At 42.6% G+C, this 144179-nt stretch overlaps 2 protein-coding genes across 3 annotated transcripts; both read right to left on the minus strand.

Moving 5' to 3' along the window:
- Positions 1 to 1593: 1593 nt before the first annotated feature.
- On the minus strand, positions 1594 to 100694 carry AATF (apoptosis antagonizing transcription factor; the record flags this gene model as incomplete). 2 transcript variants are annotated; one of them, XM_084236181.1, is made up of 12 exons in its annotated part: positions 1594 to 1826; positions 23385 to 23456; positions 33240 to 33320; positions 36583 to 36650; positions 59705 to 59788; positions 61106 to 61270; positions 61775 to 61976; positions 63115 to 63229; positions 95670 to 95807; positions 96239 to 96670; positions 99395 to 99586; positions 100604 to 100694. In XM_084236181.1, 12 exons carry the CDS (start codon positions 100692 to 100694, stop codon positions 1763 to 1765), a joined length of 1704 nt encoding a protein of 567 aa, XP_084092307.1. In that variant the 3' UTR covers positions 1594 to 1762. The 2 variants fall into 2 exon arrangements, with proteins under 2 accessions (XP_084092307.1, XP_084092308.1); XM_084236182.1 differs by lacking the exon at positions 23385 to 23456.
- Positions 100695 to 106296: 5602 nt separating this feature from the next.
- LHX1 (LIM homeobox 1) lies at positions 106297 to 111529 on the minus strand (the record flags this gene model as incomplete). The annotated part of the gene is made up of 5 exons (XM_084236862.1): positions 106297 to 106927; positions 107291 to 107456; positions 108827 to 109104; positions 109200 to 109426; positions 111360 to 111529. 5 exons carry the CDS (start codon positions 111527 to 111529, stop codon positions 106548 to 106550), a joined length of 1221 nt encoding a protein of 406 aa, XP_084092988.1. The 3' UTR covers positions 106297 to 106547.
- Between the last annotated feature and the right edge of the window lie 32650 nt (positions 111530 to 144179).

Raw genomic sequence — 144179 nt, forward strand, 5'->3', positions numbered from 1 at the left:
CTTGATAACAGTTCTCAACTCATTTAAAAATCAGCATTAGCTACCAAAATGTAAAGTATTAGTTTTATTAAAATGCAAATCAATCAACTAATCTGTCTTTCTAGTAACAGTTGAATTGCAGTATCCGTGTCAATTAAAATAGTTTCCAATTTATTCTTGGCTGGAAGGAGGGTGGTCTTCTGAATTTTAAAATGCAAGACTCCCTTTACTGAAAATTATGTCTGTTCTCTCTCATCTCTCCTGTTTTTTAATTCATTTTAATTAAACATGTTAAGACTCCAAATATTTTGAAGTGCCTGTTTAAATCTTTTTTTCATCAGATAAAGAGTGACAGTGACAAAGGTTGTATCTCTTTGGGAAATGTGGCTCAGCCTCAGCCTCAGCCTCCCAGAAGTTCAACAGTAAGAGGTCACCTACTTGCTGCTCTAACCTGCATTATCTGGCATCCTCAGGATAGGGCAATGGGACAAATGTTCTACATTTTAAAAAGTGGTCATTTAGAAGGACGTGAATGTGGGGGAACGCTCCTATCTTCTGTTGATTGATCTTTTAGGTAACTGGAGACACGCTGAAAATCAAGTATTTCTCTGACAGTCGAGTCCAAGAGGTAACTGCCGAGACCAGGAAAAGAAATCACCACGTACTAAGGTCCAATTAACATGAGATGGAAAAACCCCACTCTCCCCATCTGCCCCATCCCGAGCTCAGCAGACACACTAATACTAAACAGCGGCGCAGATTACATGCGGAGCCCAGCCTTCGGCGCCCTGCAGCAGTCCCCAGACACCAAGCCAATGACACGTGGGATTCCTGGGCACAAAAATCTGTCACTCGGTTTGGACATTTTCAAACAGTATCAAAACCTGACTTTAAAAACGATGACTAGTTATTCGCTACCGCTGCACTCAATTGCCTGGATTCAACATTCCTCAGTCCACGGCTCTAAAGAAAGATCTGGGCGAAGGACCTAGGAGAGGGTCAGTCTTGCGCGCTGGTCGGCGCACATTACTTATGCAAGATAATCTCCATTGCATATTGACCACAGCAGGCCAATAAATCCCCCTTATGGGGATTTAATTTCCAGCTTTTGACCTTTGGATGAAAAACAAGTGAATCACTTCCTCCTGCTAGATTTACACCAGAGCTAATCTCAATGAAGTGATTTAAGAATGGTGAGAATGAAAGGACTCGGGGAGGATCTTTATGGGTGTAGAGAAGAAATAAAAAGCAAGCCGGAGTTTTGTATTAGGTGAAAAATAGGCAAACGCCTCCAAGTTACAAAGTCTCCTGGGCACAGAGTGTAGGTTTTTCGGGGTTCCTTGTTCCTCGCAGCCACCATCAATCACTAAACATCATCCACCCAGAAAGCAGCAACCACCCCATGGAATTTTATGTTCTAAGGGGAGACCATTTGGCTAGAGAAGAAAATGAAAATCCTCCCAGCAAACCTGTCTCCCTTCTAGAGCTCAGTCAGCATCACCCCATGCTGCCTAAAAACTCGGTGGTGGCGACGGTGGCAGTAACCACACTATCTGTGATGGCTGAAGGACGCACTGAAACAGTGGACACATGGACACTTGACTCCAGGCCTCCTGGGGTTTATTTGGCACAGTGCTGAGCAGTGCATCTTCCTGGGCTTCCCGATTAGCTCCATCCCTAGGCCGGAGGTGCCTCCATTTGGGGCTGGAGGAGGGAGCTGGCCAAGGCGCAGCAGAGGCTGGGACATCCTGCCTCGGGCCCGCAGCAGGAAAGGTGGATGCTGTCAATCCCTGTGGGCTTCATCGGGAGGGTTGAGTTGTCCAAAAAGAGAGCGATACAACTCTGTCCTAGAAGAGAAACAAAACAAATTGGTTAACACCCTGGTTAACTTTTCAAGGTTGATAGAGAACGAAGAAGCTGGGAAACACCTCAACCTGTTTCTTCCACCGCGAGCATAGTTGTGTAATTATAAATGTACCCCACAGCTCTAATGCACAAATACAAAGGAAGAAACCTGGAAGCAGCCAATCAAATAGTAAAATATGTAAATCGTCCAGTGGGGCTGGATACCCTGTCTCTGGGGAATGAGTTTTCTGTAAGTTTGCCCTTTACAGACAGGCTCTTCAAGTAAGAAAACAAGATTGAATATTTTAATAGGATGTATGAGACCGCCATGCGATGAAGAGGATTCAATCAGACATGGGATGTAGGGGGATATAATTTAGTTTTCATACATTTCCTTGGACTTGGCAGTACTTGAAAAACAATGAAAATGACCCAGCAACAAGATTCCAATTACTATCACATGCGCAGCAGTTCCGTGGAATCAAGGTTCTCCCCACCCCCACCCCCACCCCCTTTTCTCTAGTTTCAACCTAATAAATAATTCGATTGGTTAATTTATTTCTAAAGAAGGGTTTGGACATTTATAAAATCTTAACATGCCAAGGTCCCTGAAAATAAAGTAAACGACCACTTTTAACCTCTGTTTCTGCTATTAAATGTAACAGACACACAACCACTGGACAGAGTCATCCTGTCAAGACCCAAAAAATCCATAAGTGGGACAGGGCGAGGGAAGGATCTTTCCTATCACCATGACAGGCTCCAGAACACCCACCCCGTGGACACAGGGCACATCTCCCTGCAGACACATGGGGAGCCATGAAGCACCAGGGAGGTGGGTGCCCACGTGTGGGCTCGGGTCAGGGGCCAGTGGTGAGTAAGTCACCCCCTGACAGGAAAGCTGCGCCTGCTCCATTTTATATTTTCAAGCTCTAACCATAAACACAGCCTACCACCCTTGTTAAGAAAACAGTACCCTGTTGAAAGTACACTCACCAAATAATAGAAGAGAAATAAAAATAAAAGTGCCCGTTACTTGATAGTCATCAACAAATTTAACTTTAAAAACCACAACAAGCCAAAAACCTCACAAATACCCGCCCTTCAGACAGCTATTTTGTGTTGAGCAAGACCACAACCCAAAAATTTACTAGTGTTTTTTAAGTCACTCTGTTAGCGGTTGTGTCCAGGAACCGAGGTGCTATAATTATATAAAGTCCAGCATTTGGTGTAGCATGTCAAAACTTTGAAAAAGGGAAAATTGTAAAGAAGAGACTGCAGAAGCCAATACTGTAAACTACCCTTATGCCAGGAGCACCTGGAGGCAGGGGGAAGCCCAGGCCGGAAACAAGCGCATCTGTGCCCAGTACTACTGTGGCATTGTATGGCGGTAACACACCAGGACCCTCACCCTCGGCTCCTGACCAGCCCTGAGGTTCCAGACAAAGGATGCAGGTTCACCCAGAGCTCCCTGTCTCTTTTGTCCCTCTGCTGCATGCATCTGCCTGCCTGGCCCCAGCCCAGCACAAAGGTGGAACGCAGCTTCAGCCCAAATGCAAATGAGTGGAAGGCAGCCTCACTTCCAGAGGCAGTAGCTTCCAAATCACCAGCTCCATCATGTCAAGGGCAGCCAACGCCCTGCCCAGGCTTCACTTCATCACGCCATGGCCTGCCTGTTTGCAAATAAGTACAAGTCTCTTTAGCCATTTCAATAAAAAAAAATTAAATGGCATTAGGGGAGAGTCGCCATGACAAAAAGGACAGTGTGACTTTAAGGCTGCACGTCTGATGAGAGGGCGATGCAGAGGCACAATGCTATTTAGCCCTTCACAATCATATCCTTTCCAAGCTCGCCTTGCTTGCTTGCACCAGACCCCATCATTACCGCTGAGCAAACGCTTCCACTCCGCGCTGCAATCTCAGCGCAGCGCCTGGGCCAAGGCGGCAGTTACTGTCCGCAGCAGGGTTCACATGTCAGGAGCAGAGAGTGAAATGCTGAAACCCATGTTTTGATAGAACATCATTTCACACTCAGGTGGGCAAAGCTGACAAACATATGCAGCTGTTCATGGCAAAGCAACTTGGGAAGATGAGTGGTCTGGGTTCTTAAAATATTTTACAGAAAGAGAATATGAGTAAGGGATTATTCCAATCTAAAAATCCCGAAGTAATTTCAACTCTCTGGCTTCCGCACCCATTGCCACCAATCAGAGGCGGTTTTCTACCTTCAAAGCATCTCAAACACCCCTGCTCGTGGAGGCCTCCACTATTTCTGATCTCACCATCTTCTACCAAGAACCTGGCGACAACCTCCTGACAGACTTGCTGCTCCTTGGCCTCCCCCTCCCTTTCCATTTCCCTCAGCTCCAAGTCTGGAGACAGGCCTCCCCCTCACCCCCAAGATGCTCAATTCCAGCTGCTTGATTCACACTGGCTTCCTATTCCCCACAGTGGCTCTGAGTTCACTGCCCACTCACTGCCCACAGTACAGAGCCGGGCAAACACAGCGGGTTGGAGGGTGGAGGTGGCCTCTTGAGCCTCTCTGTATATCCCAGGGAGAATTTTACAAGACCATGCACCCCCCTCAAACATTCGTAAGACAACATATAAAAAAATTTCAAGACAAATTTAAATAGTCACAGAGGACATAATTACCAGAATACTGTGAATACTAACTTTAAAAATAAAACTCTTACATCCCTTTGTAATACACCCAGTGGAATCTGTAAGCCATATTGGTTTGATACCCATCATCATGCATGGAAATACACACACACAAACTCTTGACCTTGGAGATTCTACAGCACTTCTTTTCTTTTTAAACTTTTATTTCTTTTTGACTTTTCCCTACTGATTTTTGTCCTAATACATTTGTTTTATGCTTGAAATTCTTTTATCGATCACCCTATCATATTTCTTTGGCCACAAAAGTATGTAAATTGAAGCACTTTGAAATTTTAAAAGCTGAAATAAAAAATATTTTAATTTCATGAAACCACAAGGCTCTAAGTAATTTAACAAATTACTTCTGGATTGTGTTATCATTATAATTAGGATACAAATGATATATATAGTAACAACATAATAAATGTCTTTAATTTTTATAAAAGTTTAATATACATAAATATGTAAAATGTTAATGGAAATACATCTCAAGGATAAAGATCAGGGGCCTTCCCTTCCATTCGTGTGTCCACAGATAAATACTCACTGCTAGAATGAAAGCAGATTCAGCATTGATCCTATGCCTACTTTTCTTTTTTTTTTTTTAAATTTTAGACACTGCACTTCTGAGAAACCTTGCCACATAACAAACAGATGGGAAGGGGAGTTCTGTTGTAGCAACGGTATTCAATTCTGAATATGGTATTTAATTCTGGATTAATGCCCCCCTCCCAAACCCCATCATGTAGGGTCTACCACCCAGAATTAATTTTAATGATCTATCAGCGGGCAACTCAATAACGTTCTCCTGTAATTTTGATTAAAATGAAGACCTGGAAACCATCCGACTTGCAGGAGTCTGTTTCCCAGTCCATAGTCAGTGCCCTTCTCAATCCCTGCACCAATATTCTGAACTGTCCTTTTGTTTGGTGCCTGCTCAGGGCAATGCCCCACGTCCGCTAAAGGACAGGCTCGAGGTGGGCTGTGTCAGGTGGGAGAAGGGCAGCTGTGAAAGGCGGGGTGACGGAGAACCGGTACCTCCAGCACAGCCCATTCTCAGGGAGGTCAATTTTAGAAAACACCTGGAATCAATTTCCAAATGTTTCTATGCTCCCTTTTCCCAAACCCAGACAGGTACCAATGCCCAGGGAAAAGGAAACACATCTGAAAAGCAACAGCATGTGTTCCCTGCCCTATCCCAAAGAAAATAAAACTGGGAACCAAAAAGCCACCATGGGCTAGAGGACCAGACTGCCTTCCACTGCATGGAATATTTTCCCCTGCAGCAGCCTTGCTAACTGGGATTGAGCCAGCAAAGAAGCTAAACTATCAATCCTTCAAGTTAACCTTGTCTCCATCTGATTCTCCAGGGTAAGTGCAGAGTTTAATACCGGAGGTCCCCTTAAGGCTATGCGTAATGAACTTGGGTTTGTTTTGGTAAATACATAATTCCTGATCCCAATCACATTAAGAATCAAGATTTGAGTCACTGGGCTGAAATGCCTTTCCCCTTCCTCCACCTCCCTCCCCCCTTTTTGGCCTCCATGGCCAGTGGGAACGTCCACTGTAGAAAACCTATCAATGTTGGTATCACGCAGGAGAATAACCCACAGAGTAATTAACAGGACCTGGACCTAAGGTAGAAGGTCGATAGCAGGGGCTCTTCTTTGAATTAAAATTTAACTTACCCTTTATTGCAACCTACAAAAGCAAGTAATGAGCACTAACATTTTTATTTCTTTTAAACTGTCATTTAGGCTGTAGAGGGGATAATTACCTATCTCGAGTGTAGTAAGGTTTTATAACCCTTAGTGAGGCATTTTCTAATTTAATATTTTTACTATATTATCATAAAACCTGTTTCTGGAAAAAAAATGATCATGGATTAGCAGCCATTTTCCATAAAGACAGAGTATGTGAGAGAGAGAGAGAGAGAGAGAGAGAGAGAGAGAGAGAGAGAGAGTGTGTGTGTGTGTATTCGGATTCAGCTTATTTATTATGTGATTCTTCTGAAGAGACTTAAAGTACGCACAGTCTCGCTGGCTATGAAAGGCAATGACTTCGATGGCGGCTCAGGATTTAAACAGCCCTAAATGAAACAGAGGTGCGTGTGTAATAACACAGCCCACGCGGGCGCACCAGTGTGTTCCCTCCCATTCCACGTGCGTTCCTCTCAACTGCGACACAGACCAGTACCTTTCACACTATTATTTGGGCAAAGAGGGCAAAGAAGCACACCAAACCTGCAGCAGCTCCGTGTGAGGCTTTCAACCTGCTAGGCCAGTAGCTTGAAGCTTCTGGAGACCGCAGGGATGGACCACTGGTCTCTAGAATTCTGCACTCCTCCAGCTCTGGCCTGGAAACCCCAGGTTCCAAGAGCCCCCCCCCCCCCGCCCCCCGAATAACTACCAGCTCCTGTAGCCACAGGAAGGCAACCAGGCAGCAGTGATGCCACAGCTCCCTAAAGAAACCTGTGTCGCCTCCCAAAGGACATGACATTCTCCAGGCAAGTACCACGCACCGGGATTTCCGAGCCAGTCTTTACAATGTGCCAGCGGAGACAATATTGCTGCTTTCCTGATTAAAATTATACACACAATTTGCCCTTGACTATTTTGAAGGTGTTCACTTAGTGGGGGTGGGGTGTCCCTGAAGATACCACACACATCCCGCCCTCGCTCTGTCCTAACCCCCTCCACTCCCTGCACACTCAGGACCCTTGTGCTACACAGGAAGAGGTGGAGCCTTCATCTCCACTGAACCCCATCTCTTACATGCAGAGTTGAGAATCCGAGGATGATGAAAACCACTGCGGGACTGTGGGACCAGGCTAAGGGCCCCTATTTCAATGCTGCCCATGTCCGGCAGAGTCTATCAAGATATCTGAATCCTCGTGAATAGAGGCTAGTGTAAGCAGAACAGTGAGCAGAAATTCACAAAAGAGCAGGGTGGTCGCTGATAACAGATGTGCCACTAAAAAGTAGTGGTGATGTTACTGATGCCTGCCTGTTTTTCAGATTTGTTTTGAAAACAATGATGGGTGCTGTGGAAGCTTACATGCATGCTTTAGATATGTACAGTCCCTGGTCTTAAATTATAACACAAAAGAAAGATAAATTCGTAAAAAATATCCAAATGCATACTCGAACCCTGCTGGACTTACTGAAGGATGACAACTGGATGACATGGCAGAAGCTGCGTAGGGAAGGTAAATGTTCCCAGTGAATCTGTCCAGGACAACCCATTCAGAGACGAATGATCACTTTTCCTCATGCTGGACCCCTGGGCCCTGGGTGCTTCATCTATCTGATGTCTTACTTTTCTAGGTGAAAAGAACAGTTTACTCCATTCCTGCAGTGTCAAAGTGGGGAGTTGTCTTGCCATCCAGACTCAACTACTCTGAGCCGTCCAATTTGCCAAAAGCCAGGCCAGGCAAGGCCCACTTTCCCAGAGCCAATACCACGTGACTGGTGCAGGCGAGTCAGTCCACAGAGGGCAGAGAGCAACTCTGTGGCCTCTGATGTTCTGAACACACACTTCCCACTGCCTTCGCAGAGCTTCCGCTTTCTATTCTGCTGTCTACAGAAATGCCCCGGGCATTCTAAATTGTAAAAAAGATTTCTTGCCAGTTACCACTTGGCACATGCTAACCACACCAAACAAAGAAATTCTCCTAACACTAACCATCGGAATGCTTTGTGGTCTGCTCCCTAAAACACTAGACAAAACTGCACCTTCTTTTAATCTTTTATTTCTTCTACCCCGAATCTGCTTTACTCTGTATCAAAGACTTTACAGGAGTGAGAAAGGTGTTTGAGAAATGTTTCTATGAACGATAAAGGGAAACATTGATCTTTAAGCCTCCATGGGAACCATGTGGCAGAGGGTGAACTTCGTGTGTTATAGGGAGGGACTCAGAGGCTGATGGCACACAGTGGAACTTTGTACCTCAAGATTGGATTGTGAGGAAGGCAAGTCATGTGAAGAGACAGACACAACGCTTGCAGAGGTAACTCAGGAAAGCAGAATGATATGCAAAAATTACAAGGGTAGGAAATGCAGGATTCCTAATGCAGTTGAAAGGTGAGCACTTTGGTCTCCCTCACCATTCTCTCAACATCCCCCTGCCACAGGCTTCTTTCCAGAAATCTCATCACAATTCCATGTCAAGAAACAAAGAGACTGATCTTCTCTTATCTAAGACATTTATCATCAGGCTCAAAATTACTAATTAAGGTAATGCCTCGGAGAATGCCCTCACCTATAACTACCAAAATCTTGGGTTGAAGGCTCAGCTCCAGTCTGGCACTGGCTGATCTTCAGCAGCTCGGAGGCTGCCTGAATCTGCCACAAGGTGGCAGTACACGACACATTTCCAAGTGGACCAGGCAAACAGCGCAGCTCTGAGCACACTGAAACCCATAAATTACCTCGTGTGTCTGCTCTCATCACCATCCTCCCCAGTGCTTGAAGGAGACTCTAGAAGGTCTGTTCCAATTCCCTCCTTTGGTCAGGTCAGAACCAGGTCCTTCAAACCCCTGCAAATGCTTTTAGCCCTGCAGCTCTAAATTACACATGGTGACGTGGCCTCTAGCCTGTCTCCCAAAGATCAGACAGACTCAAGATTTATAAATGTTCAAAGAAGCAGGTTCAGGCCCCAAACAAAGGAAGTGAAGGGCTGGGGGAAAGGAAGAAGAGGGATGGAGAGGTGAGAAGGGAACTTGGGGTAAATTTGCAAAGGTTTTCTCCTCACCTTGTGTTCTTTCCTTACCGCCAAGGCAGGTACAAATACAGTCCACTTGAACAAAAGAAGAAACACATTTGAAACTTCCATCATTCCTACCAAGTCTTTCAAATTCTTTTAAAGAAAAATAATTTACTTTGGTGGGCTTAGGGGAAAAAAAAGAAAGAAAGGGGGGTGGGCAGGAACACTCTTTAGACAAAAGGGATGTCGCATTAATATTCCACATTCCTGGGATGATTTCCACTTTCACAGTTTGACTGTTTTATAACAGATCTGATGCGAGAGGAGACAAATGGCCTCACAAAGGAAAGACGACAAATCATCTCACTGCTTTTAGCAGGGTTTTCTCTTTATTTTTATTTTTATTCTGGAGCTGGGCCGCATTGCTCTCTGCCTTGCTGGAGATGTTTAATATTAACGTCAAGCCACCACGAGCCTGGCAATAGAGTTGGCCGGTGTTGTGTTTACGGTTTTGTGACTGCTGGCTTCAGGAAGATGAAGCTCCTTGTTCAAACAGCAGCCCCTCTAACAGCTCCTGTTAAAAGCCAGGGGATGCTTCACTGCTTAGACGTGAATCACTTCCTCCAACCGCGCTGAAGGTGAGACTGACAGTCGAGTTACATTTGTATCCTGATCAAGACTGCTGCCCAAGCACCCTGGGCCTGGGGCGCGGCATGTGCTACATCTCTCAGCTCCAATTTCACCTCCACTTTTTTAAAGAGTCAGAACACACAGAAATTAGTAGAGGTGTTTGCTCTCAACCCACAGAGTTTCAGTAAGATATTCTATTACTTCTGGTAATAAGTTGGAACCCTTCTTTTTACTTAAAAGCCTAGCACCAACCCAACATACAAGCAGCAATGACTGAGCAAAGGGGCAGAGGCAGAGGGGCTCAGCTGGAACCCCGGAGCAAACACTTCTAACTCCTGACCTGCCAGCGGCCTGACACCCCTCCCTGGGTGCTGCCCTCCTCCCCCTTCTTTGTCTTTCTTATCTCCTGGCTGGGAGGGAGGACAGCCCAGCTTCTAGAATCTTTTCTCTGCTGGCCCGCCTCTCTTCTCTCTGAATACACTCTGTGGCAATCTCACTCCTGCTCGCAATTCTAACAATCACCTCTGTCTGAAGGATGCCACAGCCTGAGCTCCCACATCCTCACCAGACGCTGCCAACCCATCATATAAAACTGAACCCTACAAGGCTGAGGCTCCTCTGTCACCTGAACTACCTCTTCTGTTAATAAAGGCAGCAAAGTCTTTGTTATTCACACCACACACTTAACTGTTCAATGGCAGGAAGCTATAAACAAAGTTACAGGTCTTGATATCACATTTTCTGACTGAAAATAAAATCCACGCTGAGATGGGACTCTTATTTGGACAGTTTACTTATACTAATTGATAAAATGCAAACTGGTAGCCTTCATCTGACAATCATTTTTGGTTTTCAGCAGTATCCTTCAAAGCACTTCCTCTACACCTCTGAAAATTTGGGAAAAGGAGGGTTTACCGTAGACACCTGCCCAGGTCAACTTTCACAGGGAGCGTTGCCCAGGACCCCTCAGCTCCTAGCTGTCAGCAAGGGGGCCGCTTCCCTCACCGCACCCCCCCCCCCCCAATTCAGTCCACCAACTAGTCACTGAAGCCAGCTATTTGCTGACCTCAGCCAGTTACATGGCCAGCTTGGAAAAGCTGACTCCTCAGTGCAACACCAGCCGAGCTGTCTGTGTTTGTGCCCCTGAAAACCGGCAGGTCTGTGCTGCTGCAGAGCCAAGCCTCCCCTGCAGGACCTTAGGCGGCAGGACTGCCGAGGAGGCAGTGCTCCAAGTGCGAGCAGGAGAAAATGTGTATTGATTTCTTCTTTCTTATAAAGGAGCACAAAGCATTGAAGAACAATTGCTCGTCTTTGCAGCATTTCACATTCTAGACGAGACAAAAGCCCAACCCCCACCAGTCTGGGAGAGGCAGAAAGGGGAATCACAGAGCAGCACATCTTGGTCTCCAGGGGGTCAGGAGCCACCACGCAGCCCAGATCCTGGGATTCCTAACACTGGGGGCCACTAACACCTCTCTTGCCTCAGATCAGGTAATTTCCTTCTCTGGGCTGATGCTTCCTCATCTATATTGGAGAAGAAAGAGCCTTCAGTCTTATTTACCTTTTAAGTGGAGGTGCCTAGAGGGTACAAGAGTTAATGTTTATAAAGTGTTCAGCTCCCCAGAGGGAGACAATGGATAAAACACAAGGTGTGGTTATGGCTCATTCAAGACCTCATTTCCAGGGTAGTTAGTAATAGCTTCCCTTACAAATACAGCCGCTTCCCCCCTCCTTGATCCCAAAGCACACTGGGCAATGCCCTTCACCTGAATATTCTTTTTGGGTTTGACACATACTATCAACACGAAAAATAACAAAAGGCAACCAGGGATTATAATGCTTTGTTAGTACAAGTACAGAATCCTTCCCAAAGCCATTTTCTTCTTACACCAGACAGATCCTGAAAGTAGTCCAAAAACTGACCTAGTATCTAATTGGTCATCACAGAGCCCTGTCTGTGTCCCCCAGGTTTCCACTGTACTAATAAATCACAGCAGGACCAGCGGAATCCAAACCCACTGTAGATACCACAGCCAAGATAAGCAGGAGAAAGCCTATGTATAACATAAAGTTTATGGTGTGCACTTCTGGAAGTGATAGAACTACAAGAGAAGTCTTCAAAGATCTTTTCCCAGTATTTATCTTAAATAAAAATGACCTCACTAAGGGTTGGACTCTCCGCTTCTGAAGCTTTTGCAACATGACCACGAGCTAAGAACAAAATATGGAGCTGAACCTCAAGGAGTACAATATCCCAGGGTGGAGACATACACAAGAGTAACTAGGAAATGACCTAGTGGTGAATGCTAAGTACTGGGGGCATATATCAAGCACTCTGGGAACAAAGGCAGCGTATTAAAGGAAATAGACAGTTTGGGAAGATTTCAATTAAAGAGGCAAGAAACCTCTGTTCATCCATTTTATAGGATGTAACTATAGTTACAGCAAACTGTAAACAGACTTAAAAGGTGAAAACATTTATACACATTTCAGATAGAGAACTATGGCTATAGGTTTTTTTTTTTTCAGGTTTGCAAAGAAATGGGTATGTCTGTGTTTTAGGGAAAAGAGACAATTACATGATACATACAGGTGTAAAACATAAATTTTGCTTATTTAGATAATTATCTGTACCAGTTACATTTATAATGGTCCTGAGAAATAACACCAACAAAAAAATTAAACATTTCATTCTCAAGAACCAAATGAGCAAGAACTATTTTCACTTTATAAAGATCCAGGAAACCAAGGCTCACAGAGACATCTCAGGATCACTTTGCGTGATTCAGAATCCTGAATCACTTCTCTAGCTTAGAGAAGCCAGACATCAACTGGGGAAAGACCTTAACTAAATTGTTTTTGCAAGTAATACTTATGCTACAAAAATGTTACATAATAAGACACTGGGATACAAATAGATATAACTTGAATCAAAATATATTATTCTAAATGTATGAGCATAAAACCCTGATGATACCAAATATATTAAGTCTCCATGGTTGTCTATAGTTTCATAGAAACTGTGACTTTCAGCAAAATGACACAGAATAAAGCTAATTTTACCACAGGCTAATTGATAAAACAAGGGTTTATATCACTATATCCTACAGCATATTTCTGGTCATAAAAACATGGCAAACTAAGTATTAAACAATCATTTGTTTTCATTCATTCACTTTCCTACCCTCTTATTCCCATTCAGGATAGAATCTCTACGCAGTTCAGGGCACAAATTAAGACCAAACCCTGGACAGGACATCCTTCTATGGCAGGGCCACCACAGACCCCCACATTCATTCAAGACTGGGACAAAAGAGATACACCAGTGAGCCTGGTGTGCACATCTTTGGGAGGTGGGAGAAATGGTGGGGGGTAGGGTGGGGGAATGCTGGGAATCCATTTTTCTCCCCCTTATCAACTTCATAGCAAAATGATGTTGTTTGAGAACATGCTGTATAGCAAAATCAGCTCCTTGAATAATGTCATTGTGTGGGCCATGCTTTCTTATCAACATTGTAACAAAAATGATGTCAAACAAAATGACATTGCTCAAGGATCTGTTACACGAGGCCACGGGGAACATATGCACACTACTTGGACTCACACATTAAGCATTATTTTTTTTTTCTTTTTAAATTTATTTATTTATTTATTTATTTATTTATTTATTTATTTATTTATTTATTTATTTATACAAGCACTGGGTACAGTCAGAAGTGCGGGAGGGTGAGAGAATTCACCAGAGCCAGAGCAGGGAGCAGAGAAGGCAGAGGGACCGAAGTACACTGCTGAGGGGAGCAGCGGGCGGCAGGAGAGGTCTGCGCGCCATGTGGGACCCTCCTCCGGTGGCCGGGGAGCAGCCGGGGATCGAACCGGCGCCGCAGAGGCCTCGGGCAGCTTCGCAACCCAGTGCTCAACCGCTGCGCCACCGGGGAGGCCCCATTAAGCATTCTTAACAAGGAAAAAAAAAATCTATGGGGGCAAGAACTGTAAAAGTCCTCCTGGAAAGACTGGTGTCTGCCAAGGACCAAGAATGTCTCACCAGGTAATGGGCTTGGATGAGATGCTCCAGGTTAGGTGAGCAGAGTGAAGGAACACAGGTGAGAGGGAGAAAGAAAGTATGACCAGTGGTTGCCGAAGGCTGCTTCAAACAGCAGGGGGGTAGGCATACTGGAACAGGGGATGAGGAGAGGAAGGTAGCAAGGTGACAACTCACTGCAGGTCTCCAGGGGCAAGCTTGAGAGAATGGGTTTACTCCCAAAGGCAATGTGGAAGACATACCCGAAGTGATACATGGGAAGGTTCTGATTCACAGAACTGATCACGTCAGAATGGGAGGCTGTCAACGCAAATGGCTACATGAAAAGAAAAATGAAAGCTCTGGACTCAAAATGGGCCAGCAGAAATGGAAAAGAGAGACCACTGGACAATACATTAAAATAAAGCTCCAAATCGATTAAAAGAAAAAAAACCAGACAAAATTAACATAAAATATAGATGACTAAGAGGGATGGTCTAGGCAACAAAAAGTGTCCAAAAGAATAGGTGTTCTATATTTGTTTACAAAAGTAAAACTTAAATGTGTACAATAAAAGTTATTAACATCAAACCCCAAGGAAAAGGGAGCAATCTACCAAAAACATGAAATACAGCATGTAGGTATAAAATGTAGAATTCATACAAACTGCAGGAAAAACTAAAACTCAAAGAAAAAAATGACCAAAGGAAAAATCAGAAATGCAAATTATTAATATAGACCCTTCAAGATTACTATTACCTGAGAAAATAAACATTAAATGGGTAATGCAGTCTAGTGCCTAGCACACAGTAGGTCTTCAATAAAGTGTGATTTGTTCTGAACTTATAATAAGTGGTAACTTTTACCATATCAAGCAGAAAATATTTTTGAAAGATAACTCTACATATTAACAAAGGTGAAATGACAAGTCTAACGGGGATGAAAAAGCACATAATCTATCAAGAATTAAAAGTTTTAGGGCCTCCCCGGTGGCGCAGCGGTTGAGCGCTGGATTTAGAAGCTGCCCGCGGCCTCTGCAGCGCCGGTTCGATCCCCGGTTGCTCCCTGGCCACCAGAGGAGGGTCCCACATGGCCCACAGACCTCTCCTGCCGCCCATTGCTCCCCTCAGCAGTGTACTTCGGTCCTTCTGCCTGCTCTGCTCCCCGCTCTGGCTCTGGTGAATTCTCTCACCCTCCCGCGCTTCTGACTGTACCCAGTGCTTGTATAAATAAAATAAATAAATCTTAAAAAAAAAAAAAACTATGAAAAAAAAAAAAGAATCAAAAGTTTTATGTCTTTGACTTAGGAATTACCCTCCAAAAACCTATTCTAAAGACAGGAGCAGGACCTCCCTGGTAGCACAAGGGGTTAAGACGCAACCTATGATGCTATCCGCAGCCTTGAGGCAAGAGTTCGATCCCCGGCCAGGGAGCTGACCCACATGGCACAGCAGACCTCTCCTGACTCGCCTACTGCTCCCCTCAGCAGTGTATTTCAGTCAGTCTGTCTGTTCTGCTCCCCACTCTGTCTCTGGTGAATCCTCTCACCTCCCCATACTTCTGGCCTACTCCCCAGTTCTTCTGTGCATAAATAAATAAAATAAATCTTTAAAAAAATAAAGACAGGAGCAAAACAGAGAATGCAGATTTCTATACAAATGTGTTCATTATAGCATTACTTAAAGAGAAATAAAAACAGAAAGAATCTAAGCGTCCAAAATAAATATTTCAAAATTGAATTTTATGTTATTTAAGTGTCTTTTAAAATACTTAATGGCATTAAAATGCTTAAAATATGTTGCTTGGAAAGAGGGATTCAAACATATATGTATACATATTTATAAAATATAGACACACAAAAATTCTGTAAGAGAACACATTAAAGTAATAATAATAAAGTAGTAACAATAATATTGAACTCTCAGTAACAGGATGAATTTTCCTTTGTTCTTTTTTCCCAAATGTTCCGCCAGAAGCAAGGACTGATTTTTGTTATAGGGGAAAGACATTGTTTCTAAAGAAAATGGTGACAGCAGCCTGAGTATTGCAGAAGTAGAACTGCTGGAGCAAACTGACTAAACATACTGGACCAGGTTTTAAAGTTAATAGGGAAGCCTATAGTTTTAATGATCAGAAGAACGGTATAAACCATAAAATCAGGCCTGCAAATTCAATGATTCATTCTAAAATGTCAATCACTCAATAGGTAAAACGTTGCCATATAGAAAGCATCTCTATTAGAAAAGTACAAATAATTTTGGTTCAACTGAGTATTTTTCTCCCCAAACAAGTCCTTCATTGAGAGAAAAGACCTGTGTATGTGTATGGGGTCGAGAGGGAAGCAGCTTCCCTCTGACACATCATTTCCACGTATTTCTAAATCCTGTTGATTTCTTAGAAACAGCGGCAGGGGCTAGGAGGCACAGCCTTAGACACATACACCAGCTTCACAACTTAGGTGATGCTTAACCCAGGCAAGTTAATTGCCCTATGCCTCAGTACTCTGATCATAAAATGCAGGCGGTGGCATCCACTTCAGCAGTATCTTATAAAGACTGAATGAAAATCTACATGAAAGGCTAAGAGCAGTGCCTGGAATACAGTAAATGCACAATAAGTGGAATATAATGTTATTATTCTAGGTTACTTCATTGTCAATCAGAAATAGGGTGGCAGAGTTAGGGTGGAAAAATGAGAGCAAAGGTATAAGAGCACTTAGAAATGAAATGACTAAATATCTTAGCAATCTAATGGTGACTCAGTAACCACTATGGAAGGTGTATTAAACATATGTCTGAATAAATAGTCTAAATTAAAGTGAGAAACATTTAGCTATTTAGTGCATGCCCAGTTACAAGTTACTTAGTGGTGAGTAATATGATAGTACACTTTTAAAAATAATATTAAATACAAGAACTCAAAAACAGTAAGTCCTTAAGAGAAGCATTTTTACTGACCTTAAAGAATGTGAAAGATCCCTTTGGGGGAGGAAAAAAGGATTCACATTCCTTTAAAGAAATTATGGGAATCTGGGCCTCCCCAGTGGCGCAGCGGTTGAGCGCTGGGTTGCGAAGCTGCCCGCAGCCTCTGCGGCGCCCGTTCGATCCCCGGCTGCTTCCCGGCCACCGGAGGAGGGTCCCACATGGTGTGCAGACCTCTCCTGCTGCTCGCTGCTCCCTTCAGCAGTGTACTTCGGTCCTTCTGCCTGCTCTGCTCCCCGCTCTGGCTCTGGTGAATTCTCTCGCCCTCCCGCGCTTCTGACTGTACCCAGTGCTTGTATAAATAAATAAAATAAATAAATAAAGATAAATCTTTAAAAAAAAAAAGAATATGCTTTTAAAAAAAGAAATTATGGGAATCTTATTGCAGAAATGAGTAGTATGGTCAAGAAGTCCTATTTTGCAGTAAGATTTATCTGTTCAGCATCTACAATCTCTTTCTAGAAAGTGTACTTTTATCTCTCTACATCCTGCATGGAGCCAAAGCTTCAATTTGAGAATCAAATTCTCTAGAATTGTATAAAACTGAGCAGCAGCAAACTGGAGAAAACAGAAGAAGCAAGAGCAGTGCTTTCTTTTCAACCCAATTTATAAACTGGCCCAAGTCTCACGTTTGAACTTGAGAATGTTTCTTTTGTCCTTTCTGACATTACTGGAGGAGGAGACCCCACGCCTCCTATCTCTGTGCTGGCCGCCATCTTTAATGATGATATATGGGGGTCCTTTCCCCTTGGCACTGCTGGGGGGTCAAATATGCGACACCTCCCGCCTGAGTATCAACAAGCGAATTATAAACTGTGTCAATCCGAGTTAATGCAAAGCTGTAATCCTCTTTAACAAGAGATCAAATCACTGCCATGAGTTATGTTCATTCTGCAATCTGATAAGGAAGAGAGGGAACCTCTAATAAAAGAGTAATGGGAGCCTTTAATGATGCTGGTAAAAGGCAGCACCAAGTGAAAATATTGCTTTCGTTCCCGCTGATTAGATCTGTGTTGCATATTTGCCTGGACTTGTTTCACCTGTCAGAATAACCTGTGTCTTTTTAGGAGATAAGAAGCTTCAGAGAAAACATCTGTATCTTAACCATTCTTGCTTGCAAGTTTTTAGCCAACGAAAAATGTGCGATGGAGAGCATTTCTGGGATGATTAGCTGACGCTCAAGTGATGGGCAAGTGACACCAGAATATTTCATCATGATTCCATGCATATTTCTTTTAAATAAAGGGGTAAACTAGGCAAAGGTGGGGGAGGGATGTCAAAAATGGTCTAAGTAACCTCTGGGTTACCAATTACAGGGAAAGAATATCATTGGTAGGGGAGCAGAATGCACCCATATTTAGGGTGCAGACCCATGCACAAAAATGGCAAGCTGAAGATAAATTGCCTGTACAAATTCTATTATACCAAGGCACCTCAAGAACAACGTGGCAGTGATGTTGACAAAGCACTGTACAGGGCTGGATTACATTTGTACATTTCTTTTCTAAAACTCCAGATGTAAAACAATAATGTATTTGGTGCTTAGTAGTTATCATTTAAGGATCCTCTCCTTGTTCTTTTTAATGCCAGCAGCTTTATAAAAGGAGTGGAGAAAGTGGTTTGTTATTGGGGGGAAAGGATGGGGGCTCATATGGAAATTCGAGCTGTTCCTATTGAGAATTTCTAAGTTCTTTGCAAAGGAATGGAGTATATATAAAATGCAAATGTGGCTGTCATTTTGCAGTAAGAAGAAGAGCTTCTTAGGGAAATACAATAACCTTAACTTCTCATGGACAGTACCAGAACTGGGACCTGCCCTGGAGCATCAGAGCAGGCAAGGCAAACGCCAACTTCCTTTGGTATTCTTATACAAAGTCACTGTTGCCACTCAGACACCCGTGCTGACAGGAAGACCCACGCCAGCAGAGTAAGCAGTTCATGTAGGTTCCCCTTCCCCAAATCTGAAGCAGAGGCCAGTTTTGAGGGACATAGCTCCACCTCGCTCAGAGGTGCTACTTCGGGTTTGCGTCTCCTACTCGGCACGCTAGCATTTTCCTATCTGACCTACATCAACACAGTAAGTGTAATTATGGAGTGTGGCCTGTGGGTGCTTTGATGGTGGGAGCACTGGAAGGGGGACCCTATACTTCCAAAACACAAACAACAATGTAAACCAACATTACCTCAATTAAAAAAAAAAAGATTTTTAAAAAGCTGCATGGTTCTCAATAAAAAAGAGAGAAAAACAATTTCTTTTGCGGTCTGCCACAGAGGATCTTTCAAAAACACAGGCAAAAAAATGATTATTTCTACAATCACAAAATTCTTCATTTTGTTAGAAGAATAAGAGATCACCTGAATTTTTACTTTATACTCCTTCTGATCTAATAGCACCCCAGGGGTTTCACACCATGTAAAGTAAGCACTGTTTCTAAAATGTCCTTGATATGCTCAGAATAACTTCAATCGTCAGAGAAGTGAACAGCAATCCTGTAAATCATGTAACATACTGATCTGTTCATGGTGATGACAATGTGCTTAAGAGGATTCTTTACCAATGATACATGCAGCCTTTTTTCCTCATCAGTCCACTATAACTACCTCTCTATAGCATCACGAGGCACTTTGCTCTCGAAGCAAAGATGACTCTGAGGGCACCAGAAGCTCTGGGAGCTGAGCTGCCCATGCCAAGAGCATCAGGGTTTAGTCAAGGCAGTGAGCATTTTTAGGCTCATGGAAATCTTCTCTCTCATGCAAACAAGTGACAGGAGGGTACGGTAGGGTTTCTTTTGTTTTCTCTCAATACTGGGAATGTTCGTTAGGGTTACAACAGAACCACCTGCCCACCTCATAATGAAGTAAAGATCTACGGGACTAGCACATATCAAGTATCAGGGGTTACACGAGACTTTCAAAAAGGAGACCAGAGAGCACATAAAGGCATTTAAACCAAGACCCAAAGTTTATCTAGAAAGAAATGTTCCCAAAGGGAATCTCTCTCCAGTCCTGGGTAAACCACAGGTGATGCTGCTTATGGGAATCAGAAGTCAAAAGGGCCAGAAATTTTGTTATGTGCATTTTGCCACTATTAAGGGCAGGGTGAGGGGTGAAGGTTGGGGGCTGGGGCTGAAAAAGAAGCTACTTAGGTATTAAAACACTAGTTTTATCCAAATGATCCACAAGGTAGAAGCCATAAAGAAGAGATCTTTCATCTACATACTGCAATAGAGAAAGAATCTGGACCTCCCACTTCCTCTTTCATTATATAATTTGCAAAACGAATACACCTTTTTTTTCAAGTTGATAAAAAGTAATATAAGCTTACTGTAAAACACAGAAGTACACAGAACAGAAAGTAAAATATGTCTTTTATTTCACCCCAATCTGCAATAAGTATTATGAAGTATTGGTGTTTACTGTTTCAGGGTTTCTATTGACCACTAATATGAATGCATTCTCAAGGCAAAAGCAAAATGGGACTATGAAGTTAGAAGTCTCCCTTTACCCCCCTCCTTATTCCATTACTTTCCCCTTTGGAAAACATTTAAAATATTATGATGTACAGTTTTTTCAGATGTTTTTTGACAACTATATAGGACTATAACATATACTTGTATACATATGCACTTGTTTAATTGTTTTTTAGAAAATATAAATATTATACATACTGTTTCTCTTACCAGTTAACAAAATAACATGGAGGTCTTTCTATGACAATTTTTTTTTGTGCATAGAAAAACTGGGGTGTAGGCCAGAGGTGGGGGTATGGGGGTGTGAAAGGATTCACCAGAGACAGAGTGGGGAGCAGAACAAACGCATTTACTGAAATACACTGCTGAAGGGAGCTGCAGGCAAGACACGAGAGGTCTGCAGTGCCAGATATGGATTAGCTCCCTGGCTGTGGATTGAACTCAGGCCATAGCTGTGATAGCACTAAGATTAACCTCTACGCCACCAGGGAGGCCCCTGTGACAGTATAAAAGAATAAAGATGTATAAAGAATAAAGACAGTATAAAAGAATGATGTATATATATATATATATATACACATCTTTATTCTTTTTTATTTCCACTTTTTAAATTTTTTAAATTTTATTTTATATATTTTTTACATTTTTCATTTTTATACAATGTATGCTTATTACAGTATATATATATTTTTAAGATTTATTTATTTATGCATACAGGAGCTAGGGTACAGGCCAGAGATGTGGGGGGTGAGAGGACCCACCAGAGACAGAGTGGGGAACAGAACAGGCAGACTGACTGAAATACACCCCTGAGGGGAGCAGCAGGCAAATCAGAGAGGTCTGCCTTGCCATGTAGGTTTCTCCCTGGCCAGCTGGGGATCGAACTCATGCTGCAGAGGCTGTGGATTGCTTCACAGTGCAGTGCTTAACCCCTTCCCTTGCACCACCAGGGAGGCCCATACAGTGTATTTTTTAAAGGAACACTTTTTCCTTACTCAAAAAGGTGGGGCTAATATAGTATTTTGTATCCTACTATTTCTACTAACATTAGAAATAATATATAATTAATATATACATTAAAATATACATTAATATACACAGCGCCACTTCATCCTTTAGTATTTGCTTATAATTTCACAGAATGATTTCTCCTGTGATTTAACTAGTTCCTTATTAAAGATAATGTTACAATAAAGATCCTTGATGCAAATATATTTGCCAACTTGCTATTTCCAGAGGTTAACTCCTACAAGACTTTTTTAAGTCAACAGGCACTTACATAGTAAAGATTTTGAAACACGTTATCAAACAGCTCTTCACAACGATTTTGCCAATTATATCCCTGACTTAATGAAATAAACAATGTTTATGCCTTTTGACCATTTGAGATTTTTCTTTTATGATTTCTAAGTGTGCTTGTTGACATGCTTTGCCCATTATTTTCACTAGGAGATTTTTACAGAAAAATGTCAGACACAGAACTTTTAATTTCCAGTTTGGAAATTACTTATAACTTTGTTTTCAAATTTTTTTCCAACATAAGTTTTACATAGTCAGACTTATTAATATTTTCCCTTATAGTTGCTGGCTTTGGTGTCATACTTACAAATTACTTCAAAATTGTATTTAAAAAACAAAGCAGAAACAACCTTATTCATAAATACACACCAAGAATGATATCTGTGACTCAACAAACACCAAAACTATTACTTGAGGAAAGCAATATGTGTTGATAATCGATATTCTAACAATTAGAAAAATTTTTATCATTCCTTAATGATCTTCTATAGAAGATAATTTACAGTGCTAAATTATTTCCATTCATGGAATCACCCACACACAAACAAAACAGACCATGCTACAAGAGCCTCCTTCTAACTTCAAATGAATTAACAATACCTGTCGGCCCTGGCCATTTTGCTACCAGAGACAGAAAGAGTAGTAATTCCCAGTTACCGTACCCAGAGTTAATTCAACTTCGTCAGGCTGTGGCACATGAACAGTAATGTGGGCATCCACTTGGACAACCCTAGGAAACACATGGGAATGGCGTATGCTCTAGCTCACTTCTTTGCCACAGCCTTTTATTAAATTCCTAGTTAAGTGGCTAAACCACCGGGAGAGCAATACCAATACTGACCAATCAGTTCACAAGGAATAGCCTTTCCCCACTAAATACTGAATGCCAAAGGACTGTTACCCAACAAACATTCCCAAACTCTCCTGCTTGCAACTTTAAATCAAAACAAATGACAGATTATAATTCACTGAACAAAACAGGAAAGCATGAATCCTTACCAATACACATTCATAAATGAATAGCAAATAAAGACAAAGGGAAAGTTCTTCTTTTCTTTAAAAATGGTTATGTCTGGGGGCCTCCCTGGTGGCGCAAGGGGTTAATAAGCACCAGCACTATTAAGCAATCCCCAGCTATTGTAGCACGGGAGCTACCCGGCTACAATCCCTGGCAAGGGAGCTACCCACACAGCGCAGCAGACCTCTCCTGTCTTGCCTGCTGCTCCCCTCAGCAGTGCACTTCAGTAGATCCATCTGTTCGGCTCCCCACTCTGTCACTGGTGAATCCTCTCACCCCCTGCACCTCTGGCCTGTACCCCAGTTATTATATGCATAAATAAATCTTAAAAAAACTCAACATATTTTTTAAAAAAGGTTATCTCTGAACTGTAATGAGTATACACTTTTTTTCTGTATACATTTCTATCTTTTGCCATTTGAAGAAGAGTACATGCACAGAACCCCTGAACACATATGGCAAGTGCATGTGCTACCTGGATCTGCCTGTCCTAGAGACAAGCTCAAATGTCCTAGACAGGTGGCTAAAGATCAAAACAAAACAAACAGCAAAAACAAACAAAGTATCATCAGATCCAGCACTGAGATTTATGGAAATTTTGTTTTGGTTTTACAATAATTATGGGAGTGAAGGGATGTGACAAGGAGCCTTTCGATGATGTCAATGACAAATGGTTAACTGATAAGAAGAAACGGAGAGGGCGATAGGCTGTAGAACAGGTCAATACCAGGCTGTCATGGAGCCATTTGAGACTTATAATTAATCTATTACTCACCTGGCGTCATCATTCATTGTAGTATGGTCAATAGGTGCCATGAAGCTCAGTAGCTTGCTAAGGACATGAAACCTAAATAAAGCAGGAAACAAACAGTCAGCAACATTAACAACTATCAACCTAGAAAAGGAAACATACTCTATGAGTTAACAAACTCCAGAACTGATCACAGGAAGTCTGACTTCAGAGTGACAATTCACAGACCCCACTTAGAACTCTATTTCCCCTTCTTTCCTTAGTGCTATAGGAAGGAGAAAAGCCTGATAACAGCATACTATATATGACAGTAGAGCCATTTACATTCACAGCACCCCACAACAAAAAGTATATATAGATACACTTGTACCCCTGAGCAATATATTAACCCTTAAACATTATTCGAGACAAGAGACTATGAGGATCTGACTACCCATTTTCTTTTTTTTTTTTAAGATTTATTCATTTATGCATACAAGAACTGGGGTGTAGGTCAGAGATGCGCGAAGTGAGAGGATTCACCAGCGACAGAGTGGGGAGTAGAATAGGCAATTGACTGAAATACACTACTGAGGGGAGCAGCAGGTGAGACAGAAGAGGTCTGTGTCGCCATGTGAGTTGCTCCCTGGCTGGCTGGGGATCGAACTTGTGCTGCAGAGGCTGGGGATTGCTTCATAGTGCAATGCTTAACCCCTTGCACCACCAGGGAGGCCCCCAAATTTCACTTTTTGTATGGGTGCATTGGTGAAGGAAATTCTAGGGGACTACGGGCCTCCCCTGGTGGCGCAGCGGTTGAGCGCTGGGTTGCGAAGCTGCCCACGGCCTCTGCGGCGCCGGTTCGATCCCCGGCTGCTCCCCGGCCACTGGAGGAGGGTCCCACATGGCGCGCAGACCTCTCCTGCCGCCCGCTGCTCCCCTCAGCAGTGTACTTCGGTCCTTCTGCCTGTTCTGCTGCCCGCTCTGGCTCTGGTGGATTCTCTCACCCTCCTGCGCTTCTGACTGTACCCAGTGCTTGTATAAATAAATAAATAAATATTTAGAAATAAAAATAAAATGTCTTTAAAAAAAAAAAAAAAAGAAATTCTAGGGGACTACACCTGGGGAGAGGGAGAAGGAAATATTGTTTAAAAATGAACAATGATGTAAAAAATAATTTAAAAAAATGAATTTTACAAGAATAACAGTGATACAATTTTCCCATTACAAGAGTAATAGAAAATTTGGAAAACAAGACAAGGAAGCACATAAAAATACACCATCCTCCACCTAACAGGCCACTGTTGATAGCACTATTTAGTCCCAGATCCTGTTTGTATTTACACAATTTTGTAGGCCTTTTTTTCCCACTTAATACTGTCCCATAAACAATATCTGAATATCTGTATACAATTCCAGCAGAAGTACTATATTTTCTTATTTTTAAACATTTATATAGCTTCCAATTCTTCACTTTTTATAAGATGCAAAAATAAAACCCTCCACGGACCACACTTGTTTTTAATGCCTGTTATCTCCTAATTATAAATATATATATATATAATTCTTATAAAAAGAACTCCAATACAGAAATTATGGTAAACTGACAAGTTCCCTATAGTCATATCCCCAGAAATAAGCAGTGTTAATTGAAACCGTTAGGTTTGCTTGTAGTATTTTATATAGTAAAACAAAACCGGGCCTCCCTGGTGGCTCAAGGGGTTAAGATGCAACACCATGAAGCTATCTGCAGCCACTAGAGCACAAGTTCAATCCTTGGCAAGGGAGCTACCCATATGGTACAGCAGACTTCTCCTGACTCACCCGCTGCTGCCCTCAGCAGTGTATTTCAGTCAGTCTGCCTGTTCTGTTCCCCACTGTCTCTGGTGAATCCTCTCACCCTCCCCACATCTCTGGCCTGTACCCCAGTTCTTGTGTGCATAAATAAATAAATCTTTTAAAAAAAAAAAGACACTTGGCCCATGCAAAAAATCTTTGAAAACAGTTTAAAAAATAAATAAATGAATAAAACAAAGCCAATACATTTTTCACATATTAATGAGACTGTAATATACTTAATATTCTGCATTAGACCTTTTCCCACCAAACTATATACATTTTTCTTTTTTTCATTGCTGTAGAATATCCCATTGTGTTAATATAACTTCCTATTGATGGATATTTATGTAGTTGCTTTTTTAAAAAAATCATATGAAATAATGCTAAGGTAAAGATTCTTAGACATACACAAATGATTGTGCCTTGTTCACATGTTTCTGTGGGATAGGTTTTCACGTGAAACTGCTAGTAAATTGAAATATATGTATATTAAAATTGAAAAACTGAGTCTAATGGTCTCCTACTAAAGGTTATGTCAATGTGTGAGAGTATAAATATTTACATAACCTTTTTATTTAAGTACACAGTTGTCCTCCCCCTTATCAGAAATTTTGCTTTCCACTATTTCAGTTAGGTGCAATCAACTGTGGTCAGAAAATACAATGTACAGGGCCTCCCTGGTGGCACAGCGGTTGAAAGCTGGGTTGTGAAGCTGCCCGAAGCCTCTGCAGCGCCGGGTTCGATCCCTGGCTGCTCCCCGGCCACCCGAGGAGGGTCCCAAATGGCGCGCAGACCTCTCCTGCCGCCCGCTGCTCCCCTCAGCAGTGTACTTCAGTCCTTCTGCCTGCTCTGCTCCCCGCTCTGGCTCTGGTGAATTCTCTCACCCTCCCGTGCTTCTGACTGTGCCCAGTGCTTATATAAATAAATCAATCTTTAATAAAAAAATAAATAAAAAACATATGGTGTAAATTAAAAAAAATACAATGTACAATAACATACTTTGAAAGAGAAACTACATTCACATAACTATTATTAGAGTATACTGCTGTAACTTGTTCTGTTTTCTAATCAGTTATTGCTATTATTCTCTTACTGTGTCTAATTTATAAATTAAACTTCATCCCAGGAATGTACATATAGGAAAAAACCATAATATATATATAGGAAAATATAGTAGATGTAGGATTTGGTACCATCTGAGGTTTCAGACCTCCTTTTGGAGAGCAGTATTCCTAGTGGATATGGGTAGCTACAGGAAAGCATAAATACTAGTAATATATGCATTTTAAAAAAGTCTTCAGGCTTCACAAAACTTTGGTATTTTCATCTAACAATGAATGCTAATCTTGGCTCGGACCAACAGGTTTAATTCACTTTCTGGACAGACTATCAACTACATACTCCATAGCTGTGTTGTACAATACAGCGACCATCCACATGTAGCTACTGAGCACTTAAAAATGCAACTAGTCTGAACTGAGAAGTGCCATAATTTAAAGAAACACATCAAATTTTGAAGACTTAAGTAAAAAAAAAAAGTGCATAAGACATATCAATAATATATTTTTTAAAAGATGTATTTATTTCTGCATACAAGAACTGGGGCATAGGCCAGAAGTGTAGGAGATGAGAGGATTCACCAGAGACAGAGTGGGGAGCAGAAGAAGCAGAGCGACTGAAATACACTGCTGAGGAGAGCAGCAGGCAAGACAGGAGAGGTCTGCTGAGCATGTGTAGGCTAGCAACCTGGCCGGGATTGAACTCAGGCGCAGCAGTGATAGCACTGAGACTTAACCGTACATCACCAGGGAGGTCCTCAATAATAATTTTTAAAATAAGTGGTTGAATTAGTATTCTTGGTGTGTTGGATTAAATGACATATATTATGTTTACCTGTTTCATTTTTGCCTTTTTTAATGTGGCTACTAAAACTTTTAAAATTATATATGCAACACTGATATTTTTACTGGATAGCACTACTCTATGGAATACCTTTACACTTTAGTACAATCTATTCAATAACTATTAACTGCATGATGAAAGACAAAGAGAAGTAATCAGATTAAAGATTTTTGCAATACATTTCATCTAATCTCAGTGCTGCTGAGGATGATGCATGCTTTAGAATTATAAAACTTTTACCAACCATATCAAGAAAAGATAAATTTAATTTTGTTGCAGTAGAATAGACAAACACAGTAAGACATCTCATTACAAAAGGCCTGAGAATAATCCGTTTACATATCTACGTTCTGATTAGGAAAATCCACTTATATATAATGCTGGGTAAAATACTGACGACCAACAATTATAATTAGCTCCAAAACCCAAAATATTTCTCTTTTTGTGCCTGTATAGGTCAACTGATTCTGCCCAGAGAAAACACCTCACAGCAGGGGTTAAAAGAATGGGCTGTGGACTCAGCTCAATTAGCTCGAATCCCAGTTTGCTACTTATTAGCTCCAAAACGCTACATGAATTACTTATCTTCTCTAAGCACTGTACATGAATTGGTTTATTTAATCTGCATCACAACGCTGAGATGTGATTTTTACTTCTATTCCTTATACATGCAAAAATTGAAACAGAGGTGTCAAGTGACTTGCCCAAGGTCTCAAGACCAGTAGTAGGTGGAAGAGGCAAATTTCAAACCTAGCCAGCTCAGCACCTGAGTTTTTTTTTTTTTTAAAATGGGTTCCTGACTGTTTTTTATTTATTTATTTAATTTTTACCTTTTATTTTTTTTTAAGATTTATTTATTTATTTATACATGCACTGGGTACAGTCAGAAGCGCGGGAGGGTGAGAGAATTCACCAGAGCCAGAGTGGGGAGCAGAGCAGGCAGAAGGACCGAAGTACACTGCTGAGGGGAGCAGCGGGCGGCAGGAGAGGTCTGCACGCCATGCGGGACCCTCCTCCGGTGGCCGGGGAGCAGCTGGGGATAGAACCGGAGCTGCAGAGGCTGCAGGCAGCTTCGCAACCCAGCGCTCAAACGCTGCGCCACGGGGGAGGCCCTCAGCACCTGAGTTTTTTTCCTCTCTCTGCATGTGAACTGCTTAGCAGTGCCCGACAGGGTTTTATAACTGTTAATTATCGCTTCTCTCATTAATAGAGTACTCTGTGGTTCTGACCATATCCATCATAGTTAGGGTCACAAAGAGAGTCAGATGAACAAGGATGACAAAACTGAGAATTCAATACATGTGACCATATTTATTACCCCCCCACTTTTTATTTTGCAGTAATTTTAGACTTATATAAAAAGTCAAAAAAAAAAAAAAGACTTGTGCTACTTCACTGAGCTTCCCCTAATATTAACTTACATAGACACAGTGTAATTATCAAATCAGGAAATTAACATTGGTATAATGCTATTAACTAAATGATTAACAAAACTTACTCAAATTTCACCATTTTTACCACCTCGTATCTTTCCTCTTTGCCAGGACCCAGTCTAGGAGCCAGACTGTATCTAGTAGTGATGCCCCGGTAGTCTCCTGCCATCTGTGACATTTCCTCAGTCCTCCTTGTTTATTCATTACTCTGACAATTTTGATTAGTACCACTCAGCTGCTTGTATGGTGTTTTATGACAACAGTGATAATAGGTATTGGGGCAAGAATACCACAGAAATGCTGTATTCTCCAGGAGAGGGGGCATGTAGATATTTATTAATACTGGTATTGTTAATCTTAAACACTTGGCTAAGGAAGCATGTGCTTCCAAGCATATGCTTGGTTTCTCCTCCATAAAATCATTATTTTCTATTTTGTAATTGACAAACATCTTGGAAGAAATGTTTGAGACCATGCAAATACACCATTTCTTCTCAAAGTTTTGCCTTGGTTTGAGCATCCACTGGTGGATCCTGCCTGCAACAATTATTAGTGTGGTATTTGTCTAGTGGTGATTTTATATTTCGCCCATTCTTACTATAATTAATAAATGGAATTGCATCTGACCTCTGTGATGACACATCGAATGTATTCCAAAGGGATTTTATAAGACAAATCAAAGACATTAATGTTTATGCAGAAATTCTAAAGGACTTTCAAGTATGGAAAGTACCTTAGTTTGTGGTTTCTGGACTTCTAGAGTAATCAGCAGCAGTAACTGGTGGAGAAATGTGATGACAAATGTGTTCCCTCCCCCGCCTGATTTCTCTGCGCCATGCAGCACTCCTGGCCACATATTAAACATGTTTTGTCTTCACTGCCTGGTTCTGTTCTTCACCTCCTGGTTCTGTTCCCCCCAGCTAAATGACTGCTCTTCCTCAGCACTCCTTATGAACTCCTCTGCCGTCTCATATAGGTTGACATTCCTCATGGCTCTGTTCTTGTCACCCTGGTTACCCTATATATTTCTTGAGAAATAGGAATGAAACTGTTTCCAAACTATCAGCTAATAAACACCTACATCCTTTTCTTGACATAAAAACCTATTTCTAAATTTGGATTTCTGAAGGTAGTATCAAATTAAGCATATTAATAAACTGAATTTACTATCCATCAAAAACAAAAAGTTAATGTCCTTCTTGCAGCCACTCTTTGTATACACATCAACAAATGGGACACCATCTTCCTAGCTGCCCCTAAAATTCAGGGAAGTTGCTCTAAGCTCCTCGCATTCCTTTACCTGCTCACATCTTCTGTAGTGTACTCCTCTGCTCTAATCTCCCAGTGACTCAATATAATCCACAGAATAAAGTCCAACATTGTTAGTGGTCATTATCCGGCACTGACCTTCATCTCCTTCATTCCCCAATATTCACTTTAAGTTTCTGTCAAAACATATAATTGAGTTACCAGGATAACCATATACACTCTGAAGTCTGTTTTTAACATTATTCTTTTCTGCCTTTGGCTGGCTAGTTATTCCTACCCTGCTCAGTGTGAAGTGGGGGTATCCCCTGGCACAGACAGTCTTACCAAGCAGCCCACATTCCCCCAAGCGTGAATCAGGTAACCCTATGGCAGGATGAGCTCCACAGCACTGTCCACACAATGTCACTGTCTGCTGGGTATCTGCTGTTCTCTCAAGACAACATGCTCCCTCAGGGCAGACTGGGTCTCACGCAGTACCTCACACGGTTCTGAGAACTCCAGAAGAAGCCTTCTTATATTTTAACAAACCACTTATATTTTAATGTTAAGCCCTGCTTAAACCAAAACTATGTCTCCTGTTTGTCTTCAGATGCCTCTTTCAGATGAGATTTCAAATGCCCTTGGTTTTATGGGGATATAGGGACTCTACTCCAAAATGCTACAAAAGGGCCGATGGTGCAAGGGTTAAGACGCAACCTATGAAGCTATCTGCAGCCACTGTAGCACGAGCTCAATTCCTGGCCAGCCAGGGAGCAACCCACATGGCACAGCAGACCTCTCCTGACTCGCCTGTTGCTCCCCTCAGCAGTGTACTTCGGTCAATCTGCCTGTTCTGTTCCCCACTCTGTCTCTGGTGAATCCTCTCACCCCCTCCCCGGCCCCCCACACCTCTGGCTTGTACCCCAGCTCTTGTATGCATAAATAAATAAATCTTTTTTAAAAAAAAAGCTACAAAAACAGAAGTACATTATTTGTAGAGACAAACAGCTCTAACAGTTTGATGAGATTAGTTTAACAAATTAATACAAGAAAAACAGTTGCTTTTTTTTAACAAAAAGCTGTTTTTTAAAATAGCAAAGCACAGCAAAAATAATTCTTAGACTGTGAAAAATATATTGGTTACCAGAGGGGATGAGAGGTTGGGGGAGGGAGGACGAGCGAGGGGAGGGGAAGCGACAAGGGCGCTGGCACTGGCACTTTGGTGGAGGGTCAATGAAGCACGTGCACATGTAAGGTATGAAGTTGTACTCCCACAATTACACAGTTATGTAAATGATTGGCAAATCAATAAAATTTGAGGGAAAAACAAAACAAAGTCCTGCTTTTTCCCAATCTGATAACTCTGATAAATTTATTCTGACTAGAAAAACTAAAGACCCATGTTCTCCAAGTTATTCACCACACTAAAAAAGGATTTATTTCTCTAACACTCATCCAGATTTCTTATGTTATGTTTAAAATTATAACCATTTCTCATTATCTGATGAGGTTAATTTTACTATCAAATCATCCAAAAACATTTTCTGGCTAGTGTCTACAAGGACAAAGCAGCACAATTCTTGTCCTCAAGGGGCAAATAAATATAGCTACTTGCCCCAATACTTCTTAACAGTAAAAATTCTTAACTGTAAGGTAGAAAAGGCATTTTCCCCTCTCTCAATTCTCTTGAAGGGTATATATTTGCAGCAGCAATGCCAACAGACAAATGCAGAAGAAACTAACACTTGTAAACATTTCCTATATACCAGACATTAACACATTATTTCAATGCTCAAACCAAATCTATAAAGTAGGGATTATTATCTCTCATTTAATAAATGAGAACGTGAGATTCAGAGACTAGAGAACAGACAAAATAATAAAGTCAGAGTCAGGTTTTGTACCCAGGTGTCCTGATTTGACATCCTGGGCACCACCCTCTAGAGAACATTTGCAGCCTCATAAAGCTATAATTATCAAAGCACAGTATTGGAGAAAAATCTGATTTCAAAATTCAAGAATAAAGTACTCATTCAGTCCAGTCAATTATGAAGTACTATTAGTAACATTCTTTTTTACACCCTTGTAGGGTGGGGTAGAGATGAGACAAGTACAAAGAGCATGTTCATGAGTAAGCAAATGAATGGACCCTAGAGAAGACTGACCCTGTCTTAAAATACGAATGTGGGCAATAAGGACAGCAGTAACAGCAATAAATGTATGTATACAATGCTCACATGTATACTGGCACACAGAGTGGCACACAGGTTTACTTATTCGCCACAACTACCCTACAAATCTGATACTATTATCATCTCTATCTTACAGGTGTAGAAACTAACACCGAGTTGAAGGGTCCTGCCCAAAGTAACTATTACTCAATGTCAAAACTGGGATTCAAATTCAGGCCACTGACTCATCAAGTCCATGTTCTTTGCCATTAAAATAAAAATGAACCCGGAAAAGAATGAATATTTGGAAAGATTTTATTGCATGAAAAAAGTTAAATAAATTATATCAATGTAACCTCAGATTTAAGAAAGAGACTCTAAATCAAAAGATGATAAAAAGCCATTTTGACCACTGCAAAATTAAAGAAGAAGCAACATGTCCTGATGAGTTTTGTTAAATAAATACTATGACAGATTAATTAAAGTAGTTGTAAAAATCTGCTTCTCTGAAGAACTTTAAAAATGAGAAAGATCCACATTTGTCTAAAGGCAATTTTGATGACAGGAAGGTTCTAATAAAGAGGTGGGATTAGCTGTCTGCCTAAAACTCCCTAACACAATGAATTTAAGGTTTTATTCAATACACCTGAATTACAAGCAGAATCTTTGACAGTGAGGTTTTGTCCGATGCTATGTAACACTTAAACACACACACATTAACATACACACAGACTCTAAATCTAAAAACCTAGAAGGTTAATTCCTACTCCTGCTCCTTCTTTTGCATACTTATAAAACTACTTAAGAGTTGAGGGTTTTTCCTTCAGTCAGAAATTTCTGTTTTCTCATAAAAAGTGTATTTCTCATCTCATTTAAGCAGATTAATGTTCCATGAAACTTTTCATTTGTATCTTTTAGCATACCATGTATATATGTATTGCATCCTGAAAATGGACCAGTATAACTCTATTCTAAATAAGATAGCAAAATGAAATTTTTGTATTGTTCTACAGAAATCACTTTTTAAAATTAAGACATTTCAACTATCTTACCTTGTTTTGTCACTATTTGTCTTTCAGAGAACAGGTATGGTCTAACCCAAGCAGTCACAACAGTAAAACAAAAAATAACTAAAACAGTATTTCCACGTTAGAGTAAGAAAAACTGAATTTCAAGAAAGTCTCAAATATTGTTTTAGTTATTATTCTGTTCCTTAAGAACAGAATCATCTGAATAGAAGAATGGCATTATAACCAAAATAAAAGAGAAAAAACATATCAGACTAAAACTATTCCAAAAAAGTAACTCACCGAAGTTTCCTTCCTTTGCTGGCTTTTCTATCTACTTTCTTGTGGATTTTGCTTCGTAACTTCTGGATTGCAAGCCACTGCCTGGAAAATTCACAAGAAATGTTATACATCATCACTAACAGAAACAGTTATACATATTGACAAATTGGAATTTTTCTCACTTACAACCCTGCACAAAGAAACCATCAACCCACATCTAGTTCCTCAAAATAGTGAAGAAGCAAAGTGACTAATCAATTGAAGAAGATTTGTGCAGTGGTGAAAAAATAACTGGCAGCAAGGGAAATTCTACAGCAAATTTGGTTAACAATGCTCCTTAGTATTTGGCGTTGCTGTGACAAGCACTAAATCTAGTAGTCTGTAGGAAAACCCATCAAATTGAGTGCTGCTCCGGATTGCTTTTAATGTCTTAGGGGGGCAGCATGTTGTATAACTACTGCTGCAACTGCTGTTTGAAAACATGAATTATTTAAATTCAGTTTTCTCTTGGTTAATACCCAAGTCCTTTTTCTTGTTTTTTCCATTTTTTTTGTTGATTTTTTAAACTATTTACTATTGATGCCACTTTTTGTGGTCATTCATTTAATCTGTAATGCTTCAGACGTGTCGCTAAAAAGGTAAAATCTTAATAATTAATTACTTATCACACCTAAGAAAATTTGCAATAATCCTTCACTATCAGATATTAAGTCTTCAAATTTTCCAGTGTCTCAATATTTTCAAAAAAATTTAAGATTTAAAAAAATTTTATTTGTGCATATAAGAGCTGGGGTATAGACTGGAGGTGTGTAGGGAGGCGGGGGGAGGAGGTGAGAGGATTCTCCAGAGATAGAGTGGGAGCAGAACAGGCAGACTGACTGAAATATACTGCTGAGGGGAGCAACAGGAAGAGGTCTGCTGTGTCATGTGGGTTAGTTCCCTGGCTAGGGATCGAATTCCTGTTGCAGTGGCTGCTGATAGCTTCACAGTGCTGAGACTTAACCCCTTGCACCACCAGAGAGGCCCCTCAAAAATTTTTTATTGGAGGGCCTCCTTGGTGGTGCAGGGGGTTAAGCACCACACTATGAAGCAATCCACAGCACGAGTTCAATCCCCCTGGTCAGAAAGCAACCCACATGGCGAGGCGTGCCTCTTCTGTCTTGCCCGCTGCTCCCCTCAGCAGTGGATTTCGGTCAGTCTGCCTGTTCTGCTCCCCACTCTGTCTCTGGTGAGACCTCTCACCCCCCACATCTCTGGCCTGTACCCCAGCTCTTGTATGCATGGATAAATAAACCTTTAAAAAAATTTTTTTGATTGGAGTCACATTGGTTTATAACATTACATGTTTCAGGTGTACAGCATTATAAACTGACATCTGTATATTCTTCATCATGATCACCACTAAAAGTCTAGTTTCCATCCATACATAGCCTTGACACCCTTTACCCATTTCACCCCCGTAGACCCCACAACCCCTGTGGCAACCACCAATTTATTCTCAGATAGTCTCAATGTGACAACTGGTTTGTTTGAATCAGGATCCAAACAAGACTCACATATTCTGCAGTCATTTTAAATTGAAAGGTATTAATTTTTCAAATAAAGGATACCAGGACAAGAAAAACTTCATAAATTGCTCATATGAAAAATGTAAAAAAAGGAGAAACAGCAGCAGCTAGTCATCTTACCTGACTTACACAATGAAAATTCAACATCAGGGGGAAAAAAAAATCTAGGGAAATCCAATTACTGTAATCTTAATATAATCTTAATTACCATAATCTATTTTATTGTAAAGTCAGATAAATGTACAATATAATCACCACTTAAATGCAATTTGCTCTATCACATTAAATTTATAGAGAACAGCTCTCCATAGCATTCCAGGGATACACAAAATATCAACAATATCCTATCCTAAAATTCAAATGCTTTACTCAAATAAAATTATTTCATCAACACAAATTTTTCATTGCTTTCTCAAAATGCCGCTCTGCCCAGAATCCCACTCTGGCACTTGCAGCTTTTGTTTCCTTTCAGGCTTTTGCAAATTATGGCTCATGGCTATTTAAATGTACACTATTCATTAGGTAGCACTCTAAATGCCCTTTTTATTTTCCAACCACAGGATGAAGCATACACACAAGAGCCTTCCTTCACTACTTTACATTCTACCCTGACATCTGGGTAATGCTGCCACGTTCCATTTCTAATTGTGCTGAAGCTTTTACTGAAGGGGTGGAGGTCTAAATTAGGGCAGACTCTAACAAAGCAGATTCGACTACAAGCAAGGAACCTGTTGTGCACATTCTGACAGCTGAGAGCACACATGTGGGTGGCTGTTTTTTATCCAATGGTCAGAATTGATACAGATACAATCACAACCCGAACCAGAGAGCAAAGAGCCTAAAAGGACTTTTGAGAAACAAACCCTAACATACACACACACACACACTCACACACACACATATATACACACTTACATGCTTTGTAATTTTAATAGATGCTTATAATTACATTTAAAGCAATGTAGGGTAAAAATCAACAAACAACTATGAACCAGAGACATTCTATGGAGGGTGGAGGGTGGGGAGGGGAGGGATTGGGGTCAAAATAAGGGGGTTGCAATTGTATGGGGAATATACAAATAAAATTTATTAAAAAAAAAAAAAGAACAGAAACTTCTGTGTAGAAACTGGAACCCCAAAGGTAAGGGACTTGGCTAAGGCCCAGGCTTTGAAAATATAACTTGAAGAGAGTGAGTCCAAATCTTGTACATCCTAGTGTGTCTGTACCCTGTTTCCATAGCTGAAAGGTAAATATCTAGATATTGGAGACCTATCTTCTAGGTGGATGAGCAATTAGATGTGTCAAGTCCCAGAGTCCTCATCTATAGATGTGCTGTGGTTTTCAAACTATGCTCTGTGGTACCCTAGGGTTTCCTGGGGAGGGCAAGAGGCTAGCTCTCCATTTACCAACCTCTCCCATTAGAGCAGCTCTGTTTTTGATTACTGTTTTTAAGGGATAACAATTAAGATTTGCTTTGGAAAAAATGGACTTGCTATCTAAGTTATTGTCTGGCTTTCAAAAATTCTATGTCCAGTTTTTGTTCCCTAAGGCTGGTTCAATGAATACAAAATACAATGAATACTTAATAAATTTTATTGGCCAAGAAAAAAAAAAAAGCAATGTAGGGTAAACAACTCGGATTTCCATAACTTTGTCTTTCTAACTCTTGTTATCCTGCTTAACTTTTATATTGATAGGGCCAATCACTGCCTTGGAGGCAGAATTAAGGGAACTCAAAGAGAGAAAATGTTATATATAGGCTGCTTGCAGGAACAAAAAGTAGCGTCTACATTACCTTCCCATGGCCACCTGGTCATTGGGATCCAAGGAACTTGTCTTCCGTTCTATGAGTTCTCGAAGGAGCTGTGGGAGGGAAAGAAAAGCAAATGATTTATTATCATCTCCCAGCACCACCTGACTTCAAAAAGGGCACAGTAGGAATTTTGAATGGCACAGTGACAGCTCTAAAACTACAATCAATAAGGGACAACAGAGTGGCAAGAGTGTGACTGAATTCCCATTAACCCTTTCATATTTATATATCTGTAAAATGGTGGCTACAGCAATAGCTGAGAACAGAAGTCCATTTGGAAGACTTATTGTACTGCAGTTCATTTCAAATGGATCAATGAGTGTGCAACATTCCCTTCATTGTTTTTATGATTAGTTTTGTCCACCTCATCGATATCAATGGAGAATCTTTAAAAGGTCAGGTGGGAAAGTCTCTGTGGCAAAAAGGAAAATGCATCAGCTTCTTACCAATAGGAAAATGGTACATGGTTAACTTCTGACCTATAACCTCCAGTAGTGAGAAAAGTCTTCCTCAGGCAAAAGCCTTTATTATATATAATTAAAAGTGTGAACTTCATCCTCTTGCTTTCCATAGCTGGTATTCTACCATATATACTATAAATGACACCCACACATTCACATCCAAGATTTTGAGTGGGAACCTAAAGAAAGTCCTATGTGCATACTGCAGAGACATGACTGAGAAGCAGTTTCATGCCACACAATTAACTCCATGAGAACTCTAAATTACTCTTCTACTCTTCTCTTAATCCCAGGTAGTTCACTACATGCAACTGAAGTCTCTATCTGTATCTTTCACATAGACTTAAGGATCTGCACTGGATCTTAAAGTCCAAGGTAAAAAGAGGCAATGAATGTAAGTGTTAAACATTAAAGGAGAATTTTATATTACAACGATAAAACTAGATATTTCTCCTCTCCAACTGCTATATGCAGGGAAATCACAGCAAAGGTTAAAATTCCAAATATCTTTTGAGAGAAATCTAAGGGAAGACACTAAAAATAAACTAGTTCTTGCTAATCATCCATCAATAATACAGGTTTGACTTCAAAACTTGTTTCTTCCCCCAAAAATAATTATTTTGTAGGTAAGGCATGTAGCAATATAGATATTTCACCAAGTTAAATAGCCAAAGTCTGTGGGAGGATAGAGAAGGAGTAATAAATTCCATGAAAGTGGTTCACTCTCTAATTTTTATTTGTTTATGTAAGTAGGCATGGGAAGAAGTAAAAACAAATGAATAAAAATATTCATTTCCATAGAAGATGAATCTTTATTGGAAAAAGGAAAGGAAGAATATCAATTAAAATTTAAAAACCTCCTGTGATAATTTTTTCATTTGCTTATTTTGGACATTATTACTATAACAATTATGTTTAAAAATGTGGGGGACCAGAGGCCACTGGTTTATTATCACTAGAAAACAGCAAGCTATTTCTCTACCCTGTTTATCTGATTGATTCCCAACATCTTTCTGGCAGCCAATCTATCAGTTTATCTCTCCTACTTCATCACAGTCACTTCTGGCAGCTAAATACAAGATCCAAATCCAGTGTTACACAGACATACGACACAGTAAACCTATGTAACACTGCTATTCTGTAAACAGCTGCCCTAAAGGCTAAGCAAAAATGGGATTCTGGTTCCTACTCAATATTCTGTCAAAAGCAAGGTTGAGAGGAGAGAAGGGGGAAAGTTTAATGATAATTTTTTTTCCCACGAAGAGGAAGAAAATGAAAGAGAAAGAAAAAAATAAGAGAAATGAAAATAACAGACTGCCTGCCTTTCACTGCCCTTAGCTTAGTCCAGCGACATAAGAAACTACAACCGTCCCTGGTTTTCCTAATCATCTCTGATCCCTTGAGACTGGGAGCAAGTGCTATGGTGCCACACAACTACAGTTTATCTATCACGTGGGCAGAGATATCAATTCAAAACCCAAGTTGGTACAGGATTTACACTCAAGCATCCTGTGTCTTTTACAAATTCTGGGTCACATTTTCACTACCCAAGTACCCTGGATAGCTATTCTTAGTCATTCATGATCAGGAAGATGGCTTTACTGGTCTATTTGGCTAAGTCTAGTTTATTCACTCCAATGTTTCAGAAAATCCTGCTGCATACAAAGTAGGAATAAGAAAGCAGCAAGAAAACACAAGTAAACAAATATTCCCATGACTATTGCTATTTCCCACAGCTATCATTAAGGCTTAAATTTGATAAAGAAAACTGCTTTCCAAAAAGTTGCTGAAAAGTAAAGCATTGGGGAGCCTCCCTGGTGGCACAGGGAATAAAGTCTCAGTGCTGTCAAGCTATCGCCAGCCAGCCACTGTGGCATGAGTTCAACCCCCAGCCAGGGAGCTGGCACCACAGACCTCTCCTGTCTCACCCATTGCTCCCCTCAGCAGTGTATTTCAGTAAATTTGCCTGTTCTGCTCCCCACTCTGTTTCTGGTGAATACTGTCACCCCACCCCTGTACTTCTGGCCTTCACTCCAATTCTTGTATGCATGAATAAATAAAAAGAAATCTTAAAAAAAAATGAAGCTTTGGGGATATCGGTGAAGATTTTATTTTGCAGCTCAGTTATATTTTTAGCTTAATTTTATGAAAAACTTTTCCATTAAAACTCAGGTTTCTGTTATGGTTATTGGAGCTTCTATTTAGATGATGACAGTATTTGTAATTTTCTATGTAACTTGGAAAATGTAGAGATGTATGAAATATTTTTGTTCTAGTCTGATATAATTCCCCCAGAGAGTAAATTAAAAAAGATTTCATTTTCTCTAGATCTCAGAGAAAATCATAGAAATAGCTACATTTCCAGGTAAGTCAACAAACACCTACTTAACAAGGGACCCGAAGAAAAGCACTATTCAGCTTCTAATCGGCATTTACAATACTTTACCCAGAAAAATGTATCCCAAGATCAGTTAAAAATGGCAGATCAGACACATTAGTTCATCTCTTCTCCCTTCTCAACTCCTCTGATAGACAGTTGAAGAATAAATGTATTAACCCACAAGAAAGAGGAGAAAGGGAATGCTAATAAGTTCACATTTTCATAAATTTTTCAAAGACAGTCAGGAGGAGGAGTAAAAGGAAGTTACACCCAAGTTCCCAGAGGGAATAAAGGTGAGGGTGGAGCTAATTAGGTTCACAGAATTCCCATGAGGATGAGATCTGGGAGAGGCAGTTACTGTGAAGTCTACTGGTAGAGAAGGGAGAGGCAAAACCACTGGGTCTTCTCCATTATTTCACACAGCCAAGTGACTAACCCCCACCATCACCTCGACTCAGGGATAAAGGTAGTGTGGAACCAAGCTTAGCCAAGGTTTCGCCATTTTGTATATCCTCCACTTTGATATGTTAGTCCTTGTACAGCTGCACTCCAGAGATAGTTTCAACAGTCACAACTCTCACTCCACTTGGTGACAAAAAAGCAGAACACCCCAGCCACCAATGAGGGCAGTCCTATCCATAAATGGGACAGCATCTCTAACTGTCCAATCAGTTTGAAACTGTAACGGCGTGCGCCAAAATGCCTTTGTAGTAGCCAATGAGTAATTGCCAGCTTGTTTCAAAATTCGCGCCTGCTTATGACCCTATTTAAGATCCCTGCTTCCTCTGTTCGGGGCTCTCGCTATCTGCTACTGTGTTGTAGGTGCCGTGAGCCCGGACTCCAGTCTGTAATAAACTCCCTTTTGTGTTTGCATCTGCTGTCTTTAGATTCTTGGAGGCTATGCTCACCAAGTCTGCTGATCTTGGGCACAACAGTAGTTTTATTCTCTGGAAAAAATCAAGTGACAGAAGCTCCAGACTGAGGGATAAGAGGTAGAGAAGGCTGGGATGAAGTACAAGGGAAAGGCTCTACGATATTTCTGGGCCCTTCTGCCTCCTTCCTCTACCCCATACACAAAATGATAGCACCCAGATATAAAATGTCCTAAGTAAGAGAGCAGAGGAGTCTTTTCTAGAAAAACTAAATGGTTAATTTTCCCATTCCCCAGAAAAATGTGATTTCCAAGATCTGACATTTGAGAATACTCTAACCAAAGGTTAGTTCACAGCATAATTATCTTTAACATAGCAAAAAAAAAGAAAACTCTGCCCAGGTTTCAGAGATGCCTTTTAAGGTCTTACTCTTAAAAATGAAGAGACAATAGAGGATCACCTAGCAGATCTTAAGTCTCAAAAATTGACCAAAACAAAGAGAAAAAAGGGGTACAGAGAAAAAAGGGGTACCCAGGGAAAACAATTCAGAGAAGAAACCTTGAAAAGAAAGAAAAAAAAACTACAGTGGACACCCTTAGACAAGAGACACTTCCACAGACTAAGATGCTAAGAGAAAAGAATAAAACAAGAAATTAGCATAAATATTTTTAAATTTCAATAAAACTGTAAATGTACAAAAACTTTCTCAGATATAAAAATAATAAGGCAAAAAGATAACATCCTCTTCCTACTTATATATGAAATGAAAAAAAAATAGAAAACAATCTAGAATGTCAAACATGTGACAAAGTCTGGGAGAAAATTACAAGAAACAATAACAAAAATTTCCCCAAATTGAAAGACAGCAATGAACCTACAAAGACCTAGTATAATGAATGAAAAACGGCTGTTTTCCAAGACACATCAACATGAAATGTAAAGAGAAGATCCTAAATAGTAAGAGGAGAAAAATAGGTCACATATAAAGAGGATCACCACATGTCCTAGTTTACCCCAGAGTCCTAGTTTATACCCCTCGTCCTAGTATTTTTTCAGGCTAGCACCTCAAGTGCTCCAGTTTTGACAATAAATTATCTAGTCATCCTACACATTAAGGAATGAATATCTAAATGGTATTAGCTATCTCAACAGCAATAAGCAGATACCAGATGACAGCAGAGCAATGTGTTCAAAATTTTGAGAAAAATGACTTCTGACCTTAAATTCCAGAACTAAGTATGAGAGTTAATGACATTTTCACACACGCAGGGGCTCAAAAATTTACTTTACCCACTCTCTTTCATAAGAAGATAGGCTTCAGTAAAAGGAAAGCATATATTGATAGCAAGAAGGAGAAAGACAAGAGATGTCAGAAAATAGGTCGAACTTATGAACAAAGCAAAGATTTAAGTCCTAGGACTTCAGAAGGCTCAGGTCCACTGGGCAGCCCTTCCAGAAAGGAACAGCATAGATGGGGCTCCAAGAGTGGGGGAGGGGGAGGAAGGGAGATGGCAAGCCTTTTTATATATTCAAAGCAGCTGGAGTTCATGGGAAAAAAGGAAAACATACCTAGAAATTAAGCAAATCTCTTAAAACAGGTATTATTAAACAAACTTGTAAGAACACATAATCACAGTACATTACGAACAACATTTTGTCATAATACTGTATGCACTAGCTTGTTTTCACAAAACTGTGACTAAAATATACCAGGGAATGGAGGACTGAATTGGAGTGGGGGTGGCAGGGGTGAAGGGTTATAGGAGAGCTAGGGCCCCACTGCCATGGAAAGTCAAGAGATGATTTTCAAGGGGTTAAGCACAGCACTGTGAAGTTATCCACAGCCTCTGAAGCCAGGGAGCAACCCACATGGCGCAGCAGACGTCTCCCATCTCGCCCGCTGCCCCCCTCAGCAGTATATTTCAGTCAGTCTGCCTGCTCTGTTTCCCCAAGCTGTTTCTGGTGAATCCTCCCACCACCCCCCACCCTAGCACCTCTGGCCTGTACACCAGTTCTTGTATGCATCAATAAATAAATCTTTTTAAAAAAAGATGATTTCATAAATGACCAAAATTCATAAACAGTAGTATAACACATTAACTAAAAAGATGCAAATAACCAGAAGTAAGCCCAAAGTATGAAAATTTTTTACCCTCTAAGATTTCTCAGCATCATCACATTTTGACATTTTCTAGGTAATAGAGAACCCAAGAAAAATTTATCAATAATTATTTAGCAATGTTCAGAGGAACAAGTGGTGCTATTTCCGAAAATCTTCCCTGCTGCAAACTCCCACTGAGAAATTTTATAGTTTCTACAGGGAAAAAAAGGGCTGGAGGGTCAAGGGTATATTGGTTAAAGCCCTTGGGAATTTTTTTCTGTTCCCTAAAATAAAACACAGCAATACACTAGAGAAAATACCAATAACATTTATTTTGATTTGCTGCAGACAATGTCAAGTAATTGTTAACGGTCTTATTGAGATAAAATTCACTTAGCACACAATTCACCTACTCGAAATGTAATTCAATTTATTTTTGTAAATTAAGAGTTGTACAATCATGACCGTATTTTCATCCCTCTTAAAAGAAACCCCATACCTAAGCTATAGGTCTCATCCTAGTATTGCCATGCCACATATTCCCAGAGCCTTAAGCAACCACTAATCATTCTGACTTTATAGGTAAGTCCATTACGAATATTTTTTTATAAACAGCACCATACAACACATGGTCTCTATGACTGCCTTCTTTACTTAAAATGTTTACAAGGTCCATCCACGTTGCAGCATATGTCAGTACTTCACTTTTAAAGCCAAAAAATATTGTTGCATGGATGTACCATTTTTGTTTATCCACTCATCAGTTGAGGGACATCTGGATTGTTTTCACTTTGTGGCTATTACAAATAGCACTGCTGTTTTTTTTTTTTTTTAACAATTTAATTATTTATGCATACAAGAACTGGGGTACAGGCCAGAGGTGTGGGGGGTGAGAGGATTCACCAGAGACAGAGTGGGGAAAAAAAGCAGGCAGACTGACTGAAATATACTGCTGAGGAGAGGTCTGCTGAGCCATGTGGGTAGCTCCCTGGCCGGGGATCGAACTTGTGCTGCAGTGGCTGTGGATAGCTTCATAGGTTGCATCTTAACCCCTTGCACTATCAAGGAGGCCTCGTTACATGTTTTGTTTGGACATTTGCTTGAATTTTTCTCACCTAGAATGGAATTGCTAGTTATATGGCAACTGTGTCTAACATTTTGAGGAACTAATAGACTACTTTCCAAAGCAGTTCTACCACTTTACACTCCCATCCCACCAGCAGTGTTGGAGGGTATTTTTTTTTCCTCCCCATCCTGTTCACATTAGGATTGCATGACTGATCATGGCCATCCCAGTGAATGTGGAGTATTGATATGGTTTTGACTTTCATTTCCCTGATGGCTAATGCAGTCGAGTATCTTCTGATGTTAACGGGTCATTTGTATCTTCTTTGAAGAAATGTCTATCCAGGTGCTTTGTCCTTTCTTTTAATTAAATTGTCCTTATTTTTGAGTCATAAGAGTTCTTTGTATATTGGAGATGCTAGTTTCTTATCTAACCCACACTGTGAGTTGTCTTTTCACTTTTTTAGTGTTTTTTTTTTTTTTTAAGATTTATTTATTTATACAAGCACAGGGCTACAGGCCAGAGGCGCAGGAGGGTGAGAGAATCCACCAGAGACAGAGCAGGGAACAGAACAGGCAGAAGGACCGAAATACTGCTGAGGGGAGTAGCAGGCAAGACAGGAGAGGTCTGCCACACCAGGTGGGAATCTCCCTGGCCGTCCAGGAATGGAACCGGCGCTGCAGAGGCTGCGGACAGCTTCACAGCGCTGCGCTCAACCCACTGAGCCACCGGGAAGGCCCTCTTTTCACTTTCTTGATGGTACCTTTGCAGCAAAAAAGTTCTAAAATGTTATGTAGTCCAATTTATTCTTTTGTGCTGTATTTAGAAACCATTGCTTAGTCCAAGGTCATGAAGATTTACTCCTATGTTTCAGCTAAGAATATTTATAGATTTTTAGCTCGTATATTCAGTTCTATTTTGAGTTAGCTTTTGTGTATAGTGTGAGGTAGGGGTTCAAATTCATTATTTTGGATGTGGATATTCAATTGTACAGTTTGTTGAAAAAACTATTCTTTTCCTCACTACATTGCTTTGGCACTCTCATCAAAAAGTCAAACAAGTTTTAAAGCAATTGGTCTTATAGCACAGTCCCTGGCTTTCTGAATTTGTGATAGTTATTGATTCCCACTTCTCAAACATCCATGGTTCATAGGCACAGATGCCTGAGGTGGAAAAAAGCTTAAGGCAACTCTATTTAACTTACTTAGTGTGAGTTAGGATTTTTCAACTCCTTTGCCAATATGTATAGAGCACGTGAAAGAAGTCCAGTAAATGCCTCTTAACATGTGTTTCAGTCCCTCTCTCACTGATATACAAAAGCAGACTCACGGGCTTTGAGGTTTACTCTTCCTTCAGCTTCCTCTAGCTCCCACAGGAATTCTTAGTGAAAACATATCTATTTCTGTTCTGCCTCCTGCTTTACTGCCTTTTTTGCTCTCATCTCTCCAATCTTTCAAATTATCCCCAAAAGGTGTCACTTGCAATTTTTATATGCTATTTTTGAAGCATACACAAAAAATAAATCCATATATACTATAATTTCAAATAGTTGCAAAGGTATTACTGTACATGCCTATAGTATAAAATTGCTGTAAAATGACCTATTCTTGGTAGGTAACTATTTTTCTGTTTCTTTTCCAATGTCCACTCATTCCTCAACCAACTCTATACCACCTAATATTTCTACCTCCATTATTCTACTGAAACAACTCTTGCTAAGGTCTCAAGATCTCCAGGGCTAATGGACATCTGTCACGACTCATCCTATTAGACTTTTTGAAACAGCAAGTGATTCTAGCCATTCTCATCTTCCTAAAACTCGCTTTTCTTGACATCTTTGAGGCAATTCTCTGGTTTTATTTCATATTCAGCCAGCTCCTCAACCCAGACCTTACATGCTGATATTCTGTAAGACAGTTCCAAGTTTTCTTTTCTTCTCACTCCACATGCTTTCCCCAAGTTTCATCCTATTCTCAAAGCTTCAATGACTTAAGAGTCTTGCATACATGAGAAGGACTTTTTCAAAATAGGCAATAATAAATTAGAGTAAAGTAATTTTCGCTTTTATCATTTACATGTTACTTGAACAACTAACTGCTATTTCCTTTCCATGACCTGCAACTATCTCTACCATTCTTTGATCACACAATTCCCTCTACCAAGGAACGCCCTCCTCCAATCTCAACCTATCTAAAATCCCTTTTTTCCCTCCTTTTTTTTAAAAAAAAAAAAGATTTATTTATTTATTCATGCATACAAGAACTGGGGTACAGGGCAGAGGTGTGGTGAGTGAGAGGATTCACCAGAGATTGAGTGGAGAACAGAACAAGCAGACTGACTGAAATATACTGCTGAGGGGAGAAGCCGATGAGTCAGGAAAGGTCTGCTGTGCCATGTGGGTCATCTCCCTGGCTGGGGAATCGAATTCATGCTGCAGTGGCTTCAGATAGCTTCATAGTGCTGAATCTTAACCCCCTGGGCCACCAGGAAGACCCCTAAAATCCTATTATCCTTCTCTGAAGTCCAAGATTAAACATCCGCTCCTTCTCTCTGCAGTTTTCTCTAATTCCCCAAAACGATTAAGAATCTCTGTCTTCTGATTTCGATAATGCAACTTCACCAAGCACTGTGGCTGTTTATGCTTATGTCATCTCCTTTACTTGGTTAGTTCTTAGGGGCAGGATATACTCTGAATCAAATCTCACCTCCCACAGAATTCTGCACACTGCCTTGCACACAGTGATTTTTCAATAATATTTCTAAAATGAAAGAGTTAAGCAGGAAGCACTCTTCTAGTGCTTGTGTTCAAGGATGAAAAGCATTTAACTTCTACTACAGCAAGTGTGATATACACAAGAATAATAACATGGGAAAGAAAGGAGAGACGTCAGGCTGTGGGAACAAAATCCCATATCTTACTATTGAAGTTACAAATAACCCACCTTTGATTACTAAAATAAGAAAATGGGGCCTCCCCGGTGGCGCAGCGGTTGAGCGCGGGGTTGCGAAGCTGCCCGCGGCCTCTGCGGCGCCGGTTCGATCCCCGGCTGCTCCCTGGCCACGGGAGGAGGGTCCCGCATGGCGCGCAGACCTCTCCTGCCGCCCGCTGCTCCCCTCAGCAGTGTACTTCGGTCCTTCTGCCTGCTCTGCTCCCCGCTCTGGCTCTGGTGAATTCTCTAGCCCTCCCGCGCTTCTGACTGTGCCCAGTGCGTGTATAAACAAAAACAAACAAACAAACAAATAAATAAAAACATGCCTCTATTAAAAAAAAAAAAAAAAGAAAATGTACAGGTAGAGGATACCACTGGAAAAGTCAGCCTAATTCTGCCTCACTGCCTTTGGACTTTATGGATTTGATTAGTTTTTCCACTTTCTGATTCAGCATTGGATCAGGCCTCCATTCCGGAGCCGGAGCTAAGGCTTGTGATTTGGAGAATATGATAAATTCAATTGCTGAATAAAGCAACACTGTTTCCTCTGCACAAGTTCTGAAATATTTCAAAGGCCATAATATTTCACTAGGCATGGCCATTTGGGCTAAAATTTATTAGTCAAAATAGAAAACTTTTTCATCAGACCCCATATATTCCAATAGGCATGATATATAGTGCCTTCCAATGTCTAATTATTAACTAGAAGTGTAAGTAAATCACTATCAGTATTAGGTCTGATGTGTAAAGACAGAGTAAGAACTAAGCGATTAAATGCTGAGACTCTTTTTGTCATTTAATTTTTCCTTTTTTTTCCCCATAAATGAAAAGAATTTTACAAGTACTGAGTGACTACATTGACCAATCTCTCTAATCCATACCCACAGTAACAAGGTATGGAGAATGCTATTGTTTAGAATTTCTAATAGTCCCGTCATCAGACAGATATCGTGGTGTGAATCCCCTGCAACTCCCCATCTATAATAAAGGTGGGAGAGGGTTATATATCTTTTGACACTAGCTCAATTACAGACTGTTTCTGGGCATCCTTTGGCAGTGTTTCTTTTAATGGCACCATACAATATATCATTGGTATTGAAAGAATAAAGAGGAAGTCATTTGGGACAAGAGATTTTACTCAAAAGGATGCACAAGAAAGGAATCAAAAAGATAGTACTAACTTACATTCTGCAATTATGTCCTATAAGAATTCAAAGCCCTGCTGAAAGAACCCACTGCCTGTCTGCCTAGCACTCTCCCCTAGCATTCAGGGTCCAATAACTTTTAAGCCCCACTAGAATCAATAACCCATTGATCTTGCCACATTTTCAGCATCCCTCCTCCTCTCCTTACATGCTCACTTCTCCCCTTACTCACAGACCCTTGGGATAATCACCCCTGGTATACAACCACAATTCCTTCGCATGCTGTCCCTTTGTCATATGGACCCATAATCCCTTGGGAACGGAAGTGTCATGGGATTCTGAATTTTTATGATTTTAAGATGGTAGTAAAGTGTATATACCAGAAAGGCCCCAGCAGATTCGGGGGCACCATCCCAAAGACATGTTATTTCTTCAATAAAATATGTGATTTTCCCACTAAGTGGCATAAAGAAAACTTAAAAATCATTTCATGATTGTTCAGATCATGTGTTGCCACCACAATAGTTTGCCAAACTTACTAAAACAAATCAATCAAAAACTGTGAGTTTTCAGAACTTTCCTGATTTCAGAATTGCAGATGAGATTATATACCTGTATTTCCTTCACAAAACCCACAAACTATGTTAAATCTCAGTACATGTGTCTATGTAGCTAAATTAGCTATAGAAAAAGACAAGACTGTGATTTGATCTTACTTCAAAATCATTACCACTAAGCTTATTTGGGATTTTAGTGCCACCTGAGAATTCTACTACCATTTCCTCATCCATTCATTCTTACATTCTGTCTTAGGTGACTTTGCCATACCTTTTCTTCTTTCAGATCTCCAATTTCTGCTATATCTTCTCTCCTGGCTTCTTAATTGATAAAATAAAAGCACTTAGACAAAAACTTGCACATGGGGCTTCCCCGGTGGCACAGCGGTTGAGCGCTGGGTTGCGAAGCTGCCCGCAGCCTCTGCAGCACCAGTTTGATCCCCGGCTGCTCCCCGGCCACCGGAGGAGGGGCCCATGTGGCGCGCAGACCTCTCCTGCCGCCCGCTGTTCCCCTCAGCAGTATACTTCGGTCCTTCTGCCTGCTCTGCTCCCTGCTCTGGCTCTGGTGAATTCTCTCACCCTCTCGCACTTCTAACTGTACCCAGTGCTTGTATAAATAAATAAAATAAATCTTTAAAAAAAAAAAAAAAACTTGCACATGCTCCCACCCTATGTCTACTGACAACTGTGTCCATCCAACTCTGATGGATCAACTATTCATCACTCCATATCCTCTCTACTTGCATAAACCACCCCTCCTAACCAGTGCATACTCACCAGCAATTCTCACCTCTTTCCTGAAATATCCATTTTCCACTCTCTACTGGATCATTTCCATCAGCATACAAAGTACATCTATCTTAAAGCAAAACAACTCTCCCAATCCTTCAAGCTACAGCTTCATTTCTCTACTCTCACCTCCTTGAGAGTTGTCTATATACACCATCTCTAAATTTTTCCCTTTCATTCTCTCTTTAACCCAGTGGCTCACTCTACCAAAGAAATTTTTGTCAACAACAACATGATTTCCATGTTGCTAAAGCCAAGGGTCAATCTCAGTCCTTACTACTATCTGCAACTGCAACATGAATTCAATCCCCAGCCAGGGAGGTGACCCACATGGCACAGCAGATCTCTCCTGACTCGCCTGCTGCTACCCTCAGCAGTTTATTTCAGTCAATCCGCCTGTTCTGTTCCCCATTCTGTCTCTGATGAATCCGCTCACTACCCCCCGCCCCGACACACACACACCTCTGGCCTGTACCCCAGTTCTTGTATGCATAAATAAATAAATCTTTTTTTTTTAAAAGATTTATTTATTTATTTATTTTTACAAGCACTGGGTACGGTCAGAAACGCGGGAGGGTGACAAAATTCACCAGAGCCAGAACGGGGAACAGAACAGGCAGACCGACGGAATATTCACTGCTGAGGGGAGCAGCAGGCGCAGCAGGAGAGGTCTGTGCGCCATGGTGGGACCCTCACCAACAGCTGGGGATCAAACTGGTGCTGCAGAGGCTGCGGGCAGTTTTGCAGCCCAGCGCTCAACCTCTGCGCCACCAGGGGAGGCCCAAATAAATAAATCTTAAAAAAAAAAAAAAATTATTCAGATATAATCCACATATTATGCAATTCATTAATTTTAATTGAGTCAATACTTTTATATATTCATAGTTGTACAACCATCACCATAACCAATTTTAGAATATTTTCATCACTCCAAAAAGAAACCCTTTACCCCTTAGTTGTCACTCCCATTTCACCCCCCGCACCTCCAGTCTAAGACACTACTAGTCCAGTCCACTTTTTGCTCTACAGATGAGTCTAAATCTGAACATTTCATCTAAAAGGACTAAATCTGTGGTATTTTGCAACTCCAACGTGACATGTTTTTGAGGTCCATTAATGTTGTAGAAAACACCAGTACTTCATTCCTTTTTGTGGTTGAGTAATATTCTATTGTATGAACACACCACATTTTGTTCATCCATTTATCAGTTGAGGGACATTTGGGATGTTACTTTTGTGGCTATTAATAATGCTGTGGGGCCTCCCCAGTGGCGCAGTGGTTGGGCACTGGGTTGTGAGGCTGCCTGCGGCCTCCACAGCGCCAATTCGAGCCCCGGCAACCGGTGAGGGTCCCACATGGCGCGCAGGCCTCTCCTGCTGCCCGCTGCTCCCCTCAGCAGTGTACTTCGGTCCTTCTGCCTGCTCTGCTCTCCGCTCTGACTCTGGTGAGTTCTCTCACCCTCCAGCGCTTCTGACTATGCCCAGTGCTTACATAAATAAATAAATCTTTAAAAAAAAAAAAAAAGAATAATGCTGTGAATGTTTACATAGGAGGTGTGTGTGTGTGCTCACACACATGTGCACACATGTGTACAATTGTTTTCATTTCTCTTGGATATACCCCAAATGGTGAAACTGCTGCTAGGTCATATGGTAACTCGATATTAATGTTTTGAGGAACTGTCAATTGTTTTCCACAGAGGCTGGAACAATATATATTCCCATCAGAGCGTATGAGAGTTTCAAACTCTCCATATCCTCACCAACACTTATTATCTTTTTGATTAGATACAGCCTAGTGGTATGAAGTTCTATTCATTGTAGCTTTGATTTGTATTTCCCTAAAAACTAATGGTGCTGAACATCTTTTCCTACGCTTACTAGTCATTTACACATCTCCTTTGGAGAAATGTTTACTCAATTCCTATACTATTTTAATTGTGGTGTTCATCTATTATTACTGTGTTGTACATTTTAAAAAATATATTCTAGATACCAGTCCCCTTTCAGGTATATTATTTGCAAATATTTTCTCTCATTTTGTTGGTATTTCACACTTCCTTTATTGTACCTTTTGCAGCACAAAATTTATTTCAACAAAATCCAATTTAATCTATCTTTTTTGTTGTTGTTGCTTATGTTTTTATTGTTGTATCTAATAAAAGCATTTCCTAACCAAAAATCATGAAAATTTACTGTTTTGTTTCTTCTAAAAGCTTTATGATTTTAGCTTTTATATGTAAGCATATGATGACTTATTTTGAGTTAATTTTTGTGTAGGCATAAGGGGAAGACTTCAATTTCATTTTTTTTAACATGTGGACATCCACATGTAAAAAATCCATAGGTTAAAAAAAAAAATCTATAGGTGTCCCAGAACTATTCATTGAAGAGACTGTTCTCTCCCCCACTGAACTGCCTTGGCATCACTGCTGAAAAATCAACTGACCATACATGTAAAGATTTATTTCTGGACTCTTGATTGTATTTCATTGCACTATATGTCTAACCTTATTTCAGTTCCACAATATCTTGATTATTGTACGTTGTAGTAAATTTGATTGTTATGGCAATCCAGGATCCCTTACATGTCCATATGAAAATTAGGATCAGCTTGTCAATTTCTGTAAAAAAGGCAGCTGGGATTTTGGTAGGGATTGTGGTGAATCTGTAGATCAACTTGGGAAGTATTATCTTAATATTAAAACTTCTAATCCATGAACATGGGATGGCTTTCCGATTATTTAGGTACTTTTAGATTTCTTTTAGCAATGTTTAGTTTGCAGTGTACAAGTCTTTTACATCTGTGATTAAGTTTGTTTCCAGGTATTTTACTCTTATGGATGCTATTGTAAGTAGAATTGTCTTCTTAATTTCCTTTTCAGATTGATCGCTGCTGTTATACAGAAACACAATTGAATGCTGAAACACAATTGAATGCTGTAGTACAATTGAATGTATTACAACTTTGCCAAATTCACTAACTCCAGTAGTTTTTAGTTACTTCTTTAGGCTCTCTCTTCCTTTAGACTCTTTATTCCCCCTTACACCTCAGTGGTTGCTCCTCCCAGTGCTGGGTACTGGTCCCTCCTCATTTCCCAACCTGTAATGCTTAAGGACTCAAGCTTTGAATCTATTTTTCTCTCTAGCTTCAATCCTTAGGTGATCTCATTTAGTTTCAGTTGTTAAATACAATCTATATGCAGATGGCTCTCAAATTCATAACTTTAGTCCAGATCTTCCCACAAACTCTAAAATTATATGTTTAACTATCTTTTCAACAATTCCATATGAATGTTTCAGAGGTATCCTAAATTTAATATAACTAATTAGGAATCAAAATAATTAAAGCCAACACAGGCCCATGAGGGGAAAAATTGATATAGCCAAAACTGTGTTCCAGATTTTTCCTGCAAACTCGTTTCTCTCACAGTTTTTCCCCATCTAGTAAATAGAAACTTTGCCCTTCCAATTTGTCAAGTCAAAAACCTTAAAGTCATCCTGGGCTCCTCTTCACAGCCCACATACAATCCATCAGCAAATCCTGTCAGCTCAACTTTCAACATAAATTCAGAATCCAACCACCTCTCAGCACTCCCTCCAAAATAACCCTATAGTTTATTCTCAACACAGCCATTTCAATGATTCTTTTAAAATATTAGCCCAATCATGTTTCTCCTCGGCTGGAAATCCTCTAGTGCTATCCAATCTCAGTCTCAGTAAAAGTCCAGGCTTACGATGGCTTGCAAGGGTCCTACAGTACCTGGTACCCATTACCTCTCTGATCTTCTCTCCTATCACACTCTTTTTCTTGCCTACTCCATCCCAGGGACACTGATCTCCTTGGTTTTCCTAGAACATGCTAATTTCTCTTGTGCCTCAGAGTCTTTGCATTTGATATTCCCTTTGCCCCCAACACTCTTTCCCTAGAAACCTGTACTGCCTTCAAGTCTCTGCTTAAATACACCTTATCCTCTGAACATCCTCTATTAAAATACTAACCCATTTCATCCCTGCCCTAGTATTCCCTTCACCAATCATTCTCTGCTGCACTGTTGTATTTCTGTTTCTAAGCTAGAATGAATTTTCACAAAGGGACTGAACTGTTTTTTTCCAGGTCCTAATAAAGCTCCAACAGAACTTTTTGTGATGATGGAAAAGGTCTATATTTACACTGTCCAATACAGTGGTCACTAACAGTTGTGACTTTCAGTTGAAAAAGAACTAGTATAACTGAGGAACTGCATTTTAAAATTTATTCTAACTAATTAAAATTTAAAAATAGCTGTGTGGTTAGTTGCTACTGGTATGGACAGCACAGCCTAGAACAATAGTTACTCAGTATATACAGAGAAGTACTCAAATATTTATTGAATGAACGAAAGGAAGAAAAAACCTGGAAACTTCTCCCTAACTTGATATATAAATTTCAAAAATATACAAAATAGGCTATAGCAAAATGAATCAGCAAATATCCATCACCAACCTGAAGGTTCTTCTAACCTGAAATTAAGTTTCCAGGGATCCTGGGCTCCCAGTCTGGCTTCTACAATAACTATTTCTTGGAGATAGAGTTATAAATAAAATATTAACAAGCTTTCATATCTAATATCATCTCTTAGGGTCTTTTACAGGTTACAGAAAATAGCTTGAGGGAGAAATCAGTAGCTAATGAATGCTTGAGGCATATTTGTGATAAGACAAATCTAGATAACTACATGTATATTTGTATATCAAGGACCTATGTTTGTCATTTACTTCCTCTAGGCTCCAGTTTGTAAAAAACATTTTGGACTTTATGGTCCCCAATGATGCTCTCTAAGCGGAAAGCAATTATTTTCTATTTTGGACCCACAATACACATACATTTTAAAAGATGTTTATTAGCTTCCTTTTTCTATGCTCAATCATTTTCCTTACAATTTACTTTGAGGAGCTATACAATGAATATGATTTAATACCAAGACACCATGTCTATACAGGTAGATTCTCCATTTCTTAAGGAGTGTCAGATTCTTTACCTGGAGCTACTAAAATACTACTGGAATCCTGTGTTTAATTTTTAGTCAGCTGACATTGCGCTTCTTAGTACAGAAAAGGCAGAAATTTTGGCTGCTCATATTTGCCTTGTAAATTCTCAAGGTACCATTTGTGTTTGAAAAGTTTCTTCAATAGCTCTAAGCCAATTTTATCTCTGTCCTAGACAGTTTCACAAAATGTACTTCATTTGAGGCTTTGTTCTGAGGTTTTACCTTTGTTTAAAGGACTAAAAGTACTAACACCATGCTTTCATGTTTTATAAAGCAAGGAAATGCGGGTCAGTCATGTGTACCTTGCCTTGACACTGGTGTTTGATGAAATTTCTGGACCTTGCATCTAAAATGTGGCTTTTGACCTCCTGTTCTTGCAACTGCCACAATAGTGAATCTATACCAGCAATCAAACGCCAATATTGATAGGTATTTGGATCTAAGCATGGACAAACAATAGCAGAACAGAAGCTAAAATAAGTCACAAAGTACCTACAGATGGTACACAAAATAATTTTCTAATTATTAAAAGTGAGAGTTAATTGGACATTGGTATTTGGTTTGAGGTGTTTTTAAAAAAAAAAAAAATCTTTACTATGCCTCAAAAAGCCTGATTAATTCAGGCCTCCCTGGTGGTGCAATGGGTTAACACACAACCTATGAAGCTATCCGCAGCCACTGCAGCATGAGTTTGATCTCTGGCCAGGGAGCTACCCACATGGTGCAGCAGACCTCTTCTGACTTGCCCACTACTCCCCTCAGCAGTGTATTTCAGTCAGTCTGCCTGTTCTGTTCCCCACTCTGTCTCTGGTGAATCCTCTCACCCCCTATACCTCTAGCCTGTACCCCAGTTCTTGTATGCATAAATAAATAAATCTTAAAAAAAGAAAAACCTGATTAATTCTCGGCTATATCTTTAACTACAATTTCATTTTTCAAACTTATGTAATGTTTCTTAAAAGTCTGATAAGCTTATTAAACATTAGGTACATCTCATATAGCAAAATTTAAAGGTAAAACTAAAAGCCCCGAACAAAAGGTATCTGTTTTCTAACAACTGATTAAAAGGAGTAGGTTGAATTCAAACTTTCAAACATGTCATTAACCATAAATTGAACCACGGAAAAATACATGTCAACAGTAAGAACAGTGTAATGTTATTATAGTAGGAATAGGCTTGAGACATCTCTTATTCACACTAAGATCTAAATGCATACAATTAAAGCCACCACATCAACTGTCCACATTAATCACTCACCAATTTAATTAAGGTAAACCATCTTGTCAGAAAGCTTGCCTCTTCTCCATTTCTTAACATTATTGACTTTTAATAGTTCAGTGAATTAGTAATTACTTGTTTATGGCATTATCAAGTGTCTTGGATACAAAAGGCCAGCATGTGGCAAGGTCAGTTATAGACATGTCCTGATGGCAAATAAAGGAGAAATTTAACCCATCGAAGTAGTCATCAAAAGAGCAAAACCTATTATGCCTTTCTCCAGACACTCCTGGTTAAATTCAAAGTGACAGGACAAACCAGATCAAAACTAAACAGAGCTAGAAGCAACATACAAAACCCTAATGAATCTTTAGAAATCCAGGTATTGATCTGTCAATACCTAAGCTCAATTAGTTCTTTCAGGACAAAATATCTCATGAGGTGACAAGAAACTAGTCTTGGGGTCTAAGATATGAAAGAATAAAACCAGTCAGTTTATATAGCTTATTGCTAAATGCAGCCATATCTCAATATAGGGGTCTTATAAGGATTAAATAAAGATCTACATCAAGTACCTATCTACTTATTCCAGCACTTGGCACATAACTGGTGTTCAGTAAATGTTAGTCCTTCATTCAATTTTTCAAGAACTTGAGCTTATCAAGTCAAAGATCAACTGATGGTTAAAAAAAGCAAATCAAATCAGAAGAAAAACTTAAAATGGTAACACAGAAAACACATCTTGAAAGAAACTAAAGTTTAAAAATTGCAAATGGGATCATGAAACTGAAAAACAGATACTGAAAACACTTCTGAAGAGCTTATCCTTCATCATCAGTTGTAATCTTCATGTCTTATGAAATTATCTTTAGAGATGAGCTTTGACAAGAAATAGGCCAAATGCAAACTAATTCCATTTGAGAGTAAAACTGCAATGCTTTCAGCAGGTGAAGTCCCTGGTAATCTTCACCACTGAGCATACTTCAAGTTTCCAGCAATTCTGATTTCCAAACAAACCAGTAATACAACTATGAAGCTAATGTCTTCATCAGAACTGTTAAGTAACAGTTCAATTGTTAAGTAACTGTTCACCTTCTAAGGAAAAAAAATTTACTTTCTTACATACATATTCCAGTTCTAGGAACATGAACCTTATTTACAAACTAAAACTGTAATGCTATAGTGAAGTCTTTATGTGGCACAAGAGTTTTTAAGAGGGCCTCCCTAGTGGCACAAGGGGTTAAGTATCAGCACTATGAAGCTATCAGCAGCCACTGCAGTATGAGTTTGATCCCAGGCCAAGGAGCTACCCACATGGCAGAGCAGACCTCTCCTGTCTCGCTCACTGCTCCCCTCAGCAGTGTATTTCAGTCAATCTGCCTGTTCTGCTCCCCACTCTGTCTCTGGTGAATCCTCTAACCTCCCTTCTCCTCTTCTTCCACACCTCTGGCCTACACCCCAGCTCTTGTATGCAAAAATAAATAAAATAAATCTTTTAAAAAAGTCTTTAAGAAATGAAGTATAGGAAGAATGAGACTTGGTCTAAAAAGTCTTGAAATCAAGTACTAGATGTTGCTATTTACTATATGACTTTCAGGAAGTTACTTTCTCAGGAATTCAGTTTCTTATAATTCTTATAATTCAGTTCCTTTCAATTTAAAAAGTTATATATTTATAATATCTGATACTCTTTAGTGCCTCTTTCACACACATATACACAAACCTTTATTGAATAATACAAACATTTTTAAAGTTGTAGTAGCTTAAGGCTCATTATGAAACAAAGAGAATGAGAGTGTAAATGTGTATGGGGTGGGCATTGGGTGTTCTGACCCTGAACATCACTCTAAGTAGTCAGAGCATTTACACAGCCTCATGACACCTGAATTAACCAAGTAAGCCTTTAAACCCTCACAATGAAACATTAAAATTCAATGTGGCTATAATCTCTTCCTTACAAAACATGGACCCAAAGAGTCTGGCTTCAAGTATGGTTTAAAAAAAAAAAAAAAAGACAAAATGTATTATATTCACAACCCAGCTCTTCCACATGACCACATTAAGAAAAACACACTCACACACACACACAAATGAAAACTCACAGTCCCATTGTAATATATTGTACCACTTCTGAATACAACACTTAGCTCAGGCTTACTATTCTGACAAATAAAGGAAAGCACTTTATGAAGCCAATTTAATTGGGAGGTGACAGAAAACATACAACCATTTTCTTTAGCCTTATCACTGAATTGGCTTCAGCTCCAATCTCTGGCAAATCCCACTCAACAGAAGAAATTAACCAGGTCAGCAGAACAGGTGCTACGTTGTGTCTGTCAAGGGCCTGGCATCACCACAATTACTTGCACACAATGAAGCAGTAATCTTTACAGATCATCTCTCCCAAGAAGCATATTGGGGAGGGGAGGAAAACTGAAGGGAGGCGGGGTAAAGTGGGAAGAAAAGGAGGAATAGGAGGCAAAGAGAAAAGGCAAGAAAAGAAAATGAATGTGCAGCTGCCTTGCAGCTCAGCAGATGTCGGGATGTGATGTACGAGGCTAGGATAAGCTGTCGTAGCCTGCTGCCAAAGAGTGGTAAGTGATTAAAGCCTGCACAGTTCTAAGCACCATATTTAGAATCTGCGGGGTTTCAAGACTTGCACCCATTCCTTGCTGTGCTGCCAGATGTTGGCAACTGGTCCAGTTCCTACTGACTGTGCACTGATGGCAGCAGTTGGTACAGCAGCAAAGCAATCTGGAATGCTTCCGGAGATGCTGTACATTAACAAGTGTCACCCATCATTCACCTTTACAGAAGCCTGAAACAACTCCAATTTGCTGCCACTTCCCTCTTGGGAAACAGCCAAGATAAAGTTGCGCCTGGCAGCCCCATTTGTTTCACTCAGGTGTTTCAGCTGCCTTGCTGACCTCTATTAGTTTAAGTTTTAATTTAGATTAACCCCAGCACCCCAATTAACCAGCAAGGGGAAAAGCTAAGATGTGACTAGTCATAACTCTGAAATCAGAATTTATCGAAGTTAAAATTATTAATTGGGAGGAAGGGCCAATCGAGTAATGCGATTTCTTTTTAAACAGACCTTCAGGCAAAAAAAAAAAAAAAAAAAGAAAGGAAAGAAAAAAAAGAATCTTCCAGACTGAGGACTGTCAGTGGAAGCAACTCCTCCAGCAATTTCAGTTTATTTTATTGAGCCTACTTAATGTATGATGCACTTTCCATCAAACAATGTACACTTCAATTAATGAGGAATGGAACATTTTTGATTGTCTCCCATGATCTCATACAGTTACACAGCATTAATATCCCATATCAGGTACATCCTTAAGACACCCCAGAACAAAATAGAGTTCCATACTCTCCTGACAAATGGATATAATAAGAGAAGGAAAGGAAAAAAGAATCAGGACCTCTGACTAGGAAAACCGGAGGCCATACCAATCCTCTTTCTTATACCTTCTCATCATTAATTTAGAATTCATTTATGGCAATAATTTTATTGAACATTATAGAGTGACTAGAAAGACTAACAGAAAGTATTTTTTCTCTTTTTAAAGTAAAACCAAGGTCATCCCCAACAGACAAACACTTGTTCCACCGGCTTCACAGCTTGATTTTCCTCAGTTTCCTCCTTCATATCTCCTATATATAGTATAGCCATCACAACTCAACTTTCAAAAAGCAGTTGCAAATTCCCTGGCAAAAGTTAACACGCTAAAAATTCAGCAGAGAAAAAAAATTATCTTGATAAGCAATGGTTTAAGAAAAACTGGGGTACCACTGATGAACAATAGCTTCGATTTTCCACAGTGAGAAACGGTAGTGCCTAAAGCACATTTCACTAAGAAGTATGATTTATCAGGAGGGCCAGGATAACAGGAAATTATTTTAATTCTTTAGAATAGCCCAAATGTTCAGTCTACCTCAACAGTCACTAGCATCATTAAAAAAGAGCATCATGCCAGCACATAAAATGCCAGAGACAGAAATGAAGGACATTTGTGAAGAGACTGAGAACTGCACGATATTCCAACATCTACCAATTGTTTCTGTCTTCAAAGCACTACACTATTATTATAATCAACAGTAGAAGACAATGTCAACACATACTTAACTGATCTGAATAGGCACAGAAAACAATGGAGAGACTTAGTAAGTAATAGAATCAAAAAAGTGCAATTCAAGAACCCCAGGGTCCCAGCCCTTTAGCTCAATATGCTGATGTAATAGAGACAGGGTAAGAAGCCAAATAACTAACAAATGAGCCTCCACTGACATTATTAAAAAATGGTAGAAAAAGAATAAACCACTCACAGCACAGAAGTTGAAATTATTTTACAGATAATTTACACTTTGTGACAACTAAAGAAGTACTTACAGCAGTTTTCATTTCAATAGGAAAAACATAAGACCGAAGAACAACAGCACTATACAGTAGGTCAATTCTGAACACAACAATTCTAACTCCCTGACTCTACCCTCCCTCTAAATCAGGGAAGCCTGATTTGTAACAAAAGAAGAGTGTAAAAAAAATCTTACCTGGTGGTAAAAGTCATCATCATCAAAGATTTCTTCATCCAAGTCCTTCAGGTGAGCATTGGCAGGGGCTACAGGAAGGACTTCCTACAGCAATGAGAAAAAAGGCAGCATGAATTCCAGGGAGGTTATCAAAAAACCGTAGCTACTATAAGTGATGTGTATAATTGTGAAAGCACTGTTTGCTTTAAGACATAAAGAACTCTTAAAATCAAAGAACAAAAACAGTCCAATTAAAATATGGGCAAAAATATTAATAGGCACTTGACAGAAAAAGCATTACAGTCAGTAATCATATGAAAATGTTTAATTTCATTCTAATTAAATACATGCAAATTAAAATGAGAAAATATCATTTTCACCTCTAAAGCCAGCAACATTCAATATTGGAAAACATAGGTGGTGTGATTGGAAAGTAATATATTCTTTTCTGGAGGCAATTTGACAACACCTCTATCAGGATTTCAAAAGTGTATTCTCTTCAACATTTCCACTCCAAGAAACCTATCCATGTCTCACAAATATAGAAATCTAAATGCTCAGGAATGTTTCCTACAGCATTGTTTCTAAAACTGAAGACATCATAAACACCCACTGTTTGAATAAATTATAGTACCCATTCATGCAAGGGAATACTCTGTAGTCACTAGGAAAACTGAGGTGGATCTCTGTAACGATATGGAAGAGTACATAGGACATATTAGATTTAAAAAGTGGTTAAGATTTTATATATTTACAGCATTCTTGTATTTACACATGTATATCATTAGTGGAAAAAAAAGGACAACCATATTTTATATATGTATTTGTGTTACAAGCACATATATGTTTAGAGGTTCTCATGTAAATAGGAAAAAAACCTGAAAGCTTGCTACAGCTGTGAACATTGATAAAATCTGAGTAGTGAATTTTCTGATTAGAGAGAATTTTACTTTCCATATTAAATTCTTATGAACTTAAAAAAAGTATTAAATATATATTTCTTCTATAAATAAATTTCCTTTAAACAAAATGATTTGCTTATTCCAATTCTGGATCCTTTTCTGGAGAATCTAAATGTCTAACATAAAGCTAAAGCAGACATTCACTTCAATACTACTATATCTAAAGAAGCAGTCTTAAAACTGAATTTTAAAAATGAGATTAAGAATGCTTCTATTACCATACTCATATTAAACTCGAAATTAAAAGAAAACTACATATACAGGTTATTAATGGAACTCCACTAAAAAAACTTTCTTCTCCCACAGTTTCCCAACGACCTAGCAAAGTAGTGCCTTTTTCATTTATTCCTTTCTTTCACTAACTTCTTATGCCAAGAGGAATACCTACAATCAAGTTTTTCAGTTAATTAGCCTGATATAAACTGCTCCCCATAATCACCCTGCATTACAGAGTTCTTACCGGCTGTCCTGGCAAACTCTCTGGCACAGGTTGTGCTGCCGGTTCAGGTTTGCCAAGAACTCGGTAGAGAGAGCGCTTGGTCTGTGTCCTTCGAAGTAATCTTTCTTTGTCCATCAGAATATGATCGATCTGAGTCAAGATAGAACGTTCAAAGGCACCAAAACCCTGCAACAACATTAACCAATGTCAGATAATGCAGAAGTCTGTGCTGAAGGCAGCTGCACTGGTTTCTCTATCTCCTTGTGTCAGCAGAGAAATAGACAATCCTTTTCCAAGAGTGACTTTCTGTTAAAGGACAAGTTTGTGAATGGATGTACTTGTTCTCAGGGGAAAAAAAAAACAAGCCTTAAGCTGCTCATTTTACTTTCCTTTACCCAGAGACTGACTTGTCTTCCTTTAATAACATTTTAGAGAAACCATTTCTTTAAAGTATTTTGAATTTCTAACATTTGATCACTTATCAAGCCCCAACTGCTAGAACAAAATATTCTTTCTAATAAAGTTAAAATTCCAAGCCTGATTGGTATAAACCCCAATAGTAGGAGTTAAGTTTTTCTATAGATATGACTGATTACCATTTTCTCATGACATCATCCCTATAAAAGCTGTAGTTCCAATTTCTTAAGCTGCTTCAGGTTGCAGGACAACCTATCGTGCATGCACACTTGCCTTCCCCAGTTTTCCGGAAGCCAGCTTAGTTTTATCGTGCCACTTCTGAAGTGTGCGGTTCCTGTAGCCTGTGAAGTCTGCAAAGCGTTTTGCCATGAAGCCGGGGTAGTTCTCCATCTCCAGCTTCCTTTTGGTTGGGGCCCTTTTATGTTTCTTCTTTTCTTCTACTAGCTCTTCATCCCCACTGGAAATCTCCTCCTCACTAGAAAAGCAGTAAGAACATTACGTCTAAGGGAAATAAACTGTTGAAATAAAAAACCAGACTTACATGAAGTCAAGAGGATCAGGCCTACCCTATTATGTCAGCATTTTAAATAACAGCAGAGATGTGAGGATGAGATTTTTGTTTGTCTGTTTGAAAAGAATGTTCATGAGGTCAATCAAATACTTAAGAAAGCTTTCAAATAAATATAAAAATCACTAGTTTCAAATATTCTTTAAAAGATAAGCAAGTTATAAAAATAAACGAGGCTGTAAAAACATTATTAAAAATGCCTAAGAACCAGGCCCATACTGTTACAAGAGGGTCTTTAAAAATAAAACACATAATCATACTTTTATGACTTAATCTCCAAATCAATACAGGAAATGTGTTTCCCTGTTACCAATTGTTCAGGAAAGCTGAATAATATTAGTCAAACCAAATGAAGAGAAGCTGACTATGAAAAAAACTCAAAGGAACAGGCAACAGAATCAGCACTGAAGTGCACATATGCACACGCTACGAGAAAGGGCTACAACCTCCACTACAGAGCAAGTTGCACTCACTGGATTACTGCCCCAGCAAATGCTCCTTTTCATCCTTCCAACTAATTCAGAAGAATGGAGCAAAGGATAAGCTCAAGGAAAAACAGCGAGCAGAAACCATGTGCTGCCGGCTCAAAGCGGGGAAACCTTCATCAAACATCATGATTTCAGAAAAGAAAAAGGCCTATTCTGGTGTTTTCCAAAAATTTCTCATCCTTCAAAATCACTGTCTCTCACTGAAAAGGAGACGGTGTGGCCAGCAATTGCAGGGTATGGGCACAAAGTGCTTCATAAACATCAATTAAGCATTAATATTAAACCGTGCATCTCCTAATTTCACTAGCTCTAAAAAGAAGAAAGCATGTCTTTAGCCTAAGCCCACGAAGAGAATCAGGCACAATTAAGTATAAAAATCCAAAACCTAATTCCCAATTTATGTGTCATTCTGGCCACCAGTAAAATATAAGAGACCCTTTCTATTTCACTGACATTAACTCTGATATCAGACTTGGCCTTCCTTTTTCATAAATGATGGGAAACTAATAAATTAGATTTTAAAAAAAAGCAACTCCATAGTTCCATTCACTTCTTACCTTTCCACTTTAGGCTTTGTCCCATCTACAAGATATCTAGTGTCTGGATACTGGAAAAGCAACTCTTCCTGCAGATCTACCAATGATCTCAACAATGCTTTAAGTGCCTTGTGACCTAGGAATAAAGCACAGAGCAGGAACAATTATCTACAATTTTCCAAAGCAGATAATATAACTCCTAAGCAGTTCTGACTGGGAGGGCACAAGTCACACAGGGACTAAGAACTCTCCGAAACACAGAAATCCTGAAAAGAAAATAACAATGCCTACTTCACAGGGTGGTTGTGCAAAACAAGCAAGATAACATGCAATGTCCTTTAAAATGTGAGTTCTTAAATTTATTAAGTTTAACAAAACTCCTTCCCTGACTGTTATCATAATCAATTTATTTCCCCTTTAGTATTAGTTTCTTAGGTATTTTTCTACCGGTTACTAACCAACTTCCTGGATTGTCTATTAGTCAACTTTGGAAGCAATTTCTTCTCCTAAAGAGCATACTTTAGTCCTGGGGTGTCCACCACCACCTTCCTGAGCTCTTATTAGCCTCAAGTTTGAGCTACCTTCATTCAATTATTCATTCATTCATTCATTCATTCATTCATTCATTCATTCTCTCAACACATACTCTTATGGAAAGTTCCTGTTCATGTATGAAGACCCAAGTTGGTGACTTGCTGTTTGTAGTACTGAATTGTATGTTAGCACATCAAGAATATGTTCTCACCTGGTTCTTCGCATAGCCAATAGGAGACACTTGTAAAAAAACTGGTCAGGTTAAGAACTTTCAAAATAAAATCTGATACTCTGAGAACTCAACTCTTTACCTTCTGTTTCAGTGTAATCCTACTAAAGGAGCTAACCAGACACCAATAATCACTAGTTATGTATTGACAGCTCTCAGACATCTCTCCTATAATCAAACATTCACATTTCCAGCAATTTCAAGAAAATCTTCACTTGGCTGCACCATCACTCTTTTAAACATACCATGTCAGAAACAGCACTTTTTTTCTTCCTACCTAATACTTCTCCCTTGTCTGCTTTTCTCTTCTCTGTTTAATGCATTTTCATAGGAGATCACTGACATTTTGGTGCCCTTATTCTATATATTTAATCTGTTGCTACATCCTGTAGTTTCCAGTCTTCTTATCACTATCATTGTATAGTCATCTACAGCCATGCTTCTGTTTCTCCTTCCCTCTCTTCCTCAAGTTACGGATCTTCTCATAAGCACACCTACTTTCATTTAACAATCCCTACAATCATTTTTATTTCACATTCCACAATAACTTCAGCCCATATGAACTTCAGTTTAAATGAGTTTTATGAGTCATATTCTATCTTTTCTGCTTCCATGCTGCCAAGCATGAATAGCCTCCTCACTATTTTATGCCCTAACCGGTTTAATCAATGGGACACCAACACAGGAGTTAGACAGGTTCTCCACATAGATCTTACTACAACATTCCATTTCAACATAAGGCTAAGGGCTAACCCACCTGAGAAAGCTCCCTCAGATTGGTCAGAAGGAACTCAATGGCCCAATAACTACCCAGCATTCCTTTAAATAAACTGCATATGAGACTATATAAATAAAACTTCCTTGTTTAAAATAACTTAAGAGACACACTCACATCTTTTCCAAATTCTATATTCTAATACTTTTATAATTAGTCTGTATGTGGGAGGATCTGTAATGTATAATTAACTGAAAAATCCAAAATGCCTTGTGTTCCAAGCCAATATTCTCAACCTGTTGCTCTAAATCTTTAAAAACAAAAAAACTATTCATTTAATAGTTTTCATTCACCACATGTTAACATAATTGTTTAGATGAAAGAATAACTATATTGGGATAAAAGAACTATACTGGTATAAAATAAATTTAGTGAAAAGAGTTGAAAAGGGCCTCCCTGGTGGCACAAGGGTTAAGATGCAACCTATGAAGCTACCCACAGCCACTGCAGCACGAGTTCGATTCCCGGCCAGCCAGGAAGCAACCCACATGGCATAGCAGACCTCTCCTGACTTGCCCACTGCTCCCCTCTCAGTATACTTTGGTCAATCTGCAGGTTTTGTTCCCCACTCTGTCTCTAGTGAATCCGCTCATCCCCCATGCCTCTGGCCTGTACCCCAGTTCTTGTATGCATAAATAAATAAATCTTTTAAAAAAAAGTTGAAAAAATAATAAAATTTTTAATTTAAAAGAATTTTTCTCCCAAATACGAAGATAAAAAACTCTCTTCCTCACCAGTGAGAATGGCACATATTAAAAAAACTAGCAACAACAAATGTTGGCGAGGGTGTGGAGAAAAAGGAACTCTTCTGCACTGTTGGTGGGAGTGCAAACTGGTCCAACCACTGTGGAAAGCTGTATGGAGATTTCTGGACCTACTAAACATAGAGCTTGCATATGATCCAACAATTCCACTCCTAGGTATTTACCCAAAGGACACAGAAACATCAATTCCAAAGAACACCTGCACCCCTATGTTTATAGCAGCACTGTTTACAATAGCTAAGCTTTGGAAACAACCCAAATGCCCAAAAAGAGATGACTGGATCAAGAAGATGTGGTACATATATACCATGGAATATTACTCAGCATTCAAAAAAGATAAACACATGCAATTTGCAGCAACATGGATGGCGCTGGAAGGGATCATGCTCAGCGAAATAAGCCAAAAAGAAAAAGAAAAATACCGGATGGTCTCACTCATAGCAGGAATCTAGAAAACTTAAATAAGGGACCAGGAAAATGAATAACTATAAGAAAGTGAAAATCAAAATCAACAAAAAACTATGAACCAGAGACACTTTTAGGGGGGCGGGGGTGGGAGGGGAGGGATTGGGGTCAGAATGGGGGGGCTGCAATTGTATGGGGAATATAACAATAAAATTTATTAAAAAAAAAAAAAACTCTCTTCCTGAAGAAGAAAAAATGGCATAAAATTACTCTTTTACCTGTTAGCGTTTGGGAAATGGATTAAATATAAACAAGGTGAAAAGCAGGCAAGAAGTAAAAAAAAAAATGAAGATATAGCATTTTAATCAAGAATTATTCAGTCTGCACTAAATGTGTAAGTAGACCAATGCAAAATTATATAAATATATGGAAAAATTTTAAAGGAATGAGGAAACCAAAGTACAGAAATGTAACTACAAATATTAGGTTCCCACAAATGACTGTAAAAAGTGCTGACAATGATAAACAGATATCCTGAGTAGCTATGGTTCTGAAAGTGTAATTGCAGCAAGAACCTTAACAGAAAAAGACACCTGGAAGCCCATGAAAACACCAGATATCTCATCTCATCCAAATTCTACATAAGTAATAACCACTGCTTTCACCTTCTTTTCTAAAAATAGCTATATCTAGATATTGTTGGAAAACCAAAGGCAAAGATAACCATAAATCAATTTTGCATTTGCAAAGTAGTTTTCAAAATTCCCAGGACCAAACATTTAAAATATTAAGCTAAGTGAAATAAGAGCTGCAAAGGGATAAAAATTGTATAATTACACTTATACAAGGTATGGAAATTAGTCCAATTCGTAGAAACAAAAATAGAATAGTGATGAACAGAAAAAAGGGAAAAATGGGGACTTACTGTTTAATGGATACAGAGGTTCAGTTTGGAAAGATAAAAAATTTTGGGGGTGGACCGTGGTGCTGGTTGCACAACAATGTGAATGTAAAGATACTGAACTGAAAAATGGTTAAAATGGTAAATTTTATCTCATGTATATTTTATGACAGTTAAAAAAAACTTAAGAAAATCCTAAAACCACAATAATAGTTTTACCAACCCAGTCCCTCTCCATACAGAAAAAAATCATCTATAATCCTTCAATCATGAGTCCAACCAAAAAGGACAGGAAGAAAACAGAATATTACTCAGTCTTAAAAATGCTACGTAGGGGCCTCCCCGGTGGTGCAGCGGTTGAGCGCTGGGTTGCGAGGCTGCCCGCAGCTTCTGCAGCGCCGGTTTGATCCCCGGCTACTTCCCGGCCACCAGAGGAGGGTCCCACATGGCACACAGACCTCTCCTGCCGCCCGCTGCTCCCCTCAGCAGTGTACTTCGGTCCTTCTGCCTGCTCTGCTCCCCGCTCTGGCTCTGGTGAATTCTCTCACCCTCCCGCGCTTCTGACTGTGCCCAGTGCTTGTATAAATAAATAAATCTTAAAAAAAAAAAATGCTACATGGATCAACCTTGAAGACATTATGCTAAATTACATAAGCAGTCAAAAAATATTAATTACTATGTCATTCCCCTCACATGAGAGTACTTAGAGTCAAGTTCATGGAGACAGAAAGTAGAATGGTGGTTGTCAGGGGCAGGAAGAGAGAAAAAGAAAATGTTTAATGGGTACAGAGTTTCAGATTTGCAAGATGAAAAGTTCTGAAGATTGGCTGCACAACGATGTGAATGTACTTAAAACTACTGAACTGTACACTTAGAAACAGTTAGGATGGTAAATTTTATCTTACGTATTTTTTGCACAATAAGAAATGACAAAGACTAGCTTGAAAAGCAAGCATATGACCTTTCCTTCCTCTAGGTTGGAGACACCATCTAAAATAGAAGTTAAGTACCATGTAGGGAAGAAGCACAAGCATTCTATAATGTTTATAGCTGCTTGCCCCCAACAAGCAAGTCATAATTTGACTGGAACATGTAGCATAACCAAGAATTGAGAAAACAGCCAAGAAAAGACTACTTTTAAGGGCCACTTTCAAGTAGCTATACAAGTCTTTTTATTTTGTTCAAGTCAGTTTAAAAAAATCCATTGCAGATATATTAGACAGCATATCAATCCAACAAGAAAGCAGAGAGCCAATATCAGTAAATCAAAGTGTGCCTTTCTGTTAATACTCTCTCATATGTTCTCATTTTATACACCCCTTCACCCAGTCAGAAAGTAGCCCTGAAGTATTTAAGCTCCATTCAGGGATAGCACCACCATGCATCAAAGTGTCAAGAGACCTACCAGAGATGAAATCTGCAGTCCTGGGCTTCTAACCATCTCCTCCCCACCCCACCACCCAAAAAAATGTTTATCAAAGTAAAGTCACCAAGTGGCCAACAGATGGACAATTTCCTGTAAAGCGATTTAGAAGACAGAAACCAATTTTCGTTTCTTTGCAGTATTAGAACCACATCTCCTTCTAATAAGATTTTTACATAAAACCTGAAGAGTCAATCCTGAGCTGGATGTGGAGGGATTGCCTCAAAGCCAAAGTTGACTAGAAAGGAAAAAGACTCTCCTGACGGTTCAGAGAATTCAGCGGTGAATTCTTTCCAGGCAAAAAAACCCCTCTTTTTATCATTCATGCAGAGCTGGACACTATTTCTTCACCCCTATACATGACAAAGAGAATGGAATACAAATAAAAAAAGGAATCAACAGTTTCTAATACTCTAATTTTCCTCCCAATTTCAGAATTAAAAGTTAAGAAAATCAGCAGAGGTATTCACATACTTTCTTCTCTCTCCCTTTTGGCATGTGGCCACAAAAACAAATGGAGACTGTCAAGGATATATATGTTTATTTTGTCCTACATGGTCCATTTCCAGAGGCCTTTCCCTTAAGGGGAGATTAAAAAGGACACATGCCTCACCACATTACCAAGATTCAACCTAAGCATCTGGACACCAGCTTTAGGAATGAATTTCCAAGTAGAAAATAAATGGAAAGAGCACTTTACTAAGGGTCAGGAGCCCTGTATTCTGACTGACACTATCACTAACTAGTCATGTTATATTGAGTGGGCCAATTTAATCTCTTTAAGTCTCAATTTTCTCATCTATGAAATGTAGATAATCCTTTGCCTGTTTCTTTCACAGAACTACAGTGAAAAATTATAAATGTTTTTCTCTATATTAAGGTATTTTGCAAATTTAAAAATGCTACAGAAAGTATATTACTATCAAAAAATCATCTTTCACACGGTGAAAATCTTAAGCCTGCTTGTTCTGATCTCCGCTACTAGAATTAAACTAGTATTCACAGATTCCTATGTTAAGTATTCATTTACATGCTACTCATATGCAGGCATTCTATATATAAAATGTCACCAATCTAAAAGCCATTTTCACCTAACAGCTTTATTTTTTCCCCCGATTCATCTAGGTTGTTCAACATAAACAAAATTGTAGGCAGAAAATAAGTTTGGACATGGGCACACAGAGTTCATTAATTAGATTATAAACCAATAAGTAAAACTTCTGGCAAGGGGATAGAAGGAGAATAGGAAGACGGAATGCCTAATATAAAATAAAGCTTACCTTATTCATTTTTAAATATCTATACAGTTATTCCTTAACATAAATATGCAAACATACAATTATTTCTAGACAAGTATACATAAGCCCTCACAGTCCTATTACCTCAGATAAATACATTGAACTAGAATGTACAGATTACAAGAGCATTTTTTTCTCCTTCAAAAGTAACTCTAGAACTAGAGCTAAACTATAGGTCAAAATGACACACGATACATTGGCCTGAGAACAATACTTTTCATTCAAATCCACACAAGCCTGCCACTTGCACTAGTCATCCCCGGCAATTAATCCCCCAAGAAAGACGTTTGATTAAATCTTTTCAAGCAAATCCTTTGCTTTGCTTTTGTTAGTTCACTTCTTGTCAACATCTATTAAAATATGCCTTTAATTCTCCCACAATCTTAAAAAACACCGATTCCACTGTCTTCAACTTTAATCAACTGTATGGCCGGCATTTTTCATTTCATAATAATGTGCTGCTTGGAATTCAAGAGGCAGGCTCAGCATCAATCATCTGGTAAGAATTTTTCCACTGCAATAAATATGCAAATGAGGAGAGCCAGTCAGTCGTATTTCAGGCCCGACTTGCTAGTGTTTTAAAAAAGACACAAATTTATTAATTGCCGGTGGCCAGAGGAATCCTATTACTTTGGGCATTGATTACAAAGCTGTGTGAGTGATTATTGTGCAACTCGCGGGCTACCCAGGCATGAGGAAAAATTATTAAAGCAAGGCAGAGATTATCAACTCAGAATAACAATAAGCCTTAACATTTAGGTCCTAACTTCTTCAACAAAGAATTACGTGAAGGCTCCACTGTATCATAATTCCGAATTCTGTCACTATTACTGTTTGGGCTTGTTCTATATTCCCCAAGCAGAATGGCATTTCCAGTAAGAAAGCATACTGCAGGTTACAAATTCCTTAACATCAACCATATGGATGAGTTGCTATCATTTCCAACGTGTGTGCAATTGCATTTTGATATAAACATGCATGTATACACATATACAGGTGTGTGCACACACATATTCCCAGACTTAGCTAGCTGGATGTGCTATTATGAGGACTGTGTTTTAACTGGAAGCACATAAGGGGTCCTTCCCAGAGTATTGGTTGGTTCCGTGGACCAAAAGTAGAATTTTTTAATGGTGCACCAGGATAAATGGTCTTTATGTAACCACCAGGGTAACTTTTCAAAGCAGAGCATGGGGACTTATATTCCAAAATCATGACGGCTAAGCCAAAAGCAGACTAGGGTTTTCATACCTCGGAGGACACCAGAGTAGAAGGCATGCAATCTACGGAAGGGTCTATGGAGGAAACAGTTTGATAGGCTAATTCTGAATGCAAAGTGTTTTTTGTGAGAACATTCAACCCAAGACATATTAAATCAAATAAGAAAGAGGACTCAGTGGACAAAACTTATTTTTTTCTCTTAAGAGAATGATGTGGGGAATTGGGGGAGTAAGTGGAAGTTGAAATAAGGAAGAGATGAGACAAATGATAAAATATGTTGGGTGAGCCCCCTCACAGAAAGAAACAAAAAGAAAAAAATCCTTAACATTTTACATTACTGCCACACTAAGTAACATGATAAATAGTGTGCATTTGAGTTCTGTGGAGGGACATCCCACTCAAGCTGTAATTCCTGACCAGGCATGAATTTATAAGGAAGGGAAAAAAGAACTGCAGAATTTCTTAGGTTTCCCTGAATACTCTCTCAAATACCTTGATGAAGTATGTCAATAAATCCTTAAAAAGCCCTATAGGACACAGCAATCTAACTGATCAATGTACTTCCTGAAATCCACTAGTTACCTTCCACTTCACAGTTCATAGACAACCTCCACTGCTCCAGACTACTTTTCCTAAAAAGGGAAATTAATTTTTCCCCTTCAAACAAAAGCAGTAAATGTTCAGAATACAAGGTACTTAAAATCCGAGTTTATTTACATGTAATTGTTTAAACTATCTAACGGTAGTTACCCAGGGCAAGTGGGGATACTTACACTTTTATTTGATACACTTTTAAACTGTTTGAATATTTTATAAGCATATATTACCTTTATAATTTAAAAATATTAAAATTTAAAGTAAACTTTGAAGTAAGGAAACTTATTAAAAATAAAATTAGATCCATAATCCCAGTAACCCTCTCTTTTTCATATAAAATAGTCTAATCCTTTTCCATTAACAAAAACCTTTATATAAGCATTCTCTTACGTGGTGAAACTGTCCCTAACTAAATGCTCAAATTCTCTATACTGTATGGATATGAAAACACTGATGCAGAATTAATCACTCTTCTCTCAGTATCATTCATATCATTGCTGTAAGCACTAACACGGTACGGAGAGAATCATTTCACTATGTTGTAAACTGCTTGAAGGTAGAGACTTCATCCTATCTATCACTCTCGCATCCAACACATCACCTGAGCTACAGAAAGTATCCTACAAATATTTTAATTCCAGGGAAATGATGCTTAAGTCACACAGCAGATCATGTAACTACACTATCATTTCCAAATCCAACTACTTACAAGCAAACAAAATGTAGGCTATACATTTGATAACTATGTACTCTCGACAAACTGACCTTTAACAAAACCAGGGTGTTCAAACTTAACTTTTCCCTTATTATAATCACACCATCTATAAGAGATAGAGACTAAGCTGAGTATCAAGACCATTTTGCCACATTTAAGGACTTACAAATGGTATAGTGCATTTTCATGAAGACTTGGCAATTATCACCACTTGGATAAACTGAGGCCCAGAAAATAAAAGGTTGTTTATGTTTCTTAAATATTAGCCAACCCAAAATGGCTGCATTCACATAAAGACTTAAAATGATTTTATGCTTTAAATGTGGTTTACCTATCTCTATACCATGCTTTGAGCTCTTTAAGGCAGGGACTATGAACAATTTATCCTGGTATGCCTGGTGTTAGCAAATGAAAGATACTCTGTTGTTGGATGAATAAATGAATAAAAATTACAACCTAATATTTTTCTGGGCACATGCTTTGTATATGTGCATTTCAAGTCTTCAAAGAACTAACTGTAAAGATAGCACTAGTATTTCCCTATATAACCCTTTTAAGAAGAGGGAATACTGTAGCTATAGAGCTAGAGCCTGAGAAAAAAACTGTGCTACCACTTTTTTTTTTTTTTTTTAAGATTTATTTATTTATGCATACAAGAGCCAGGGCACAGGCAAGAGCCAGGGCACAGGCCAGAGGTGTGGGGGTTGGGGGAAGAGAGGATTCACCAGAGACAGAGTGGGGCACAGAACAGGCAGACTGACCGAAGTACATTGCTGAGGGGAGCAGCGGGTGAGTCAGGAGAGGTCTGCTGCACCATCTGGGTAGCTCCCTGGCTGGGGATCGAACTTAAGATAGCTTCATAGGTTGTGTTTTAACTGGCAGCACCACCAGGGAGGCCCTGTACAACCACTATTAACGTGACAACTTAACACTTACTAAGGAACTGCTAAGTAACAGGTATTAGTCTAAGCACTTTGCATGTATTAGCTCATTTAAACTCTTCAACAATTCTTTGAGGTAGGGTCTATTACTATATCACCATTATACGGATGAAGAAAATGAAACACCACTACAAGCTTTAAAAAAACTACATTTTTTCATTTTCTAGATTAATGTCTCTTTCTGGGCTATGTATCAAAAACAACATGTAATGAAGTTTCCTATTGGTAAAAAGTGACAAAGCATGATTTAAAAAAAAAAAACAAAAAACCCACTAGTGAGGTTCTATTAAAACGCTATGTCCAAATTTGGTTCCCACATTTGAAAAGACAAAAGTAGGGAAACCAAAGGAAGTCCAGATCATATGGGCAGAAGGCAGATATAGTAAGATGAAGAAATATTTACTTAATTTAAAGACAATGTTAAGAAGTAGATTAATAGTCTCCAAAATTAAATCAGAAAAAAATCAGAAAAAATGCTTAACCTCATTAAAAAAACACACACAACAGAAAAGATAAACCAATGGGATATTTTTCTGATAATGCTTGATGCTGGCAAGACTATAAGGAAAGGGTACTCTCCACATACAACTGATAAGAGTTTAATTAACACAACATATCCAGAAAGCAATCTGGCAAAATGTATCAAAGTTTACACACGCATACCTCTTGACCATACTAAACCACTTCTAGAAATTAATCTTAACAAAATAATCAGATAAGAAAACAGAGAGGTAGGTACAAAAACATTATTTTTAACACTGTTTATATAAGGTAAAAACTGCAAAAATCTTAACCCATTTATCAGGGACTGGTTATATTAGTTGAGCCAGCTGTTAAAAAAGACAGAATAAATGAAATTTGGTTTAAATAAACTAAGCCATAAAATACTTTTTCAGAAAATAAAGTAATTTGAATTTGGAGTGGACATATTCAATTATTATTAGAAAATATATTTTGGCTAGGTGAGATGTCTGTATTATGTTGGTAAGAAACATCCTCATTCCTTAGATCCATTTACTGAAGTATTCAGAGACAAAATGACATAATTTTATAATTATGACTGTAATTTTAAAGTCACAAAAAAGCAAATTTTTTAATGGGAAAATATGAAATTTTAAGTAATGTTCATTAACATGGGAAGGTATAAAATATAATCTCAGTTATACTTAAAATTGTTTGAACTGACAGAGTATCTGAAAGGAGAAACTATTAAGGTGCGGGAAATAGTACTTTCACAACCCAAGGTCAGTACTGTTTGGCAGAGGTGGGCAGGAAGTCAGTATACAGTTAGGAAAAAAATGTTTTTACTACAAACAAATTTTATTTTTATGATTCTTTAAGAAAAGACAGTTATGGTTAAATAAATATATCTGAGAATTACAAAGAGGTCTTCTGAGGTAGGTGTAATTCTCCCTATCAACAGAAAATCAAACAAGACATAGAGTAAAATAAAAGCAGGAGAAATTAGAGGTTGGTCATAATGTTGTGTGACAAGATCATCTATCCATAGAACTAGTCTGAAACTTTCCCTGTATGATTCACAAAAGAATACCAAGGACCAATAAAAGTAAGGGAAAAAAGGTTTACCCTCATTAGATACTAGGAAATGTAAACTAAAAAAAAAGGTAAATTAAAATGAACAGAAAATATTTTCTGTCTATCAAAGTGACAAAGTCAAAACAAAAATAGAACATCCAGTGTTGACAAGGAAAAAGGAAACAACTAACTTTAATACAAAAAAGATGAGAAAGTAAGCGGATACAATTTTACTGGAGGGAAGCTTGGTGATGTGGAAAAAGGAAACAAATTTTTATTAGTACTTAGAAAAAGTACTAATTCCACATCTAGAAATTTATTTTATGCAATGAAGTAATCCTGGCTTTGAGTAAAGATCTAGTAACAATGTTGTTTATTGCATTATTTATAAAAACAAAAAACTGGAAACAATCCAAATGTCCAACAATAAAGAATTGGTTAAACTAGCCATATGATGGAAAGTCTATACTGCCATTAAAAATAATGCTGTAGAACAATATTTAATGACATGGAAAAATATTCATGATCTCCATTAAGTAGAAAAAAATCAGATTAAAAAACAGAATATGGAATATGGTGCCATTTTTTTCCTAGCTACATATCCACAAGGGAGGTGGGAGACTAGAAAAGATATATACCATATGCCAAAAATATTAAAAGTGCTTAACTCTAGCTGCCCGGATTAGGGAATTATTTTCTTACCTCCACTTGGCCATTTTCTGAAGTTTACATAATGAATATGAACTGCATTTATAATAAGAAAAAAAGCCTGCATGTCTATCTCACTAAAAAATGTGTGTATAGAAAAGTAGCTAGATCAGTTGATCTCAAGGACCCTTCTAGCTCTCTTTTCTTGTTTGTTAGATTTATTTGTTTGTTTGTTTGTTTATTTATTTATTTATGCATACAAGAACTGGGATTTGGCCAGAGGTGGGGTGAGGGGGGATTCACCAGAGACAGAGTGGGGAGCAAAACAGTCAGATCTACTGAAATACACTGCTGAGGGGAACAGCAGGCGAGATAGGAGAGGTCTGCCACACCATGTGGGTTAGTTCCTTGGCCAGGGATCAAACTCAGAAAACTCAGGCCACAGTGGCAATAGCGTGACAGTGCTGAGACTTATCCGCTACGCCATCAGGGAGGCCCCCTTCTAGCTCTCTTATTGGGGAAAAAAAAAAACCAGTATATGGCAAAATCAAAGGACACTACTCACTCTCTAAGTCTTTTGTTTTACAACAAATTCATCTCCATCTCTCTCCTGACTATTCCTTTAAGCTTTGGCATTTATTTCATTTCTTGATTCCTTCACACTTTCTTTAAAAAGAAAAAAAAAAAAACAACCAGATATGTGCATAGTGACTGAAAAGTATGGCCAAAAACAGAGGTTATGAAGCAGAATGGAGACATCAGCTTCCGGTACTGGCTCTGCCTCTAACCAACAGTGTGTTCTTCAGCAAGTTACTTAACCTCTCAAAGTCTTGACTTCCTCACATGTACTAGAGCTATTAGCACCTGTTTCACAGGCTGCTGTGTGAACTAAATGAGACGTTTGTATAGAACTTAATACAGAGCATGGGGAGTAGTGCACAATTAACAAACTAGAGTTATTTTTTTTTTTTAAATATATTGGCACCTGATGTACTTGTACAATGAAAATGCCAAGATAGAAATAAACAGATCACCCCAATTCTCAAAATGTCATATTTGATTTCTTTTCACTGACGTTCTTGAATCTTATGGTCTTCACTGAGGATACCACACATGCTTTCTAATTATTGAATAAAAACATTCGTCTCTGCCCTCCCGCAGCCCAGCACTGACCACTGCTGACATTTAGCATAGATTATGTACCATCTTTAAATGTAAGAATCTTTGACTGTTCAAACAGCTTCTCTACCTATAAAAATGTTCTTTATATGAAATAATATGAATAGCTTAGTAAGAATTCTCAAAACAGGAGCATTTGGAATTTATCCAGAGGCAAACTGACACAATTGCCCCAAGAAAACAGAATCTAGTCTGAGACTAAATACCAAGTAAACCAATCAATAATAAAAGGCACTAAAATACCAAAGAACTCAAACTAAAATCAAATGCAGTCCAAGTATGATAAACTTTCAGAGCAAGCGATACGTGTAAATTTGATATAAATACACTAATTACAATAATCAAGCGACAACTATGTCTTAAAGGTATCATGACATAGACTATTGTAGCCTATTTTTCTCCTCACACCATCCTTACCACCTCCACTTCTTGTCAAAGTTCCATTAAAATTTAATGGAAAAAAGCATATAAAGGAGAAGAAAAATATATATCTATATTAAAATGTCTACAAGAATACACCCATGATTTTTCTGAGAAGGATTGGAGATTTGTGGGAGAACTTTTCCCTTTACACATGGCTGTTGCGCTTTCTTTTCTTTTTTCTTCAGTGAAGATTTTACATATATATTAACATATATAAAGGCAGGAAGATTTGTTATATATATAATAATACATATTATATATATGGTACTTATTTTAATTTTTCCTTATGCTTTTCTATTCCTCTATATGTATTTATTTAATATATAATGTACAGAGAGAATATATATGTATAAGATAAACATATAATGTATATTAGTATATATACACACACCACTATATATAGTAACAGAAGAACATAAGGAAAAATTAAACTAAGTATCATAAAATCCCTAGCTAATTTCATATGTGTCAAAGAAAAAATGTCTCCATTCTTGCAAAAATGCCTTTCAGCATCTCATAGTATTTCTAAAGATAAATTAGCTACTATTAGGAGAATTCATTATGAGTAGGTAAGCATCAGCCCTGGTTAAAACTGCAAAGGAGGAACCTGCTGAACTAGTGATCTGAAGTCATGTTTCCAAATGCTTTTTACACCCTTACACATCAAGATGGAGACTACCTCTGGCTCAGACAAGACTTCCAACAGAGATGGTAAGAGAAGCCAAATACCCTAGAAAGTTAATTCATGAAAATACAACTTAAAAACACATGGCTATTATGAGACCGCTTACTTGACATACACATAGGGGTATGTCTGTCTAAATTTCTGGTGCTCAATTGTATGAGGAATATAAACATAAAATTTATTTTATAAATAAATAAATAAATAAATAAATTTCTGGTGCTATTTGGGTTATGAAAGGGGCCTTCATCTATCAACACAACAACTATCAAGAAAAAAATCCATAAATTCCGAATAAACAGAATTATAACTCAACACTATCACACATTCTAAATTTAGCCAAGTGAAACAACCAACAACAACAACAACAACAACAAAAAACAAACACAAAGTCTGTATGTATGTCTTCCAGGAGGATTTTCTCTTTTAAACAAAGGAATTACTTTCTACTCTTCCCCTAATTTGGATCCCTTGTTCCTATTTTGGTACAATGTATCCCTAAGGAGTTTCAATGAGTTGTGAATTGTTATTCACAAGCAAAATGGAAAAAGAAAGAAAAAGCAGGATTAACTGCAATTGCCACTACAACTGAGAAACTTGCATCTTGCACTTTTACCATGTAAATAATGCACAGATCCTGCGGGAACATGCCAAACACCAGGATTCTTAATTAATGGAGCTCTTTAATGTGCAAATCAGGAACAAATTGCAAGTTCTGACTTGCATTGATTATGAAAACATTAATTGAATGAGCAAGACCCTAAAAAAAAAAAATAACACCACAGAATCCTAAGTCTTCAAAGAAACCAAAAGAATAAAAGCTCTGGAAACCAGACAAGTCTGACCAATGTCTAAAATGCAAACCTAAAATTGAGTGCTGCTCACAAGTATACAATATTTTAAAAACAAAAACCAAAAAGTAAACAGTTTAATCAAAAAGCAATCACTATAAAAGCATCCATTCTACCAACATCTTGTATTAAGCAGAAAAATGAGTGTCTATTCCAGAAGCTTAGACACTGCTTTAAGGGGGAAAAAAAAACTTTATATATATACACACTTATATGTATATAGGTATAACAGAACAATGCTGTCTCTTTAAAAAGAAATTCATCCTATATAAATTATAGCCATAAACTTTTCCTGCAGTGCAGCCTAATTAATTCTTGTTCTATACACAAAGGGAAATGCTGGGTGACAAATGGGTGTGAAGCCAGAAAGCTGCCAGGTCTGCAAAACATTTTCTACTTCAATTTATAAGCAATTTTGCAGTAAATCATCAACCAGAACCTGGAATCTCAGGAATCTCTGAGTGTCCAAACCACATTATATCACTTATCAAAGAGAGAAGGAAAAAGAGTTTAAAGACATCTCATTTTTCAGTTCTAACCCACATCAAAATCTAGAAGCTCTGTGCAATCTATTATTCTCTTCTGGGTAAGGTTTTAGTACCAAAGATATATTTTTCAAGCAAAAATGACACTACAGGTTGATGTAGCCCATACCTCTCTCCCTAGAAGTACTGTATCATGTATCCACTACCGTAAAATATTCCCAGAGTTATCTGTGAATAAGCACACAACTATTTATCCCCCCTCCCTCAATTCAAGCAAAATGTTCGCAATCAAGCCCAGCTTAAGGGTTCTACAGTGAGCCACTTTGGAAAAACAAGTGGGAAAAACTCTAAGGAAATGAGGCTACTGAAGAGGAATATAGAAACTTGGAGGAAAAAAAGCAGGGCTGCCCCTTTGTAGCCGAACCATTCCTCCAGCCCCTAACCTCTGCCAGTCCCTAACCTGTTCTCTATCTGTTTGGTTTTACCTTTTCCAGAATGTCATATAAATGGGATATTAAAGCATGATCTTTTGAGACTGGCACCTTTTACTTAGCATGACACCTCTGAGATTCATCCATGTTTCTTCATTTTATAAATAGTTTGTTCCTTTCTAAGGCTGAGTAAAGTACCACATTTTGTTTATTTATCTGCCTACTAAAGGACACAGGCTATTCCCACTTTTTGGTGATCATAAATGAAGCTGCTATCAACATGCATGTACAAGTCTTTGTGTGGCATGTTTTCATTTCTCTAGAGCAAATTTCTATGAGGGAGATTGCTGGATCATCTGGTAAATATATTTAACTTTATTTAAAAAATACTAAACTGGTGCATTCCTGGTGACGCAGAGGTTAAAGTATCAGCACTATCAAGCTATCGCCAGCCACTGCCACATGAGTTCCATCCCCAGCCAGGCTGCTAACTCAAATGGCACAGCAGACCTCTCCTGCCTCGCCTGCTGCTGCCCTCAGCAGTGTATTTCAGTCAATCCACCTGTTCTGCTCCCCATTCTGAATCCTCCCACTCACCCACCCCTCCCCCCATCCCATACCTCTAGCCTACACCCCAGTTCTTGTATGCATAAAATAAAAATAAATCTCTGAAAAAAAAATACTAAACTGCTTTCCAAAGTGCTTTTGCTATTTTGCAGTCTCACAAGCAACATATGAATGTTCCATCTTTGCAAGCACTTCCTGCTGTCAGGTTTTAGTCTGCTTTCAGCCATTCTAATAGGCAGGTACCTCTCATTGGTTTAAAATGCATTTCCCGGGCCTCCCCGGTGGCGCAGCGGTTGAGCGCTGGGTTGCGAAGCTGCCCGCAGCCTCTGCAGCGCCGGTTCGATCCCCGGCTGCTCCCCGGCCACCAGAGGAGGATCCCACATGGTGGGCAGACCTCTCCTGCCGCCCGCTGCTCCCCTCAGCAGTGTACTTCGGTCCTTCTGCCTGCTCTGCTCCCCACTCTGGCTCTGGTGAATTCTCTCAACCTCCCGCGCTTCTGACTGTGTGCTTCTGACTGTGCCCAGTGCATGTATAAACAAAACAAACAAACAAACAAATAAAATAAATAAATAAAACATGCCTCTATAAAAAAATAAATAAATAAATAATGAAATGCATTTCCCTTAACACTAACAATTATGTTAAACATCTTTTCGTGTACTTATTTGTCATCACATATCTTCCTTGGTGAAGTTACTATTCAAATCATTTGCCCTTTTCTTTTTAATGAGTATTTTTATTATTGGGGTCTGGGCAATCTTTATATATTCTAGGCACGAGTCCTTTGTCAGATGTGTGATCTGCAAATATTTTCTCTCAGTCTGTAGTTAGTCTTTTAATTCTGTTAACATATCTTTCAAAGAACAAAAGATTTTAATTCTGATTTAGCCCAGTCATCATTTTCTTCTTTTCTGAATTATGCTTTTTGAAGTCTTATCTCAGGAACTCTGTGTGTAGCCCAAGGTCATGAAGCTTTTTCTTCTGTGTGTTCTTCAAAAATAAATATGTAATAGTAACTAAAAGTTACATATATATAACATGCAATATATAACAACAATAATAAAAAGTTTTATGTTGTACATTTAAGTCAATGTCTAAATCTATTGTGTTAATTTCTATATATAGTGTGAGCTATAAATTAAAGTTCATTTTTTGCAAATAAAGGTGTACTTATTGCTCCAGCACCATTTGTTGAAAAAACTTTTCTCCACTGAACTGACTGCACTTTTGTAAAGTCAATAACTCATATTTGTGTGAAACTGTTTCTGAATTCTATTCTAGTCCACTGATTAAAGTAACTCTTAAAAGGAAAAAAATCACAAAAGAACAAAATATGAAAAGACAGCAACAGATTTTGTAAGCTAAAACTTCAATGAACTACACATTAGAGTATTTAAAATTAAAAACAAAACAAAGCAAAAAACACTGTAAAAAGACATCATAAGAAAGTGTTTATGAGGATGTGAAGTAAAGAGAAGTCTATATACATTGTGAGATCTTAAAATGGTACTACCACTTTGGAAAACAGCTTAGCAGTTTCTGTAAAAGTTAAACATATATCTACCATATGACCCTGTCATTCCATTCTTAGTTACCCAGGAGAATCAAAGTATATGTCCACACAAAACCTTATAAGCAAATATTTGGGGGGTCTCCCTGGTGGCGCAAGGGGTTAAGCACCACACTATGAAGAAATCCGCAGCCTCAGCAGCATGAGTTTGAACTCCAGCTGGCCAGCGAGCAACCCACTTGGCGAAGCAGACATCTCCGGTCTCGCCTGCTGCTCTCCTCAGCAGTGTATTTCAGTCAGTCTGCCTGTTCTGTTCCCCACTCTGTCTCTGGTGAGTCCTCTCACCCCGGGAATCTCTGGCCTGCACCCTTGGTCTTGTGTACATAAATAAATTTAAAAACAAAAAAACAAAAACAAAAAATACAACAACAAATATTTGTGGCAGCTTATTTGTAATAGCCAAAAACTAAAAATCAAACGTGGTATATCCATAAATTCTACTCAGCAATAAAATACAATGAACTAAATATACAAAAACATGGAGAATGCCAAAATATGCTGAGTGAAGTGAAATTTAAAAAGAGTACAAACATTGCTGAGAGTTGGGGAGGAGCAAAAAGAGATCACAAAGAGTTAAGGCAATCTCTGGGGATGAGAAATATGTTCATCATCTCGACTGCCGTGATGGTTTCATGGGTGTATACAGAAGTAACAGTGTATAATTTTGCTAACAGGTTGAGTAAGAAAAGGATTGAGAATTGACCATTTAATTTATTAACATGTTGGGCACCTGGTGGCCCGGATGAGCAGTTCTGGAGTGGAAGGAACACAAGCTTGATTGGAATGGATTCATGACAGAACAGGAAAAGGGGATATGAGAGTGAGTACAGACAACTCTTTCTAGGGATGCTGCTTAAAAGGGGAGCAGAAAGGGCTTCCCCAGTGGCGCAGCGGGCTGAGCACTGCACTGTGAAGCAATCCACTGCACTGTGAAGCAATCCACAGCCTCTGCAGCGCAGTTTGATTCCCAGCAGGCCAGGAAGAAACCCACACGGTGCAGCAGACCTTTCCTGTCTCGCCCACTGCTCCCCTCAGCAGTGTATTTCGTCAGTCTGCCTGTTCTGTTCCCAGCGCTGTCTCTGCTGGATCCTCTCAGCCTCCCATGCCTCTGACCTATACCACAATTCTTGTATAAATAAATAAATCTTTAAAAAAAAAAGGGGGGGGGGAAGCAGAGAAACGGAACAGATAAGCAGTTTATTATATGTCAATTATACATCAATAAATTAGTCTTTTTAAAAGGCAGATTGACAATTAATAACCAACTTAGCAAACCTGAGCAGGCTGAATCTGGTGTTAGCAGCAAAGAAGAATAAGCAATGTACAAACAAAATCTAGAGATTCAGAATCTGGCAATGCTAGACATCTCTAGAAGAGAAGAAGGCAGGGCTAAAATCAGTCAATACACCAAATTCTCTCCCTTAGGCAGAAGTTGAGAGGTTTATCCTTTAAAGAGAGTTAGACAAAGGGTTGGTTTCTGGATAGGGGGACACCAGGTGCAATTGAGCCAAGGACATAATATTAAAAATAGGAGGAATGTGGGCCTCCCTGGTGGCGCAGCGGTTGAGCACTGGGTTGCGAAGCTGCTCGCAGCCTCTGCAGCGCCAGCTCAAATCCCGGCTGCTCCTAGGCCACCGGAGGAGGGTCCCACATGGCGCGCAGACCTCTCCTGCCGCCCACTGCTTCCCTCAGCAGTGTACTTCGGTCCTTCTGCCTGCTCTGCTCCCCACTCTGGCTCTGGTGAATTCTCTCACACTCCTGCGCTTCTGACTGTACCCAGTGCTTGTATAAATAAATAAATAAATCTTAAAAAAAAAAAAAATAGGAGGAATGTGTTGAAGTTCAGAGACTGAATGCTGTGCTCCCCAGCCTATCTACCTCCTAGAACATGGGCAGCCAGGCAAGAGGCTGAAATCCTCTAGCAATTGTGAGCCCATAAAGAGCACAGACTGAAAGATGCTGATACTGGGAGTTCCCCATGTGGCCTGGAAAGATCACTTTACAATGGAAACCAGAGAGAAAGAGCCCTATCCAAACATATAAAGCTTCTAATCAACTTTAGGGTATCCTATTCTTAAAAGTCAGAGAGCAAAGCATCATGTAATATCTGAGGAAAACATCTAACAAGTTATAAAGGGGTTAAACAAATCAGAGAGCACACTGGAGAAAAAACACTATGCAAGAAGAACATGTATGTATGTGCGCATAAACATATATACAATGTTGCATCCCCAGAAACAAAATTAAAATGATATAAAAAATAAAATATTTAATAGAATGGTTTGAAAATAAAGCTGAAGAAATAGCTTAGAAAGAAGAACCCAAAAAAAAGTATACAAAAGAAAAAAAGCTGGAAAATTGAAGGAAAAGCTAGGAGAGAATCAATAATAGTCTAACATCAAATGACAGTCCTTCCAGAAAAAGAAGAAAATACAGAGCGGAGAAAATCAGTAACATGATAATTTCCAGGATTAAAGAATAGGAATTTCTGATTGAAAAGGTTCTGCAAGTACTCTATACAAGTGATGAAAACAAATCTACACTATGATGTTGCATCATGAAATCTCAAAATTCTTCAGATAAAGGTAAGTCTCAAGCTTCTAAAAAGAAAGGGGAAAAAATAGTAAGATCAGGAATCAAGAATGACTTCTAATTATCAATAGCAACTTTGGAATATGAAATCTAATGAAATATTCCACTGAATTCTATACCCAATTAACTGCAATGACAGAATAAATACCTTTTCAGACAACTCCAGGCTTAAAAAGTTTACCTTTCACGAACCCTCTTTACACAAAGGTACTAGAGGGTGTGCTTCACCAAAATAAGGAAATAAGCCAAGAAATATCCTGGAATAGGAGATCCACAGAGGTGAGAAGCTTAAGGTAATCAGCCTCCAGGATCATGGTCAGAGGAGAGCCCAGTATGATAACTGCACACCTGAGAAGGTTAATACTCCAGATTAAGAGCAGGTCAAAGACTCTGGGAAAAACTTCTTCAGGAAGATATAGTGGCAGAGTATCTGATGCAACTGAGTATCTTGAGGAAAAACTGAGACAATGAAATAAAATTTGGGCTTGAATTACTGCATAGAAAACATAACAAACGTGTGACGATTACTAACTTTAGAAAACAAAAAGATGTGTGGAAAAGGAAAACACAGTTGAGTATGAACCAAGTTTACACAGACATAATAATGTAAACACTGACTACTGACCTAACCAAATTACAATACAGCCACAAAGGGACAGAGTGTTTTTGAGAGTAGTAGGAATGAGAGCTAAATCCTCATTTTCATAATGAGCAATCAGTGGGTAATGCCAAAACTGTAAAAGTAGATAGAATTGAAACATTTAAATTAGATATGGAGATAAATCCATGGATTAAAAAAAAAAAATCAACCAGTAACTGAAACAAGTAACAAAATAACTGTTGCTTCATGATACTAGGAAAAGAGGTGGAACAGCACATACCAGTAGTAGGTACAGTTTTTGAAAACAAGTTCTACAGAATTATTTGACCATTTGAATTCTGTACTTGAATGCATATATGTGCATGCATGTAAAAATTTAAGAAAAAAGTCTAAAGTAAGGGCCTCCCCTGGTGGCACAGTGGTTAAGCGCTGGGCTGCGAAGCTGCCCACAGCCTCTGCAGCGCCAGTTCAATCCCAGCCACCAGCGAGGGTCCCAGATGGCGCGACAGACCTCTCCTGTCTCACCCACTGCTCCCCCTCAGCAGTGTGTTTCGTCAGTCTGCCTGTTCTGTTTCCCAGCTCTGGCTCTGGTGAATTCTCTCACCCTCCCGTACTTCTGACTGTACCCAGTGCTTGCATAAATAAATAATAAATAAATCTTAAAAAAAAAAAAAAACTATACCAAGAAAACTATAAAACATTGTTCAAAGACATAGCAGACACAAAAAAAAAGAAAAAAAAAAAAGAAAAAAATCTAAAGTAGGGGGCCTCCCTGGTGGCACAAGAGGTTAAGCGTCAGCACCCTGAAGCTAACAGCGGTCACGGCAGCACGAGTTCAATCCCTGGCCAGGGAGGTGACCCACATGGCGCAGCAGACCTCTCCTGACTCGCCCGCTGCTCCCCTCAGCAGTGTCTTTCAGTCAATCCGCCTATTCTGCTCCCCGCTCTGTCTCCGGTGAATCCTCTCACCCCCCTGTACCTCTGGCCTGTACCCCAGTTCTTACATGCGTAAATAAATAAATCTTTAAAAAAAAAAGGTCTAAAGTAAACAAAAGGTGGATGAGACAGGAACTATTCTAGGAACTAAAATAAATATAAAACAACAGAAAGCCTTTAAATACACATATTATACTCTAAGTATATTAATAATAAAGAAAAGAAACATTCAGAAAAGAAAAGACCTCTTAGAGATTAAAAATATGATTACCAAAAAAGAGATCTAGAAATCAAACTCAAAATTTTTCAAAACACAGACATGGAAAATCACAAATGGAAGGAAAATGTTAGAGAACAAGCACACAAAAGACACCACACTAACTTAGGTTTAATATCTAAAAGCAGAGAAAATAAAGGGAATAATCAAAGAAATATAAAAGAGATTTTCCCAAAATTGAAGGACCCCAGTTTTCAGACTAAAAAGGTCCAATAACAGGACTCCCTGGTAGCGCAAGGGGTTAAGTCTCAGCACTATGAAGCTATCAGCAGCCACTGCAGCCCAAGTTCGATGCCCCTGCCAGGGAGCTAACCCACATGACATGACAGACCTCTCATCTCTCCTGCTGCTCCCCTCAGCAGCGGATTTCAATAGATCTGCCTGTTCTGCTCCCCACTCTGTCTCTGCTGAATCCTCTCACCCCCAGGCACCTCTGGCCTATACCCCAGCTCTTGTATGCATAAATAAATGAAACAAATCTTAAAAAAATATATATATATCAATGAAAAATAAGGGCAGAATATTTTTAAATCTATGAGAACACATATAATTATACCCTTTGCATGCTTGGCAACAAACAAAGTAAACTGAGATAAGGGATGGCCACCAGGCTGGGAAACAGTAGTGCCACCCTAGCAGAAAAGGTGCCAGGAGTACAAGTGTGCTCCAGTCCCAGAGAATAACCAGTTCAAACTGGAAAAATACAACAGAAGAGATGGCATGATTTAAAGTATGGGTAAGAAAAGATTAAGATGATAAAACCAAGCTATAAGGAGGTAAAAAGAAAATTACAGACCTAGGAGAAAAAATAATACTATGATGCAAACTAAGGAATTAATTTAGTAACTAATGTTTATATATTAAAAAAAAGCTCTTGAACTAAACCGGGAACATTCTCTTTTGAGTGGTCTAAGAACCAGGATTCAGAACAGAAAAGAAATGTAATCTTCTAGTCCTTCCCTGCCCTGGTACTATACCTTGAACCTTGAAAATGAAGTTTACTGGTTTTCAAATGCCAGGGTCAATATATGGATAAAACACTGAAATTCAGGTTGCAGTTGCAGGGCAGAACGCAAAACTGTAGTGGAGAGATGTAATGACTATTTTATACCTTCTCCTCATTTCTACTACCTCTCCCCCAAACCTCATTTGCAATTTATGACGTGGTTTCTACTTCAAAGAAAATAGGACAACAGAAAGAGAATTTTCAGACTTCTATCTGTGTCTATTTACTTACTCTCTTCCTTCCTGGTTATTGCAGTTTACCTGTCCACGCTGCCACCAAGGCCACCATCCCTGTGTACTACTTCCACTCACTTAATTCAACACATTGTTCCCCCCCCCAACCCCCGCCCTTCGCTCATCACCAACTTCTGCTGGATAGGTCATTTTTCTCTGCTGTTCTTCCTGCCGTCTGAAAAAGAATCAAAATACCTCTCTTTTGACTCTATGTTCTTCTGTATCTAATGTCCCATTTCTCTGCTCCCTTTGAAAGTAACATCCCTAGATTGAGTTGTCTATACTCACCATCTTGAATTCCCTTTCTCCATTTCTCATGAACCCAATCCAGTGCAGCCAATACTCCTATATTCCTACCACTCCACCAAAACCGCTCACCAGTTGACCATCATGTTACTAAATGGTCAATTCTCTAACCTTATCTTACTTAACCTGCCAGTTGCATTCTCATCTTTCATTTCAGAGAATAAAAAGACATAGATATAAACAACATAACTAAAATTACAGAAGTGAAGCAGAAATAGAATGAAACTGAATATAATGCAAAAGACTGCTCTCTTCCTGAATGTTTTTATACAATTTATCATATTCATGCATTTTAATAAGATAATTTAAGAATAGGTTTTAAGACACAAACTACAACTATAAATTTGAGTAGCATTTCACGCAATGGTAAGGCTCTAATATCTGAGCATAAGGCAAAAAACAAGTTCTGGCAACACTATCTAAAATTTTCCAAAATTGCCCATAAACTATAGCACCACACAGTCTCTCAGCAAATTCAACAAAGTCAGTTTCTCCCCCTCAAATAATAGCACATAAAGTTACTTTCTCCACTAAATTCAGATGATTACATTTAGATATTATGTCGGTGCCATATGCACGAAGACTGTAGCTATAACACTAGGCGTACAGAATGCCCACTGGAGAAGCACCAGGTGCAGATGCCCACTGGAGAAGCACCAGGAACAAAGAATTAAGGCAACAGAGGATTCCACCTGCTGCTTCCTGCTTGCTCTAGGGCACTCTCGCACTGCCTGAGATGGTAAGCAGAATTACTCTCACTACTTAAGCTGTTTCTCCCCTTTTCTTTTGGCCAGGCACATACAAAGGTGAGTTAATTAAATGTCCCCATAAAGAGATTCCAAGATAAAATAAGGTGGACAAATTCACCATGAATATGGTGGCGGGATCCCACTATGGACTCACTATCACTAGCTACTACAAGTCAGGGTTACTTCCTCAGTTAACTCGTCACTGCTAAATCTTGTTTCTAGGAGGCTACACGAATTCCTAAGAAACCCAGTACTAAGAGAGTAAAACAAATCCTGACTAGATGGTTTTAATAGTTTTCAAGATCCCCCCAGCTCTGTGACCACCTGGGCTCATCTTTTCAGGGTAGGTAGAATCATAAAAGAATCTGATGCTTTCCTCCTGGTTCTGCTGCTTGCTTACTTTGCAAAATCCCTTGCTCTGTGATCCAGCTTTATTCTCTATATAAGCGTTTAATTAAGCAGGTTGGACAAATTAAATCATAGTTACAAAGTTTTCCTGACCAGAAACAGACAAAACATAGAATATATTTCAATGCTAAGTCAGCAGGTATTAGGTAAATATCAAACAGAAAGTTATCAAGAATGATTGTGACAGTTAGGAAAAATAAGAGATCAACAATACTCCATGGTCACAGATGAGAACTTAAATTGTTACAATCCTTCAAAGTTTGGCAATATAGTCCAAAACCTCTTTCTATAAAAACTACAATCCCTTTGTCCCAGCAATTAATTGCATTTCTAGGGAATGTAATCTGTGCTTCCTATACAGAATCCACTAGGCACATGGGGTTACTGAGTGTTTAAATGTGGCTAGCCCAAATTTAGATGAGTTGTAAATGTAGGATATATTCCAGATTACAAATATGTAGTATGAAAAAAAAATCTCAGTATTTTCATAGTAAGTACATATAAAAATACATTTTTTGGTATGCTGGGTTAAAAAAATATTTTTATTTTGTAATTTATAAAATATATTTTTGTTTCATAACCCAACAAAAACTTATTTTACCTGTTTTTTTTTTTTTTGGCCTTTCTTTAAAAATGTGATTTCTAGAAAATTTTAAATTACATATATAGTTTGCATTATATTTCTATTGGGTAGTGCTACTTTTAGACAAATTGCACAAATATGTATTACAGGATGTTTATCAAAGTATGCTTTATAAACAAAAAAACTAGAATAAACCTAAGCATCCATCAATACAGATTGTTTAAATAAATTACAGTAAATCCATAAAATGGATTGCTCTCTAGCTACTGAAAGTGCTAATGTACATCTAAATATACTGACACAAAATGACATATTAACAAGAAATAATCTTATAAAATAGTACATATTTATTAGATTCCATATTTATTTTTAAAAAGTGTGTGCAAAATCACAAAAAGAGATCTAAGAGGATATTTATCAAAATGGCAATAAGGATTACCTCTGGGCAACAGGTAAATCTTTATTTTCTTCTTTATACTTTATGTATTTTCTGTATTTTTGAAGTAAGCAGGACATAATTTTATAATCAGAACAGTGAAGCTGTTTTTAAACAAAAATATCAATCTTATCACATCATCTTGTTTAGATGAACTTTGGAGTAACAAGGTTCTTTACCCTACACAATGTTACACTTGGAGAAGCTTACAGGTGCCTTCATCCCAAGCAATAATCAATCCGGAGTAATTAAGAATATTTCAGAGTTCCACACATCATTTGTAAGAAAAAGTATTTGTTGAGCTATCACTGAAAAAAATGTTCATGGATTTGTCACCAAAGGGTTAGCGGCGGGGGCGGGGGGGTGGGGGGTGGGCAGGGAAGGTGTTGCTGAGAATATAATTTGCCTATAGATAGGGAACTGAATGGCAGAGGTACAGGGATGGAAAGAAAGATTTTTCTCTATATAGTTGGTAGTTTCTTTTCAATTTTTAACCATGTGAATGTACTGCCTACTAAAAATAAATAAAATTTAAAAAACAAAACAGAGGGCCTCCCCGGTGGCGCAAGGGGTTAAGCACAGCACTGTGAAACTATCTGTAGCCTCTGTTTGATCCCCGGTAAGCCAGGGAGCTACTCACATGGTGCAGCAGACCTCTCCTTACTTGCCCACTGCTCCCCTCTGCAGTGTATTTCAGTCAGTTTTCCTGTTCTGCTCCCCTCTCTGTCTCCGGTGAAGTCTCTCACTCCCTGCACCTCTGGCCTGTACCCCAGTGCTTGTATGCATAAATAAATAAATCTTTAAAAAAAAGACTGTGATTGCCTGTGACTTTCTCAAGGGTTAAGAAGTTATTCTTTTTTTTTTTTTTTTTTTAAAGATTTATTTATTTATTTATACAAGCACGGGGTACAGTCAGAAGCGCGGGAGGGTGAGAGAATTCACCAGAGCCAGAGCAGGGAGCAGAACAGGCAGAAGGACCGAAGTACACTGCTGAGGGGAGCAGCGGGCGGCAGGAGAGGTCTGCGCGCCATGTGGGACCCTCCTCCGGAGGCCGGGGAGCAGCCGGGGATTGAACCGGCGTCGCAGAGGCCGCGGGCAGCTTCGCAACCCAGCGCTCAACCGCTGCGCCACTGGGGAAGCCCAAGAAGTTATTCTTGGGCCTCCCCTGGTGGCGCAGCGGTTGAGGGCTGGGCTGCGAAGCTGCGCACAGCCTCTGCAGCGTTGGTTCAATCCCCAGCTGCTGGCAAGGGTCCCACATGGCGCGCAGACCTCTCCTGCCGCCCGCTGCTCCCCTCAGCAGTGTATTTCGACAGTCTGCTTGTTCTGTTCCCTGCTCTGGCTCTGGGGAATCCTCTCACCCTACCGCGCTTCTGACTGTACCCAGTGCTTGTATAAATAAATAAATAAATCTTTAAAAAAAAAAAAAGAAGAAGTTATTCTTTAAGGTGTCTATTAGTGCTGAAGTCAAATGAGCATTAAACATTTTTATTTAAGTCTATTCAAGTCAAAATAGTTGGGGGTTACGGCAAAGGTTGGAGAGAGGAGAGGATAAATATAACTAGACTTGGGAAGATGGGAGGAATGGATCTTTTTATTAATTTGTTAATAGGAAACTTTACTTTTACTCTTAGGCAAAAAAAAAAAAAAAATTTAACATTTCCTCCATATTTGTATTACCTTACACTGTGTTCTTGGATTTTTTTGCTTATGGGAAATATCAAAATGTCAACCATTGTTTCTATTAAAGGTCTTTAATGATATTGCATTTTAGACCTGTAATGAAACATAGTGCTCGCTGCAGTTTGTAATGCATCTCATTAAATACATTAATAACATGCATTTCACTAAAAGGTCAACTTATTATGGCTGAAGTTTAGCTTTCATTTAATCACTTCATTGAAAGCCATAGAGCAAACTCTGAAAAAGATAGTATTGATAGAAAGTGTTACGAAAATGGTCTCAATTTTCTCATCCATTCAAGCCAGTTATGCTTATTAAGAAATCACTGTTAGTGTTTTTATGAGGGATACTGTATTGTGATTTTTTTTAAATCTTTTCTTTTAGAAATATATGCTGGAATATTTATGGGTAATAGGATATTTGCTTTGATATCTGCTTCAAAATAATCCAGAAATAGGAGGAAAGTTAATACAAATGTACATGAAATAAGATTGGCTATGAAATAATTGCTTAGCTCTATGGTACATAATGGTCATGGGTAGACTGTACAATTCTATCTTTTTTAAAGTTTGATATCATGCACAATGAAAAGTTTTAAATAACTAATACTAAGCATTAAGTAACTTGCCGTCTTCCTTACATATTATTGCCACCAACATAAAGTTCTAATACTGTGAACTTTTTAAAAGAAAGCCAGAGGGGGAGAAAAAAAACTACCCTCTTGAAAGAAGTGGTTTTGTGCACAAAGGATCCCTTAATTTTGCTGAGGCCACATGACTTACCACTATAGACAACTAGGAAAAAGAAAAAAGTCTGAAATTTCCTCATAGTTCAAGAGCTATAATTACCAATATGCAAGAGCAAGGTGATTGAGGACTAAGTGCATGGTGCTGGGGAAGAAAAGAAGTATTTGTTGAACTCTACTTTTTTAAAAAGCAGAATTTAATTTCTAAAAAGTAGAGTTTAATGTGAGATACAAAGGCCCTACTGCTCAGAAATGCACTATGGCTAGCACAGAGCTGCCAAGTCTGCTTTTTTGGAGGCTGCAGTCAGGACTATGAGAATGAATGGCAGTTTTGAGATAGGACGTGAAGAAAATACAAACTGAGAACAGAATCTTAAATGCAATGAAACTGACACTGAAAGTATAAGAGTTTGAGATGAGAAGAATTCAGAAAGGTAGCAGAACCCAAATAACATAAGTAGTATCACCAAAGCCAATGGAAATATTTCAAGGAATAGTTAAGTTCTTCAGGGCAGCAGTAGCTGAGTTTGGCAATAAGGAAATCTCTGGTCACCTTTCCATAGTCATAAGAGGGAGAAGCTGAATTCTAAGTATTATAGGAGAATCTAATACTACCCATTTTCTAAAATAAAATGGTTATTTTAAATTACAGAAGGAATTTGAATATTGAAAAGAATTCAAAAAACACTGAAGATAGTAGGGATAAAGGTTAGTTACACTGGCCATCATTCACACAGTGGAAAAATGCCAAATGTCTTTTTCAACAGAAGTTCTAACATTCATAGCATACTGTGTGCTGGCCACTGTGCTAATGCTTTGTATTGACTATGTCCTTTAATCCTCAACAACCATATTATATCCATTTTATTATGAAGTTAAATAACTTGTCCGAGGTCATATAACTAATCCATTGCTGCATGGATCTAAACCCAATTAGTCCAATTTACACTACTGGAAGACGAAACTGAAAAGAAATTTAACTGAAGACAATAAAGTCCAGTGTTAGTTTTGGGGTCAGTGCAAATTCAGCCTACATTCACATCAGCTATATAGTACAAATATCGTAGTTCATCTGAAGTAATGTGGCCAAAAAACTCTTCTTAAACTCTGTTTACCAATCCAGGGAAGTATACAACATAGTATGTCCTAGTCTCTTAAGAGGGCAAGAAAGAAAAAATAATCAGCTATCCTTCACATGTGCAGAAATCACGGTTATTCTTGTAAATGCCACCCTTCCATTTTAGACTATGTGATACCAAATAGTCCTTTCTTCTCCCTCCCTCCTTGACTCACCCTCAACTCACTCCAGATAACCTGGAGTTCACCAATGAGGCAAAGAAGCAAATGGTTAAGTATCAAAAAAGACAGATTAAAAAGAGCAGAAATGGGGGGTCAATTCTATGGTGGTAGATGGAAACCAGACTTGAGGTGGTGATCACGATGAAGACTAAATAGATGTTAAACTATAATGCTACACGCCTGAAACTTATTAAGGCTATAATCCAATGCGACGTCAATAAACATTTTTAAAAATAAAGCAAAAAAGGGCTCCCTGGTGGCGCAAGGGTTAAGACACAACCTATGAAGCGATCCACAGCCTTGCTCCCGGCCAGCCAGGGAGCAATCCACATGGCGCAGCAGTCTTCTCCTGACTCGTCCGCTGCTCCCCTCTGCAGTGTACTTCAGTCAATCTGCCTATTCTGTTCCCCATTCTGTCTCTGGTGAATCCTCTCACCCCCCACACTTCTGGCCTGTACCCCAGCTCTTGTATGCATAAATAAATCTTTAAAAAAAAAGCAAAAAAGAACAGAACTGTTGCAAAATAAATGTTAAGTAACATTAAAATAGTTAAAGAAACTAAATGATATCTAAGAACAAGAATGTGTCCATTATACCTGCTACTGATTAACCTTTAAAACATCAATATTTTATGGCCTCCCCGGTGGCGCAGCGGTTGAGCGCTGGGTTGCGAAGCTGCCAGCAGCTTCTGCAGCACCAGTTTGATCCCCGGCTGCTCCCCGGCCACCGGAGGAGGGTCCCACATGGCGCGCAGACCTCTCCTGCCGCCCGCTGCTCCCCTCAGCAGTGTGCTTCGGTCCTTCTGCCTGCTCTGCTCCCCACTCTGGCTCTGGTGAATTCTCTCACCCTCCCATGCTTCTGACTGTACCCAGTGCTTGTATAAACAAATAAATAAATCTTTTAAAAAAAAATCAGTATTTTAAGATGAGTCAAGAAAAAAAAAAAAAGGAAAGGCTCAAGGCAGAAGAGCAGTAAGTAACAAGATTGAAACTAAGACATTTAAGACCTCTGATCTAGAGCATCTAGGTCTCAATCTAAAACATATCAGAAATTAGGGTTATAGGGCATTAAAAATAGCATAGAGGTGCTCCAAAAATCTCAATTTGTTGAAAAATCTCCAATCTGTCATTTATTTAAGGGAGGAAAGAAGGGAAGGGTGAGGAACATAACATAAAAGATCCATCTTAACAGTAGCTGCAGGGTTCCTGAAGGATTGCTCAAGCTTTTCACATAGGAAATAGACATATAAGCTAAAAACAGGGCCCTCGGAAGTAACTCCTAATTAACTGGGTATTTTCCTACAGGAAAAGCTGGCAAAATTCCCTACTCTAGAAATCCTACACATTTTCCTTCAATGGGTTAAAGTGATTCTACCTAGAAACAGACACCTTCTCAGATGCCTTCTCAGATCCCTTCAACTTTACCTCCATGATAAGATCAAAGTAAGTTTCAAAGAGCAAATGAAAACACTGTCTCACCACGCAAGTAAGGAATAGCAATGCAACCACTGTGCCCCAATTCTGTGGTGCCACTGGGCACACAGCACACAGGAGGCAGTATGGTACAGAAGGAAGACGCCTGCACTGTAACAGAAAAGCTGGAGCTCTGTCTCTGCATCTTCGGGCAACTCACTATTCCTAGCCTCAGTTCTCTCGCTGTAAAACGAGGAGACTGGGAACCAAATAACTTCTAAACTCCTTCTCTTGTCTAAAATTTTTGGACTTTACAACATAGCGATTCTCTTTTGTATTCCCTCCCTCCACCTTCATCACTTTGCCTCACTCTCTGACCCAAAAAGACATTAGAGTGAGATCATTTTAGCATGTTTTTCTAGAAACGTCTCAAAAAAGAAAGGCATCTTTAATCACATGATAGAACCAACTTAAATCAACTGGGTTTAGGCATTCATTTTCCTCCTTTTGTTCTATTCCAATGGGTTTTTAAATAGTATTCTCTGGGCACTAAACAAGTAACTCTGGAAGCCAAGGGGAGAGGAAGGGGAAGAGAGGGCGGGTGAGAAAATACATGACTCAAAAACCTAATCCATTTCAAAGCTGTCTTCATCTGAATCAATAATTATATTGCTACTTTTTTTTTTAAAGAGACATGTTTTTTTTATTTATTTGTTTATTTATTTATTTATTTGTTTATACATTCACTGGGTACAGTCAGAAGCGCGAGAGGGTGAAAGAATTCACCAGAGCCAGAGTGGGGAGCAGAGCAGGCAGAAGGACCAAAGTACACTGCTGAGGGGAGCAGCGGGCGGCAGGAGAGGTCTGCGCGCCATGTGGGACCCTCCTCCGGTGGCCGGGGAGCAGCCGGGGATCGAACCGACGCCGCAGAGGCTGCGGGGAGCTTCGCAACCCAGCGCTCAACCGCTGCGCCACCGGGGAGGCCCTATATTGCTACTTTTTAAAAACCACAATTTTATACCATATTATCACTATCTTCTCTTCTTCAACCTCTGCTGGTGCTTGCAAACACAATCCCAGTGCAGCCCAACACACCCCAGTGCTTCTAAGTATCCCAATAAAGCATAAGTATTCTTACTATTTTTTAGGGCACTGGCAAATTCTGGGCCACCTTTGTCCTTGAAAATAGGGAAAACATCTGGTTGAGGAAGCTGATTGGTGGTCAACAGAGCTTTTTGTAGTTTGATCCTTCCTTCCAAGAGCTGGTCCCAGAGTGCTGAAAAAGAGAAAAAGGAGAATTCCATTCCTCTGTATAAAATCTTCCTGAACAGGGAGAGGAGGAGGCAGGAAAACACACCAGCCTGTAAACAACACAGCTTTATTCCAGTTTCATGCCATGGAAACACTATTATAGGAGGTAAGTTCAGGATCTTGAAAGAAATATTTGCTACATGAGAGAAAGAATGCTAAAGCCCAGAGAGAGGAAAAAACACTGTTCAATCTTTCAAAGTTATTAGAAGACCAGAGCAGCTGAGTATAAATGGCCAGTGAAACACAGAGGAATGGGGTTTTAGGCTTCTAGGTAAGAGGGGCATGTCACAAACTAACTGGAAAGATGTAGAACAGAGCAAATAGCCAGAAACAAACAACAAGGATATCAAATTCAGACTCTTTGAAAAATAAGCCAACAGCAAACCATGTACAAACCTATCTGGTTCTTCACAGCTCTTCCTTTCTCTACTTCCTCAGACACTTTGACACTGGAGAAGGTCATCACCACACCATCGTCTTCACTGTTCCTCTCTTCAGCCCTGTCTTCCTCACTCTCACCATCAAAGTCTTCCTCACCATCCCCTTCTTCCATGCCACTCTCATCTTCATCTTCTTCCTCCACACTGCTGCCAAGGTCATCCATTCCCTCTGTAAATTTTTCAAAGTCACTGATGCCAGGGGCTCTGAAGCCGGGCGTTTTCTCAGCACAGTTTCTACTTTTCTTCCTCCAGGCCAGACTGGTGTCCCCATCATCACTGTACTCCTCTTCCTCAGCAGCACTCATGGCATCCTCATCAGATTCCTCCAGATCCAGCTCCTCTGAATCTCCATCTCCAGATCCTTCCTCCTCATCAGATATTTCCTTGCCTAAACAGGGAGGGAAAAAGGAAAGGGTAGATATTACCTTTACACAAATATCAACCATGTCTTTCATTTCAACTCAAGAATTAAGGCACCTATCCAAAAAATAAATAAGTACTCAATTCAACATTTATTTATTATACATCTACTATCTCCAAAATGCTAAGGGAAAGGCAAAAATGAATAAAACAGGAGAACTGCCCAAATGTTCTATTAGAACAGACCGACCTGTAAAAACTATAATACAGAAAAGAATTAAAAGTGCTTTGACAAAGTTTTGATAACCCAGAGGAGAGATAAATGTTAACTGTGGGGCAAATGAATTGAATAGAGGGCTATAAAGAAGTAGCCTTTGGTCAGACCCTGAGAAATGGTCAGATTTCAACTGGCGTGAGGGAATTACCAGTTTTCACAAACATGCATTTGAAAAATATAGTTTTTCATTAACTTTCTCAAACATACAATCTCTACCATACCAGCGCACCCTATTTATTAAATACTTAATAAGTACCTATTATGAGTCAGGCACAGATAAAAGTTAAGGAATGATATATATATAGGAACAGAATACTGTGTAGGGGGGGTTCACAGTATAGGTGACAGCTATACTGTCTTGGACTCTTAAAGAGCTTACCACAATATCCAATACATGGTGAGAGTTCAATAAATATTACAATATTTGTCTCATGATTAATCTTTATGTTACAAAGTCAGTAGTACATAGTATATATAGTGAAGGAACCACCTAACTCTCCTGGAAAGGTGAGGGATGACTTCTTCATGCGAAGGAGACATCATACTTTTACTTACTCAACGTAACAACTCCTCAGACAGAGAAAGGGGTAGGCAAAGAGAAAACAACATTATGTAAAAGTGCACCTGAGTGCAGAATGATAGGAGATGAGACTAGAAAGTTGTTCAGGGTTCAAATCAGGAGGGATCTTGTCATCCATGGGAAGGAGCTTGAACTTGATCCTACAGTAAATGAAGTTTTAATTCAGGCTCCTGATTTTACGTATGCTTAGGGTATCATCTAACACAAATATGTGCTGATTATCTAATCCCTCCCATTGCAGAACATAAAGGACCCATAATAGCCACATAAACAGCCAGAATAACTGTCAGAGAGAGGGACCAGTTACCAAAACACAGAGAAGGCTGTCAAAAATATGAATACAAAAAGTAGGTGCAAAAAGAGTAGACAGGAATAATCCTTTAAGTTCTTTAAATGTTTGTCATTTCTCAGACTGAGAAACATTCATACAAAGTAGTAGCTAAGAGTATCATGGATATCCTGGAGCAGACTGCCTTATAGCAATTCTAGATCTTACACTTACTAACTATATCACCTTGAGCAAGTTACTTAACCAATCTGTCCCTCAATTTCCTGTAAAATGGGGAGTTACAACTTCATAGGGTTATTGGGAGGATTAAATGAGATGATACATGTAATGATGATAACATTTTTGAGGATTTATGTGTCTTGGACTCTTAAAGAGCTTACCACAATATCCAATACATGGTGAGAGTTCAGTAAATATTACAATATTTGTCTCATGATTGTCTCTAGGCAAAAGATATAAGATGAGCTTATCAAGAGCCCCCAGAACAACATCAAGGTCTAGATCATGGATAATATAAACAGACCAATAGCTTCTTTTATACCATCTGTGGGTTCTCAACATGGCACCTCTGATCATTCAAAAGGAAAATAAATGGCATCCACCCCGTGATCACCATATCCAGCCCCTTCTTCTACTCTGAGCTTTGCTCACAACACAATGCTTTAGAAGTGTAAGGTCACATTCTCTTAACCCTCTTGCAAGGAAGAGGGAAAGATCATTTATTTTCATGGCAAAAAATGAATTTCACAAATTAATAAACAACAACTCAGTGCAAGATTTGAAAAACGGAAAGGGGTTCAAAATTCACTGAGGATCATGAGATGCAATGCTTTTTCCAATCTCCAAAATGCATTGTCTTTTCTCTCACTCCATTATAGGATGAACCACTAGTCTGAACATAGACAGTATGTTTTCTTACTCTGAGCTTTAGACTCATTGTGAAGTAAGTACCTCCTCTGTCACTTACAGATACTAGACTCAGGGATTTTTGAAAGACAGTTTCTCTCTCATTTGCTGGCTACAGTAATTCTAGGACTCCTGGGCATTTTTTTTTTAAAGATTTATTTATTTATATAAGAACCAGGGTACAGGCCAGATGCGTAGGAGTGTGAGAGGATTCACCAGAGACAGAACAGGGAACAGAACAGGCAGACTGACGAAATACACTGCTGAGGGGAGCAGCGTGCGAAACAGGAGAAGTCTGCTTCGCCATGTGGGATTCTCGCCGGTTGGCCGGGATCGAACCTGCACTACAGGGGCTGCGGACAGCTTCACAGTGTAGCGCTCAACCACCTGAGCCACCAGGGAGGCCCTCCTGGACTTTTGATCAGTAGAACTGGGGTTTGCTTATCTTTCTGTGAATGACCCTAAGGGAGGTCTCTCTTGCAAGTGAATGGCCCTCTCCCCACCTATTATTTACAGATGTGCACCTACATCCATATGTTGACACTCCCCAAAAAGAAAAAGAAATTAAGTACCTCTGAGGCCCTTTCTAATGTCAAATCAATGATTTCTCCTAAGATAATAGGTGGGAACACAAAAACTAGTCCTACAGAGATCAAGAAAATTAGGGAAGAAAGAATCCCATTCAAACATGTCTACTCACCAGATGAATCTGGCAAAGTCTGCTCCCAATGGTCTTCTTTCCAAGCTTTTCTAGATGTGGTCTTGCCAAAATACCTTTTATCTGTGTCCAAGAGGGAGGCCGATGCCAATTTTCTAATGCTACCCACTGCCGGGAAATCACCTTCCCCATCTTCCCCTTCATCAAATCTGTCAATCACTCTGGCAGCAGTAGCTGTGAAGGAGGAGGGGAAAGTAATCAGAATCTTCAGATTATAGGAAACTTTAATGGTAACCCCCGTTTAACCCTTTCAACTCATACCTGAATGTCCTTTATAAAATTCCCACCAAATTCCAAGAACAGGGAACTCATTACCTCTCAAGGTAGACTTATATCTTAGTGCTAAGCCTGAACAGAAAGCTGACTCTCTATGTCTACTAGTAGGATAGATTTCTATGCCTTGGATCATACAGAACTAGTCTCTATGTGTCTCCATCTGTGAGAGTCACTGAAATATTGTAAGTCAGCCATCCTCATGTTTTAGCCACATTCCATGCCAACCCTCAGGGAGTTTTCTTCACTTATCCTGACTAGCTAAGTTCCTTTAACTGATATTCCTCAGACACGGTCCAGCACTCACACTTGTCACTTTTGTACTTCCTTATTCTCCCTTTCTAACACTTCTGACTCAAGTCGAAATCAGGATTACTCCCAATGAGACCTTGAACATCAGCTTACAGAACAGCAATCTCATTTGTCAGTCCCTGATCAAGTGTCTTGAGGCCTAAAGGGGCTTAAACAGCCCCTACTGAAATCTATTTCTTCCTTCATTTTCCAAGAAAGTTCTTAGGGGCAGAAGGAGTTTAAAAAAAAAAAACACAAAAACTTATGAGACTTCCTTCCTCTCATTTCTAAGGCAATGCCAGTAAAAGCATTTTGAACGCTAACTCCTAAGCAGCTCCAACGCTCTGGTTCCCTGCAACAACAGCCCTCGGACCAACAATTAATCCGAATCCGAGCTCCTAGCCCTTCTGCGCGAGCTCCGCCCACCCGAACATCAAGTCCCGAGTGCACGCCGGAAAGAAGCCGAAGCCCTCCACCAAAGCCGGGGCAACTCTCCCAGAAGGCAGCTATCCTCTGCCCAAGGGGAACGAGAGCAGGCCAGGCTGCGGGGCCCGGAAGCCTCACACGCTGCCCACGTCTGTACCAGGCCCGGCCGTGTATCCACACGTGGCCCCAGGCAAGCCTCACCCTCCTCCGGGTCGGCCTCAGGATCCACCTCGCGCGGCCGCGGGTTCAACAACTGTTCGAGCTGCAGCGCCAGGGGCTGCGACCCCGCCATCTTCACCCGCTCTTTCTTGCTCCGGGCCGCGCACGTGAATGTCAACCCTCGGTGGCCGCCCGGACGCTCTCTCCCCTCTCGGTCTTCACGCCGGGCGTTCTCGGTCGGAGACTGCACAGCGCCCAGCTCGGAGTCGGCAACTTCCGGGAGGCGCGCGAGAGGGGCGTGGCCTGTGCGTCACTGCGGGCGTTGCTAAGAGGAAAGCGGAAGCGCGCGGATGGCTGCTGAGAGTGTCGCCGTCCGGACGCGTGTGCGCGTGCGCGCGTGCGTCGAGGAGGGCGGGGGGGGGTGTTGGGCGAAGCGGGAGCGCGCAAGGGCACGTGGCCGCCGCTGGCTCTGAGAAGAGGTAGCGGTGCGCGCGGCCGGTGTCTCCTTGTATAAAATATACCTCAAGATTTGTGTAATATTCGCTTAGAAATAAAATGTAGTTAGTATAGCTGTGACCCATGGTGGCTGATTTGGGGAGGAGGGAGTACAGGATAAGCATCTCGAGCTGGAGATGCACTTTCTGGAATGCACAGGCTGGAATTAAAAGCCGACTTGGCGTCTCACAGTTTGGAGGAGTCTGGGGCCAGACTTCTGACCCCGCAGCGGCCAGGATTTGGTAATTCTACGTGAGGGATGGAATGTGCCAGTGCAAATGTGCAGCAGACTGCCGGCGTCTTTATTAATAGGAATAATTAGAAATCGCTGTGGCTGTGCATAAAGATTGATTCAGTAGCATCTCCAAGTAGTCTTGTCTGAGCAGGGAAAAGGGGGTGGAGTGATTACTGCACACCCCTCCGTATTGATTTCTTTGCTGTTCAAAGATAAGTGCATACTCAGACACTTGCAATTGATGCAGAAATTTAGAAAAACTCACGTCTGCACTTAGAGGGACATAGGTGGACTCAAAATATAAAAACTTAATAGGATCGATCTAGTTGCACCTAGGCATATGAAAAGATACAATCCCTTTTTACTCTCTTTCTGTCATCAAGCATTCCCTGCCTGCCCACTATGGGGCAGGCACTGCTAGATAAGACATAAAGATGAGTAAGTTAGATTCTGTTCCGATGGTGATCAATGGGGGGAAGGGAGGAACACAAACAGAAACTGCAATAAGGGATTAGAGTGAATACAAAAACGGTCTATGTTCCCCAGATGTGTTTGAGGTCACCTGTAAATACCTAGAACCCCCTAAACAGAAACTGTCTCAAAAGGATATAGAAAACAGTGCCCTGTGTCATTCTGGGGCACAAAATGACAATTGGATCCCATAGTTGAACAGTCTGGAGAACCCTCAGCTCCCCAGTGTTTTCTGGAACCTGAGAAAAGTGAGGTCCCTGACTTTCAGTCTTCATATGCCCTCAGGGTCAAAAGCAAGGAAAGATCACCACTTTAGTGGCTTATTCCATGTCCCCTTCCTAGGCGGCTATACAGAAGAAGGAGAACCTGTTTTAGGGTAGACGTCTTCAGATATAGAAGGGAAAGAATGCCAGGCTAGCACGGGGGTACCCCTAGGCAGTGGACTCAGGCAAAGAAAACTGCTTTTTATCACTCACATGAGAATTCAGGCTAGGGAACAGCTTTTAAAAACTCTATATCCCCTGTAATTGCAGCCTGATGCCTGTGACTGGGGCCTCCAGAGCAAAAGCATGCTCCTCAGGTTGCCACAGGGCCATTGCCCTGGGCTTCATGGATAAAAATGTTTCTCTCACTCGACCTTTAGGAAACTACTTCCCCCAACCATCTTCCTAATAATGCTTAGAAGTCTAACCTTGATGGAGTAGAGGGGTTTCCAAGCCATAAAAATGGGATACTGAGAAACTGCTGTGTGGGCAGAAAATGCCCTGCAACTGTTTACCTACTCTCCCTTCTCTTTCTTGGTTCCCACTGACTTGGGAAGCCTTTTGAGGAAGGAATTAAAAACCACTCTACTCCTATCACTACCTCCAAGGCCCCCCAACACACACACACCCCAAATGCTTCCCCTGCTTTCTTACCCCCTACTGAGTATATGGAGGGGATTTCAGGAGTGGAGGAAAGAAAAGAATTCTAGAACTTAAGATGCAACTGAGAGAAGCTGAGGCACAGGGCAGGAGAGTAACCCCTAAATCCTCTCTCCCAGGGGCCCTCTCCACTTTCAGTTTTTTGAGAAGAAAGTGGGGGTTTCTGTATGGGGACAGGGATGGAGAGGGAGGGATATTTCAAAGACTTATATCTTCCTAAAAGAAATGCAAACCTCTGACTGCTCTAGACACCAAAGCAGATGAGTTTAGCAGGGAGGTGGGAATAAACGGGCGCACTCCCCCCCAAAAGACAGTTGTCTATATCAGATGGTCTCCAGGTTCACAATCTCACTGTCTGCTGGCTAAGGCTTCAAAGTGGCAGACAGATATAGGAATAGCTGAGGATGAACTGGGGTGGCACTGGTTAATCCCCCATGGTCCAGATCAACTATTGACCAGACCAGGTTCAAGAGTTTAAAGAAACCAGGTTCTCACTTGCCTCTCTTCCTGCTTTTCAGAGGCCATCAAACTCTGGGTCCCAGCCCACTGCCAATAACTATTTGGCTTTTCACCCAAGTCCTACTCCTAATGCAGCCCCCATTCCTGGAGAGGTTGGCTGGGTGAGCTTGTCCTTCCTCCTCCAGGGCAGATGGCAGCTCCCTGCCTCTGAGAAGGAAAGAACAGGTGGCTAGAGTTACACCGGTGGCGACTTTAAGATGGCCGCGGGGAGAAACCAGGCTGAGCAGCTCGGTCATGCCCGAGAGGGCCTTCTTGGAGTTCCCCCTATCCGCGGCGCACCCCCACCCTTGCCCTCTCTTGGGCGCTCCCAGCTCCTCGGCACCACGTGGGGATAATGCAGGACTTCTCTGCACCCCAGAGCTGAGACGGGCGCCAGGCTATTGGGGGAAGAACAGTCCCTACATTTCTAGACCTCCTTCTCCCGCCATTCCAAATTTGACTGCTAAGCTTTGTAACCTGTTCAGGGTTCAGTTAGTTGGGGTTCTAGATAAATCGCCGAGGAGGAAAGACTGCGCTGCTGCTACAGAGAGAAGAATTGAGTTCACACCCGAGCGCCAACTCTGACATGTTTCTTATCAAGTACCCGATTCCACAATAAAACTGCTAAATAATTCAGCAGTCTTGATAGGAAAATGCAGCTTCCCAATGAGCATACACAAAGTTAAATGAATGGGGGGGGGGGGAGACTATAAATAAGTCGGCTACGATTTAATGTATAAAAACACAAAAAGGGCAAGAAAAAAAAGCCGATTCAGTCATTGCATACAAAGTATATAAACAAATGTGCTGCCTGCAGAGACTAGGAGTTTCAAAGGTCTCTGTATTTCACAAATTTAGATTTCTGAATGAACACGGTCAGATTTCTCCGGGATAATCCTCCCCATTTGGATAAACCTACGGTTGGATGCAGTGAAAAATTGCTTATTTTAAAGTTTTCTAGGCAGGAAAGATACATTTGGTTGTATTTTTAACAAAATATTTAAAAACACTAAAATTTCACATGGTTTAATATAAAACCTTTGATTTTTAAAATAAGGAAATAAATAATCCAAACTGAAATACCGAGGTGAAATGGAAAATTCTGGAATTCTAATAGCATCTGATATCACACACACGCACAAACACACATACTTCATAGTAGATAAAATATTTAAATTCCTTCCATGATTAATGACAGCTTGAAAGAGACTGAACTATTTTTCAGAATCTATTGGCAACTCCCAGTTGAAATTTGATTTCTATATTGGTGAGTTTTGCTCATCTTTCAGAAAAATGTATTCTGTATCTTGTGCCAGGCAAAACAGTTGTCCTTCTGGGGAACCTCAAATGTAACAAATAGTACAAAACAACTATTTTATATCAGTTCTCTGAAAAAGATTGAAATATTTCATTTCCAGCTATACTGTATTTTCATTTTACACACTGTCTCAAACCACCAAATTAGAAAGCAGGATTATCTATAGGAAATGAATTGAAGAGGACCACCTCTAGCTTATATTTACAGGTAACTTAATGCTCACAAGTCCAGTTTTGCATGTGCAGAGAGAAGAGAGTGTGTGTATATGGGATTTCACAGACTGGGACCACTCACTTTTAGCCAAGGATTTGATTTCTATTTCAAATTCCATATTAACTTATCAGCAAACATCTCTTCAACTGTATCAGTTAAATCCACAGAATGCAAATCTAGTTAATAACTGCAGGAAGCCAGGGAGAAAAGCTTGCCCGGCATTAGCAAAGAGGTTCAGCCAAAGCAAAGGTAAAAACAGATATTCTAGTTCTGTCTCTCTTCCTCCTAGCTTCTGAGGGTCATTCGGCTTCCCCATTACCTCTCCTGCATGTGTTAAAACATCAAATAACACACCAAATTATCTAAACATCAGGTTTTCTATTTTTATTAAAAACTCACAAATTTATTCAACATGTTTTCTTTCATACAGTGAATGGTCTAATATGCACTGGAGGTCACACAAGCTTAGGTTTATCAGAACAATAAAAGACATATGAGAAATTTAATATATAAAGGAAAAAGTAGCAGCTGTTGACTGCATATTTGACCATAAAATTTAAATATTTTGGACTTTTATTTTAAAGACACAAAAATAAAACCTGTGTGGGTCTATATAAGTCATATTAACAATTCCATGAATGTTCAACAGGACTAAAAATTAGCAAAGATGTTTTTTTTAAACCTTGTAACACTTTTTTTTTTTTTAACACTTTCTCAGGTTGTGGTGCCAGGCACCTTTACAGTATTTGTGCTATAATTATTCTATTTGGCAAGTGTCTGAATATCATGTTTTCTCTTTGCCTTGTGTAAACAACACCTTTTTACATACTAGCACAGTGAGCTGTGAGCCCTGCAAATCTGTCAGAACATCTACAGGAAAAGAAAATGAACAATTTTGGTTGATTGCTCAAAACATTTTGTTTTTGAACAAGAGGTTTCAAAACAGGAAATTTTAGTAAAACACTGAACTCCTGAATTTAACTATACGTAAACAGTTGACTGTTTTTAGTTCAATAGTCTTTTTTTTTTTTAACTTTGTGTGTGTGAAGGTAGAATACTTTTCTTGTACAGTTGATGTTCAAGTCATTTTACTGAGAGGTCTGGTTGGAGACCATCCTATGAATGTGTCTTTGTGTGTATCTGTGTGTTTATAGAGCTTTGTGAAGGTAGAAGAGTTGATATTGAGGGCTTTACATTTAGAATTTTGCAATTTTGGCAAAAACAAAGAACAAAAAACCCAGATAGACAAAAAATATATATATAGTCCCACCTGATGCACAGCAGGTCGGCGTTTCTGAAGCTATAAGAGTTTGTCGTCGCTGTTGCTGAACTCTGAGACAATACTAGTAAGATTTCAGAGCCAGAACCCTCCTGGCTGGCCCGGGAGCGGAGCGCACCGGGCCGCCTCACCTCTGCTACTGGGTTGCGCCTCTAGGCCTCCCACCCCGCAGCTCCTGGCGTCCCCACGGCTGTGCGCCCCTGTGGCTGCCGTGGGGTGGGTGCTTTGTGCCACCCGCCGGCCAGGCCCTCGGAGTCTGTCCACGGATCTGAGTCCAGGTGGGAGGTAGGAAGCGGTCGGCATTTCCCTTGGGCGCCCCAGTTCTGCACCTTGCCAGCCAGCACACGGATCCCAGTCCTATCTCCCGGCGGATTTGGATCTGATTTCACATCCCTCTTTCCCATTCAATCTCCCCAGACGGAAAATGGTCCCCGAGTCTGGAGGTGGGGAAATGACTTGCTTTTTATGTTTTTTTTTTCCTTTTTTCTATTTTTCTTAAATAAAGGTTCATTTCTGTACAATCACGAACTTCGGGGGCAGGGCGAGAGACCCCGCTACCACACGGCCGCCTCGTTCATTTCAGGGGGGTGAGACAGGTGGTTCCCATAGCTCGCCCCGCCGTTGACCGACAGCGAAGAGAAGGGAGGGCTGGGCCCGAAGACCTCAGCCGACATTGAATGCAGCGGGCCGGGCAGGCTGGGCTCGGGGCTGGGCGAGTCCCCAGGGGGGTGTGCCAGAATGTCGGTGAACCGCTGCGCCTCGCTCGACGGGTGGTGGCCGGGGAGCGGGTGCTCCAGGCCGCCCAGGGGCGTCCCGGACGGCCCGGACGACGGTACGAAGGGCAGGTCCACTGGCGTCTGCGCCTGCGAGGACGGGGGGCCTTGCGGGAAGAAGTCGTAGTTGCCGCCCGGGCCATAGTACTCGCTCTGGTAATCTGCGGACCAGCGGGGAGCAAGGTGTCAGGGCGGGGCCCCCAGCGGGCGGGGCGGAAAGGTGCGCTGGAGAGCTAGTGAGGGGCGGGAGCGCTAGGAACTCGCTGTTTGCGCGCGCCTGGGAGCGGGATGGAGGCTTGTTGCAAACCCCGGGGTTGCTCCTTATCCACCCGCCCATTCAGGGTTGGGAATTCGGCTCTTAGCCTCACTGCCTCCCCGGGATTTACTCCCGGCCTTCACCCACCTGTCCTCGACTCTGCACTTCTCTCTAGAAAGCGAGAAGCGCCCCACTCTCCGCGCGGCCACCCGCTTCCAACGAAGCCCACCCCTCCCGGCCGAGCCCGGCCACCCCGCAGTGCACCCACCTCCGTAGAAGGAGAAGGGCCCGTTGGGGATGAGCTCCCCCGGCTCCAGACGGTCCACGAGCGGCCGCATCCTGCGCGGGCTGCGGAAGAAGGCGTGGCGCCGCGCTCCCAGCGCGCTCAGCTGCTTCATGCGGCGCTCCTTGGAGCGTCGGTTCTGGAACCACACCTGGAGCACAGACGTCGCAGTGAGGCCGCGTAGACCCGTACCCCACCTGCAGTGCGTGGCCCGGCCGGCCCTCACCTCCGCAGCACCTCACTCAGCGACTCCGGGCTTTGTGTGTGCGTGCGCGTGTGATGGGGTGTCTCTGAGTAGCACCGCGCTGGGCGGACCCTGAGCCAAAGATGAACCACACCTGGGCGAGCGCCCTGCCCGACGGAGGCATGCGGAGGGCAGCTGTGTCCTTTCTAACAATTTGCTATTGCGGTTACATTGATAGTTTCTCTGCTGTTGTGCACACAGGCGCTCAATCTCCTCAAAATAGCGTCTCACACACAGACAGCTTCCCTTTCAAGCTTTCCGGCAGTCACCTCCCAGGCATGATAGTGACAGAGGACTGAACGGGGTTCTCTTAACACTCAAGTCTCCCAACTGCAGTGACACGAAAACCCACAATCTCCTTTTCACACCGGCATACAATCTCCCAGTGCCAAACATGCTTATCCACAGTCTCATTGTTAGTGTCACAGACACGCAGCCTCCCATTCACCTGGGCACACATTAGCACAACCTCCCCGAGGCCCAAGGAGCTCCTGCCCAAGGCAGTCTGTATCTGTGTGCGCACCAACACTCAGCCTCCAAAGCACATCCACCCACACCCTGGTAGGACTCCAGGCACAGTGAACCCGATGCTTAATCTTGGACAGAGGCTCTGGCCCAGAATCACATGTGGTCTCAAGTGCTCATAATGGCACAGGTACCGCTGCCCTGACCACTCCCCACCCCACTACATCCCACTGGTTACCCCAGAAAGAGGAAAGCTGACTCCCACAGTGATGAATCCCCCTCAAACCAGGAAGTCCCACCTCTGGGATGGGGGTGGGGGGAGTCTTTGCTCTGCCTTTGGTCTAACTGGAACCCGAGGCCCACAAAGTTGAGGTGGGGGACACAGAGGGAGACAACCTTGTGAAAAAAGCCAGGGGAACGGACTAACTCCAGTTTGCACAGTAATCTCTTGGTTCCTTCCATAAGAGGGAGGATGGTGCAGACAAAAGGGTCCCAACTCTGGAAGCCTTGTTCCACATAGTCCTCTCCTCCAACCTCAGGCCGAGTTCCCTGGCCTTTCATCTCTGCTACCTCTATCACGGGCAGAGAACTGGGAAGAGGAGGCGCACAGGAGTTTACAGATGCGCTACAGCCTCAAGCCCCCTTCAAAGACCCAGCAGGCTAGGCGAGTATCTAGGACTTTCTCCTCCCCCTCTGCCTGCCTCCGCGGACTCGCTCCCCGCTCCCCGTTTCCACACTCGGCTTTCCCGGGCTCAGCTCAGAGCTCAGCGGGACTGGGAGGAGGGAGCAGAGTGGCAAGCCTGGGCTCTGACCTGGATCACTCGCATGTTGAGACCAGTCTCCTGAGCCAGCTGCTCTCGGATGTGGCGCGTGGGCTTGGGCGTAGCAGCGAAGGCGGCCTTCAGCGTCTCCAGCTGTTTAGCTTTGATGGTGGTTCGAGGTCCCCGTCGCTTGGCACCCAGATTCTGGTCATCATTCTCATTGCTACCCCCTTCCTTGTCAGACACATTGGCACTCTCCGAGTCCTTGGCGTCGTCCTGCGACGGGTCTTGCGAGTCCGGAGACAAACTGGGGTCACTGCCAGTGGTGGCTGGGGAAAGGGAACAGACAGGTGAGCAAACACTTGAAGGGCCTTCCTCCCCCAGGGCCCACCCACCCCTACCGAGTTGGTTATTGGGGTCTCACCCGAGTGGAGGCTGTTCTCTTTGGCGACACTGCTGTTGCTTAGGTAATCCTCTTTGCAGACAAACTTGTTCTCGTCAATGATGTAGAGCTCCTCCCCGGTGGACAGTTGCTTGTTACACATCATGCAGGTGAAGCAGTTCAGGTGAAACACTTTGCTCCGTGCTCTCCGCACCAGGTCACTGGGGGAGATGCCCTGCGCACAGCCCGCACATTTGGTACCGAAACACCTGCAGGGGTAAGGATTGGCCAGGGGACAGGGGGAGACAGAGGCCAGGAGAAAGATGAGAAAGAAAGCAGCAAGAAGGAAAGAGAAAGAAGTAGAACATGGAAGAAGGGGGGAAAGAAAGGAGACCGTAAGAAAGAGGCAGAATGCAAGAATGGCAAGAAGGCAGGAGGACAGAGCATGGGGCACCAGTGAAACCAGGGCGGAGATGATACACAGGGTTAGAGTGAGAGAGCAAGAGGCGCGAGGTGCCCCCACCCTTAGTTTCATGCCCAGATTTGTCCCAGAGGAAAAAGCGCTGCAAAGGAGGCAGTACCGCAGCAATGGGAAGGGAGAAGGAGACACTTATTTTCCGACTAGATTCAGAGAACAGTAGAATTTGAATTAGAGCTCCATATAAATGCATGTGGTATGCCACGTTTCTCCCCTAACGTCAGCCCTCTTTGATCGCCAAAGTGCCCACATGTGGGCTGGAGTTGGCAAGGTCCAGTCCAGTCAGGGGGTAAACAAGCAGCCCCTGAGAGCCCAGGAGATTCATAGATGGGCAGCCAGCATGGTCTAGCCCAGAGCCCAGCAGGTTGGCTCAGGCAAGAGTTGCCGTGGGGCTCTAGGTGCCCAACCATGCTTTGCAGGAGTCAGGCCTCTGGGGTCCATGGGCAGCTGGCACTGTTTGCCACTCCCGAGCTGGGTTCCAGCCAGTTCCAGCGAAGCCCAGCGCAGTGGGTCAAGGCTCAGAAGCTCAGCGGCTCAGCCTGTGCTCCCTCCAGGCAATAACAGTAAGAACAGTGCTTTGCTCCAAGGTCCCCTCGCAACCAGAACCTTGGGTGGTATGGGGTGCATTAGGGACAGGATGTCCTGGGTCTCTGAGCAAGACAACTGGATGATTCAACCCCCACCTGCTCCCTCATTTTGATCTTTCACCACAAACTCAAGAGAAAAGCAGGGACCAAGTCAGTCCAATAAACTGGGAAATTTCAAACCCGCACAGTGGAATTACAATACACATTTGCTCTTGTTCTTTGTTAACTTTTGAGTTTGTGTGGGTTCAGTAGCAAGATAGTTTTAAAAGAATATAATTGTGCATGATGGGGGAGGTGGGGTTTTGGGGAAAAGTCTCCTGGCTGGAATGGGCTAGATGTAGGCATTCCCGGAGTTTGGGCTCAGAGGTGATAGGTTGTGAGGTCTCCCCCTGGAGAGTTCCACTTGCACCCCAGAGCCTAGGTCAGCCTTGGGTGGAGGGGGAACCTCCCGCCAACCCCCAGAGGCCAGGACACAGGAGAAAAGGTCTTTGCAGAGGATGCAACCTTGGGGCTGGTCTCCCATTACCATGCAGCAGTTTGCCCAGGCCAGCCCATGGAGGCAGATCTGGGTTTTAGGAAAACCCCAGGGTATGCAGGATAGGAATAAGGGCCAAGCTCTTCCCTGCCGCTTCCATGGCAGGCCACTCACACTCCATGCAAAGGACAGGCGGTTCCCGCCAAGACCTCTTGCAAATGGAAAAGGTAGTGGCAGGGAGCTAGCCCAGTCTGGCTGTGCTCTAAGCTCAGTCTGGAGGCGAGCAACAGAGGGAGGCCCAGAGAATGCAGCTGACGGAGCGCTCCGGGCAGGGACAAACAAGGGCCTGGCTACAATGCCCAGGGCTGCTCAGCCTCTTTCCAAGCTGGGAGGGGCTTCTGGGCCGAGGCTGGCTCCAACACTTTCTTCCCAAGCAAGTGCTGCTAAGTCCAGACCCATAATTTCCAGGTTGCAAGCAGGTCGGCGTCCTGCACACCCAGCTTGCCAGCTGGCGAAGACTCGGGTGCCTGCAGGACTTGGCTGCCCTCTCCAAAGGCAGCTCCTATCACGTCCTCAGCGGCCATGCTGACCTCTGATCCAAAACTCAGCCGGGAAGGGCCCACAGGGAGGAAGCAACAGAGGCGCTCAGGGGATGTACTCACCGGAAGAAGTCGTTCTTGCAGTAGAGCTTGCCTTCCCTGGAGAAGCACTTCTCAGTCAGGTTGCATTTACATTCACAGCACTGGACGCACTTGACGTGCCAGGCCCTGTCCAGCACATTCAAGAGGAAGCGGTCCAGGATGGGCCTTTTGCAGCCGGCACAGTGCACCATGGTCTTTGGTTTGGTCGGGTGGGACCCGGGGAGAGAAAAGCAGGTAGAGCCGAGGGGATGACTCCCGAAGAAAACCGGCACAAGTTCCCCAGTCTCTCCAAAAGAGGAGATACACTCCGTGGTGCTGGCCAAAACCCGCACCAGAAAATCAAAGGTGCTGGGGCAAAGGGACGAGGCTGCTGGGGAGGGATGTTTCGGTGTAGTCCCGGAGTCCCAGGGCCCTGGGGCGCAGCAACGCCGCCGCAGCTCCTGGGGCGAGGAAAAGTCTCAGTCGGGCAAAAAAGAAAAAAAAAAAAAAAAAAAAAAGCGACTCTTGTGCCCAGAACCAACGGAGGAGTGAAGGTCACCAAGAACAGCGAGGGGTTCGGAAATAAATAAAACGCAGACGGAGAAGGAAAAGCAAGAGGGACCACGCGGGTAGCTCGGGTTCCAGCCAAAGCGCCACTAAATTCTCTCCGGCTTGAGGTAGAGCTGTCAGAAGTCAAAGTGCTTTTGTCGGAATATGAGAGAGGGTGTGTGCGTGCCGGCTGCCGCCACCGAGATTTTCCTCTCCCTTTTTTTTTTTTAAAGAACAGAACAAAACGAGTAGAGAAGCTTTGGATCCTAAACTGCCGGCATCGCGCAGCGGGTCGGGCGCGCCGGGCGCCCGCGGAGGGCCTGGGGAGGGGGCGCGGGGCAGGCCGAGGCAGGAGGGAGAGAGGCGAGGACCAGAGCAAGATCTTGCTGACGGTAGTTGCTGCTTAGGTTTCCCTCCTTTTGGAGAAGTGTCGGCGTCGCCCGAGAACGCAGAGGGACAACTCTTGGCGCTCACAGCCAGGTGCGCGGGCTCACTCCCACGGTCCCCACCCCGTCGCCTCGGCCCTGGGCCCGCCCGGCGGCCTCCGCGTCCTCGGGACGACCCTCCCTCGCCTGGCCTCCTTCGGGGAGGTGGTCCGGGTTGGCTCTCACCGCGCCTGGCCGTGCATCCTGGCTTCAGTCACAACTCGCGGCCGCTTGGGCGCGCAGCCCCGCATCGCTGGCCCGCGCTCCGGCCGCCTGCGTCCAACCGCACAGTCGCTCGACTTTTCTTTTCCTTTCCCCCTCTTTTTTTCGTTGTGGTGGTAAAATCTGGGTTTCCTTTCTAGCCTCCTTCCTTCCTTTTTTTTTTTTTTTTTTCCTTTGCTGCGGGAGGAGTCGGGGGGAGGGGGAGTCGCCTGGAGAGCAATAGAAGAGCGTCCTGATGCGGCGGCCACAGTTCTGCGCGGCTGGAGCAGCTCGGCAAGGGCCGCCGCTGTGGCCGGCCCCGGCGCGGTGCGTGGCCGGCTCCCTCCCCAGCCAAGCGTCCCTCGGTCCCCGGTCTCCTGGCCCAGTTCGCCGCCCCGGCGCGTCTCTCCCCAGCTCCGGCGGCGCGGTCACTGCTCCCGGCTGTTGGCGAGCTCTGGAAGCCCCCTCGCCTTAATGCAGCGCCCGCCGACGTCACAGCGGCCGGCGACCAATCAGCGGCCCGAGGTCCCTCTGTAAACCATTCTGCAAACCCCGGCCGGGGAGAGAGCGCGGAGACCGCGTTTAGAGGATCAGTGGCCGCCGCATCTGCGGCCCCGCACGGCGCGCGCGGCGGGCAGCGAGCGAGGCGCCGGGGTCCGCGCTGGCTCGGGTAAGGCGCTGGGCTGGCTGGGAGGGGCCGCGAGCGCGCTACGGTGGGCGCAGGCGGAGGCCAGAGTTCTGCTGGACAGGGGGAGTGACCCGAGATCGAGCCTTGTTGGAGGTTGGGGTGCACCTGGGGCCGGGAGCCCTGGCGAGCTTGGGCACTGTTTGGCTTTGCAGTTCTCCAGGTGTTGACTGTTTTGCATTGTTTTTCTCCCTCCCTCCTGTCCTGGCCTGGAAGTTTGCCCTGCGAGCAGCGCGCTGCTCAGGGAGAGGCGGGAGGGATGGGCGGCTGGTGCAGGGTGTCCCTCCTGGGCTCCTCGTGCTGGGCCCGCTCTCTCAGTCCATGCAAAGTCCACTGGGGCCGGGTCTTTACGAGAACTGGGTGTAAGTTTCCCGGAGCGCAGTCTGGAAAGTTGATTCCGGCGGTTTCCTGATGGGGGCGGGGGAGACCGGAGGCGCGCTGCTGGGAGGGGGGTGTAGTGGGTGGGGAAGCGCCTCGGGTGAGGAGTTGCAACCCCGGCGAGAAGTTGTGAGAAAACTGTGATCCGGAGGCACCTTTTACATACAAAAACAAAAGTCTAGGTGGGAAACCCTCCGAGCTCCGGCGGCGGCCTGGGGCTGGTGGTAGTGGCATTTGAAGGGGGACCCCCCGGGGGCTCCACAGAAGGGCTGCAGTGGGTTTGGATGTGGAGTCCCCGGGTGGAGTGGGCTCTGCTTCCTGCGCTTACCTTTTCCACGCTGCGGGCCGGCACCAGCTTCCCCGACAATCGCAGACCACGAAACCTCGGTGGTTCACCCCTGAAGTAGCCCATGCCGCCTTCATTCTGCTGGGAGTATAAACTCCGACGAGTGTCCGAGGGGGCACCTGGGGGTCGGGTGAGGGTCCTGAGAGCCTTAGCCTCCTAGAGTCACTCTAGTTCCCTGGCCCAAGCCAGTCTAACACCAAATTCGTTTTGACAGCATCCGCTCAATGCTTAACCCACATGTCTCCCAAAGCGATGTCTGAAGGTAGCGGGACCACGCAGTCGCTTTTGCTCCTCGTGTTTTTGTTGTATTTTCTTTTTCCCTTGGTGGTGGGGGGGTTGCTAAGAAGGCGCACTCTCCTTGGTCTGATGGAAATAAGGATGCGCAGTCAGTCAGATCCAGCTGTATTCTGGAAATGGTTTTTTGACCGAACTCCATTGCCGGGTTCACACGACTAACACGGGGCCCAGGGCTAACCTGGTGGAAAAGCGCCTCTGAAACGCAATTGCAACGAACCTGGTCTTGCAGGGAATCCAGCTGTCTGCAAAAGGAATACCCTCTTCGGACGAACGGGGAAGCCACTATAGCGAATTTGGTTTTCGCTCTATAGGACTAGGGTTTCAGGGCTCTGCCTATAGCCCTATTCCTGCCTCAGACTCCACCGCCCCGCAACACCGAGGCCCGCCTGCAGCCTCCGCCTTGTAGCCCGCTGTCACCTCGTCTTTGGAAGCGAAGCCGAAGCCCGCGGCGCGCCCGTTTTGGCTCTCTGCCCATCCTGCCCTCTGGGTGTGGGGCCCTTAAGGCCTTTTCCGCGCCCGGCTTCACAGACAGCGGGGATCCGGCTCCCAGCTGGGGGCCAGGGAGGCGTTGGGGCTGATGGTCACTCTCGCATCAGCCGCTTCCGCCGTCTCTTCCAAGCCCGGCTCTGGCTAGACGGGATGGGCTGGGGTGGGGGGCGGCTCTCCAACCCAGCAGGCCGACTTCGCGGGCTCGGACTTGGCTTTGTGTTCCTCCTGCGGACCGACACTTGCGGAAAGAAGCCGACGGCTCTGTTACTCCAAAACCCTGGGAGTCGCTTAGACTGGTGAGGCGCGGGGTTCTCGCCTCCTCCATCCCGACCCCGAGGCGCCTCTCTCCAGCCGGTTGCTCCGGGTGAAGCCGGCGGGGAGGGGCTGGTCCAGTAGAGCGATTCCCACACTCCCCTCCCTAAACCCCCAGCTGTCTCGCTCTCGCCGCAAGCGCCCTCGACTCAACCGCCCCTTTCTGGAGTCTATAGCGGACCCGGTCCCGAGTGGCTCGCCCCCGCCCGCGCCCCAGCTGGGCTGCTTCTCATGCAAAGCAGAGGGGCTGCGGGGGTTGGGGGTGGAGGTCGGTGGGGACCGAGGGAGCGACAGCTGGACCCGGTTGCTGGTCTTTCTTGAACCTAAAGCTCGAGCTTTCCTTTCAGGTGGGCAGAAGGAGGTTGCTCCGTCCATTTGGGGCTACAAGGACCCCCGGGGCCCCTCCCTGCGGGTAGACCAGCATGGAACGGGCGCTGAGAGCCAGGACAGGACTCGAGGCTCTGAAGCATGGGGCTCGCGTTGTCCCGCTGTCCAGGTGGCTAAGTAAAGAGGTTGGGGGGGAACCACCCTAGCGTCTGCCGAGGGGGTCCTGGAGCACAACTGGAGAAGCACCGGCTTGCTCCTGATTCTAGGGTTAAGGCATCCGCTATGACAGCATACTCGATGTATGTTTGGACTTCTATTTTAAAATATCACGGATGGCAGAGACGTGGAGAGAAAACTGACCTAGCTTTCCAGTTTTGTCTCGGAAGCCTCTCAGCTCATCTCTGTATGTTTTAAAACCAATGTCTGTCCAGCGAAGAGCACCAGCCTTCCCTCCTGGCTCTCACCATCACACCCACTGCCCTGAAGCACACAAGTGCTTCCTAACACCCTCCAAGTTATACAGATCAACAACCACACACACCACACTGGGTGGCGTAAAGCCTGGACAGGGTGCTCTAAGGGTCAGCGGCTGCAGAATCCCCTCTACCTCATCCCTAGGCACTCTTGGAAAGGGCCCCATAGCGCCCAGAAAGCGTCTTTCACTGCACTGTGCCTGGAGGATCGGCCCAAGAGGAAGGCTCCTGCCTTGGAACTGGGGGTGGAGGGGGTTCTGCTAATCTTCCCTAGCCACCCTGCAGTTTTAGGGAGTGGAGATATCCTTTTTTACATCCTCCTTCCTCTTCCCTCCTTGGTTCAAGTCTCTCATCACCTGTTTCCAGGCAATTCTTGAGTGTTCTGGCGGCGGCCCAAGGACCTCAGCCTGCCCTGGGCTCGGTTAATCCACCGAGTGCGGCTACTGCTTCTAGCCCCTTTTCTTCTCACTGACGGGGCTCCTGTTTACCCCCCACCGCCCCCAGATGGAGGCTACGGGACCAGGAAAGGAGCCCTTGGGTTGCAGCGGACTCTGAGTGGTCATCTGTGTGGTGCCTTGCGGGAATGGGGTGCAACCAACCACGCCGGTCTGGGAAAAGAGAAGAGGGCGCTAAGGGGCACAGCCTGGACGCTGCCTGTCCCGGAGACCACACAACTGCCTCACAGATTCCGTGAGGACCCCAAAGACACGAGGCAGAAAACTTTGGCCAGTGCCCCTCCATCTGATCACAGACCCCTCCAGCTCTCTTCACCCTCTCGGGGTTGCGTCTGCCTGAGGTTGTCTTTAATCTCACTCCATTGATCTCTCATGGAAATGACCTACTTGCGCGCAGCACTTTGCAGTTTATATCACTATCCCCCCCCAAATTGCATAGTAGTGGGGGGCGGGATATGGGTATTATCTGCCCTTCCCCAGAGGGATGAATTTCCCAGAGATTCCTCGCTCAGAGCCTTATTGAAGGAGAGAAGTTTGGGGGCCTTGGCACCTCGCCCTTTTGTGTACTTTGCACCAGCCACGTATTCCAGGGGGGTGGGGGTGAGGAACACGAGGCCCGGAAAGGGCAGCCATCGGCTTCACGGTGTGCGCTCGGGCTGGATAAACAACGCTGGCTTCCCACGAGGGCTGGCGGGGACCCTGGGCATGAAGGGGGCGGGGAGCGCGGTCGAGCGCGGCGATCTCGGATGCAAGTCAGCGCCGCACCACGGAGCAAAGACAGGCCGGGGAGAGTCTCAGAAGAGAGAGCGCGCGCTGGGGGAGGCAGCAGAGACCCGGGCAGGGGAGAGGGCCAGGAAAGGTGAGCAAGAGAACCCGAGACGAGGAGTGGGAAGAACAGCCAGGATTAAAGGAGCAAAAGACAGGCTGGGAAACGCATGGAGATGTGGAGGAAAAGAAGGAAAAGACGCGCAGAAAGACCCCCAGCAACAGAACAAGGGGGGAAAGAAAGAAAAGGGGCCGGGAAGCGCGCGGAGCCGAGGGAGCCGAGGGTCCCCAAGGTCCCGAGGCTGGGGAGGGTGTCGTGGGGTGCGCCGGCGCTGCGGGTGTGTTTGGGCGCAGTGGTAGGCGGGGGAACAGGAGGCAGCGTGTTTGCCGGGGGAGCCAGCGCCCGTGGAAAAGCGTGCGAGCGGGTCTGGGCAAGAATCCAACAAATAAATAAAACGTCTAAGACGGCGTGACAACAATGTGTATTTGGGTGCGTGCCCGTGTTCCTCTGTCTGAACACACACTCGGCACTTGGTAAGGAAGACAAACAGGGCTCGTGCCTCGGAGTAATTAATCCTCACACTAATTGACTCTCTCCCCTTACCTAATGGCGGTGGTCACTGCCGATATCTGGAGAGATATCAAGTGGGGCAAGAGGGAGAGACACACAACCCCAAGCTAGCCACCTTGGGATGGGAATTGAGTTCTTTCTGGACTTGGCAGCTCTAAGCCTCCCCTTCTTTGTGTGTGTGTGTGGGGGGGGGCAGAGTTGAATGCTGCTTGCCACCCCCTCCATGTTTAGGCGACATTAATGAAGATCTCCTTAGATTAGGGGTGACCAGAAGTCCTCCACACACACACACACACACACACACACACACACACACACACACAGTTGAGACCCTTCATCAATTGCAGACGCTGAATGCCACCCACTGCCCCTCTGCTGGACATTTCCTACCTCCAGGCAACAGCAATGCTCCCTCTCTGCTGTGGCTCCCCCAAGAGCCCAGAGTCTGTATGCCCTTCACTGCTTACTCTTCTTAGGACCGGGGATGCTTCCTGCAGTCCCTAGGAGAGCAGGTGAGGTGGTGAATGGACTGGGAAACAGCCTTGGGTAGTTGCTGAGAAAGCAGTGGGAGGGGTGAAGTCAGGGCCAGGATGGGAAGAGGCTTCTAGAGAGAAACCTACGCAGACACACAGAAGCACAGAGGAGCGCAATGCACACCTGGCAAGAGTGAGGCCTCTGGGGACAGAGGAGAAAAAAGGTAGACACACCACATACTGTGAGTGTCAAGTGTGTGGGGCAGCTGGAAGGTGTAACCATGTCTGTGTGAATGTCAAGGGGACAGTGCTGTTTTCCTGTGTGAGAGCAGGGAGGGGACCCTCTTATTTCCCCCCATAGCAACTTCATTCTTAGGACAGAGGAAAGCGGCGGGGGAGAGAGTGTTGGGCTGGAGTCAAGCCTTTGCTGGCTAAGTTGGCCAGGTGTGAGGCTTAGGTTTGAGAGGTGAATGGCAACTTTTCCCCTTTCCTGGTAGCTTTGCTCTGTTGGCTTCCTCGGAGGCTAAGTAATTCTGAGATCCATAAGCCTAGGGCAAGTAAGGAGGGGGAGGAGCAGCTCCCCAGGAAAAAAAAAATCATCCACTTTCCTCCCCCCACTAAACACCTTCTTAATTGTCCCTTGGGAACATTTGTACATTTGACCAAAGCAAATCCCCAAGCAGTAACAGCAAAATTAGTCATAGGGGCTGGCAGTCCAGAGAGAGTTTGGAGTCTGGAGAAAGGGGAGGAGGGGAGAGATACTGGGCAGGTTTGAGGAAGCTGAGAAACTTGGCTCCTCTCACACGGATTCTGTCATGCTTTAGAAAGAAAGTGAGCAAAAGGAATAAAGTTCCTGAGGAAAGAAAGAGAAGGGCATATAAAAGGCAAATCCCGACCAGAAAGGAAAGAAAGTGAAGAAGAAAGAAAAAGGTATGCGTGTGGGGAGAGTACAATAAAAAAGGGTGAAGGTGGCCCCAGGAGGCTGGGCCTCGTCCCAAACCATCCGTCTTCATTGTCTCTGTGTGTGCAAAGGCAACTCCGGCATAAGGAAAAGCCACTATTGGAGCCGCGGCTTTATTTTATATCCTATACATCAGGAGGGAGGCAAAGCTTTATTTTCGCCAAGAGACAGATATTTTATTTCTCTCTTACGGTTTTATGTGTGAGAGATGTCAGGTTGCCACAATGGATGGCTAATGCATAGGCAAGAGGAAGCCGTGTTGGCATGCTGTGTGTCATGGGGTCTTGGGGGGGTGAGCGGGCCTGGGATTTAGGGCTGATGGGACACTCTGGGGGATTTCTGCTAAAACATCTCTCTTCATAAATCCAGAAGCATGGTCAGCTCAACAGGGAGAAGAAGGAGTTTTAGAGGGAAAGAGTTGGGCTTTGTAATAAACGAACACACAAAGGAGCCGCTTACCTTCCAACAGGCTTGGGCAACCGGGGCCAGAGGGCCCTGTGGAAATGCACAGGCCCGAGTCCCAACACACAAGTGCCAGCCCCAGGGAAGTCTTTTCCTACAGGATCCAATGTTAGTTTTGTGTCCTCTCCCTGTTTTTCATTTCACTACACCCTCCAACCCCCACTTCACCAGAAATCTTTTTTCACCTCCTCAGAGCCTTGGAGGGAAAGAGCTATTAATTTACAAATCATCTGATCTGTGAAAGGATCAAGATGTCTGCTCCCATTCCCCGCCCCCCCAAATCCAGTGTCTTGAGTGGACACACATGCACACATGAGCCCATCATGCTTCGAATCCCGGGAGTGTAGGTACTAGATTGGAATTCAAGAAAAGTAGCCCCCTCCCCATCCCCAGACCTGCCTTAGGCTCCAAACTGCATAATGTTCATATTTTAAACTTGGGGAGAAGGGGGTAGATGAGGGGACAAAGAGACAGGGGAAGTGTATTAATTAACATCTTCCATTCAGGACTTACAGTAGTAGTCTCCCCCCCCATCCCCCATCCCCACCATTTCTTACAGAGCTGCTTTTATTCATTTGCACGTCCTGCTCTTTTAATTTTTGATTTCTTGGTTTAAATTCACTGTGGAGTGGAAAGGTGATCATGTTCTTTGCAGGGGACTGGTGGCAGCACAGGCTCTCTAGACAATGCACATTGTCCATAGCTGTGGCCTTTGGGGAAGACAATTATATCTTTCTGTGCCTCAGTTTCCCCACCTGTAACACAAGGGGGATTGGGCTAAATGATTGCTAAGGTCCCTTCCAGCTCCAACCTCCTCTGACCGAATGAGATAATGTGTGAAAACACTTTGTAAACGCTAAAGCCGGACGAATGCCAGGGATTATTATTACGATTCTAATCAATCCTCTTTTCTCCACATGGATCTTGGCTGTTTAGCGCCAGCAAGCAGGCTAAAGAGGCCCGAAAGCGAGAAAGCTTAGCAGAGATGGAAAAGCTCTATGCTGTGGACAGAAAAAAGCCTGCATCTCCAGAAGCAGTCTGTCTCCGTGTGCCTCCCCCAATTCCCCCAAGCCTAGTGGGAAGGGGTGGGAAAAGGAGGAAGCCTAACTCAGTATGACCCATTTCAGTCCCCACAGAGGCAGAGAGTATATTTCTTCCCAAGCATCATTTGTCTCCAAGTGACTGACATAGGAACCTGATGTGAAGGCGATTTGCAATTGTTTTTTTCCAGGAAGAAAGGAAAGAGCAAGGTGTAGCTGATTAGCAAGTTAATTATTTCAGTACCCCAAGGGTTCCAGTGTGGTGGTAAGTTGTCCAGCTCTGGTGTAATTTCACAGTCCGTGCATTTTCTGGTGAGCACCTGGGGTGCCTGGGTCTGTCTCTCTCTTCATCCACCTGCCTCCCATCCTCCCCACACACCTGGGGAGATGTGTAGGGGCTGGGCTAGTAGTCGGGGTAGTGTGTATATTTGGTCCATGCTGCAGGTGGGGGGCCAGAAAACAGGGTAGAGAAGTCTCTACCTCCACTCACTTGTTTAACTGCCTGACCCTTCCTTCTTTTTCAAAAACATCTTTTGTTTAATAAATATTAATGGGGCCGCTTATCAGAAAGTGGAGTTTCTGTGAGGTTATTTCCCCAGGCTTAGCATAGGAAGAAACTGTGCTGAGGGGCCCTTTTACCTCTCAGCTCCTTCTAGCCCAGGCTAACTCTCCGATGTCTTATTTGCTTCCCGGTTCTGGCCATCACTTGGCCTGTGTTGTCTGACTTTAAGATCTAATTTCCCCTTGGGGGAAGGGAGGGAGGCCAGTGTGGTCAAATGGACCCCCGCCCCACAGAGAGATAAGTTGGGGATGTGAACATTAGCTCAGAATTAGCAGCTTTTGCTGCTCTCTGCTTGCAGGCTGGTAGGGACAGCCCCCTGCCGCTCCTCCTGAGATGCTCGGAGGGGCTCCGCAGTTTACTTTAGAGTGGTCCCATCTGCTCAGGCTGGCCTTTCATAAGGGGAGGGATTTATGCAGTGTCCTTGTGCGCAGACCTGGGATTTGCCTGAAAACCTTGGGCCTCTGAGAATATTACTGAACGCTAAAATGTTCAGCCGCAGAGATGATTCATGATTTGTCTGCATGGACTGTGTATGCGCAGGCAGGGGTGGGGGAGGCACATTCATTGATGGGTGCTTTTCACCATTCTTATTTCTAATCCAAACATTAGGAAACTTTTTTTTTTTTTTTTTCTGTGTTCACTCAGGAGACAGCACAAGGCACCAGCCTCTGGAGAGCCAACTTCCTGACATCAGCCAACTTCCTGAAGAGGATACAATACTTTTTGGTCTTGGCATTCAGCTGTCCCCCAAGCAGGTTGGCTGATACCCCTGCTGGCAGAGTGGGGCGACGCCTGTCTGGAAAGATAGCTCTGATGACAGCTTCTTTGCTGGTGGCAGAGGATTTGGGAGTAGGGTGGATCCAATCACTGTTCAAATTAGACTTGGCTGTCATTATCTCCTAGGCCTAAGGGGTCTCGGTAGGGAAGACCACAGAGAGAGCAACTTAGAATGCAGGAAGGTGGTGCAGGAAGTTCCTTGTTCTGATCTTTTTACTCCCATGCCAGAACGAAGCCCAGGGATGGTAAAAGCAAATCCTAGAGAGCCGGTTTTGAAGTTCCATTGGAATCTTGGCACTGGCCACTGGGAGATTAAGAAACCCTCGACAGGTTTTGGAAAGGCCTATAGAGCCATTCACTCATCATCTTTGTGAAGTCACTATGACCTCTTTTCACTGCCCAGTGGAGCATTTTCTGCCTGTGTGACCATATTCTGTGGTTCTACCATTTTCATGCCCACGTTCCAGTTTGGACTTGTAGCTGAAGACCAGCTTCCCGGCTTTTGCATTTTCCCTTTCTCCCGGGCCATTTATAATTTAGTCAACATTCTAGGCCACTGGCCACCGCATGTATTGAAAGTAAGTGTGCAGACCTGTAACTGGGTACATTTGAACTCTCATTTGAATTCACGGTAGGATATAGCTTCCTCTTAAAAAAAGAGAAGCAGAGAACCATCTCTATGGATTTTTTAATGAAGGATTTACAACTAATTTGATAAGTTCAATGCTCTTTTTACTCATTCTAAATGAATGACGGGCTGCAGTATCTGTAGAAATGCTTCCTTTAGTTTCCCTGTTTTTATACACACCGGGGTTAAATAGACTGGGGAGGCTTAGAGACATTCCAGAACCAGGTCTTAGAGTGTTATCTCTTCCCCGACCCCAAATTCTCACCCTCCATTTTATCTCTTGACTACAAATGCAGATACCTCCCAGGGTAGTGTGAAGAGCTGGGTTTTAATCAGGTTTGGGGAAGGAAGGGGAACCCAAAGAAAGATGGGGACAATGGGAATTTCTCAGTGATGCTCCTGTTACGTTTCTCATATGTTATATATTATATCCTATAAATTATGCATTTGTCACAGTCTTCTACGGTGTGTACATGGTGTTTGCCAACTGCTGCTTGGCCAAATCAGTGTTAAATAAAATTGTAAGAAATGCTACCAGGGCCTTGCATGGATTATTTAATTCTATCATGATAAACAATGTTAATGTGCAGCATCTCCGCTGGCACAATATCATGTTTCATTTATATTTGCCGAGATATATTTAAGCATGAAAGATACAGTTTTCCCACACATCTATTTCCCAATGATTATTTAGGAGAAATACGATAGAAACAGCAGAAACCTTTTCTCTCTATTTATAAACTTGCACCCCGCACACACAGAAGGCCAATCACACGTGTCCACACGGTCAGCCAGCCATGCACATGTTATATACATGCTTCCACTGGTAAATGTAAATGTGGATGCTTTAAATGTAGATTTGGCTTCATGCACTTGTACACAATTATGGATGTATCTACCAGCAAGTGTGGAGCCATCTATCAGCATTTGGTACACCGCACACAATTTTTTCACACACTTACTATACACTACTATAGAGAGGGATGCTGCTGTGCACACACACACCTTCCCACATGTGAGTTTTTGTCTGTACTTATGTAAGTGCTCTCACTGAAAGCGCTGTCGTTCCTGGGAGGACAGGCAAGTCTTTTGCACAGGCTCCTGCATAGGTGTGCCTGTACACACTTGTGCAAGTTGCAAACACACTCGTATTAACCCCTGCTCTGGGCCATACACTGATTCTACATGGCCAAGTACGACAGTTGTCCTGTTGTTCTCATAGGCTCCACACCTTGGGGATGCTATTTGAATTGGGTATTTGCCCTGATGAGTCCTGAGGCCTTCAGAGTGGGAGGCCAGAAGGATGCAGGGTCAAGATGTAGCCTGCATGGCCTCTGATGAAAATAATATGAAAATGTGGGGATGGAAGGAGAGGTTTACATAGGTGGTCTCTGCTGACAGAGATGGTGCCAAAAAGGGACCAGTCTATTATTTGCTCATTTAACAAATGAATCAGGATGTAGGAGGGGCTTCTCTGCTTCTGGTTCTGCTGCCAATTATCTGTATGCACCTAGGTAACCTGCTCTCTTAGTTTCTACAACTGCAAAGTGAAATATTGAGAACTAAGTGTTCTCAAACTTGTTTTCACAATAGAATCATCTGGGAGCTTTTAAGAAATACAGATATCTGGGCTCCACCCCAGACCAACTAGATCAGAATCTCTGGACAGAGGTACCCAGCATCTCATTTAAAAAAATGCCCCAGGTGATTCTATATTCAACCAACATTGAGACCCACTGTTCTAGAAGATCCCCAAAGGCCTTTCTAATCCCAAATCTCTATGCCAAGGAGGACCTTTTATATATAAAGCCTCATGCTGGGCACTAGGGCACTGAGTGAAAGTTTTAAATTTACTTGTATAAGATCATAACATGTCATTAAAATTCTTCTTTCAGTTTAGAAAGAGAATACTTTTTTGATAAGCTTTATTTATCCCGGAAAAACTCATGTCTGTGCTTTCAGCTCTAACTCTTTGTTCCTTCCTATCTTTGTTCATAGCTTCCATCTTTGACTCTCAACCAATATTAATTCTATGCAAATACTATCTATAGGTACTGAATAAGTGTGATATATACCGTTGCTTCCTGCACCTATTTCCTGTCTAGATCCACACCCAACCTGTCGGCTAGCATAGTATTTTTAGTAGGGTAAATGATAAGGCATAAGGTACAGGCCTCCAGGGGAAAGTTCTCTCCCTCCTCCAGCTCTGAGTCAAAGAACACCAGCCCCTAGGCCCATGCCCCAGTTCTGCAGGCTGGTGCCGTGACTGAAAAGAGCCTTGAGCTGCATGTCCTAGAAAGCTGTGCTCAGACTTGGGCCTCTGGGAATTCTACCTTAATATTCTCCAACAACAGTTCCCCAGGCAGAGCCAGTCCCCTTGGAAAACAAATCCACTGGCAGCAGCCACACCTGCCAGGGGAGGCCGAGCCCAGCTGAGGCGGCTCATCCACACAGCAGGGAAGAAGCAGCACTGGGACAATGCGGGCCTCTTCCCTCCACTGTTGAGGAGCGGTCCTGCCTTCCACCTGGGTGGGGTGGAGGGGGAGGCCTTCCTTTTGGAGGAGGGATTCTGCTCCTCAGCAGTGTTATCACTCACTACAACAGGCCTGGGTCTCTCTTCTCCATTCTCTTTCACTCCGTTGCCTGACAAATAGGCAGATTTCTCCCAAAAACCTTTGGACTAGATTTCTCCAGGAGGTTGTCCCAGTGTGGCTACTGTTGCCTAGAGGCAGTGAAGAGGCCGAGGCCTCAATGGTCTAGGCTCTAATCCTCTAGGTCACTCATGTTTGCTACTCTTTTCTCACTTTGCTCTTTATTTCTCCCCTCTCATTCACTGTGTTCACTTCTCTCCTAATTACATGCCGAGTCAGGTCTTGGCCCCCAAGAGGGCCTGCACCCACAGTGGCAGGAAAGGTTGCCCATGGCAGCAAATGCCTTGGGCCATGCCCAGCCCTTTCCTTTTCCTTTTGAAGGGAGGGAAGGAGGGAGGGTTTGGTGCTGAGGAGGCAGCCCCAGACACAGCGCAGGGTTTGCATTCTCAATCCAGATTCAGAGCTCAGCTTCCCACGCCTGCACCCCTTCACAGGTCCACCTCCCCTTGGGCCTGGGGAGCATCACACCCCAGGATGTGATGGATTCCCCAGGCACCTTCAAAGGGCTCTGCATTTGTTTGCAAGGCGGACCTTGAATCCTGCTCTGGTCATAAATGTTGTTTATTTTGACTAGACCTACTGAAAGGGGATTGGGGGTTAGGGAGGGCAAAAAGAGGATTCCGTAGGGAAGATCATAAAACCATTAGCAAGGCAGGGCTTTTAGGGGTCACAGGATCATAGAATTTTCAGGCTGGGAGGGACACAGGCCATCAAGAAGGTCAGAGATGACCACTTTGTCAGTAAAAAGGCCTCAAGAGGCCACACGGGGCTGGAGTGGGAGGTTGAGGCCTCCTTCTAGAAAGTGGACACAGGGTGTGGGGAGCATGACCCCCCAATAACCTTACACCAGGTGGGGGAGGCCAATAGTTGCTGAACATGATGGATTTGCCCTCCCAGTGGGAAGAACCAGTTGCCTGGCTGAGCAGTGGAGTTCCGTGTGGGGAACGGGCACAGCCCTGGGTAGAGGAAATAAAACCATCTCCTATTCTGCTCCCACCATTATTTATTGAGCAGCTAGAATGTACCAGGTGCTGTGTTTCATGCTCTTCCAGTGCCTCCAAAACAATTACAAGAGTTGTTTTTATCTCCATGTTGGAGATAAGACAACTGAAGATCAGAGAGGGGACGAGGTTGACACAAGATCACACAGCAAAAGCTGGTGAACGGGAAGGCTGGGACTAGGCCTTAAGCCTTAGTTTCTTTAAATTCAGTCTCCTTCCCATCTCCCTGCTCTCCACCAAGTGCCATGGCCTGATCCCCTGCAACCTGAGAGAGAACGGGAGCAGGCAGCTTTCCCTCTAAAGTTTGTGTTGAAGCTGGGAACCAAACCTGCTTCTGATAAGGGAGAACGCCAGAATCTTGGGCTCCTTCCAGTCGCTGACACAGATATGGCTCACTTTGCAGAAAACAAGCACCCACAGATCTAGTCACAGTAAGGAAGGCATCTGGTTGCCCTTTACTTGCTGTGTGACTCCAAGCAAGTCACTTCACCTCTCTGAGCCGCCCCTCCTGCATCCATCTCCGGACATGGAAGCAAGGGTTAGTGGAGGCAGTGGCAAGCTGGCCCCCTTCCAGCTCTTCTTTGGTATCATAGCTCCAGGGGGGAGGGGGGGTTGAGGGAGATAAGACTTGATTTTGCCCCCTAGCCTGACTCAGATCACAAGCAAAAAGACACCGCAAAAGCAGGCAAAGCCAGGATGGCTAAGATCCCTGCTGAGAATGCAGAGCCCAGCCAGGGCAGAGGCTGGCTGTGAAGAGGCAGCTTAAGCAGAGGGTTCTTCCCTGATCCCCGGACTGTGTAATCCAGTTGCTTGGAGAATGGAAAATCCCCTTCTCCTGCCTCAGCCCCCTCCCCCACAAAGGCCTCCTAATAGGCCTGCCAGCTTTGGGGCACTAATCTGCCCAGATATCACCCTGGGAGCTGGGTGCCTGGGGTCCCAATTGCAGTGGGAACAGGGACGCCTGAAGGAGGCGGGGGTCTGGGAACCTGGGTGAGAGGGAGTCTCCTGCCTTCTGGCTTGCCCAAAGGATCCGGGACATTAATGGGCCTCCGTTCTGAGCCAAAGTTCAGGGATGGGGCCAGGGGCATAGGATTGCAGGAGGGTGAGTGGTAGGGCTGGGTCCATGGGCACAGGTATCTTGGGGCGGGATGGGGGGGGTGCTTACTATTAAACAGTCCCATTATTTCATCCACCCTGCTCCTTTCATTTTTATTTGAAGAGGGCTCCCTCCCCACACCTTTGCCTCTCCCTCCACCCCCTACACTTTCACTCATCCATCCCCTGAGCCACTGACAGCTGCCCTGCGGGTGAACTCCTGATCCTCCTGAGGCTGCAGAGATACTGGGGGGGGGGGGGGGGCGGTGTCAGGCCAGAGCCAGCCCCCTCCAGGCTCCAGTTCCCCACCCCCCACATACTTCCTCTTCCAAGGTAGTACCACCTCCACTCTCCTGAATCAAAGAGAAAAGGAAGGCAGTGGAGGAGCAGGCAGGAGAACTGGGAGGAGGAAAAAGGAAGAAATGGTGAAGGGGGATGAAGTAAAACTAAACCAGAGACTAGTGATAGAGAAAAAAAGGAGGGAATGGAGAAGTTGCATAGAGAGGGAAAGAAACTGAGAACAGGGAGAAGATGAAAAGGATAAATGAAGGTTGAAGGGAGGGAAGCCAGGGGCTGGGGAGAATTTCTGGGGAGCTGCCCGTCCTTAGTGGCTGACAATGCCTAAGGCAGGAGGAAGACAGACAGCACTGAGGGTTGGTGGAGGGAGCCAGAGGGCTCTCCAGGTGTGAGGGATGAGGCTGGCTGGTGCTCTGCCATCCACCTGCCACCTCTGGGAGGCAGCCCTCCCTCTGGGTGAATGTTAATCACTGTGATGCCACAGACCACATCAATAGCTATCCAGCAATAAAGGGCAGGGTGGGGTGTCTCTTGGGGTGGTGAGAATGGCGGTTTGGAGCCCTTTGGCCCCCTTTCAGGATGGTGACCGCTTCTGCCCAGTTTGCATGTCTGTGTCCACCTTAGGTGGCCTCAGGGCCTGTGACTTGTCTGCCCCTCTTTGGTTACAGTGCCCATTGGGAATTGGTTCTAATTGCTGGGTTTTATGATGTTATGATGGACCAGTGCTCAGAGATCAAGAACTTTTCATCCCCCGGGGAGGTAACTGGAGGCCTGGAAAGGGGAAGAAATTCCCCATAGTTGTATTGTGAGTTAATAGTCTGGCCTTTCTAATCTTACAGGATAACGTTGAAACAACAGGTAGGGGGGAAGGGAGCAGCATGGCATCTCTCTGTGGAGGCCTGGGCATTTGGTCCCCTTTGCTGGAACACTGATGTTTGGTAGACTAGACCAAGGAAAACATTTGTGACAATGACAGTTACCATAATCTGAGTGCCTACTACATACTGAACACTTTGGCATATACTATTCTCAATAAATCTTCATATATAGCTTATCACGTGGATAGGCTGTACCCTCCATTCAGAGAGAAGTAAACCAAAGCCCAGAGAGATTAGGCAATTTGCCCAAACGCACACAGCTAGGAATTTTAGCTGGAATTTAGTCAAAGCCCACGCTGAATCTATTCTATCACGCCCTCTTGGGTGATGATAACTAATGCCTTTCACTCTCACCCTGTTATCGACTCTCCCATACTCCAGGAATTAGATCTGAGACACCCTCCCTACCTCCCCCCATGCAGAACCCAGCTGGGTGGATCTCTCTGACCATGTCCCACTGACTTCCACCAACGACCCCATAAGGACAAGAGTAAGGTCCCCTGAGAGCTCGTGTGATTTATCTGGTGATATTGTTATTTTATGCGATGGGCCAAAGAGGTGTCAGGAAGCAAGTTTGCTGTAAATTTCCTTTCTCTGCTTCCTTTCCCTCTGCATGTCCCCTCCTGGGATTTATGGTGGAAAATGTTCAAAGCTAGGGACTTGGGCTTGGGTTCAGGCTTGGGGTGGGGAGGCAAGGGACAATACATCTTCCTCTGGGAGCTACTAATTGTGTGCGCGCGTACATGGAGGCATCTGCTGTCCGTGCTGCAGCCCGAGCCTGCAGTGCCAGGCCCACACAACCTGCAGGAGCATCCGCACAGCGCTCACCTGGCCCTGCAGACAGAGAACATGGACTGCACGACAGGTGTGTTCATGTGGGCCCCACCAAAGGCTGGTGGTGCTCCCCATGTGCCTCCCTCACCGGTGGGTGAGAATATCTGAATCAAGTCAGGAAGCTGGGCGGGCACAGGGCCCCCCTGGGAAGGGGTGCGTAATGCAGAGGCAATGACTCTGAGGATGAAAAGGGGGTGCTCCCTATGGGGGGGGTGCATCATGGGGTAATCTGTTCCTGGGTGCTTTTTGAGATTGGTAGGGAGGGCAGGTAGGAGGGCAGCATGAAGTGTAGCACCTGTCCCTGTGGGACTGTAGGTCCTAGCTGAGCTTTTAGGGGAGGCTGTCTTGGCCTGCACTGGGGACCCTGTGCTCCTGTCTGCTCCCTAGAGGGGCGGAGAAGATGCTGCCCATCCCCTGCCCACCTGGACACACCTCCTGGCTGTGGATCTCTACCAAGGGGTGAACGCAGCTCACACACTGGGAGGGGTGGTGGAGAGAGCGCATTGTGGTCCCCTTCAAACCTCTCCCCTGCATTGTGGGCTTTCAGGGATGTGAATACCAGGCTAGGCTGTTTGTTCTGAACTGAGCTGGGCCAGCTCAGACCGGGAGAGAAGAGGAGGGGGAAAGAGAAAGGGAAAAAGAAAGGCTAGGGGAACCCTTCTGACTTGTTTCCTCTCCCAGGCCTTTCCTCTGCTGAACCCTTCCCTCATCGCGGGGCTCCTGATGCCGCCCCACCCTCCCCGTACTTCCTGGCCATGTGGCCTCCATTATATATTAGTGGCTATTGAAGGGATTTTATCCAAAGAATCAACGCACCTAGAGGACATGTCGTGGGCACCCCCACAAAACCCCTCTCCCCCCAGTCCCAAATCTAGCTGTAGCACCTTAGAGAGGGCTCAGCGAATCCTGGCTAAATGAATCCAGGACAAAAGCGAGACTATCATGTCATTCTCTGCCCCTTCCTCATCTCCCCATCCGTGCCCTGCTCCTCTCCTCGCTGCCCAAGACAGGGCTGTTCTGTGTCTTCGGTTAAATATATGGAATTATCTATTACAATACTTCAATATTTATTACATTGATTTCGCTTTAAATGCTTTGTAAATCATAGCAAAAAATAATGGCCTTCCAACAGAGAGTCATATACCGTAATCAACTAGAAGAAAGTCGGCATTGTAATTTAAAATAAAAAAAATCCTTATGTGAGTCTCTCGTTTAAATTAAGAGACAGGACGTGATTCAAATAATAAAACCTAAGTGAGGCTGGTTTTTCTTGGCAAATTAGTAGAGGTTTTAACTGGAACTGAAAAGGTGTTAAGGTGGAACACTGACCTTATTAGACCTTAATTATTTTCTGTTGTTACATTCCTGGAGCTGAGGTTTTTTCCCAAAGTGGCCACGTTAAGCCTCATCTCAGGAACTTTGGCTTTAGAGAGATATCACTTCTCAAGAGGCATTAGTGGGATAAAAAAGCAGGCACTTCGCCTGTGTCCGTTTTCTCCAGCCTAGAGTTTTCAGGGCACCCAGAACTCCTGGTTTGGAGGCCATGTTCTCATTCTTGAAGCCTGAGAGTTCTCCCCACAGTGTCCCCAGCTTCTTTAGCTTCTATACCCAGCCTTCCTCATAGCAGCCTCCTCCCCCTCTGCTGCTGGTGGAACTGGTGGAGAGGACTGGATGTGTGTACAATGTGTGTGTATGCCCATGAGCATGTGTGCACACAGATGTCTTTTGGGGGGGTTGCAGCACAGTGACTGGCACTTCCTCCATCTTTCATTGCAACCTTCCTGGCCTACTTTCCATGGTCAGATTTGACTGATCATCCATCTCACGTGTAGCCTGGTCCAGTACAAGATGAAGCTGGAGCAAAGGGAGCAAATGCCATGTCCTTTCTAAGTGCCAGGAATTGGCCTCGTACTATGCCCCGCACATCGTGGGCATCCGGTAGTGGTGGTTTTACTTTTGCTGGGAGGAAGGAGCAAAAGAGTCAGAAAAGGGTCTTTTCTACTTGCTTCCAGACCCCCATTCCAACATGCTTCACTGAATCTGGGGTGGAATGCAGTGATGGAAATGAAGGAGTCCCCCAGGCCCTGGTGCAGCCCCAACAAAGGTTTACATTCAGCCAGGCACATTTTGACACAGGTAGGCCAATCCCTGCGCCTGGCTAGCCGGAGTGACCCTTTCAGGAGTCCACTCATGTCTCTCACCATTCAGAAGGACGCTGGATGGAGAGGGACATGCCTAGAGGAGCCTCAGCAGCTGCATGACCCAGGAAGCACTTCCCCTTCCTGAACACATTTCCTCTTTGCCCACTGAACAATAGCAATAGTTCTAAAAACTGAAGTGCACAGCAGGTGTGAGGTGGAGGGGGGGCTGGTGTGGTCAGCCTGGGTGTAGATACAGATAGAGAGGGACTGAGCCAGACCTTCATTTGTGGGCTCAGATTGAGTTTTGCCTCCTTATCTCTGACCTTCCTGTGGCTTAAATCCAAGTCTGCCTTGCCAAAGAATAGGACAAGGGGGGAAGCTTAATCCTCCTAATAACATGGCTGTAAGACAGGTCTATAGGTACCTATACCTATGGCACAGATATATAAACTGAGGCCTAGAGAGATTAAATATTCACCCCTGCCCCCTGTCATCAGTTGCTGAGAGGCAGAACTGGGGATATGAACGCAAGCCTCTCCAATTGTAGACATCACAATCCCCATAGGGAAGGTAATAGCTTCATGGGGCAGGGGTTTGTAGATGTCTCATTCACTGCTGTCTCCCTGCCTCTGGAACAGTGTCTGGCCCATAGTGAACAGTAGCTACTTTAAAATAAACCAAGGTCAAATTTAATGGAAGGGTGGTGCAGCAACAGTGAGTGAGGAATGAACAACTTGTTGGGTGCTATGTTTTACATCATAGTTTCCTGGAAGGTCCTGTGTGATAGAGACTCTGGTGTGATATTTCATGGTTCATGGTCACCTCTTTTGGCTGTTTCTCTATCCAGTTAACACAAGGACGGAGGGTTGGCCTCAAAGAGTAGTTGGCTAAATGGAAATGAAAGTAGAGGATGACAACATCAGCAGTACAGTGAAACCTCTGTAAACATAGACAGGTTATATTAAAATGATGTCAAAGAGGCAAAAACTGTCTTGTTCTTGATAGGGCCCCTGAGAAAACCTCATGAGGAAGAAAACACTGCATGATTTTCTAATCATTGCATCCTTGACTTTTATATCCAAAGCTACTGGACCTTGTTGCAAAGAAACAGTCAATTTTTACTGAGCTCAGTCAATTTTTACTGAGCACCTACTATGTGCCACACACTGAGTTATCCCTTTGCAAGTACAGAGTTGCCCAAAGGATGGCCCTTGGCTTTCAGGAATGTGTTAAGGCCAGTGACCTTTTGCAGGAGACCTCCCTCTAAGCAGCCAGGGCTAGTCTGTCTTGTCCAGGAGCTTGTTTGGCCCAACTTTAGCGCATGGACAGTCAGCATAGTGCTCCAGGAGGTCAGCCCAAGGGTATCTCTCTCTCTTTTTCCTCCCGTCCTAACTTCCCACCCTCCACCCCCTAGTTGACTGAAAAGGTGCAAGAGGGAATCTGAGAGATTCTGTGCTGTTTGTTTTGGGTTCAATGGAATCTCATTTACACGTGTTAATTGCAACTAATTGGCACTAATTGGATGAACAGGAAACCCTCTGGGAGCACTCATACCTTTAATTTGTAGTAAATATCATTAATTAACATATGCTAATTAGAGCCAATTAACATTGATTAAGGGTTTCCATCTACTTGGAAAGTACAAACTCTGTGTCCTCCTCTCTTGGTTGCCTGAAGTCAGCACAAAATACGATAAGTGAAGCGCGCAAGGAGAGGACACCCGTGGGCAGCACATTCAGGTGGGGGGCAAGCAGGGCCTTGTCTGCCGTCATTCCAGCTGAGTGCTCAGAGACAGCACCCTCATGGCCCCTCCCCAGGGCAGAGGGATCCAGGGGAGGGGGTGGCAAGGCTGTCACTCCTCTGGGATAGGAGGAAACAGGGGTGGGAGGTTCCTGGTGTAGGGATGTTATTCCCTCGTCCTGGCTCCCCTGTGCTGTCCTGGATTGAAAGAGTGTTAGAGGTCAAGGTGGTCAGAAGGATGGAACCGCTGACACCAAGCAATGTTTGGATTCTGACTCCATGATGATGAGGAGACATCATCTACCCAACACACACACACACACACACACACACACATACACACACACCCCTGCGCGCGCACTGGATGACAGCCTCCTCTGCCTAACATGGATGTGTGAACAGTACCCCTCCTCCTCTGACAGGCTCAGAGATGGGACAAGCTCTGTTAGGCATCGCCTTCACCCATCTTGGGATATTTTTACAAGACCAGGATGCTGTTCAAACTACCCAGGGTATTGATGTCAGATAAAAAAAATCATTTGCCTGAGAACCAGAAGACTTTTAAGCCTATTTTCAGTTCTGTTACTAACTAGCTACGGGACTCTTGGGATTTATTGAAAAATATATGTATATAAATGGTTTTGATTTAGTCCAATTATAAAAGAAATAAATGTTTGTTGCAGACCCTCCCCCACCCCAGGATTGCCTCTGTAACAGGCTTCCAAGGGTCTGCCATTCCTTTTCTGCAACTTTGCCCCATTGTTTCATCTCCAATGTCCATCTGCACCAGCAGGCTATACCCTCTGTAAAGACAGGGTTTGATTCTGGCTTGTACATTGTAGCACTTTCTGGACACTAAAAAATATTTGTTGAATGAATGAACACATAAAACAAAAAAACACCTTTAATTTCTACTACTGCAAGATAACATTTGGGGTATGGGTATGTATAAAAAACATATTATACATATAATATATTTATATATGACATAAAAATATCTGTCCCAAAAGGCTTAGTGCAATTTTTACTTTAATAACTTTAAAAATATAAGTGCTAATGATTTAAAAAAATCATTTAAAACTTAAATAATTATTATATACTAGTTTTGTGAATTTTGAATACTAAATTTTTAATTTTAAGTTTCTGTCTCAATCTCTCTGAATGAAGGCAGCAAATAGTGATTCAAAAATTAAAATCTTATTTTAGTTTTTATATTCACAGGACTAAATATGTGTAAAAGACATTTAAATAATTGCACAAATGGTATTTTTAAAAAGTAAGCTGTTAGTGCTTATACTTCTGAAGTTATTAAAGCTTAACACTGCAAGAAAGCTCTGTGGAGTATTTTCTCTATATGTGTTTTTTTTTTTTCCACAAACAGCCTAGTGCATGCTTTTGCCAGGCTGCATGGTATTCTAGAACAAGAATGCACTATAACACATTTAACCCAGTTGTCGGAAAGTTACTTCTACTTAAAAACATTTTTTTTTCTCTAACAATACTAGGATGAGCTTTCTTGCATTTAAAACCTTGCATCCACCTTAGATCACTTCCTTAGGAGTAATTCCTAGAAGGAGAATTGTTGAGCAAAGGGAATGCCTATTTTAAAGCTGTTGCGGCATGTTGCCAACTTGCCCTCCAGAAGGTTGTGCTAATTTACAGTTCCATCAGCGATGGATGGGAATGTGGTTCTCCATCCTCCTGCCAGCACTGGGCATGCTTCTTCTCTTTCAATCCCTGGTAAATAGCTAAACTGATTTCCTCAGCTGAGGAATGGGGCCAGTGAGACCTGCATTGCTTAGTCTCCAGGCCTCTCATGCAGGAGGACATTGGTGATTTTGTGACCCAGGGAAAGGAGTACTTGTTCTTCAGGCTGCCTGAGAAGAAAAAGCATTATAGCTCTCAGGTCTGAGCTACCAACTCTAGTGGAAGGAGCTGGGGCCTGAGTGGCACAGAATGTGACAGAAACCTCAGCTCACCAGATCCTTATGCACCTGACTCAGGGCTACTCTGAGGGGTTTGGGGTTCAGGACAAAGCAAATTGCAAGGATGGAAAAATTACCCTGTGAGGAACTTGGCCCTGTACAGCAAAAAGTGGATTAAAAGTCCTCGATGTGGGACAGGCCCTCCTCTAAATACTTTACATTCATGCACTCCTGAATCCTCCCACATCCCAGTGATGTAAGTATTTTTTAAAAAGATTTATTTATTCATGCATACAAGATCCGGGGTACAGGCCAGATGTGCAGGAGAGTGAGAGGATTCACCAGAGACAGAGCAGGGAACAGAACAGGCAGACTGACTGAAATACACTGCTGAGGGGAGCAGCAGGTAAGACGGGAGAGGTCTGCTGTGCCATGTGGGTACCTCCCTGGCCGGCTGGGAATTGAACCCACACCGCAGAGGCTGTGGACAGCTTCACAGCACTGTGCTCAACCACATGCACCACTAGGGAGGCCCTGATGTAGGTATTCCTATCCCAAATTCACAGATTAAGAAACTGCAGTTCAGAGAGGTTATTTAACATGCCCTAGCTCACACAGCCATCAATGCCAGAAATGCCAAAAATGGCAGAGCTACAATTTGAATGTTTAAAGCCCACTTTTTACCTTCTATGTGCTGCCCTCTCCTGCTTACCAACTTTTTTGGCACCCACAGAATGGCTCCAGGAAGCTGGGTTAGAATCTATAAGGCAGGGAGCTCTTGACCCTGCCTAGGCCTCGGCAGGGCTGAGTGGACCACTATTCTCAGCTCCCTCCCCATGGAAATCTGAGGCTTGAGGAGAGCTTCTGGTGAGGTTCACAGCAGCTTAATTACCAAAGTGATTTTAATTTGTTTTTGTTAATTGAAATCTCATTAAGCAAGTAATTTACTCCAACACAGCTCAGGAGTTCACAATTCTATGGGTGAGGAGGCTAAAGGGGTTTCTAGAACTCGTCTTGATCAGAAGATTATGCTTCGTGCTTTATCCTGTGGCCTGGGTATCTTTGAGCCGGTGTGAACGTGCACATTCTGCAGAAGGGCCTCCAGCTGGCCAGATACCCTTTCTCTTTTTTGGCCTCCCTTATCCCACAACCCCAGGACCTTAGACCCTGCCTGCCAAACCCTTACCCTGGAATGATGAAAAATAAATGAACCCCAGCCTCTCTGGTGGTACAGGGGTTAAAGTCTCAGCACTACTAAGCTATCACCACCCACTGCAGCATAAGTTTGATCCCCAGCCAGGGAGCAACCCACATGGCACAGCAGACCTCTCCTGTCTCACCCGCTGCTCCCCTCAGCAGTGTATTTCAGTCAGTCTGCCTGTTCTGCTCCCCACTCTGTGTCTGGTGAGTGCTCGCACCACTGCCCTCTGCCCCCCATTACCCCTGGCCTACATTCCATTTTTTCTATTCATAAATAAAAATAAAATCTAAATAAAATAAAATTAATGAGCCTGAGCAAGCTCTCTACAGGGCATGTGTGCACCCAGGTGAGAGGCACCCAGGTCAGAGGCACATGGTGTGCACAGACACACTGATACCACTTGGTATTCCTGTCTCCGGCCAAGCACTATTCTAGGTATGAATGGGAAATGCTGGATCAATAGGTCTTCCAGGCCTATAGGAAACAGCTTCTTCTCCCCCATCATCCCCAGAGAGGCCCCTACTCCACCCCATCTCAGTCTATATAAGAGTCGCTCACCCTCAAGAGTGTGTGGTGGCCATTTCTTACAAAGGATCCAAGTTTTTAAATAAAACTTCTCACCAAGTTTTTATTGATCCCACTCTTTGAACTCATTCTACTTTGAATCAGAGCCATATTCATGTGTGGCTTCTCCTGTCTGCTGGATGGAAGCACTGGAGTCCCATTCTAGCTGGCTTTATTTATCCAAGCTAGAATGCATAAGATAGAAGTTCTTCCAAACCCTGTGTATTACTGGTGATACTCAACTCGTGCAGAGTGAATGAATTAATGACATGTGTCCTGCCCTTTCTTTTCTTTTTCTTTTTAAGATTTATTTATTTAGGGCCTCCCCTGGTGGCGCAGCGGTTAAGCGCTGGGCTGCGAAGATGCCCGCAGCCTCTGCAGGGCCGGTTCGATCCCTGGCTGCCGGCGAGGGTCCCACATGGCACGACAGACCTCTCCTGTGGAGCTCACTGCTCTCCTCAGCAGTGTATATCATCATTCTGCCTGTTCTCTTCCCCGCTCTGGCTCTGGTGAATTCTCTTATCCTCCCGTGCATCTGGCCTGTACCCCAGTGCTTGTATAAATAAATAAATAAACCTTTAAAAAATATTTATTTATTTATGCATACAAGAACTGGTCAGAGGTGCGGGGGTGTGTGTGTGTTTGTGTGTGTGTGTGTGTGTGTGTGTGAGACAGAGAGAGAGAGAGAGAGAGAGAGAGAGAGAGAGAGAGAAAGAGAGGATTCACCAGAGACAGAGTGGGGAGCAGAACAGGCAGATCTACTGAAATACACTGCTGAGGGGAGCAGCGGGCAAGACAAGACAGGAGAGGTCTGCTGCACATGTGGGTTAGTTCCCTGGCTGGGATCGAACTCATGTCGTAGTGGGTGGTGATAGCTTGATAGAGCTGAGACTTAACCCCTGAGCCACCAGGGAGACCCTGTCCTGCCCTTTCTTCAGATTGTAGCTGAAATGGTGCTTTTTAAAAAATTGTGGTAAAATATGCACCACTAAAAGGTGCATATTTTCACCATTTTCAAATAGATAGTCACTGGCACTAAGTGCGTTCACATCTCTGTGCAACCACCACTACCATCCAGCTCCAGAACTTTCTCATCTTCCTCAAATAGCCACTCAGTACCTATTAAACAGTAGCTCCTCATTCCCTCTGCCCTTTCACCACTGGCAAACACCGTCCCACTTCCTGTCTCTATGAATTTGATAACTCTAGGTACATTTAAGTGGAATGGTACGGCATTTGTCTTTTTGTGTCTGGCTTATTTCAGAAATGATACTTTTTTAAGGGAGCTCTTTCCTGAACCCTAGATTTTGTTAGTTTATCAGCATAATGTCCCAAGTTCCCCTTCATTATTCAGTTCTCAGACACTGTAATCCCCTGTCATCATCGTCCTTCCCCAACTGTAAATCCCAAGAGGGCAGGGGCCACTTGGCTCCCATGGGGGCCCCGGCTTCACTGTGGGGGTTCCCTGTGGGGTGTTTCACAAGGACACCACCATAGGTGTCGGGGGTGGACAGTTCTTCACTGGATGAGACTGTGCTGGGACTGCAAGTCACTGTAACAGCACTCCTGGGAGTTGCCTGTTCGGTACCAGCATCACCCAAATAACTGTGACAACCACAAAAATGCCCTCCTCGTGTTTCTAACACCCCCGAGTGGTGCCTGATATGTAACAGGCGCTCCATGAGCTTTTGTGGAATGGGTGACAGAGGGTGTGTGTGTTTCTCTGAGATGCATGTGTGTGTGCACACACTGTGATGGTGAAGCGTGCATGCGGCCTGTGCCCCTGAGTGCTTTGGACTAGCAGAGGGTTTTGGGCCCTCCCACCAACAGGGACCCCAATTTTTCAGAGCTCTTTTCCTTTGTGGTCTCATGCCCTGGCTTCATCTCCAAGGCCCCGCCACCCAGCTGCCTCCTCCTTTTGCCCCTAACTACGGCCACTTGGTAGTTTTCCAGGCCTGACATTTCGAACATGCAATGCCATATGTATTGCCACTCTCAGGTAATTATCACGTAAAATTAAGCTAGTCTTGTACATGAAACCAGCAATTAGCCAGGGATTGAAGGTCAGGGAGAGCTCGTTTATAGAGTCGCTAACAAAATGTTAAGTGGAAGTGTGTGTCAGATGGGCCAGGAGGCTGGATTAGCTGGGGTCGCAGCAGTGGGACTGTGAGCCGTGGAGACTCCCGGCTCTGCGGCACTGGGCACAGCAGGAGGAGCTGGGGATTTATGGCTCACACTTTTCTCTCCCAGCTCTCAATCTGGGACACGGCTTTGAAGGAAGGTTGCTAAGCCTGCTAATCCTGGTGCACACCAACACCGTTTCCTCATTCATCCGGAAACCTGGTAGGTCCCACCCAAAAGCCTGTATGTCAGTTCCACCTCCTGCCTGGCTGCCCACCACCCCAGCATTTGACACTCTAGCCCTACAGAGCTGCTTTGGGTATCTGAAGAGTGGGTGATCTTTGAAGACTTTGCTTGAGAGACTGTTCAGTCTCTCCCAACTTCCTTATTATCGCCTGGAAATTTTCTATTTCCCGTCCAAAAATCTCAAACCTGATTTCTCCAAGAGCCTTGCCAGACATTCCCCCGCCCACGCCACCACCACTTTATTTCGGGAGGAGTTTTCTCTGCTTTTGAACCATGAGCCTATTTCCACTGTTGCATTTACGCTCTGTGACAATTTATTGGTCATTTTTCTGCATCCCCTACTGGACTGTGAATTATTCATCTCTTCTTGGCAAGCTGGCACTGCTCAATAAATGTTTTCAGAATGAATCTAGAAATTATTTTCTTTTGCCCTTTGTTCTTTTACATATCCTTCAAGGCCCTGCTCAAATATCACCTCTTCTGGGCAGTTTTCCTAGATTCCCTTCATAGCAGAAGCATATCTGCTGTGTTCCTTTGGCAGTTGGTGCACAGTCCTATTACCACACGTACCAAACTGCCTTGTATTTCATATAGGTCTTGCCAGGTCTACCATGTTGTATGAGACCATTCACACTGAGCCAGGCAAGTATAAGCAATGGTGCTTATAGTTGTCCACTAGGTAGTGTCCTTCTGCAGAGCAAAGACTGTGACTTTGCTAATAACCTGTCTATAATGTGCTCTCATGGGCCACATTAGAGTCCAGAATATGTATGCAATTATTGAACAGAAAAAGACAGTTCTGTGCAAAGATCTCCAAATTTAGAGTGTGGGGTCCTGGGTTCCAGTTCTGGCTGTGTAGCTCTAGATGAATCACTCAAGTCTGCTCCTCATTCTTTTAAATCAGGTGATATGTGCCTGGAACAGAGTGAGTGTTTAATTCATGTCAATTTCCTACCTTGCTTTTCTTCATCTATAAAATGGGGAATTTTAAGATTCTTGTGGTCTTATGGAATATGGGCTCTCAGGATTAAAAGACATGCTGAAAGGCATCTGGTGTAACCCCTGGCAACTACAGAAGGTGGTCATCCAGTTCTGATCTGTGTATTTCTAATGACAAGAAGCTCACTTCCTCACAAAGTAGGCCACTCTACTTTGAGAGGGCTCTGCCTTAAAAAGAGCCCCATTATTTGACACTTGTGTTCCCACAGCTTCCAAAACAGGCCTGGATTTGCATCATGTGACCAGTCCCATTGTTCAACATGATATTCACAGGCAATGATCTGCTCCAGGTTCAAAGACATCTGTTCCATTACCAATCCTATGTAACTTGATTTCAAACCTATTCACCTTTCAGTTACTATCCTCTGAGCTTGCTCCCCTTTTGTCCAAAGACCTCTTGAGATGGGGCACCAGAAGAGGATAGGACTATCACCTTCCTTTGCCTAGAACTTGTGCTTCTATAATGGAGCCCAAGATCATGCTATTTTGACTTGCATCTTTCTCAACTCTAGCAAGCATTTTACCATGGAAGGGAAAGTTGGGAATAAGCAGAGTTCTTTTTGAATCTTCCATTCTTACATTTTAAAAAGTCTGCATTTAAAAAGAAAACACCAGAAGAAAAGCCTAAATACCAACAACAAGCTAGGGAGAGATTATTTGTAACTTGTGCTACAGGCAAAGGGCTCATTTCCTTAATGATAAAGACTATCTACCATGAAAAAGAGCTGCAACTATAGAAATATGAGCAATGGATATCAGGTAGTTGACAGAAAAAGACCTCACATTGCTCTTAAATTATGAAAAGATGTTTAACCTCACTCATTATTAGAGAAATGCAAATTAAAACTACAGTCATTTTTTACCTGTTCCATTGGCAAAGATCAAAAAAATTTCTCACATTTTTTTGGTCAAAGGATGAGAAAATAGACAACCCCTTACATTGCAAGGGTAAACTGGTATAAGATGTGTGAGGGAGGGAGGGAGGAATTGGCTGTATCTACTAAAATCTTTTCAATGCATAGACACTTTGACTTGGCCATTCCACTTCTAGGAGAGGATCCTGCAGATCTACTCCCACTTGCACATCAGAATGTATATTCAATGGAGGCAGGGACTTGTGCCCATTTTTTTCACTGCTTTATCTCTGTGTGGGCCAGCACATAGCAATTGCTCAATAAGTGTCTACTGAGTAAATGAATGGATAAATATAAATAGCAAAATGACGTGCTAAAAGTTATTCATTGCAAATATTTTTTGTAAGAGTCAAAGAGCAGAAATAATGTGTCTAACTACAATGGAATAGTATACTGCTATTAAAAAGATCAAGATAGGGCCTCCCCTGGTGGCGCAGCATTTGAGCGCTGGGCTGCGAAGCTGTCCACAGCCACTGCAGCACCGGTTCGATCCCCGGCTGCCAGCGAGGGTCCCACATGGCGCATAGACCTCTCCTGCTGCCCGCTGCTCCCCTCAACAGTGTTTTTCAGTCCATCTGCCTGTTTTGTTCCCCTCTCTGGCTCTGGTGAATTCTCTCACCCTCCCGCGCTTCTGACTGTACCCAGTGCTGTATAAATAAATAAATCTTTAAAAAAAAAAAAGATCAAGGTAGCTCTCCATGTACTGATGTGTAAGGATCTCCAAGATGGATTTTAAATGAGAAAAATAAGTTACAGAATAAAAAGCGCAGCCATATATTTGCTTCTCTATGCACAGAAGTTCCCATGTGACTTCTATACTCGCTTCTAGGTAGTGAAACTAAAGACTTGGAGCACAAGTGGGAGTAACTATACTTTCCAGAGTATTTTCTGAGATTTGCTTTGAATTTCATCATATGCATGTATTAACTATTCAAGTAAAAAAAATAGCTATTCAAGTAAAAAAAAATCAAAATTTAAAAAGAGCAGGGCTCAGGAATTACGCTAAGCTTTGGGGTGCTTACATTTGTATACATGTGTCTGCATGTTTCTAAGGATGTACATGCATTTATAGGTATACATGCATGTACATTTCCAATTTACTTTGCTCACAACTCCAGATTAGGCTGCCTAACTGAAACACAGTGCCAGACATCTTCCCATGAGCAACAACCTTCCACGACTTCCCATTGTTAATAAAAAAAAGTCCAAACTCCTGGCTTTGGAACGCAGGACTCAAGTCATCTGATCCACCTCCCCCAATCACTTTCATGGTTTTTGCAACAGAAAAATGGAGCTACTTGTTCTCTCCACGTTTACCTGCTTATATCCCGCCTCTACCTTGGGAAACCAAGAACCTCTTCCCCTTCATTGCTGCATCAAGTCATCCCCAACATTAAAGGTCCATCACACTACTTTCTCCAAGAGTGATTCCTGATGTCCTTAGCTGGCAGTGGTCCCCCCTTCCTATCTGCATCGCCATTGCAACATTTTGGTTTCTTTTAACCTTATATTAAGTCTATTTCCATACCTGAAGACTGTTTTCCTAAGCTATAGGAAAGAAGGAGAGTTCAAGTTTGATGCCTATTGGTATTGTCCTCAGGGCCCAATAAATGCCAGCACACAGTAGGTATTCAAGGAATGCCAATGGATGGAATGGATATGCCTAAGTTCTAGGTGGGGAAAAGTCTGTACAGTCTTTGTGTCACCTGAGTCATCACGATGGTCTTCGTCATCACTGGGGAAGGAGATTGTGAATACCTAGTTGCACTTGGCCCATGTGGGGCCTTCTGCACAGTGGCTCAGCATGAACCTACCACAGCCTGTCCACACCATTCACCTGGCCACAGAAGAAGGCCCCAGGCAGTGAGGCTGCCACATTCCAGATGGATGAGGCGTGCCTGTGAAGTCACATGTCTGACTTGCCAATCCACCTGCAGACACTCACACTTTATAGACCCTCAGGCTGACCTGGGGTCAGAATCCTTACTCTCCCTGTGTGACTGAGTCTCGGTGTCCCCACCTGCAAAATGGGAACATCAAGACCTGCCTCATGTGCTTCTGTGAGGACTGGAGAGAGTGTCTGGAAGTGCCTTGCTGAGGGCTTGGCATCTGGCAGGATCTCAGAGGCTCATTCCCCCAGAAACCAGGCTGCCAAGCCACAGACATGCAGGAAACCACATCAGCCCAAGTTCAACCTAGAAAGGTAAATGTATTGCCAAAAACCCCATATGCCAGGCAGTACTTTATTGCAAAGCCAAACAGATTTTTTTGGCTCAACCATTGTTTGGGATTATTTTGCCATAGTTAACACTCTGTTGGTGAGAAGAACACTCCAGATCTGCCTAGGGTGTGGCGTGTGTGGCGGCCGCACACGTGGTTGGACCTGTGTACATCAATAGACACACAGATGCGAGTGCTACAGTGCAAAGGTGTGCACATGCATCCCATGCACACAGGCACCCAGTCACATGCATGAGTGTCATGCAAGCGTCATACATGCAGCAGGGTTGGTGGGCCAGGTAGACTCCAATACATGTCCTGGGGGAGTAAAGCCAGGCTGGGGAAATGCTGAGAAAAAAGGGACCAAAAAGGAAGAAGAAACTTTAAGAAGGAGGGCTGAGGATGAAAGACAGGGGAGCATGGGGAGCTAAGAGCGTGGACTTTGAACCTCTCCTGGGTTTGAATCCTCCCTCTGTGAATTCCCAGTTTGTGACCTTGGGCAGGCCACTCGACCTCTCCATGTCTCAGTTTCTCATCTGGAAAATGGGAGTCAGAATAACAGTACCTGCCAATTAGGACTATTGTGAGGACTAAGTGAGTTAATGCTCAGAAAGTGCTTAATGGAGCCTGGTTCAAAGTAGGCACTTGCTTCAAAAATGGCGGTGGGGGGAGCAGCTCCTACCTGGCCGCTTCCTCATCTTCCTTTTACTCCCCTCTAGGATGTCGCCTCCTGGCCTCTTTCTCTCCTTCCAGCTCCCTCACATCACGCTCTCCACAGCCCCCACACCCCTCTGCCCCCCACAACGTGCTGGTCTCTGCCAGAGCCAGGCTGGGAGCAGGCAGTGCGTGCCATTGGCAG

The sequence above is a fragment of the Talpa europaea genome, assembly GCF_964194135.1.
Source record: "Talpa europaea genome assembly, chromosome: 7".
Classification (NCBI taxonomy): Eukaryota; Metazoa; Chordata; class Mammalia; order Eulipotyphla; family Talpidae; genus Talpa; species Talpa europaea.